The 110,366-nt window shown below is 42.0% G+C and overlaps 2 protein-coding genes across 2 annotated transcripts; one reads left to right on the top strand and one right to left on the bottom strand.

Moving 5' to 3' along the window:
- The first annotated feature begins 39,340 nt into the window (after positions 1-39,340).
- On the top strand, positions 39,341-102,863 carry LOC121547212 (mitochondrial Rho GTPase 2-like). The gene is made up of 19 exons (XM_041858366.2): positions 39,341-39,551; positions 49,522-49,580; positions 50,116-50,197; positions 59,805-59,848; positions 60,228-60,281; positions 65,545-65,597; positions 67,161-67,269; positions 67,848-67,949; positions 68,087-68,185; positions 82,486-82,594; positions 82,776-82,896; positions 84,509-84,593; positions 92,534-92,679; positions 98,421-98,521; positions 100,986-101,116; positions 101,335-101,415; positions 101,495-101,617; positions 101,800-102,002; positions 102,197-102,863. The coding sequence occupies exons 1-19, from the start codon at positions 39,515-39,517 to the stop codon at positions 102,312-102,314; spliced, it is 1,857 nt and encodes a 618-aa protein (XP_041714300.1). The 5' UTR covers positions 39,341-39,514; the 3' UTR covers positions 102,315-102,863.
- A 2,981-nt stretch (positions 102,864-105,844) lies between these two features.
- On the bottom strand, positions 105,845-107,206 carry LOC121547213 (histone H1.0-B-like). Its single transcript, XM_041858367.2, has one exon. The coding sequence runs from the start codon at positions 106,972-106,974 to the stop codon at positions 106,378-106,380; it is 597 nt and encodes a 198-aa protein (XP_041714301.1). The 5' UTR covers positions 106,975-107,206; the 3' UTR covers positions 105,845-106,377.
- Between the last annotated feature and the right edge of the window lie 3,160 nt (positions 107,207-110,366).

Here is a 110,366-nt window from a genome sequence, read left to right as displayed (position 1 = left end):
CCTGTTTAGCCCAATTTTTTAATGTATATATATAAAAGAAATGTAGCTATGTTATTTTGGCATTAATATAGTTGAAGTTGGAAGTTTACATTCACCTTAGCCAAATACATTTAAAATCAGTTTTTCACAATTCCTGACATTTAATCCTCATAAAAATTCCCTATTTCAGGTCAGTTAGGATCACTACTTTATTTTACGATTGAGGTCAGGGCTTTGTGATGGCCACTCCAATACCTTGACTTTGTTGTCCTTAAGCCATTTTGCCACAACTTTGGAAGTATGGTTGGGGTCATTGTCCATTTGGAAGACCCATTTGCGACCAAGCTTTAACTTCCTGACTGATGTCTTGAGATGTTGCTTCAATATATCCACATAATTTTCCTTCCTCATGATGCCATCTATTTTGTGAAGTGCACCAGTCCCTCCTGCAGCAAAGCACCCCCACAGCATGATGCTGCCACCCCTGTGATTCACGGTTGGGATGGTGTTCTTCGGCTTGCAAGCCACACCCTTTTTCCTCCAAACATAACGATGGTCATTATGGCCAAACAGTTCTATTTTTGTTTCATCAGACCAGAGGACATTTCTCCAAAAAGTACGATCTTTGTCCCCATGTGCAGTTGCAAACCGTAGTCTGTCTTTTTTATGGCGGTTTTGGAGCAGTGGCTTCTTCCTTGCTGAGCGGCCTTTCAGGTTATGTCGATATAGGACTTGTTTTACTGTGGATATAGATACTTTTGTACCTGTTTCCACCAGCATCTTCACAAGGTCCTTTGCTGTTGTTCTGGGATTGATTTGCACTTTTCGCACCAATGTACGTTCATCTCTAGGAGACAGAATGCGTCTCCTTCCTGAGCGGTATGACGGCTGCGTGGTCCCATGGTGTTTATACTTGCGTACTATTGTTTGTATAAATGAACGTGGTACCTTCAGGTATTTGGAAATTGCTCCCAAGGATGAACCAGAGTTGTGGAGGTCTACAATTTTTTTTCAAGAAAAGAGGCAGTGAGTTTGAAGGTAGGCCTTGAAATACATCCACAGGTACACCTCCAATTGACTCAAATTATGTCAATTAGCCTATCAGAAGCTTTTAAAGCCATGACATAATTTTCTGGAATTTTCCAAGCTGTTTAAAGTCACAGTCAACTTAGTGTATGTAAACTTCTGATCCACTGGAATTGTGATTCACTGAATTATAAGTGAAACAATTGTTGGAAAAATTACTTGTGTCATGCACAATGTAGATGTCCTAACCGACTTGCCAACGCTACAGTTTGTTAACAAGAAATTTGTGGAGTGGTTGAAAACCTAAGTGTACATGTCACATATCTTGAGTAAGGCAGCTCCAAAATGCAGGTGTTTCAGCCTAGCTCAATGCTTTCTGTGGTGGTATAAAATAGAGAGCGTAGGTTTTGGTAATGTTCTCTAGTTGCGCCGTGGTTGTCTCAGTGTTCTGTCACTCATTGGGACACTACGTCACTGCAAAATCTACAGGGAGAGCTAGAAAGTTTCTGCCATAGATTTACATTAGAAGTGCCCATCCAAGAAGGCTCAAGGTCATTGGCCACAGATAAAATTACGTAAAATCACGTTATATCTACCATAGCTTTGATTGGCCTGATCATGTCAACATCATACTTCCAAGATTTTAGCTAGCAACCTAGACAAGCAGTCATCATCATGAATCAAGTCGACAATCTACTGGCAAATCCTTTTCAATCCTTGTTAAATTAACAGAAATTATAGATAAAACGTATCAGTGCTCATCGGCCATTGGACATAAACATTACACAACAAGTTGGAAATCGCAATTTCAACAATGAGTGTGTGAAGAACATTTTACTTTGTGCATCTTGCCTTTAGTGTCATAAACAATCCTTGGTTCCTGCCTGTGCCTGGTAGAGATATGAGGGGCCGTCATGACCTCCTCCTTTAGACTATTTGGCAGAAGGTCCAGAATATGTTATTTAAGTTAAGATAGGAGACGGTGCCAGACACATGCCGGAAACAACCCTATGAACTATGCCTATGTAACGTGTCTGTAACCAGTATATAAGGGAACTAAACGGGACTGCCCCGTTAGAGCTCCTGACAGACATTCTCTATGGTGCATCAAGTTTGTTGGAACCTCTCCAGTTAACTGTTAATAAACAATGATTCATTTAAGATTGACTTTGAGTGTCCCTGTGTAATAATTCCCACAACAAGTGGTTTGGAAGGAATCAGTGGCTAACTGCAAGCATTGCAAAGCAATCACTAGCCTGCTATTCAGTGGAGAGGGTGTTTGGTCCAAGTCTGGGTTTAAGGGTCTCTTTTCCAAGTTTAAAAGGATAAACTTTCACATGCAACACCATGAGCCAGAAAAGGTTGAATACATTGGCCATGATATCAATCCAGCATGACTTCTGCTGCGTTCAAAACAACTGGAAACTCGGAACTGGAATATCTCAGACTTCAGTGAGTTCAAGACAACTGGGAACTCGGAAAAAAACAAGCTCCAACTGGGAAAATACGTTTTGAATGGTCATCCAACTCAGAATTCCAAGTCGGGAACTCGGGCCTCTTTCTAGACCTCCGACCTGAAGATCACTGACGTCCTGATTCGACCTTGTTGTTTTCCGAGTTCCCAGTTGTCTTGAAAGCACCATAAATCCAGAGAATGCCAGACTTTGATGACAAAGTTTGATGACTAAATTTGCCCACAAGAACGACCGCTGCGCCACCTTCCTGTTTAAGTGAGCACAGCACAACAAGGTGAGTCCAAAAATGTATTGTATGCTGCTGCATAAATTATGTAATATGCCAGGGAGATATGTATACTGTAGCTAAGAAAGTAATACTAAGTGTATGTTGTGTAGTAAGCTGTTAGTAGCCAATGTGTGTCACCCTAATAATTTGGTCTCTAATAATATTTCCCTGTGGCCTACGTCAATTGGTGGCCAAGGACTTGCCAAGGGTTTGCCTTAGGATGCAAAGGTGCATCATGAGTCAGGGAGTTGGTCTGATGGTCTTAGTGACAACAGACCTAGATATCGGGGGAGGTTTTAGTGGGTGGAATATTAGGACAATTGGAGGTTTACAAAGTTGCAGCTACAGTATGCTTAACAGTGCAAATATTATGGTACATCTACAGTGGGGAGAACAAGTATTTGATACACTGCCGATTTTGCAGGTTTTCCTACTTACAAAGCATGTAGAGGTCTGTAATTTTTTATCATCGGTACACTTCAACTGTGAGAGACGGAATCTAAAACAAAAATCCAGAAAATCACATTGTATGATTTTTAAGTAATTAATTTGCATTTTATTGCATGACATAAGTATTTGATACATCAGAAAAGCAGAATTTAATATTTGGTACAGAAACCTTTGTTTGCAATTACAGAGATCATACGTTTCCTGTAGGTCTTGACCAGGTTTGCACACACTGCAGCAGGGATTTTAGCCCACTCCTCCATACAGACCTTCTCCAGATCCTTCAGGTTTTGGGTCTGTCGCTGGGCAATACAGACTTTCAGCTCCCTCCAAAGATTTTCTATTGGTTCAGGTCTGGAGACTGGCTAGGCCACTCCAGGACCTTGAGATGCTTCTTACGGAGCCACTCCTTAGTTGCCCTGGCTGTGTGGTTCGGGTCGTTGTCATGCTGGAAGACCCAGCCACGACCCATCTTCAATGCTCTTACAGAGGGAAGGAGGTTGTTGGCCAAGATCTCGCGATACATGGCCCCATCCATCCTCCCCTCAATACGGTGCAGTCGTCCTGTCCCCTTTGCAGAAAAGCATCCCCGAAGAATGATGTTTCCACCTCCATGCTTCACGGTTGTAATTAATTTGCATTTTATTGCATGACATAAGTATTTGATCACCTACCAACCAGTAAGAATTCCGACTCTCACAGACTTGTTCGTTTTTCTTTAAGAAGCCCTCCTGTTCTCCACTCATTACCTGTATTAACTGCACCTGTTTGAACTCGTTACCTGTATAAAAGACACCTGTCCACACACTCAATCAAACAGACTCCAACCTCTCCACAATGGCCAAGACCAGAGAGCTGTGTAAGGACATCAGGGATACAATTGTAGACCTGCACAAGGCTGGGATGGGCTACAGGACAATAGGCAAGCAGCTTGGTGAGAAGGCAACAACTGTTGGCGCAATTATTAGAAAATGGAAGAAGTTCAAGATGACGGTCAATCACCCTCGGTCTGGGGCTCCATGCAAGATCTCACCTCGTGGGGCATCAATGATCGTGAGGAAGGTGAGGGATCAGCCCAGAACTACACGGCAGGACCTGGTCAATGACCTGAAGAGAGCTGGGACCACAGTCTCAAAGAAAACCATTAGTAACACACTACGTCGTCATGGATTAAAATCCTGCAGCGCACGCAAGGTCCCCCTGCTCAAGCCAGCGCATGTCCAGGCCCGTCTGAAGTTTGCCAATGACCATCTGGATGATCCAGAGGAGGAATGGGAGAAGGTCATGTGGTCTGATGAGACAAAAATAGAGCTTTTTGGTCTAAACTCCACTCGCCGTGTTTGGAGGAAGAAGAAGGATGAGTACAACCCCAAGAACACCATCCCAACCGTGAAGCATGGAGGTGGAAACATCATTCTTTGGGGATGCTTTTCTGCAAAGGGGACAGGACGACTGCACCGTATTGAGGGGGAGGATGGATGGGGCCATGTATCGCGAGATCTTGGCCAACAACCTCCTTCCCTCTGTAAGAGCATTGAAGATGGGTCGTGGCTGGGTCTTCCAGCATGACAACGACCCGAACCACACAGCCAGGGCAACTAAGGAGTGGCTCCGTAAGAAGCATCTCAAGGTCCTGGAGTGGCCTAGCCAGTCTCCAGACCTGAACCAATAGAAAATCTTTGGAGGGAGCTGAAAGTGTTAGGCCTACTGCTGCTAGGTAGCTCTCTCTCTGCTCTCCCCCTCCCCTCTGTCTGTCCTTGATTGCAGGAGTGAAGTCTGGTGTGCGGGAGTCAGGGTTCCAGCTGCAGCTCATTCACCATAATCACCTCAGCCTTTAAGACCCGGTCAAACTTTCCACTCATCGTCAGATCATAGTCAAGACAACCATGTTAGTCTCGCTGCCGACTCAACCTGTCTGTTTTCGCTCTTGTGTTTTTTTGGACTGTTTATTTACTTTTTCTCCTGTGCCACAGATATTTGGAACCTGACTCCTGCCTCCGCTTCACTCCTGCCACCACCATCCTGCTCTCCACTATCGGGCCTCTCCTTTGGACTCACCACGGACACTAGGACATTACGGTACCACACCTGCCCTGACCTGGATCTGTACCCTCCCTGTAACCTGGACTTGCTCTTCCCCATTTATTGGAAACCTGGACTATTGAACATTATAATAAACCTGTTAAAACTTCTCTGGCTTGGTGTACTTGTCTGCATTTGGGTTCTATCCAGTTAAATCATAACAGTATGATCTGACCAACATGAACCCAGCAGACAGTAGCTCGGATACCACCCCAGAGTGCACTCAAATTTGGACTGCCATAGCCAATCAGGGCATTCTACTTGGCCAACATGATACCCTGTTTAAGACGATTGCTGAGGACAGTCAGGTGCTGCTTAATCAGGTTCAATTACTCACCAATCAAGTGTCTGCCCTTACTACCCCTTCAGCCCAGATCAGAGAGCCTTTTGTTCCTGCTCCAGAGCGCTATGACGGGAACATGGGAACCTGTGGCGATTTTTTGACTCAATGCTCGTTAGTGTTTGAACAACAGCCCCTCACCTACGCCTCAGAAAGAGCCCGTATTGCCTACCTTATCAACTCTACTAGCGGTTCCGCTCGTGCCTGGGGATCCGCGGTCTGGGAGAGTCAGTCGGACATTTGCAACGCTTACGTGGCCTTCACCACGGAGATGAGGAAGGTTTTTGACCACCCCGTACGAGGCAAGGAGGCTGCGAAACGGTTGTTTTCTCTTCGGCAGGGGGCTCGTAGTGTGGCGGAGATGGCAGTGGAGTTTCGGACTTTAGCAGCAGTGAGTGGTTGGAATGACGAGGCATTACAAGGAGTGTTCATCAATGCTTTGTCTGAGACTTTAAAAGATGAATTGGTGTCATATGATGAATCGCCTACGCTGGATAATCTTATTTCACTCACTATCAGGTTGGATAATCGGATTCGGGAGCGCCGCCGGGAGAGGAGTGTCTGTCATCAACAAACTCCTCCCTGCATCTTCCCTACGGAGAAAGCCGTGTCTTCCCGAGTCGATACGAGGAGCACTGAACCCGAAGCCATGGAGGTGGGTCGTGCACGGTTGTCCTCAGAGGAGCGTGCACGTCGTATTCAGGCTCGGGTCTGCCTGTATTGTGGAGAAGCTGGTCATTTCGTTCCTTCCTGTCCAGTTCGTCCGGGAAAAGGCCCGGCTCATCATTAATGGGAGAAGTTTTGGTGAGCCGAGCAGCGGATTCTTCCTCTTCTCCCCGCATTCTGCTCCAGGCATCCCTCCAGTGGCAGTTCCAGAATTTCTCGGTTAGTGCGCTGATTGACTCTGGTGCCGACGAAAGCTTTTTGGATAGAGAGTGGGCTCAACAGATGGATTTGGAGACTGTTCCTATGGACTGTCCGCTGCAGGCTAAGGGTCTAAATGGACAATTGTTGACCCGTATTACCCATCAGACTGTTCCTGTGTGTCTTAGAGTGTCGGGAAATCATCAGGAGAACATTCAATTCCATATTATCGACTGCCCACAGACCCCCCTGGTCCTTGGTATCCCCTGGCTCATAAGACACAATCCACACATTGATTGGGTGACAGGTAGCATTGTTTCATGGAGCACTTATTGTCATGTGAATTGTTTGTGTTCTGCTCAGACTCCTGCCAGTACTGTGCCTCAACCTCCACTGGAGTCCATGGATCTTTCTGCTGTTCCTGACGTGTATCATGACCTGGCATCCGTTTTCTGCAAACACAGAGCTACTTCTCTTCCTCCTCACCGGCCTTATGACTGCGCCATTGACCTCCAGCCAGGAGCCCCGCTCCCCAGCAGTCGCCTGTACAATCTCTCCCGGCCGGAGACGGAGGCTATGGAGAACTACATTCGGGACTCCTTGGCGGCAGGTATTATGCGTCCTTCCTCGTCACCTGTAGGAGCGGGATTCTTTTTGTTGCTAAGAAGGATAAGACCCTCAGACCCTGTATTGATTACCGTGGACTTAACAACATCACCATTAAGAACAAGTATTCTCTGCCTTTGATTAATTCTGCTTTTCCCCTCCTTCATGGTGCTACCATCTTTACGAAACTTGATCTACGAAATGCGTATCACCTGGTGCGCATTCGTAAGGGTGATGAATGGAAAACTGCCTTCAACACACCCTTGGGACATTTTGAGTATCTTGTTATGCCTTTTGGGTTGTCCAATGCCCCTGCTGTTTTTCAGGCACTAGTCAATGATGTCCTTCGGGACATGTTGAATCGGTTTGTTTTTGTCTATCTGGATGATATCTTGATTTTCTCAGAGTCCTCCCAGGAACATGAACTGCATGTGCGCCAGGTGTTGCAAAGGTTGTTGGAGAACAAACTGTTTGTGAAGATGGAGAAATGTGAATTTCATGTGTCTGAGACCTCTTTTTGGGTTACATCATAGCTCAGGGGGAGTTGCGGATGGACCCAGCTAAGATCTCTGCTGTCACGGACTGGCCAGCCCCCTCTACCCGCAAACAACTTCAACGATTCCTGGGGTTTGCGAACTTCTATAGGAGGTTCATCAAGGACTACAGCCGCATTGCGGCGCCACTCACCGCTCTCACCTCCATCGCACGACCGTTCGCTTGGAATGAAGGGGCCGAATCAGCGTTCGAAGAACTGAAACATCGCTTCGCCTCGTCTCCCATTCTGATGCAGCCGGACCCCGACCGCCAGTTTGTCGTGGAGGTGGATGCATCCGACACTGTGGTAGGTGCGGTGTTGTTTCAACGTTCTCCTGAAGATAACAAACTGCATCCCTGTGCTTTTCTCTCAAGGAAACTTTCTCAGGCAGAGAGGAATTATGATGTTGGCAATCGTGAACTGCTCGCCGTTAAGCTGGCTCTCGAGGAGTGGCGACATTGGTTGGAGGGGGCGGAACAACCCTTCATCGTTTGGACGGATCATAAGAATCTGGCTTACCTCCAGTCAGCGAAGCAGCTCAACCCCCCGTCAAAGCCAGGTGGGCACTATTTTTTGGGAGATTCAATTTTTCTCTGTCTTACCGTCCTGGGTCACGCAACGTCAAGCCTGACGCCCTGTCTCGTGTTCATTCGGCTGTTGATACTGGTAGTAACCCTGAACCCATTTTGCCTCCTACCTGCAGTATTGCGGTCATCACATGTGACATCGAGGGGATTGTTAGACAGGCTCAACATCATCAAGCTGACCCTGGGAGGGGTCCTCCTAACCGGATGTTTGTCCCTGAGTCTGCTCGCTCCCAGGTACTTCAGTGGGCTCACTCGTCTCCCCTTACCTGTCACCCTGGAGTTTCGCGGACCCTTGACTTTGTGCGACGGAAGTTCTGGTGGGCCACGATGGAGGCGGACACTCGAGCCTTCATTGCTGCTTGTACGGTATGTGCACGAAGTAAAAACTCCACCCAGGCCAGCGCTGGTCATCTACGACCTCTACCTATACCCAGCCGGCCCTGGTCGCATATCGCTATGGATTTTGTCACTGGACTTCCCCCTCGTCTGGAAAGACTGTCATTCTTACGGTGATTGATCGTTTTTCTAAGTTCGCTCATTTTTGGCCCTACCTAAACTGCCCACTGCCAGAGAGACGGCTGATATTTTGGTTGAACATGTGTTCCGCTCTCATGGTCTACCCACGGATATTGTCTCTGACAGGGGTCCCCAGTTTGTCTCCCAGGTGTGGAAAGCTTTCTGTAAAGCTTTGGGCATTACATCCAGCCTGTCTTCTGGATATCACCCCCAGACCAACGGGCAAGCCGAGAGAGCGAACCAGGAGATGGAGACCGCTCTTCGCTGTGTCACTGGGTCTAACCCTGGGTCATGGAGCTCCATGCTCCCCTGGGTGGAATATGCTCATAACACCTTGACTAACGCTTCCTCTGGTTTGTCTCCTTTTCTGTGTGCTCTGGGTTATCAACCTCCCCTGTTCCCTTCCCAAGAGAGGGAACTGGCGGTACCCTCGGTGCAGTCCCACATGCGCCGCTGCTTCAAGGTCTGGAGGAAGGCCAGGGTAGCTCTGTCCCGAGCTTCGGCGTACATGCAGAGGCAAGCCAACCGTCACCGGTCCCAGGCTCCCGGTTACTCTCCTGGTCAAGAGGTATGGCTGAAGTCACGGGACCTTCCATTGAAGGTGGAGTCTAAGAAGATGGCGCCTCGTTTTATAGGACCGTTCAAGATACTGTCTATTGTTAATCCCTGCGCGGTTAAGCTACAGCTTCCTGCCTCCCTACGGGTTCATTCCACCTTTCATGTTTCCCAGATTAAGCCTGTGTCGGTTAGCCCTCTGTGCCCGCCCTCTCGTCCCCCTCCTCCGCCCAGGATCGTGGGTGGGGGTCCGGTCTACACTGTCCGGCGACTTCTGGATGTTCGCCGCCGGGGTCGTGGTTTCCAGTACCTGGTGGATTGGGAGGGTTATGGTCCTGAGGAACGTTCCTGGGTGCCCAGGAGCTTCATTGTGGATCCTGCTCTGGTTCGTGAGTTTCATAGGTTACATCCTGATAAACCCTGTCGGCCGCCAGGTGGCGTCCGTAGAGGGGGGTACTGTTAGGCCTACTGCTGCTAGGTAGCTCTCTCTCTGCTCTCCCCCTCCCCTCTGTCTGTCCTTGATTGCAGGAGTGAAGTCTGGTGTGCGGGAGTCAGGGTTCCAGCTGCAGCTCATTCACCATAATCACCTCAGCCTTTAAGACCCGGTCAAACTTTCCACTCATCGTCAGATCATAGTCAAGACAACCATGTTAGTCTCGCTGCCGACTCAACCTGTCTGTTTTCGCTCTTGTGTTTTTTTGGACTGTTTATTTACTTTTTCTCCTGTGCCACAGATATTTGGAACCTGACTCCTGCCTCCGCTTCACTCCTGCCACCACCATCCTGCTCTCCACTATCGGGCCTCTCCTTTGGACTCACCACGGACACTAGGACATTACGGTACCACACCTGCCCTGACCTGGATCTGTACCCTCCCTGTAACCTGGACTTGCTCTTCCCCATTTATTGGAAACCTGGACTATTGAACATTATAATAAACCTGTTAAAACTTCTCTGGCTTGGTGTACTTGTCTGCATTTGGGTTCTATCCAGTTAAATCATAACAGAAAGTCTGTATTGCCCAGCGACAGACCCAAAACCTGAAGGATCTGGAGAAGGTCTGTATGGAGGAGTGGGCTAAAATCCCTGCTGCAGTGTGTGCAAACCTGGTCAAGACCTACAGGAAACGTATGATCTCTGTAATTGCAAACAAAGGTTTCTGTACCAAATATTAAATTCTGCTTTTCTGATGTATCAAATACTTATGTCATGCAATAAAATGCAAATTAATTACTTAAAAATCATACAATGTGATTTTCTGGATTTTTGTTTTAGATTCCGTCTCTCACAGTTGAAGTGTACCTATGATAAAAATGACAGACCTCTACATGCTTTGTAAGTAGGAAAACCTGCAAAATCGGCAGTGTATCAAATACTTGTTCTCCCCACTGTATATGGACACATAATCATCATGTTGCTTTTTAATGGTAAGTTTACAAACATTGGTTGTGGTAAGTATAATTGAAACGTGGGTATCATTATGGTAAGTGGGGAAATAAGTATAGCCAGTTACAATTGTAATGGCTTAGCAGATCATAAAAATAGAAGATCCATTTTTACCTGGCTAAAAGAGAAATAATATAATATCTATTGTTTACAGGAAACTCATTACAAATATAGATGAGGTTGGGTGGGTGGAAAAAGGACTGGGAGGGAGAAATATATTTTTGTCATGGGCAAAGAAACTCAAAAGGGGTGATTATACTAATTAATAAAAATGTTGATCCGATTGTGCAAACTGTGCAAACAGATCCTCGGCAAAGATGGATTCTTTTAAATATGCTATAGGACCAAAAACAGATCTGGCTAATTCGTCTATATGGGCCAAATAATGATGATCCACACTTCTTCAAAAATATATATAATAATCTATCGAGCTCACAAGCAATAAATGAATCTATTATTATGATGGGAGATTATAATACGGTTTTAAGTACCTCAATTGATCGTAAAGGAAATCACACTACAAACTACCACCCTCAAGCACTTAAGGAGATCACAAATATCATGGATACATTAGAACTAGTGGATATATGGAGGCTGAAAAACCCTGACCTAGTGAGATATACATGGAGGAGGCTTGATCAATTTAGCCATCTTGATTACTTCCTGGTCTCATTCTTGCTGCTATCAAAAGTTTAAAAAAGTATTAATAGGAGACCGAATGCGATCGGACCACCAACTATTTGACCTCCATATAACTCCACGTGGATGGGGATATTGGACATTTAATCAAAGCCTATTGGATGACAATTTGTTCTTAACTAAGACAAAATAATTCATAATTGACTTTTTCTACACAACATACAGTATCAGTCAAGAGTTTGGACACACCTACTCATTCAAGGGTTTTTCTTTATTACATTGTAGAATAATAGTGAAGACATAAAAACTATGAAGTAACACTTATGGATTTTTTCTGACACATATGGAATCATGTAGTAACAAGAAAGTGTTAAACAAATCAAAAATATATGTTATATTTGAGATTCTTCAAATAGCCACCCTTTGCCTTGATGACAGCTTTGCACACTCTTGGCATTCTCTCAACCAGCTTCACCTGGAATGCTTTTCCAACAGTCTTGAAGGAGTTCCCACATATGCTGAGCACTTGTTGGCTGCTTTTCCTTCACTCTGCCGTCCGACTCATCCCAAACCATCTCAATTGGGTTGAGGTTGGGGGATTGTGGAGGCCAGGTCATTTGATGCAGCACTCCATCACTCTCCTTCTTGGTAAAATAGCCCTTACACAGCCTGGAGGTGTGTTGGGTCATTGCCCTGTTGAAAAACAAATGATAGTCCCACTAAGCCCAAACCAGATGGGATGGCGTATCGCTGCAGAATGCTGTGGTAGCCATGCTGGTTAAGTATGCCTTGAATTCTAAATAAATCACAGACAGTCTCCAGCAAAACACCCCCACACCATAACACCTCCTCCTCCATGCTTTACGGTGGGAAATACACATGCTGAGATCATCAGTTCACCCACACCGCATCTCACAAAGACACGGCGGTTGGAACCAAAAATCTCAAATTTGGACTCCAGACCAAGGGACAAACGTCCACCGGTCTAATGTCCATTGCTCGTGTTTCTTGGCACAAGAAAGTCTCTTCTTATTATTGGTGTCCTTTAGTAGTTTCTTTGCAGCAATTCCACCATGAAGGCCTCATTCACACAGTCTTCTCTGAACAGTTGATGTTGAAATGTGTCTGTTACTTGAACTCTGTGAAGCATTTCTTTGGGCTGCAATTTCTAAGGCTGGTAACTCTAATGAACTTATCCTCTGCAGCAGAGGAACTTGACATTGTCCATATTGACTGACCTTCATGTCTTAAAGTAATGATGGACTGTCGTTTCTCTTTGTTTACTTGAGCTGTTCTTGCCATAATATGGACTTGGTCTTTTACCAAATAGGGCTATCTTCTGTATACCCCCCCAAATGAACGTTTAAGAAGGCACACCTGTTAATTAAAATGCATTCCAGGTGACTACCTCATGAAGCTGGTTGAGAGAATGCCAAGAGTGTGCAAAGCTGTCATCAAGGCAAAGGGTGGCTCTTTGAAGAATCTCAAATATAAAATATATTTTGATTTGTTTAACACTTTTTTGGTTACTATATGATTCCATATGTGTTATTTCATAGTTTTGATGTCTTCACTATTATTCTACAATATAGAAAATAGTAAAAAAGAAAGAAAAACCCTTAGTAGGTGTGTCCAAACTTTTGACTGGTACTGTCTATATATAAATTACTTTAATTTCGGTGAATCTCTTACACAATGGGTTAAAGTTATGTACAGCAACCCCAGATGTAAAATAGTAAATAATGGTTACTTCTCAGAAAGTATTGAGCTTTTAAGAGGAGTAAAACAAGGCTGTCTGTTGTCTCCATATCTATTTATTATGGCCATTGAAATGCTAGCTATTAAAATGTAATCCAACAAGAACATTAAGGGGTTAGAAATCCAGTTTTTTCTTAAGTCCGCAATCTGGATCCCTGCACAATCTCATTGAAGATCTTGATCACTTTTCTAGCCTCTCTGGACTAAAACCTAATTATGACAAGTGTACCATATTACGTATTGGATCGTTAAAAGACACAGTGTTTACACTACCTTGTAGTTTACCAATAAAATGGCCGGATGGTGAAGTAGACATACTTGGCATTCACATCTCAAAAACTATAAATGAACTTACCACAATCAATGTCAATAGAAAGTTTGCAAAAATAGATAAGATTCTGCAACCATGGAGAGGTAAATACTTGTAAATTTATGGAAAAATCACATTGATTAAATCTTTGGTCCTATCACAGTTTACTTACTTACTAATGGTGCTGCCTACTCCAGACGACTCGTTTTTTAAATCATATGAGCAAAAAATATATATTTCTATTTGGAATGCTAACCCAGACAAAATTAAACGTGCCTATTTATATAATGAATATGAGTTTGGGGAGCTAGTATTATTAAATATTAAAGCTTTAAAACTCTCACTAAAAGCTTCACTCATACATAAATTATACTTAAACCCAAATTGGTTCTCCAGTAGATTATTAAGAAAGGCACATCCTTTGTTAAAAAATGGCCTTTTTGCCTTTATACAGATTACAACTTCTAATTTCCGACTAATTGAAAATGAAATTTTGTTTAAAGTATTGCCATTTCTTAAACAAGCCATACAAAGCTGGTTACAATTTCAGTTTTATCCTCCAGAAAACATAGAACAAATATTACAACAAATGTTATGGTTAAACTCAAATACACTGATTCATTAAAAAAATGTTATTTGTGGAAAAAATGTTTAGAAATCGTATTATATTTTTTAAATAATATTATGAATAGAAACGGTGGAGTTATTTCACATATGCAGCTATCAAAAATATATGGGAACGTCTGTTCAATCCAAACTTACAACCAACTGATTGCAGTATTACCACAAAAATGGAGGAGGCAAGTGGAAAAAGGAGAAGGTAGGGAACTTGTTTGACTGCCATATATTAAAGATACAAATTGGCTGAAAGGAATTGGCATTAATAGAAAAATATACCAGTTTCATTTGAGGACAAAAATGTTGACAGCTGCACCATACAGGTTGCAAAATAAATGGGAAGAGATTTTCGATGTAGCGATTCCATGGCACATGATTTATGAACTGGTACAAAAAACAACACTTGATTCAACACAATTCTTGCCACCATACAACAATCTAGGCTCTGTAGATTTTGCTGTGAAGAGACAGAATCACTAGATCATTTATTCTGTTATTGTCCATATGCACCTTGTTTCTGGTCACAGGTTCAGGAATGGTTAAAAAAATCACAACATTCACTTAAAATTAACCTTACAAATAGCAGTGTTGGGTGATTTGGAAAGCCATAGTCAGTCAATAAATAATATAATAATACTCGTAGGAAAGATTTTCATCTTTAGCTCACAATCTGTGGATACTATACGATTAGAAAAGTTCAACATTTATGTAAAACATCACAGTACAATTGAAAAATATATGGCACATGGAAACCAAACAAGGGTGGTCTATGGTGATAGGTGGGATGGGCTGAGAGTGGCTGAGGGGTGGGATTAAAGAGTTTACGTCTGGTAATGTATTATTGTTATGTGATTGCTTTATATAAAAGTACCATGTATGTAAAATGTGTATGCAAAATGTGTATGTAAAATGTATATGTAAGATGTCTATGGAAAATGTATGTATATGTAGCAGGAAAGCTGTAAAAAACAAAAAAGATATGTCTTCCGAAGATGGATGGTTAATAAAAAATTAAATAATAATAATAATTTGGTCTCTTTCCCCCTCATAACTTAGCCTATTGTTCTGACTTAGTGGTGCACATGTAGCTACTGTTCTGACTTAGTGGTGCACATGTAGCTACTGTTCTGACTTAGTGGTGCACATGTAGCTACTGTTCTGACTTAGTGGTGCACATGTAGCTACTGTTCTGACTTAGTGGTGCACATGTAGCTACTGTTCTGACTTAGTGGTGCACATGTAGCTACTGTTCTGACTTAGTGGTGCACATGTAGCCTATAGCCTGTTTCAGAGAAATGTCATCATCGAATATTGTAAGAGCTTTCATTGTCTGCTAATTTATCCTACCGTTCTGACTTGGTGTACAGGGAGAATACTGTAAGAACGGCCCATGTTCTGAATTCTGTCGCTGTACATTTCAAAAGTGCTGAACAAATAGTTATATTGACTACGTCCGTCTTAGCTCGCTCATTAATGTCTTAATCGAAATTACGGATTGCCTCTTATCCGCTCATTGTTCCCTTATGCCACAGTTTGTACATCTCAATTGTCAGTAGAAACCACATTTGTTTAAGCAAGTCAGCGATATCAGCAATGTTTTTTAAAAAGGCAGTAATTGAGGCTGAATGAACTGTTTTTCTGCCAGACAAGGCTCCGCTGATAGCCAGGCATAGTGGTGTTAAGGATTTACTCCATGGTGCTGAAAAGAAAGCTCTGCTGTTAGGACAGCTTTGTGTAGGCCCTAACAGTTTGTGGGCACCGTCTGTCACCATTATAGTGCAATTAATGTATTGTTTAGTGTTGTGTTGTGTAGTGTAGTGGTTTTGCTGGCATGCACCTAAAAAAAAAAATGGGAGTTTGCCCCACCAGGGTTTACATGCTAAAATCGCCACTGATAGTGACCAGGTGAATCCAGGTTAAAGCTACAGTATTATCCCTTATTGATGTCACTTGTTAAATCCACTTTAATCAGAGTAGATGAAGGGGAGGAGATAGGTTCAAGAAGGATTTTAAAGCCTTGAGACAATTGAGACACGGATTGTGTGCGTGTGCCATTCAGAGGGTGAATGGGCAAGACAAAAGATTGAAGTGCCTTTGAACTGGGTATGGTAGTAGGTTTGTGTCAAGAACTACAATGCTGCTGGGTTTTTCACGCTCAACAGTTTCCCGTGTGTATCAAGATTGGTCCACCACCCAAAGGACATCCAGCCAATTTGACACAACTGTGGGAAGCATTGGAGTCAACATGGGCCAGCATTCCTGTGGAACGCCTTCAACACCTTGTAGAGCCCATGCCCTGACGAATTGAGGCTGTTCTGAGAGCAAAAGGGTGCAATAAACTTTACTGAACTATTCACAGAAAATATATACAAAAGTATACATATAGGAGTAAATCAGCCTGAATATCAGGACGCACAACTGCAACACGTTTCGACTACTAATCCATACGCACATTGCATCTGCAACTGTTCTTTAGAGATTGCAATCCCTCTGTCCCCACGAAAAGTGTGTTTAGGGCTCCATCTACGTTCATTCCACCTGGGCCTATTGACCCAGCTGTGGATACGTACTACAGACTGGTGCATAAAGACATAGCTAGAGGCCTCTATCCCCTATGTCAGGAATAATTTTACCCGCTCCAAGAAGCAAGCCCTTAAATCTCCAGAATGCCACCTTTATAGTCATCCAACCAGCAGACAAGGGAGGCGCTGTTACTGTACAAGACTGCACTGTCTGTAAAACTGAGGTACTCTGGCAACTGAATAATCAGATTTTCTATAAGACTCACTACAAACCCCACAAAACAGCTTTTGTCTGTAATCGAACAGACTGACATCGAGTGCATGCAAAAAGTAAAAAATGCCTTTTGTGAACTAACACTTGCACTTTACTTTTCTCCCCTGCCTGCTAGCACTGACTTTGCTGATCGCTACAGAAGCCTGGAATGGATGAGAGAGTCAAGCCTATGGGTTCGTAGCTTCAACCCCGCAGCACACACACACACCAATTAAATAATGGACTGCTGAATGTATATATTTTTCTCTTGCTTTGTTTGCTCTTTCCAGTATTATGTCTATCTCTGATAAGCTACCTAGGAAAGGACTGAAAATAGCCCATATTAATATATGTAGCCTTAGAAATAAGGTTAATGAAATCAATAACTTGCTAACATCAGATAACATTCATATATTAGCCATTTCTGAGACTCACTTAGATAATTCATTTGATGATACAGCAGTAGCAATACAAAAATATAACATCTATAGAAGAGACAGAAATGCTTATGGGGGAGGTGTTGCTGTATATATTCAGAGCCATATCCCTGTAATGCTTAAAGAAGATCCTTGCCACATCTAAAGCATTTTCTTTTGGGGTGTTGCTATAGGCCACCATGTGCGAACAGTCAGTATTTAAATAATATGTGTGAAATGCTTGATAGTGTATGTGATGTAAACAGAGCGGTCTACTTTCTTGGGGACCTGAATATTGACTGGTTTTCATCAAGCTGTCCGCTCAAGAAGAAGTTTCTTACTGTAACCAGTGCCTGTAATCTGGTTCAGGTTTTTAAATCAACCTACCAGGGTGTTTACAAACCTACAGGAACAAGATCATCCACATGTATCGATCACATTTTTACTAATACTGTAGAACTTTGTTCTAAAGCTGTACCCATTGGATGCAGTGATCTCAATATAGTGGCTATATCCAGGAAAGCCAAAGTTCCAACAGCTGGGCCTATAATAGTGTATAAGAGATCATACAAAAGATTTTGTGGATAATGTAAAAATATTTGTTGGTCTGATGTGATTAATAAAGAGCATCCAGATGCTGCACTTGATGAATTTATGAAATTGCTTCTTCCAATTATTGATAAACATGCACCTGTTAGGAAACTGACTGTTAGAACTGTTAAGGCTCCATGGATTGATGAGGAATTGAAAAACTGTACGGTTGAAAGAGATGGGGTAAAAGGAGTAGCTAATAAATCTGGCTGCACATCTGACTGGTTGACTTAATGCAAATTGAGAAATTATGTGACTAAACTCAACAAAAAGAAGAAGAAACTGTATTATGAAGCCAAGATCAATGATATAAAGAATGATGGAAAAAAAACTTTGGAGTACTTTAAATGAAATTATGGGTAGAAAGACAAATTCAACTCCATCTTTCATCGAATCAGATGGCTTATTCATCACAAAACCATTTGATGTTGCCAATTATTTTAATGATTACTTAATTGGCAAAGTGGGCAAACTTAGGCAGGAAATGCCAACAATGAACAGTGAGCCATCGTATTCATGCATTAAAAAAAAACAAATAATGAAAGAAAATCATTGCAAGTTTGAATTTTGTAAAGTTAGTGTGGGAGAGGTAGAACAATTATTGTTATCGATCAATAATGACAAACCTCCTGGCATTGACAACTTAGATGGAAAGCTACTGAGGATGGTAGCTGACTCTATAGCCACTCCTATCTGTGATATATTTAATCTGAGCCTAGAGGAAAGTCTTTGTCCTCAGGCCTGGTGGGAAGCCAAAGTTATTCCGCTACCCAAGAATGGTAAAGCGGCCTTTACTAGTTCTAACAGTAGACCTATAAGCTTGCTGCCAGCTCTTAGCAAACTGTTTGAAAAAATTGTGTTTGACCAAATGCAATGCTATTTCTCTGTAAACAAATTAACAACAGACTTTCAGCATGCTTATAGGGAAGGGCACTCAACATGTACTGCACTGACACAAATTACTGATGATTGGTTGAAAGGAATTGATAATAAGAAGATTGTGGGAGCTGTACTGTTAGATTTCAGTGCAGACTTTGATATTATTGACCATAACCTGTTGTTGAAAAAACGTATGTGTTATGGCTTTTCAACTTCTCTGCCATATCGTGGATTCAGAACTATCTATCTAATAGAACTCAGAGGGTTTTCTTTAATGAAAGCTTCTCAATGTCAAACATGTAAAGTGTGGTGTACCACAGGGCAACTCTCTAGGCCCTCTACTCTTTCTATTTTTACCAATGACCTGCCACTGGCTTTAAACAAAGCATGTGTCCATGTATGCTGATGATTCAACTATATACGTATCAGCAACCACAGCTAATGAAGTCACCGAAACCCTTAACAAAGAGTTGCAGTCTGTTTTGGAATGGGTGGCCACTAATAAACTGGTCCTGAACATCTCTAAAACTAAGAGCATTGTAATTGGTACAAATCATTCCCTAAGTTCTAGACCTCAGCTGAATCTGGTAATGAATGGTGTGGCTGTTGAACAAGTTGAGGATTACTTGGCGTTACCTTAGATTGTAAACTATCATGGTCAAAACATATAGATTCAATGGTTGTAAAGATGGGGAGAGGTCTGTCCGTAATAAAGAGATGCTCTGCTTTTTTGACACCACACTCCAAAAAGCAAGTTCTGCAGGCTCTAGTTTTGTCTAATCTTGATTATTGTCCAGTCGTGTGGTCCACTGCTGCAAGGAAATACCTAGTTAAGCTGCAGCTGGCCCGAAACAGAGCAGCACGTCTTGCTCTTCATTGTAATCAGAGGGCTGATATACAGTGAGGGAAAAAAGTATTTGATCCCCTGCTGATTTTGTACGTTTGCCCACTGACAAAGACATGATCAGTCTATCATTTTAATGGTAGGTTTATTTGAACAGTGAGAGACAGAATAACAAAACAAAAATCCAGAAAAACGTATGTCAAAAATGTTATGAATTGATTTGCATTTTAATGAGGGAAATAAGTATTTGACCCCTCTGCAAAACATGACTTAGTACTTGGTGGCAAAACCCTTGTTGGCAATCACAGAGGTCAGACGTTTCTTGTAGTTGGCCACCAGGTTTTGTTCCACTCCTCTTTGCAGATCTTCTCCAAGTCATTAAGGTTTCGAGGCTGACGTTTGGCAACTCGAACCTTCAGCTCCCTCCACAGATGCTCTATGGGATTAAGGTCTGGAGACTGGCTAGGCAACTCCAGGACCTTAATGTGCTTCTTCTTGAGCCACTCCTTTGTTGCCTTGGCCGTGTGTTTTGGGTCATTGTCATGCTGGAATACCCATCCACGACCCATTTTCAATGCCCTGGCTGAGGGAAGGAGGTTCTCACCCAAGATTTGACGGTACATGGCCCCGTCCATCGTCCCTTTGATGCAGTGAAGTTGTCCTGTCCTCTTAGCAGAAAAACAGCCCCAAAGCATAATGTTTCCACCTCCATGTTTGACGGTGGGGATGGTGTTCTTGGGGTCATAGGCAGCATTCCTCCTCCTCCAAACACGGCGAGTTGAGTTGATGCCAAAGAGCTCAATTTTGGTCTCATCTGACCACAACACTTTCACCCAGTTCTCCTCTGAATCATTCAGATGTTCATTGGCAAACTTCAGACGGGCCTGTATATGTGCTTTCTTGAGCAGGGGGACCTTGCGGGCGCTGCAGGATTTCAGTCCTTCACGATGTGGTGTGTTACCAATTGTTTTCTTGGTGACTATGGTCCCAGCTGCCTTGAGATCATTGACAAGATCCTCCCGTGTAGTTCTGGGCTGATTCCTCACTGTTCTCATGATCATTGCAACTCCACGAGGTGAGATCTTGCATGGAGCCCCAGGCCAAGGGAGATTGACAGTTCTTTTGTGTTTCTTCCATTTGCGAATAATCGCACCAACTGTTGTCACCTTCTCACCAAGCTGCTTGGCGATGGTCTTGTATCCCATTCCAGCCTTGTGTAGGTCTACAATCTTGTCCCTGACATCCTTGGAGAGTTCTTTGGTCTTGGCCATGGTGGAGAGTTTGGAATCTGATTGATTGATTGCTTCTGTGGACAGGTGTCTTTTATACAGGTAACAAGCTGAGATTAGGAGCACTCCCTTTAAGAGTGTGCTCCTAATCTCAGCTCGTTACCTGTATAAAAGACACCTGGGAGCCAGAAATCTTTCTGATTGAGAGGGGGTCAAATACTTATTTCCCTCATTAAATGCAAATCAATTTATAACATTTTTGACATGCGTTTTTCTGGAATTTTTTGTTGTTATTCTGTCTCTCACTGTTCAAATAAACCTACCATTAAAATTATAGACTGATCATTTCTTTGTCAGTGGGCAAACATACAAAATCAGCAGGAGATCAAATACTTTTTTCCCTCAATGTAAATACTATGCATGCCAGTCTCTCTTGGCTAAGAGTTGAGGAGAGACTGACTGCATCACTTCTTCTTTTTATAAGAAACATTAATGTGTTGAAAATCCCAAATTGTTTGCATAGTCAACTTACACACAGCTCTGACACACACACTTACCCCACCAGACATGCCACCAGGGGTCTTTTCACAGTCCCCAAATCCAGAACCAATTCAAGAAAGCGTACAGTATTATATAGAGCCATTATTGCATGGAACTCCGTTCCATCTCATATTGCTCAAATAAACAGCAAATCTGGTTTCAAAAAACAGATAAAGCAACACCTCACAGCACAACGCCTCTCCCCTATTTGACCTAGATAGTTTGTGTGTATGTATTGATATGTAGGCTACGTGTGCCTTTTAAAAATAATGTATGTAGTTCTGTCCTTGAGCTGTTCTTGTCTATTAATGTTCTGTATTATGTCATGTTTCATGTTTTGTGTGGACCCCAGGAAGAGTAGCTGCTGCTTTTGCAACAGCTAATGGGGATCCTAATAAAATACCAAATACCAAAATACATTATTGTGGAAAAATGTACTTACTATGGTTGTCCCACCTACCTATTTTAAGATGTTATACACTAACTGTAAGTTGCTCTGGATAAGAGTGTCTGTTAAATGACTACAGTCGTGGTCAAAAGTTTTGAGAATGACACAAATATTAATTTTCACAAAGTCTGCTGCCTCAGTTTTTATGATGGCAATTTGCATATACTCCAGAATGTTATGAAGAGTGATCAGATGGATTGCAGAGAAGAACTTCAAGGAGAGAGGTTCAATTGTTGAGAAGAAGGCTTCAGGGCGCCCAAGAAAGTCCAGCAAGCGCCAGGACCGTCTCCTAAAGTTGATTCAGCTGCGGGATTGGGGCACCACCAGTGCAGAGCTTGCTCAGGAATGGCAGCAGGCAGGTGTGAGTGCATCTGCACGCACAGTGAGGCGAAGACTTTTGGAGGATGGCCTGGTGTCAAGAAGGGCAGCGAGGAAGCCACTTCTCTCCAGGAAAAACATCAGGGACAGACTGATATTCTGCAAAAGGTACAGGGATTGGACTGCTGAGGACTGGGGTAAAGTCATTTTCTCTGATGAATCCCCTTTCCGATTGTTTGGGGCATCCAGAAAAAAGCTTGTCCGGAGAAGACAAGGTGAGTGCTACAATCAGTCCTGTGTCATGCCAACAGTAAAGCACCCTGAGACCATTCATGTGTGGGGTTGCTTCTCAGCCAAGGGAGTGGGCTCACTCACAATTTTGCCTAAGAACACAGCCATGAATAAAGAATGGTACCTACACATCCTCCGAGAGCAACTTCTCCCAACCATCCAAGAACAGTTTGGTGACGAACAATGCCTTTTCCAGCATGATGGAGCACCTTGCCATAAGGCAAAAGTGATAACTAAGTGGCTTGAGGAACAAAACATCGAAATGTTGGGTCCATGGCCAGGAAACTCCCCAGACCTTAATCCCATTGAGAACTTGTGGTTGATCCTCAAGAGGCGGGTGCACAAACAAAAACCCACAAATTCTGACAAACTCCAAGCATTGATTATGCAAGAATGGGCTTCCATCAGTCAGGATGTGGCCCAGAAGTTAATTGACAGCATGTCAGGGCGGATTGCAGAGGTCTTGAAAAAGAAGGGTCAACACTGCAAATATTGACTCTTTGCATAAACTTAATGTAATTGTCAATAAAAGCCTTTGACACTTATGGAATGCTTGTAATTATACTTCAGTATACCATAGTAACATCTGACAAAAATATCTAAAAACACTGAAGCAGCAAACTTTGTGAAGACCAATACTTGTGTCATTCTCAAAACTTTTGACCACGACTGTAGAATGTAAAAATGTAAATGTAAATGGTGATATCACCAAAAGAGAACACAGATAATCTGTAATCTGCAGTCCCTAAAATACTGTTTAATTATCTAAATCACCAAAGGGACAGGACAAATCTTCTTTGTGATATCAAACCAGGTTTGAAAATCTCTGCTCAGCTTCAAATGCCCTGATTGATAAATATGCTTTTATGTATTGTGACACTTTGTTTACCAAAGACCCTACAATTATACATTAGTTAAACTTCTTCCTGCTAATAAAAATGACTCCACACAACATTAATGTCCATATAATCCATGCGCACTTCAGTCATTCTTTTGCCCAGTAGGTGGCTTTTGCCTCCTCCTTTACAAAAAAAATGCTGTCAGAATGCAGTATAACTGCAGTACACAGTATGCTGCAAATACTGTGTCCAAAATAACACTGTTTTTTTTATTGCATTTTTTATTGCAGTAATTTTGCAGTGTAACTGCAGTTCAACTGCAGTACACTGCAGTTATTCTGCAATTATTGCGTCCGAAATACCACAGTCGACTGCAGTTACTGCACTTTTACTGCAGTTTCAAAACTGCAATCATTTTTTTGTAAGGTCTGGTAGCTTGAAGTGTTTGAAATAGCCTAATCGGTCTTCATCACCCTGCGCAGAAGAGTAAGGTAGTAATCATGTTCATTATTGTTATTATTATTATTATTATTATTATTATTATTACTGCTACTACTGCATGAGGCTATAAAACTGCCACAGCAAGTTGATCCCTGCAATGCAAGGATTTATTTTGTAACCTGTCTGCCAAATCCATCCACTCTCAAGCACTCCTTCCTTCTGCTAGCCCTGGCCCGCTAGCACACGCAATCAACAGCCGTGCCTCCTGCTCGCATGTGCCGTAGCAGCCACTGAACTGCTCCCGGACTCACCTATTTCTGTTCACTGGACCTTATGATCACTCAGCTATACAGCTGATGCCTGCTGGACCGTTCCTTTATACGTTACCCCATCCTGTTTATTTGTTTAGCCTCAGACCAAACTTTCGTCTCCATTACCAGCTGTTGTCTTAGCTCTCTCGAATAACACCTGTGACTGCTTTATGCCTCTCTCCCATGTCAATATGCCTTGCCTATTGCTGTTTCGGTTAGTTCTTATTGTACTATTTCACTGTAGAGCCCCCAGTCCCGCTCAACCTGCCTCAGATAGCTCCTTTGTCCCACCCCCCATACACGCGGAGACCGGCTCAATCAGTGCCTCCAGTGATGCTATCTCTTTCATCGTTACCCAACGCTTAGGTTTACCTCCACTGTACTCATATACTTCCATATCCTTGTCTGTACATAATGCCCTGAATCTATTCTACAATGCCCGGAAATCTGCACCTTTTATTCTCTGTACCCAACGCACTAGAAGACCAGTTCTTAAAGCCTTTAGCCGTATCCTTATTCTATTCCTCCTCTGTTCCTCTGGTGATGTAGAGGTTAACCCAGGCCCTGTAGCCCCCAGTATCACTCCTACTCCCCAGGCGCTATCATTTGTTGACTTCTGTAACCGTAAAACCCTTGGTTTCTTGCATGTTAACATCAGAAGCCTCCTCCCTAAATTTGAGTTATTCACTGCGTTAGCACACTCCGCCAACCCTGATGTTCTAGCAGTGTATGAATCCTGACTTAGGAAGGCCACCAAAAATTCTGACATTTCCCCAACTACAACATTTTCCGTCTAGATAGAACTGCCAAAGGGGTGGAGTTGCAATCTACTGTAGAGATAGCCTGCAGAGCTCTATCATACTATCCAGGTCTGTGCCCAAACAGTTTGAGCTTCTACTTCTAAAAATCCACCTTTCCAGAAATAAGTCTCTCACTGTTGCCGCTTGCTACAGACCCCCCTCAGCCCCCAGCTGTGCCCTGGACACCATATGTGAATTGATTGCCCCCCAACTATCCTCAGAGTTCGTACTGCTTGGTGACCTAAACTGGGACATACTTAACACCCCGGCCGTCCTACAATCTAAACTAGATGCCCTCAATCTCACACAAATTATCAAGGAACCTACCAGGTACAACCCTAAATCCGTAAACATGGGCACCCTCATAGATATCATCCTGACTAATTTACCCTCTAAATACACCTTCGCTGTCTTCAACCAGGATCTCAGCAATCACTGCCTCATTGTCTGCGTCCGTAATGGGTCCGCGGTCAAACGACCACTCCTCATAAATGTCAAACTCTCCCTAAAACACTTTAGCGAGCATGCCTTTCTAATTGACCTGGTCCGGGTATCCTGGATGGATATTGACCTCATTCCGTCAGTAGAGGATGCCTGGTTGTTCTTTAAAAGTGCTTTCCTCTCCATCTTAAATAAGCATGCCCCATTCAAAAAAATCAGAACTAAGAACAGATATAGCCCCTGGTTCACCCCAGACTTGACTGCCCTTGACAAGCACAAAAACATTCTGTGGCGTACTGCATTAGCATCGAACAGCCCCCGCGATATGCAACTTTTCAGGGAAGTCAGGAACCAATATACACAATCAGTTAGGAAAGCAAAGGCTAGCTTTTTCAAAACAGAAATTTGCATCCTGTAGCACTAACTCCAAAACTTTTTGGGACACTGTAAAGTCCATGGAGAATAAGAGCACCTCCTCCCAGCTGCCCACTGCACTGAGGCTAGGAAACACTGTCACCACCGATAAATCTACGATAATCGAGAATTTCAACAAGCATTTTGCTACGGCTGGCCATGCTTTCCACCTGGCTACCCCTACCACGGCCACCAGCTCTGCACCCTCCGCTGCAACTTGCCCATGCCCCCCCCGCTTCTCCTTCACTCAAATTCAGACAGCTGATGTTCTGAAAGAGCTGCAAAATCTGCACCCCTACAAATCAGCTGGGCTAGACAATCTGGACCCTTTCTTTCTAAAAATTAGCTGCCGAAATTGTCGCAACCCCTATTACTGTCGCAACCCCTATTACTAGCCGGTTCAACCTCTCTTTCGTATCGTCTGAGATCCCCAGAGATTGGAAAGCTGCCGCGATCATCCCCCTCTTCAAAGGGGGTGACACTCTAGATACAAACTGTTACATACCTATATCCATCCTGCCCTGCCTTTCGAAAGTATTTGAAAGCCAAGTTAACAAACAGATCACCGACCATTTCGAATCCCACCGTACCTTCTCCGCTATGCAATCTGGTTTCCGAGCTGGTCATGGGTGCACCTCAGCCACGCTCAAGGTCCTAAACGATATTATAACCGCGATAAAAGACAGTACTGTGCAGCCGTCTTCATCGACCTGGCCAAGGCTTTTGACTCTGTCAATCACCGCATTCTTATTGGCAGACTAAATAGCCTTGGTTTCTCAGATGACTGCCTCGCCTGGTTCACCAACTACTTCTCAGATAGAGTTCAATGTGTCAAGTCGGAGGGCCTGTTGTCTGGACCTCTGGCAGTCTCTATGGGGGTGCCAAAGGGTTCAATTCTCGGGCCGACTCTATTCTATGTGTATATCAATGATGTCGCTCTTGCTGCTGGTGACTCTCAGATCCACCTCTACGCAGACAACACCCTTTTGTATACATCTGGCCCTTCATTGGACACTGTGTTAACAAACCTCCAAATGAGCTTCAATGCCATACAACACTCCTTCCGTAGCCTCCAACTGCTCTTAAACGCTAGTAAAACTAAATGCATGCTCTTCAATCTAACGCTGCTTGCACCCGCCCGACTAGAATCACTACTCTCGGCGGGTCTGACATAGAATATGTGTACAACTACAAATACCTAGGTGTCTGGTTAGACTTTAAACTCTCCTTCCAGACTCACATTAAGCATCTCCAATCCAAAGTTAAATCTAGAATTGGCTTCCTATTTCGCAACAAAGCCTCCTTCACTCAGGCTGCCAAACATGCCCTCGTAAAACTGACTATCCTACCGATCCTTGACTTCGGCGATGTCATTTACAAAATAGCCTCCAACACTCTACTCAGCAAATTGGATGTAGTCTATCACAGTGTCATCCATTTTGTCACCAAAGCCCCATATACTACCCACCATTGTGACCTGTACGCTCTCGTTGGCTGGCCCTCACTACATATTCGTCATCTATAAATCACTGCTAGGCAAATCCCCACCTTATCTTAGCTCATTGGTCACCATAGCAACACCCACCCGTAGTATGCGCTTGGCCAGGTCGCAGCTGTAAATGAGAACTTGTTCTCAACTGGCTTACCTGGTTAAAATAAAGATGAAATAAAATAAATATGATCAAATGAATAGGTTGTCATCGGTGCTATTGAAAATCAGATAGCTTCCTTATGTATCCTTATGTAAACCATTAGCCAACACTTATTATGTATTATCTCTTCATTTTATTTAGGTGATTAAAGTATTTTTTCCTATTATTGTGAACTGTAGGCTATAACAAGTTAAACCTTTCATTGAAGGCCTATCATAATCCTTTTATAGGCGATTCTGGTAGGCTAATAAAAGCATGTTGTTCGCAGCATAAACTAGCCCGTATCCCAATGGGGCAAAAGGGGTCTTAGCCCCCTCAGTTGAAACTTGTGCCCCCTCAGTTTTAGTCTTATGGACAGAGAGTGCCATGGTGTGTGTAGGGGGGCTATGGAAAGCCACTGGGTTGGTTAGGTATGACTCCTTTGGGTTTCCATAAAAAGTGAGAAAAACGCTTCTCATCTGTGGTAGGCCACTAAGTTAATAACGTGATACGCCTTCGCCTGTAATATTAGATTTTGATTTATAAGAGCGGTGTCAAGTTTATCGTTGAAGCTGTTAGCTTTTTAGATAGCTGTAAAAAGCATTAGTGTTATTAGCCTTAGCCTATTTAGCTAGCTCGAACCAGCTATCTGCCACTGCCGCAGATGGATATCAGAAATTGGCTTCGACAAAGTACCCAAACAAAGCCAAAGGAGAAGGAGAGCGATGAGCAGCAGCAACAACATCAAACCACCGAGGCCACCGCAATGATGTTGCCGAGCTCCAGCTAGCTCCACATGCAGAGCCTACCCACCCTTCCACAAGCTCCACAAGCGCCGCCAGGATAAAGACTCCACAGCCCCCTCCACCTCCGACTGTTCCTGACGATCTTGGAACAGAGGAGCCAGCCCAGATTAGCCTAGCCTAGCCGCAGGTTTCCTGTAAAAAAAATAATGTTAATTTAATAGCAACTGGTTCATAGGAAGAGAGTGGCTGGAATACTCGGTTACTGCAGATGCGGCATTTTGTACCCCATTGTCGAAAGTTCTGTGTTGCGTCCAATGCTAACGCAAACAAGGCCTTCACCCAAGCTGGGTATTCTAACTGGAAACATGCTATTGATAGTACCAACTGATTTGCTAGGCACGCATCAAGCAAAGAGCATTTTAAACGCACTGCGGAAAGAAAAACAAGTTTGAAGTGCTATGGGAACATTGGTGTCAACACTTGTTAATGATGGGCAGCTGGAAATATATTCTAAAATGTGTTTATCGGCGATTGTGGACATCATTGAGTTCCTTGTTTCAAACCAGTAACCACTGAGGGGGACATTGGAAGCGATAGAATCAAGAGGGGAGGGGGCAGTGGACTTTTTCTGTCTATGATGGAATATACTCTCCAAAAAGACAAGGAACTTGCCAAGGTGTTTAGCACCATTCCCCACAATGCCAGTTACACGTCACACAAAATTCATGAGTGGCACGTCCACAGCTACATGCAATAACTAATTTTCCACTTTGATAAATGTGTTCAGTCAGCACAGAAGAAGCATGCTACACCTGAGGAAAGCTCAACTAATCCAACTGGCATTTGAGGGAGATCTTACCAGAAGATTTCGGGGAGAATGGAATGATTACTCAGGAAGTTCCACAGAGCATCAAGGAGGCTGCAACTCTTCTGAAAAGGTAAGACACAATTTTGCTGGTTGTTTTTTTTATCAAAATCTTGGTGGTATAGCCAGTGACGTAATTTCAGCAAAAATCTAGGGTATGGAATGGCAAAATGACTTTTTTCTTTGCCAGCATAGGTTTTCAACGACCTTGCTTTAGTGTGTAGGGCGCTGTCCATGGTGCTGATAGAGCGCAGCGGAGATTTTGTGCCAACCTTTCACTTCTTGGTCAAAAGCACTCAATGCTGTCGGCATTCAAACTTTTATGTTTATTGTGATATAGTGTGATATAAGCAGAATTCAATATAATTCCAATGCAATAACCCAAATGACGCCCCTGGGTATAGCTACATATTTACATTTACATTTTAGTCATTTAGCAGACGCTCTTATCCAGAGCGACTTACAGTTAGTGAGTACATACATTTTCATACTGTTCCCCCATGGGATACGAACCCACAACCCTGGCTTTGCAAGCACCATGCTCTATCAACTGAGCTACACGGGACATATGCTTCGTCATAGAAATAGATACATTCTATTATGGTTTTCTTGGTAGCCTATTGGTTTTCGTGGTTGTACATTGAACTGTAAGTATTGGAAATGTGTTTATGGTAGGCTGGCATTGCTTAATTGAATTTGTGGGTCGAATTTGATCCTCTGTAGCTCAATTGGTAGAGCTCAATTGGTAGAGCATGGCGCTTGTAATGCCAGGGTAGTGGGTTCGATCCCCGGGACCACCCATACCTAAAAATGTATGCACGCATGACTGTAAGTCGCTTGGGATAAAAGCGTCTGCTAAATGGCATATTATTTATATTATTATCCACAGAAGTGTAATGTGCCATATCACAACGTGATGCTGTACTCATGAGCGGCATGGTTTTCCATGGCTGAAGCGGGCCTATAGTCCTATTTGTTTAGCAAGACAGCTGTGCTTGGCTGCATCTCACTGTAGTAGGCTGTAGACTATGTTTTTGTTATTTGGATCTCCATTCGCCTTTTGTTTACTGCGTTTGTTTACTGTTAATGTAACTAGCCTAAATATAGATTTGGTCAGACCGTTATCGATCTGATCATTTGTTTACTAGGCCTATTTTGTACCAATGTTTTGTACTGTTCCCATTCGTTCGCATTCGCAGTTTTGTCAGTATTCTAAGCCAAACTGCTATTCAGTATTTTTGCTTGCATGTATGAATAACTAGGCTACTACTTTCAGCATTTACTTTGTATTATTTTGGTAAGACCGCTGTGTTTGTACGGCTGCATTCACATAGCCTGTTTGTGATAGGTGAATTACCCTATTTATCTTGTAGCCTATATTCATTAGTACCAACATGGCCTTGCTTTAGTGTGTAGGGCGCCATCCATTGAGCTGATACAGTGCAGCAGAGATAGGCTACAGATTTCACACCAACCTGTCACTTCAAAAGCACTCAATCAATGGTCTCAGAGTCTCGGCATTTGAACTTTGTTTATTGTGGTATAGCATGATGTAAGCAGAATTCAATATAATTCCAATGCAAGAACCCCCCAAAGTTTGCCCCCTTAGTCACTTTATCCCGGCGCTGGGTGTGAACCTATTATCTCTGAAGTTCATTCATTTATTGGTGATGGATACTTTAATTGTATGTTTAGGCAACTGATAAAGCGCTCACATAGGCTACTTCTCTGCCAGAACACGTGAGATAATTAGTCCTACCGGTAAGTGTGGTCTAAGTGATTCTCATATGATATCACGTTACCTCCCTACATTGATTATATTGATGGAAAACCGTTGTTTACATTTTACATTTACATTTTAGTCATTTAGCAGACGCTCTTATCCAGAGCGACTTACAGTTTTAGTGAGTGCATACATTTATCATACTTTACCTATTGTGTCGCACTCATTTCATTCAAAATTTCATTCTAGCTCACAATCAAGGATGGCTGTGTATTCCTTCCAGCAGTGGCTAAGTTTAGGCCTATGACTATCTAGCCTTGTGACACTGTCCTACTGGACTCTGTGCTGGTCCCTAGAGTAATATGTTATGTTGGAATCTCATTATCTTCCTGCAGATGGCAGTATTGAGTCATGACCTAAAGGGCTACTTGTTTTCTTTGTCCAGTCAAATCTAAATCTAGGCTTTTCAAATATTTTATATTACATTCTCGTTTCTCTTGTTTATATTATGGTTATATTCCCACTAATATTGCTTCATGTAATTAAGCTTTTACATGTGTATCTTTCTGTCTTTATAATAATAATAATAATATTTTATTTGTAGAGCTTCATTCTATAGCTAGAGGACTCCTGATATCTCTAGAAGTGATAAGTATATATTTTGTCTTTATCTGTTGTCTAATACTGTCATTTTGCTAGCTAGGGCCATCTACTTTAAGTGCTGTCTGTCTTCCCAGTAGCCTACTTGGTGTGTGAACTGCTGACTGCTCATAACTTGCAGCTGATTGTTGACACATCAACCAGGATCAAGGGGCAGGGCAATTTGTAACTTGTTTTGGTAATCAGTGGCTGTATTGGATGGGGAGTGGTTTCTCCTCTCCTAGGCAATCAGCAATTAGTACAGGGATGCGTGCTCTTCACCTCTGCTAGGCAATTAGTGTTAGTACTTCAGTCTCCCCTGGTTTCTCAGCGGGCTATAAGCGGCATTCGTGTCAGTTGCGGTCTCGTTGGAAAAACTAAGACCGTTGCTGAAACAAAGACTGTTCTGCCGAATTGTTCTACGGGGTTATTCCAGGAAGTAAAGTGACGAAGGCTACACAACACTCTCTCACTTGAGTATCTTACCTAGTAATTTTCTGATTATCTCATTTTGCTCTTTTGCAGCTTTGGCAACTATGTGTGTGTTTTCTATACCTGTTTGCTCCTCTCCCTGTAGGTTTTACAGATGCTCCCCACTCCAACCCTTCTAATTTAGTGTATCATGCGCGCACATCCCATGTGGAATTCCTGGTCTCTGGCAGCATTTGAAACTGCTGATCTGCGGTCAAGAACGCAGAGTTCACTTCGGCCTATTCTGCCCTTCAGCCCCTTGACTTTTTGGCCTTGACGGAGACATGGATCACCCCAGAGAACACTGTTACTCAAGCTGCTCTCTCTTCTTCTGACTACGTTTTCTCTTATAGTCTTGGCGCCGACAAAGATTGCGGCCTCGCGACTAGCTCTTAGGAAACTTCGCTGTATTTTGTTTTTCTATGTATTCTTTTTTACATTATTAGCTCAGGATGTGTTTTGTATCATTACATACAGCCGGGAAAAACTATTGGAGATCAGAGCGGCGGTAACTCACCAGCATTACGACCAGGAATATGATTTTCCCAAAGCAGATTCTTTGTTTGCTCTCCTCAGGGCAATTTAACTGATTCCAGTGGCTGACCCAAAACATTGCCAGCGGAGGAGAGGCACTCGGAGCGGCCTTCTGGTTCGACTTAAGAGGCGCGCACACCACCCACAGCTTCCAAGTATACTACTCGCTAATGTTCAGTCTTTGGAAAACAAGGTTGACGAGCTCAGGGCAAGGATTTCTTTCCAGAGAGACATCAGGGCCTGTAACATACTTTGTTTCACGGAGACATGGCTCTCTGGGGATATTCTGTCGAAATCCGTCCAGCCAGATGGGTTCTCAGTTCATCGCGCAGACCGAAATAAATATCTCTCCGGGAAGCAGAAGGGCGGAGGTGTGAGTTTCATGATTAACGACTCATGGTGTAATTGTAGTAACATACAGGAACTCAAATCCTTTTGTTCACCCGACCTAGAATACCTCACAATCAAATGTCGACCGTATTATCTCCCAAGAAAATTATGTTCGGTTATAGTCACGGCCGTGTATATCCCCCCTCAAGCCGATCCCACGACAGCCCTCAAAGAACTTCACTGGACTTTATGCAAACTGGAAACCAAATATCCTTAGGCTGCATTTATTATAGCAGAGGATTTTAACAAAGCAAATTTGAGGACTAGGCTGCTGAAGTTCTATTAACATATCGACTGTAGTACTAAGGCTGCTAAAATCCTTGACCATTGCTATTCTAACTTCCGGGAGGGATATAAGGCCCTCCCCCGCCCTCCTTTCGGAAAATCTGAACACGACTCCATTTTGCTCCTCCCTTCCTATAGGCAGAAACTCAAACGGGAAGTACCCGTGCTAAGGACTATTCAACGCTGGTCTGACCAATCGGAATCCAACGCTTCAAAATTGTTTTGATCACGTGGACTGGGATATGTTCCGGGTAGCTTGTGAAAATCATTTAGACGAATACACTGAAAAGGTGACTGAGTTTATCAGGAAGTGTACAGGTGATGTTGTGCCCACTTTGACTATAAAAACCTACCCTAACCAGAAACTGTGGATAGAAGGCAGCATTCGTGCAAAACTGGAAGCCCGAACCACCGCATTTAACCATGGCAAGGTGACTGGGAATATGTCAGAATACAAACAGTGTAGCTACTCACTCCACAAGGCAATTAAACTGGCAAACCATCAGTATAGAGGCAAAGTGGAGTCGCAATTCAACGGCTCAGACACGAGACGTATGTGGCAGGGTCTACAGACAATCACGGACTACAAAAGTAAAACCAACCACGTCGCCAACACCGACGTCTCGCTTCCAGACAAGCTAAACACCACCTTCGCCCGCTTTGAGGATGACACAGTGCCACCGACGCGACCCACTACCAAGGACTGTGACCTCTCCTTCTCCATGGCCGACGTGAGTAAGATATTTAAGCATGTTAACCCTCGCAAGGCTGCCGGCCCAGACGGCATCCCTAGCCACGTCCTCAGAGCATTCGCAGACCAGCTGGCTGGTGTGTTTATGGACATATTCAATCTCTCCCTTTCCCAGTCTGCTGTCCCCACATGCTTCAAGATGGCCACCATTGTTCCTGTACCCAAGAAAGCAAAAGTAACGCCCCGTAGCACTCACCTCTGTCATCATGAAGTGCTTTGAGAGACTAGTCAAGGATCATATCACCTCTACCTTACCTGTCACCCTAGACCAACTTCAATTTGCTTACCGCCCCAATAGATCCACAGACAATGCAATCGCCATCACACTGCACACTGCCCTATCCCATCTGGACAAGAGGAATACCTATGTAAGAATGCTGTTCATTGACTATAGCTCAGCATTCAACACCATAGTACCCTCCAAGCTCATCATTAAGTTCGAGGCCCTGGGTCTGAACCCCGCCCTGTGCAACTGGGTCCTGGACTTCCTGACAGGCCGCCCCCAGGTGGTGAAGGTAGGAAACATCTCCACTTCGCTGATCCTCAACACTGGGTCCCCACAAGGGTGCATATTCAGGCCCCTCCTGTACTCCCCGTTCACCCATGACTGCGTGGCCAAGCACGCCTCCAACTCAATTATCAAGTTTGCAGACGACACAACAGTAGTAGGATTGATTATCAACAATGACGAGACAGCCTACAGGGAGGAGGTGAGGGATCTGGGAGTGTGGTGCCAGGAAAATAACCTCTCACTCAACGTAAACAAAACAAAGGAGATGATCGTGGACTTCAGGAAACAGCAGAGGGTGCACCCCCCTATCCACATCGACGGGACCGCAGTGGAGAAGGTGGAAAGCTTCAAGTTCCTTGGCGTACACATCACTGAAAAACTGAAATGGTCCACCCACGCAGACAGTGTGGTGAAGAAGGCGCAACAGTCTCTTCAACCTCAGGAGGCTGAAGAAATTTGGCTTGGCACCTAAAACCCTCACAAGCTTTAACAGATGCACAATTGAGAGCATCCTGTCAGGCTGTATCCCCGCCTGGTATGGCAACTGCACCACCCGCAACCGCAGGGCTCTCCAGAGGGTGGTGCGGTCTGTCGAACGCAATACCGGGGGCAAACTACCCGTCCTCCAGGACACCTACAGCACCCGATGTCACAGGAAGGCCAAAAAGATCATCAAGGACATCAACCACCCAAGTCACTGCCTGTTCACCCCGCTATCATCCAGAAGGCGAGGTCAGTACAGGTGCATCAAAGCTGGGACCGAGAAAATGGAAAAACAGCTTCTATTTCAAGGCCATCAGACTGTTAAATAGCCATCACTAGCACATTAGAGACTGCTGCTGCCTATTGAAAATCACTGGCCACTTTAAGAAATGGAACACTAGTCACTTTAATAATGTTTACATATCTTGCTCTGCTAATCTCATATGTATATACTGTATTCTATAATATTCTACTGTATCTTAGTCCATGCCGCTCTGTCATTGCTTGTCCATATATGTATATATTCTTCAATTCCATTCCTTACTTAGATTTGTGAGTATTGGGTATATGTTGTGAAATTGTTAGATATTACTTGTTAGATACAGTGGCTTGCAAAATAATTCACCCCCCTTGGCATTTTTCCTATTTTGTTGCCTTACAACCTGGAATTTAAATAGATTTTTGGGGGGTTTGTATCGTTTGATTTACACAACATGCCTACCACTTTGAAGATGCAAAATAATTTTTTGGGGTGAAACAAACATGAAATAAGACAAAAAACAGAACAGTTGAGCGTGCATAACTATTCACCCCCCCAAAGTAAATTATTTGTAGAGCCACCTTTTGCAGCAATTACAGCTGCAAGTCTCTTGGGGTATGTCTCTATAAGCTTGGCACATCTAGCCACTGGGATTTTTGCCCATTCTTCAAGGCAAAACTGCTCCAGCTCCTTCAAGTTGGATGGGTTCCACTGGTGTACAGCAATCTTTAAGTCATACCACAGATTCTCAATTGGATTTAGGGCTGGGCTTTGACTAGGCCATTCCAAGACATTTAAATGTTTCCCCTTAAACCACTCAAGTGTTGCTTTAGCAGTATACTTCGGGTCATTGTCCTGCTGGAAGGTGAACCTCCGTCCCAGTCTCAAATCTCTGGAAGACTGAAACAGGTTTCCCTCAAGAATTTCCCTGTATTTAGCGCCATCCATCTTTCCTTCAATTCTGACCAGTTTCCCAGTCCCTGCCGACGGAAAACATCCCCACAGCATGATGCTGCCACCACCATGCTTCACTGTGCGGATAGTGTTCTCAGGGTGATGAGAGGTGTTGGGATTGCGCCAGACATAGCGTTATCCTTGATGGCCAAAAAGCTCAATTTTAGTCTCATCTGACCAGAGTACCTTCTTCCATATGATTGGGGAGTCTCCCACATGCCTTTTGGTGAAAAACAAACGTGTTTGCTTATTCTTTTCTTTAAGCAATGGCTTTTTTCTGGCCAGCTCTGTGGAGTGTACGGCTTAAAGTGGTCCTATGGACAGATACTCCAATCTCGGCTGTGGAGCTTTGCAGCTCCTTCAGGGTTATCTTTGGTCTCTTTGTTGCCTCTCTGATTAATGCCCTACTTGCCTGGTCCGTGAGTTTTGGTGGGCGGCCCTCTCTTGGCAGGTTTGTTGTGGTGCCATATTCTTTCAATTTTGTAATAATGGATATAATGGTGCTCCATGGGATGTTCAAAGTTTCAGACTTTTTTTTGTCCCTGACGTTTGGAGAGCTCCTTGGTCTTCATGGTGCCGCTTGCTTGGTGCTGCCCCTATATATAGTTTAAGTCGGAAGTTTACATACACCTTAGCCAAATACATTTAAACTCAATTCCTGACATTTAATCCTAGTAAGAATTCCCTATCTTAGGTCAGTTAGGATCACCACTTTATTTTAAGAATGTGAAATGTCAGAATAATAGTAGAGTGATTTATTTCAGCTTTTATTTATTTCATCACATTCCCAGTGGGTCAGAAGTTTACATACGCTCAATTAGTATTTGGTAGCATTACCTTTTAAATTGTTTTACTTGGGTCAAACGTTTCGGGTAGCCTTCCACAAGCTTCCCACAATAAGTTGGGTGAATTTTGGCCCATTCCTCCTGACAGAGCTGGTGTAACTGAGTCAGGTTTGTAGGCCTCCTTGCTCACACACGCTTTTTCAGTTCTGCCCACACATTTTCTATAGGATTGAGGTCAGGGCTTTGTGATGGCCACTCGAATACCTTGACTTTGTTGTCCTTAAGCCATTTTGCCACAACTTTGGAAGCATGCTTGGGGTCATTGTCCATTTGGAAGACCCATTTGCGACAAAGCTTTAACTTCCTGACTGATGTCTTGAGATGTTGCTTCAATATATCCACATAATTTTCCTTCCTCATGATGCCATCTATTTTGTGAAGTGCACAAGTCCCTCCTGCAGCAAAGCACCCCCACATCATGATGCTGCCACCCCCGCGCTTCACGGTTAGGATGGTGTTCTTCGGCTTGCAAGGTACCCCCTTTTTCCTCCAATAATAACGATGGTCATTATGGCCAAACAGTTCTATTTTTGTTTTATCAGACCAGAGGATATTTGTCCAAAAAGTACGATCTTTGTCCCCATGTGCAGTTGCAAACGGTAGTCTGCCATTTTTATGGCGGTTTTGGAGCAGTGGCTTCTTCCTTGCTGAGCGGCCTTTCAGGTTATGTCGATATAGGACTCGTTTTACTGTGGATATAGATACTTTTGTACCTGTTTCCTCCAGCATCTTCACAAGGTCCTTTGCTGTTGTGCTGGGATTGATTTGCACTTTTCGCACCAAAGTACGTTAATCTCTAGGAGACAGAACGTGTCTCCTTCCTGAGCGGTATGACGGCTGTGTGGTCCCATGGTGTTTATACTTGCGTACTATTGTTTGTACAGATGAACGTGGTAACTTTAGGCGTTTGGAAATTGCTCCCAAGGATGAACCAGACTTGTGGAGGTCTTTTTTCTGAGGTCTTGGCTGATTTCTTTTGATTTTCCCATGATGTCAAGCGAAGAGGCACAGAGTTTGAAGGTAGGCCTTGAAATACATCAACAGGGACATTTCCAATTGACTCAAATAATGTCAATTAGCCTATCAGAAGCTTCTAAAGCCATGACATCATTTTCTGGAATTTTCCAAGCTGTTTAAAAGGCACAGTCAACTTAGTGTATGTAAACTTCTGACCCACTGGAATTTTGATACAGTGAATCATAAGTGAAATAATTTGTCTGTAAACAATTGTTTGAAAAATTACTTGTAATGCCCAAAGTAGATGTCTGAACCGACTTGCCAAAACTATAGTTTGTTAACAAGAAATGTGTGGAGTGGTTGAAAAACAAGTTTTAATGACTCCAACCTCGCCTTCTGGATGATAGCAGGGTGAACAGGTAGTGGCTCGGGTGGTTGATGTCCTTGATGATCTTTTTGGCCTTCCTGTGACATCGGGTGCTGTAAGTGTCCTGAGGGCGGGTAGTTTGCCCCTGGTAATGCGTTGGGCAGACCGTACCATCCTCTGGAGAGCCCTGCGTTTGCGGGTGGTGCAGTTGCCGTACCAGGCGGTGATACAGCCCAACAGGATGCTCTCAACTGTGCATCTGTAAAAGTTTGTGAGGGTTTTAGGTGCCAAGCCAAATTTCTTCAGCCTCCTGAGGTTGAAGAGGCTCTGTTGCGCCTTCTTCACCACACTGTCTGCGTGGGTGGACCATTTCAGTTTGTCAGTGATGTGTACGCCAAAGAACTTGAAGCTTTCCACCTTCTCCACTGCGGTCCCGTCGATGTGGATAGGGGGGGTGCACTCTCTGCTGTTTCCTGAAGTCCACGATCATCTCCTTCGTTTTGTTGACGTTGAGTGAGAGGTTATTTTCCTGGCACCACACTCCAAGAGCCCTCACCTCCTCCCTGTACTAGTAAGAGTGCAAAGAGAGTCTGTGACAGAAACACACTGTAGCCTATGTCACTCAGTCTGTTTCATGCTTGGTGGTAGTTTTGTCATGTTTTTATGTTGTTTTAAAAGGCTTTGTGTTCAATGTGAGTTGAGTATCCATGTTTAGACGGTCTGTGTTTGATTCCTACCATTCCTCATTGACAGGAAAGTGACCAACTGTCATTGGAGCTGCCCCATTTTACTGGGGCAGCTCAGGTAATGTAATTATGGGTATGAACATGGGAACAAATTGATGCTTAAAACAAAGTGCTATGCGGGTAGCCTACAGATGAATGATCTGTTTTGTCACATCAATTTATCTAGTGTCATACTTCTGGAGTGGATGATATTGTGCCAGTGTACTGATAAATTGCCAAATGCGTCAGTTAATTAAATGTCTGCATAGGTAACAGTTTATGGTTCTTATTGATATGCATGACTATATTGCCTTTCTCCAAACTGAACGCCATTAGACCAATATTAGGCTATCCCTAGACATTTGAAATACCTTCACGCCTAGAAGAGCCTCCAGGGTTCCGTCATAATGGTACATTTTTGAATGAAAAATAATGATTACAGAGGCAATTTTACCACTGGAAAAACGGACATGCTGGGGTAATAATTACATAACCGACGTTCTATAGTAATACTAGTCCAGTGCGAATACTACTTGGTACAGTTCCCCCACTCTTATGTTCCTCAAGGACGATATGGGGCGCTCATTTGTGGCTCTCTCAAACCGGAAACCACTGTATTCCTCCTTAGGTCCTGCTTGCTGGAATGGGTCCGAGATATAGCTAGCTACGTAAACTGTGGCTAAAGATTATACATTATTTAGGACGCATAACACCCAGCTACGTACACTCATTGCAAAAGGGGAGCGAAACATGAGGCGAGATGTCAGGATACTGTTATTGGGGGAACGTAAGTCAATCCTCTTTGAATATTGACATGCCAATTTAGCGCGCTAGTTAACGTTAGCTAGCTACAGACTTACCTAATTGACAACTTCTGCAGTTCTCTAAAGCTGGATCCAGTTCTTTTTTCCTGAAATACTAATGTTATAGCTTCGGCAGCCATCCCATCTTTAGTTGAACTAGATGGCATAAGGATAACATTAGCTAGGTAGCTAAGCTTGCCATTTCTCCCTTGGAATAGCACCAAATCATACCAATAACTGTAAGCTAGACCTGTTGTTTTGCACATAGCTAGCTACCTAGCTAAGTTAGTAACTACACATAAGTCATTGGACGAAGGCGTCTTCTGTAGTAATTTTTTGTTAAACTCAATATTAACTCGCATCGCTTGCGGTACATGTTTGAAAGCATAAGGACATTATCTTTAATATCACCGAGAAAAAAAAGTTGCATCAGGGCTGCCAACTTTTGAAGAATGCTTGGAGTGACATTTGCTATTTGAATTTCAATGCCCCCTGGCACAACCACTAGACGGGGGACTGGGGGAAATGTTACTGTTTTAAAGCTAATTTCCTGCAATTACTTATGACTTATTCAAAACTGTCCATGAATGGCAGCAATAATGTATAGCCTCATAATTCATTTTCAAAGACAAGTAGGCATATCATATTTCAAATATGTGATTACACTGGCAAAATTGGGAAGAAGTGGAATAATAAAATAAGTGTGGGGAATAACAGTAGTGTTCTTGCTGACAATCACAGTAATTACCCTATATTTTAGTCCGTTTTAAGAATGAGAATTGTTCCACTGATCAGACTAAATAAAGTAAATGGATAGAATCTCCTGAAGACAAGATAACAATCTACCCCTACACCCTAACCAAATTATTTTTCTATTCATTGTCCTCCCTGTAGAATCAAATGTACACTTTTTTTGTTTGACAAAATTATTTTCATAGTTAAACAGGTCACCCTATCAAACTAAAACATACTGTCGGTCTGTCTGCTGCCTTTTCGTTGTCACAGCCTAAATGCCAATCACCAAACGAGGGTACTAATGCAAGTGTGGATTAAATCTACTTTAGTACATGCTGTCAAAAGGCTGCATTCTGCAATAATAGGGACAGGAGTAACAGCAACCTAATTTTGTTGACAACATTGTACATAAAACAGCACTACCGTGCTGCTCTTTTTACAGTTTTATAAAATCTGCGGAGAATGTTCTATATCTCCATTCAGCTCCACTCTACTTTTGAGGGGCGTTTCTTTAAAACATGCATCCAATCCCCTTGATAATGTACATAACTAGACCAATCAATGTGCCGCGGTTCCCAGTGCTGTGGCAAGACAGGACAATGATAGAGGTTCAGCTCGTGATGTTACATTTCAGAACGATTTGGAGCACAGTTGAACAGTTAACACGCTGACTATACAATGGACTAATTAGAAAAATAAAAGCAGTACTTTTCAATGCGTGATATGAGGTGTGCTGTGAGAAGAGGGTTAAATGCGTGTGTTTTATGGTCAATGCGTGAGAGTTGGCAGTTCTGTTAAATGGATACACACCTTGATAGGGTTAGTGTTCCCACACAGCCATATTTCCACGTTACAGCGGAAGACGAGGCGACCACCGCTCTGCTAATTAGCTATCTAGCCTGCTCGGAACACCTGTATGGAACATGCTGACTACACCGTGCGCGCGCATGTTGATTTTGTCCACCCACACCAGACGCGATCAAAACGAACTCTGAACCAACTATATTAATTTGGGGACAGGTCGAAAAGCATTAAACATTTTTGGCAATTTAGCTAGCTAGCTTGCTGTTGCTAGCTAATTTGTCCTGGGATATAAACATTGGGTTGTTATTTTACCTGAAATGCACATGGTCCCTCTACTCGACAATTAATCCACAGATAAAAGGGTAAACCGAGTTCGTTTCTAGTAATCTCTCCTCCTTCAGGCTTCTTCTTTGGACTTTATATGGCGGTTGACATCCAACTTTAAGGTGCATTACCACCACCAACTGGACTGGAGTGTGGACCTCAGTTCAGCTTTCAATCACCCACGTGGGTATATGCTCCTAAAAACCAATGAGGAGATGGGAGAGGCGGGACTTGCAGCGCGTCAAGCGTCACAAATAAGAGCCAAGTTTTATTTTAGCACCTGGCTACGCAGACGAGCAGTGTGGATGCAATGATTGAATAATGTGTACATTTATTTTGCAACGCACACATCGCGGGTGTTGTGGTCAGCATGTAACGTAGCTAGTTAGCTGTGGAATCGCCTAAACAAACTGCACTATCAATTTAAGAGTCTACAATCTCACCATGTTCAACCTGCAGATCGATGTGCCTCACAGAGTGGAGTGTAACATTTAAAACGGCAGATATACAAAAATTAACAAGCATTTCGCTACATCCGCAATAACAACTGCTAAATATGTGTATGTGACCAATACAAATTTGATTTGATATACTTTTGAGGAGATGGGAAACGTTGCCAATAATACGTCAATGGGCCACGTGGTGCATTCTGGGCAATTCTGGAACAAGGAGTGCTATCCTTCAAGGAGTGAATGGGAATCTATTGGCCGCTAGCTCAAAACCCCAACATTAGCCCGAATTTCATCTACAAGAAGTACAACAATACAAATATTTTCCGAGATGTGAGATAATTCACTTGCTATCTGTAGTATTGTATAGCTTTGTGATCGTGACATTACGTACTTTTGAGGAAAATAGGCATGTTTGTCGACATATACATTGACTTTGAGAAGGCGATTGCGTGCAGATTAGTTTAGCACCCGCGTGACGCAGCATGACAACGTGAACGCGATTGGTCGACAGTCTGCTGTGTGAGGTGTTATGTTTATTTCATTCATTGGATTCCTATCTCCTTTCTATAATATCTCTGGCAACTGCACCATGCAATGCAACCTGGACTAAAGAGGCAGAAAAATTGGAAAAATGTGCTAAACCCGCCGTTAAATTACAAATCGGCCAGTATTGAAATCTGACATGTATGATAGACGTTTTGATGTCGGACGACAATAGAATGTTCATGATGTCTCTGCAACAACTGTCTACAGACATGTCCATATGCCACGTTCAAAACAACTGGGAACTCGGAAATCTCAGACTTCAGTGCGTTTCAAAACAACTGGGAACTCTGGGGGAAAAAACGAGCTCCGACTGGGAGAAATCTCTTTGAACGGTCATCCAACTCGTAATTCCAACGCAGGAACTCTGGCCTCTTTCTAGAGCTCTGACTTTCCGACCTGAATATCACTGACGTCATGATTTGACATCCTATTTTTCAGAGTTCCCTGTTGTTTTGACAACTGTAAACCAGCCTTAACTCGGGAAGTGTAGCGGAAGTTTAGTTTTGTCGGAAGGAGGCACCCATAGCTGTATGGATCTGTACAAAACTGCTACAGTAAGTGTATGCATTTTATTTGAAGGATTCTTTCTCGCTGATGAAAGATAATGGCCATATGTTTCAAAAGCCATATCGCAAGCAATGATTGTTGACATTTCTAAACAATTGTAGTTCACATGAGCCAGTCGTGGGCGAAGCTAATGGCTGAAGACTGTATGCAGAAGTCAGAATGCCGCCTTGAGTTTCTGAGTGCTAGTAGCTACCTGTCAAAAGTTTTTCTCATCATGTATTGGCTACCTAGCTAGCTAGATTAGTTTGCGTTACCTTGCCACCATCAAGTATGCTATAAGAGGACTTTTTTTTTTTTTTTTGCCAGCAAAATTGCTTGGTGATTGTTTGGAAAATACTGATATTCAAGCTAGCTAACTGTTACGTTACTATACTGAACAAAAATATATCAATGATAGGGTGGTCATGTTGTTATTACATTTTCAGGGTTGATGTAGAAAACAGATACTCAAATAAAAGTAAAAAAGTATTACATTAAAATGCCATATTATGCAAATTAGGCAGTACGCACACACACAGCCTAACACACACACAATTCTCTGCATCCCCAAACACTCACACAGCACCAACACACACACACCACATCACACATCGCCTAACACAGACACACACTTCTGAACTGTAACACAGAAGGCTACCAGTCTAATGACATAGCTTACTTCTGGTAGGCCTACACCTGAGTTGGGTTACATTATAATGTTATTTTTGGTGTTGATGAGTTACTCTGATGGGAGGATAAACTGCAGAAAATAATTAGCATAGGCACAGGAGAGACTGAGGGCGCGTTCGAGCGGATCACTTTTGTCAAGTCGGTGAATATCATTGGTAACCGCCTTTCAAAGTGTGTTGCATTATGGGGTGAAAAATGATCAGACTTGTACCCTTGTACCTAATGTGTCGACTGCATGAACTTTTCAGAAATCATGTGATTAAAGGTCAAAGTTGCTCTTCAACTTCATCCTGCAGCCATCGCCTACATTGTGGGAGGCTCTATTGTCAGCCAATCATTAGGATGTTTTTGTTTGACCCACGCCAATGTCATCAAAGACACGACTGAAACAGGAACCAACTTCATGTGGATATCCTATATACAAATGAATGTGATATTTCAGTCTCTCTCAGTATTTGATTGTACAATGAACACACCTATGATTTAAGTTTGTGTGATATCCTGTGGCGATTTTAGCATGTAAATCTTGGTGGGGCCCCAAAAATTTTTTTTTTGGGGGGGTGCATGCCAGCAAAGCCATTGCACAACACTAAACAATACATTTAATTGCACTATAACAGTGACAAACGGTGCCCACAAACTGTTAGGGCCTACATAAAGCTCTCCCAACAACAGAGCTTTCTTTTCTGCACTATGGAGTGAATCCTTACCTGGCTCTCAGCGGAGCCTTGTCTGGCAGTGAAACAGCTCATTCAGCCTCATTTACTGCCTTTAAAAAAACATTGCTGATATGGCTGACTTGCTTAAACAAATATGGTTTCTGCTGACAATTGAGATGTACAAACTATGGCATAAGGGGACGACGAGCGTATAAGAGGCAATCCGAGTTAGGATGGACGTAGTCAATATAACTATTTGTTCAGCACTTTTGAATTGTACAGCGACAGAATTTAGAACATGGGCCATTCTTACAGAATTCTCCCTGTACACCAAGTCAGAACCTTTTATCTATAATTTATATTTATATGACAAGGATTGAAAAGGATTTGCCAGTAGATTGTCGAGTTGATTCATGATGATGACTGCTTGTCTAGATTGCTAGCTAAGATTTTGAAAGTATGATGTTGACAAGATCAGTCCAATCAAAGCTACGGTAGATATTACGTGATTTGTGGTTAATGACTTCGAGCCTTCTTGGATGGGCACTTCTAATGGAAGTCTATGGCAGCACCCAAGGGGCTTGAATTTTCTAGATCAACCCGTTGATTCTGCGGTGACGTAGTGTCCCCATGAGTGACAGAACACCAATCACGACACAACTAGAGAACATTACCAACCCCTACGCTCCGTGTTTTCTGCTGGCTGCCCCACCACCACAGAAAGCACTGAGCTAGGCTGAAACACCTGCATTTTGGAGCTGCCTTACTCAAGAAAGCAAAAAAATGTTTGTATGCGGCTTTATTATAATTTTTGTTACATTGTTTGCAAACTGATATGACACGTATTAATGCCAAAATAACATGCAAACAGGCTAAAAAGAACTGTATTTTATTTGTTTTAGCTAAACGATAATGACACGCCACCACTGCTTCAATCACAAGATTCACCGCTGGCGCAATACAGCCAATGCAGCGCTGCCTCTCGCCCGGTCGTTGTCTCAGCGAACACTGTCAGGCACTCCCACACAGCAAGCAAGCTAGCACTCGTCATGGAAATGGGGGTGGCGAAACGTGAATTTGGACCACTCCCTGACAACACATACATCAACACGTAGCTACGAAGGTTACAAATTAGAGCTATGTTTTTTTCGTGTCCCTGTAAACATCTGAATGACAGAAGGGAAAGAAAAACGTTTTACCTTATACTTCAGTCAAAAGACGTCCGATGACCCTGAAACACCCTCAGGACTTTCCTATACTTCTTGGCGATACAATATCACATCGATCTTACTCTGACAGGTTGAGGAATACCCATCACAAAGAGCAAATATAAACACACCGATTTCGCAGGTTTCACAAAAAAGGCTGTCCCACAGATTTGAACGTTCTTAGCACGGCACTTGCTTTACATTTGGGCTCATATGGTGTTAATATCATAATGTACAGTATTGGGATTTTAAGACATGGTTAACAACTGCCACATTGTTTTGAAATGATTTATGCATTTTGGCGACCACATTATTGACATTTTAGAGAAAACATAGTGTCCATTTTTTGTCGCGACACCTAACACCCTATCATTACAGCAATAGTCCCAAAAAGTTATAAACAAATGTATTTCTAATATTTTTTAACATTGCTCACCTAATGAAAATGCCTGAGTTAAACAACACTGAAATAAATATATGTCAAAATTAAATATTTAGTCATTTCTCATTACCGCAACACAACCTTTGCTGAATCTTGTAATATTTCCTAAATATTGGTGCGTTATGGTAATGATAACCAGGTTTCGGAGATGAGAATGCATGTTTCGGCAATGAGTGTTGCATAATTTGCCATTGAAGAACTGTACTGAGCTCTGTTAAAGATTAATTAATCCAATACATCATCAAACTGTGTCATTTGTTAATCCCAAATGACTTGCATAATACTACAATCACTGATCTTAATGCAATTGACTAAAATACCCCTTAATTTAGCATATGTATACAGTGAGGGAAAAAAGTATTTGATCCCCTGCTGATTTTGTACATTTGCCCACTGACAAAGAAATGATCAGTCTATCATTTTAATGGTAGGTTTATTTGAACAGTGAGAGACAGAATAACGACAAATAAATCCAGAAAAACGCATCTAAAAAATTTTATAAATTGATTTGCATTTTAATGAGGGAAATAAGTATTTGACCCCCTCTCAATCAGAAAGATTTCTGGCTCCCAGGTGTCTTTTATACAGGTAACGAGCTGAGATTAGGAGCACACTCTTAAAGGGAGTGCTCCTAATCTCGGCTTGTTACCTGTATAAAATACACCTGTCCACAGAAGCAATCAATCAATCAGATTCCAAACTCTCCACCATGGCCAAGACCAAAGAGCTCTCCAAGGATGTCAGGGACAAGATTGTAGACCTACACAAGGCTGGAATGGGCTACAAGACCATCATGGCACCGTCATAGGATGCCACCTTTCCAACAAGTCAGTTTGTAAAAATTTCTGCCCTGCTAGAGCTGCCCTGGACAACTTATGTGCTGTTATTGTGAAGTGGAAATGCCGCAAAGTGGTAGGCCACAAAAGCTCACAGAACGGGATCGCTGAGTGCTGAAGCGCGGTTGCAACACTCACTACCAAGTTCCAAACTGCCTCAGGAAGCAACGTCAGCACAATAACTGTTCGTCGGGAGCTTCATGAAATGGGTTTCCATGGCCGCACACAAGCCTAAGATCACCATGCGCAATGCCAAGCATTGGCTGGGGTGGTGTAAAGCTCGCCACCAATTGGACTCTGGAGCAGTGGAAATGCGTTCTCTGGAGTGATGAATCATGCGTCATCATTTGGCAGTCCAACGGACAAATCTGGGTTTGGCGGATGCCAGGAGAACGCTACCTGCCCGAATGCATAGTGCCAACTGTAAAGTTTAGTGGAGGAGGAATAATGGTCTGGGGGCTGTTTTTCATGGTTCGTTCTGGGCCCCTTAGTTCCAATGAAGGGAAATCTTAACATTACAACATACAATGACATTCTAGACGATTCTGTGCTTCCAACTTTGTGGCAACAGTTTGGGGAAGGCCCTTTCCTGTTTCAGCATGACAATGCCCCCGTGCACAAAGCGAGGTCCATACAGAAATGGTTTGTCGAGATCGGTGTGGAAGAACTTGACTGGCCTGCACAGAGCCCTGACCTCAACCCCATCGAACACCTTTGGGATTAATTGGAACGCCGACCGCGAGCCATACCTAATCGCCCAACATCAGTGCCCGACCTCACTAATGCTCTTGTGGCTGAATGGAAGCAAATCCCAACAGCAATGTACCAACATTTAGTGGAAAGTCTTCCCAGAAGAGTGGAGGCTGTTATAGCAGCAAAGGGGGGACCAACTCAATATTAATGCCCATGATTTTGGAATTAGATGTTTGACGAGCAGGTGACCACATACTTTTGGTAATGTAGTGTATGTATATAATTTAATGTAAACTTCAACTAGTATACAATTGTGGTCCTCTGTAGCTCAGCTGGTAGAGCACGGCGCTTGTAACGCCAAGGTAGTGGGTTCGATCCCCGGGACCACCAATACACAAAAATGTATGCACGCATGACTGTAAGTCGCTTTGGATAAAAGCGTCTGCTAAATGGCATATTATTATTATATTATATTATTTTATGATTTATTGACAAACTACACACACATATTTTGTTTAATTCTAATAAGTTACGTTTTTCTAAAGTAAAAGAGTATAAAATGACCCGAGAATTTTATCCGGACACATTTTGGCAATCATAATTTGGGGTGAAAATGTAAAACCATTCAGGCGAAATTATCAAATGTATTTAAAAATAAGAAACTGTGCATCTTAGTCTTCAGAATAGTCGTTGATTTTTTTCAGATGCATCATGGTTTTCTAAATCATTTAGTTACTGCCATGGTTAAAACTGGTTTCATGAGAATCACCCAGTTGTATTGTAACTTTGTAGCTAATTGTAGCTACTTTGCTTGCCCCTCTCTTTGAATAGGCCTAAGGTATTCCCACAGACCTATTCATGAACTCAGTGGTTGAAGAATTACTCAATTGTCATACTTGAATAAAAGTAAAGATACCTTAACAGAAAATGACTCGTGTAAAAGTCACCCAGTAAAATACTACTTGAGTAAACGTCTAAAAGTATCTTGTTTTAAATGTACTTAAGTACAGTGGTGCAAAAAGGAACTCGGTTGTCATACTTGAGTAAAAGTAAAAAAGTACAAGTAAATGCTATACATTCAAATTCCTTATATTAAGCAAACCAGAGTGCAAAATGTTTTTTTTATTTTCTTTTTCTGACTGACTGGCACACTCCAACCCTCAGACATAATTTACAAGCGCAGTTTGCTTGCTTACACGCGCAGTTTAGTGAGTCCGCCAGATCAGAGGCAGTAGGGATGACAATGCGTTATTATTGATAGGTGCATGAATTGGACCATAATTTTGTCCATAATTTTGTCTGAAATGTACCAAGTACTTTTTGGTGTCAGGGGAAAATGTATGGGAGTAAAAAGTACATAAATTCTTTAGGAATGTAGTGGAGTAAAAGTAAAAGTTGTCAAAAATAGAAATAGTAAAGTACAGATACCCCCAAAACGACTTAAGTAGTACTTTAAAGTATTTTTACTTAAGTACTTTACACCACTGTGAACACTGATCCTATTGTATTGTGTCCAGGATGTGGAAGCTCAACATAATAATGTCAGAGAGAACCCTTATCAGGCTGTACTCTGTGGTTAATCAAATATATAAAATTATAATAAGCTAATTTGCATTGAAGATAAACCTCAAGTCACACTTCTTCATTAAACCTAGACAAATTTAGACTTGGGCCTTACATTTTAGCAGACGCTCTTATCCAGAGCGACTTACAGTTTAGTGAGTGCATAATTATAATTTTTTATACTGGCCCCCCGTGGGAAACGAACCCACAACCCTGGCGTTGCAAGCGCCATGCTCTACCAACTGAGCTACACGGGACTAGTTATAGTTTAGATACAGTATTAGCCCCCCATGTAATCCAGCTCTGTTTACTTATAAGATGGAGAAAGTGATCTGTTTACCTGAGGGTATGACCTCAAACTCAAGGTGTAGTGTGTTTTTGCAGTCCAGAAATACTATTCTTTTAGACTCCATTTTCAATAATTTCTCTTCCCTCTTTTCACCCCGCTGTCAACAGCCAAGGTGGGGAAAACATCACTCATCATGTCATTGGTTGGGGAGGAGTTTCCTGAGCACGTAAGTGTAGCTATGACAATCCCACTGGTTTATTTCTCAGGTTGTCTACAGTGCTGACAAGTCTATCAAATTATACCCACTGACTGCAAACACTACATTGATGATTAAACAGTCAGCTTATTTATAAATCATATGTATCCACTGGCTACTACTACATCGTACAAAAGCAGTATTCTCATTGACTTGGTACATTCAGTGTTTACACACACTTTGTCTGCTCTCCAAACCACAGCACACACAGAGGGTGGCTCATAAACTGAAAGTGGGATTGTTTATGAAAATAAACCTCCACTGGTACAATATTCCCATCCTGCTTACTTTGCATTTATAAGCACTCTTGTCATATTGTACTCATAATATGTCACGTCCCTTACCTCATCCCCCCAAAAATGGAGGACATTTCCTAGTCAGTCTCAGATGGTGCAGTGTCTTCATACTCTGACTATGAAGCTAATTTAAGCCTGTCAGTTCCAGGCTAATTAAATGTTAATGGAATCCCTCTGTCAGACCGTTGAATCTGTGTCGTCCCCTTCAGGTGCCCCTCCGAGCAGAGGAGATCACCATCCCTGCCGATGTCACCCCAGAGAAGGTGCCCACGCACATAGTGGACTACTCAGGTGAGGCACTGCTCACTCAGTGGCCTAATACAATGAACCCACCACTCACTCTCTTGCTGTAGTCTGTCTGTATGTGCCTGTGCATCTAACTCTCTTTATAAAGACCAAATAAAACCCAAAATAAGCTCCCTAGCTGTCTTTGTCTGCAGGCTAACATAATGGATGATGAAGTGTAATTGCTTGCTTATCAGTCCAATTCAGTGCTGCTGCTGATGTGGTGCTGTAACTGTTATCACCTGGTTATTTGGTGTCAGCCACTCTTCCTGGGGTCCACATGAAACATTACATAGTACAGAACATTATTGGTCAAGGACTGAAATACATACATTTAAAACGCCACACATAGCCTACATATCAGTACATACACACTATCTAGGTCTAATACATAAAACAGTGCAAATTACAATACAATATATATAAAATGGCTGTCTCGTCACAGTCCCCTTTGTGCAGTAAGGTGTTATTTTTATACGTTTTTTAAACTGGTTTTATTGCTAGCTTGAGTTACCTGGGGTGGCAGAGAGTTCCATGTAGTACTGTGCATTTCCCAGCCTCTGTTCTGGACCTGGGGACTGTGAAGAGCCCTCTGGTGGCATGTGTTGTGTTGTACCGATGAGTGTCCAAACTGTGTGCCAACTGCTTGAACAGACAGTTCGGTACCTTCAACACTCAATACCTCGAACAAAGACCAATCGTGATGCAGTAAATCTCTCCTCAACTTTGAGCCAGAAGAGACTGATATTTTCCCTCTGTGTACATCTAAGTGCGGTACGTGCTGCTTTGTTCTGGACCAACTGCAATTTACCTGACCACACAGCTAGGCAGTAGTCCAGGTACGACAAAACTAGGGCCTGTAGGACCTGTCTGGTCGACTGAGATGTCAAGAAGGTAGAGCAACACCCTATCATAGACAGACCTCTTCCCATTTGAGCAACCATTGAGTCGATATGTTTTGACCAAGACAGCTTGCTATCTAGGGTTACACCCAGCAGTTTAGTCTTCTCAACTTGCTCAATAGCCACATTATTCAATAATAGATCTAAACGAGGGTTAGCATTGAGTGATGCTTTTTGTTTTTGAGATACTGTATTTAGCACCAGCCTATTGCTACAGTGGTTCCTCATTTAAAAGTTGCATCATACTGCAGCAGTATGGTACAGCATGTTACAGTGCATGACGTCATAGTATTTTACTGTCAGCCATTGTTGCTGTTAATGCTTGTTGAAACCACCAGAGGGCATCTTTGAGGGCGTCTTTATTTTTACATTTTTTTTATTACATTTTTAGTCATTTAGCAGATGCGCTTATCCAGAGCGACTTACAGTTAGTGAGTGCATACATTATTTTTATTTTTCATACTGGCCCCCCGTGGGAAATGAACCCACAACCCTGGCGTTGCTACCAACTGAGCTACATCCCTGCCATTCCCTCCCCTACCCTGGACGACGCTGGGCCAATTATGCGCTGCCCCATGGGTCTCCCGGTCGCGGCCGGCTACGACAGAGCCTGGATTCGAACCAGGATCTCTAGTGGCACCAGACCACTGCGCCACTCGGGAGACTATGAATCTTGTTGGCACTTGCTGACTTTCCCAAATAATCCTACAGAGGTCCATGCAGGCCAGACGTTCTGATTGCTATACCCTATCTGAAAGAGCATAACAAGTTAATACATTTGTTGACATGAAGCAACCATAGCCTCAGCTACTATAGCACAGAGAAATGTCTTAAAATATGCTATTCTATTCTTTTGAAATAAATTGTGTTAGTATCATGTTTTTTTTATGACCTTCCTAAACAAAATATGAATTGATTTCTTTGTGATTGTGTATATTAAATTGATTTATTAGACTGACAGCTATTGGTAGGCTGTTAAATGCATGCCGCGCAGCAGACCTTCATGGCGCTTTGAGGATGAAATGCTCAGTAAGTTTTTGCCTTTTATGATATTTATCTTAATGTAGGCCTACTGCTAGAGTGTAAAATACACATATTTCGGTACATTCAGGACAGGTGGGTTCAAGGTTTTTATTGAAATTAAGTTATTGAAATAACATGGAGCTGTAGGCTTAAGAGTCCTGTTTACTGTAGCTGTTTTAGTGTAACTTACTTATTGGCATAAAGGCCTACTTCAATATACAGTAAATCAATCATTCATTCGTGCATGTCATCACACAGCATACAAGTCATCTATTTCTTTAAATACGGTCAATTTTAGTTATAAAACAAAATAACAAAGGGAGCCTTGAATAATTAAACAATGAATAAACCGCAATATGTCGGCTAAAGCAATTAAATTCACAAATGTATTTGACTTTTTTTTTAATATTTTCTGTACTAGACTTTAAAACCTTTTTTTGTTAGAACAGACTATATAGGATTGATTATAATTTGTTTGTAAATTATTCTTGTATTTGTTGTGCTGTTTATACTCTTAGAAATGTAGCTTAATTCCAAGAAAAACTCAAATGCATTTTACAGTAGCCTATGTAGGCCTCAGGAATTCCGCTAGGAAAATATGGCGCTGTACAATGTGACCGGTCGGGAGCAGGCCTAGGCTACTAAGCGACTGCGAGTGAAGAGCAAAATAATCCTAACATTTCCACAGCCTAATTGTAGGCTAACCAATATCCAAACGGAGATTCAGTGAAAAGAAAAATCTGATTAATTTATCAAGACCAGTCCCCATGCTTGACTCAAAGCAGCGCAAAACGGTGCTGAAATAGTTGACCACACGCGGGTAGGCTATTGCTTCAAATCCTATTATAACAATTGGATGACTTTGGGTGTTTCAGTAAGCAACTATTTGTTACCTTCAATTACATTAGTCTACTTTATTCCTATATTTCTGTCATTTAGTGGTATATATTCCCATAGTAATTCGTTATGGATCCATCCAGGTGGGCTATGCAAAGAGATGGGTAAAGTGACATGCCTCGCAAACATCCGTTAATACATTTAAAGTCCCTAAACTCTGCAAAAGTATATTGTCCTGCTGATAGCCCATCAAGGGTGGATGGCTTCTTTTGTATTCCAATTTCTTGGAAAGGCTGCCTAATAAGGCTGAACGATTTTGGAAAATAATCTAATTGCGATTTTTTGCCCCCAATATTGCGATTGCGATTTAATATGCGATTTAATTTATTTATCCTTTTTCCCCTACAAAACATAATGAATGATTTAAATATGACCAACACAATAGTATATACATTTAGTGTGAAATGTTCTTTCCCATAGGCTGGGTCTATTTGTTAGAATTAAATTCAAACATGTATGACTTGGAAATAAATGACATTTTTATTGAACTGCTCATTACAGAAACATCTGTGGCTTTGCCACTGTGCATTTAAATAATTTAAACAAAGGCATGAACTTTGTAAACACTGTGTGCAAAAGGTACAGTCTTAAGAAAAAATAATTTTAAATTGTATGTATCTTACTGCTCCCAAGTCAGTAACATTTCACACAACTGAAACAAGGAATTTGCTTTGAAAATATTTTGTAAAATCAAAGTAAATAAAGTTATAAATAAAAAATGAGAAATGCACTTTTAATTTAGACAAACTATTTTTTTATTTTGAATATTATAATATAAAATAGATGAGCCTCACTTATCTCAAGTACACAACAATAACACACCACACAGACTAAAGTTCACTACGAGTATGGCACTGCCAGCCATACTTATCCAACAGTTCTGTTCTCAGTGGCTCACAGGTTTTTTGCTAAGAAAACCAGAATATTGACTTTTTCTGGCTTCAAGGATGAGCGAGTGCAAGTCACAATATTCCCTCCTGTGCTAAAAAGACGCTCTGAGGGAGCGCTTTGTAGCAGGTACACAAAGATACTTGCGTGCCATGGTGCACAACTGTGGGTAGCTGATCTTGTGCACCCTCCACCAAGCCAATGGATCATCTTCTCCATCAATGGTAGGAGTCATCAGGTAATTGTTTATCTCTGCCTCTGCGACATCTTCAAGATTTACAGGCAAAGAAGGAGAGGCTGAACTGGTCTTGAAAAACTGCCAAGAGACCTCTTCGTCTTTTCCCCCAAGGACTGTGCACTTTGAGGCATCTGAACAGTTTCAGTACGAGACCTCTTCTCCTATTAGATGAAAACAACAGCCATTAGTTTTCCAGTTAGATTTTACAGAAAATTTTTGTTTTTGTGAAATACATAATTATTTACCCAATGATATGTACGTTGTGCCAAGTCTACTATCTCTGTCTTCAGACGAGTCTTGATAGCAGGGGATGTTGTCTGTACTGATGTACTGTATTTTGAACCTAGGGTCCAGGGAAACAGGCAACATCCAAAAGCTCCTGGATGTTTGGGTCTCCATATTTGTTATTGAGGTATGCTAGGACTTTGGTTTTTATTGATTTAGTCAGGTCAGTGTCCTCAGCATCTTCAGCCAGGACTGATGTGGCAAAAAGGTGGAGAACTGGCTTGAGGTAGGAGATGCTTACATACTCCTCTCCAGAAAGAGCATCAGTAAACTCCAGTAGAGGATGCAGTGCCTTGTGAATCGACTCCAACACGTCAATATCCTGCCAGGTTGGGATAAGGGAGCGTGCATATCGATCTCCAGACAATACCTGAGAAATGGCTTTGGCCTGTTCAAGCACTCTGGCAATCATCATTTCTTTAGAACCCCATCTTGTTGGGCACTCCGTTATGAGGTTGTGCTCAGGGAGTTTGAGCTCTCTCTGTGCCTCCGTCAGGGCTGCTTTCTTCTTCCAACTGTGGAAAAGTGCCCCACCAGCTTCCTGCACAGTGCTGTTGCCCTTGACACTCTGTCATCTTTGAGTGCATTTTCTAAAAGAAATAAAAAGTAGTGTATTACACACAATTTGAGTTTTGATACAAGGCTCTCACTATTACACACTCAAATTAGCTGTAATTCTGAAATACACACATCCACAACACATCCTCTCTCTCTCTCTCAATTCAAAGGGTCTTTATTTGCATGTCAATTCTCTCTCTCTTTCTCTCTCTCTCTCTCATAAACACTAAAAAACATGTAAAAAACAAAAACAAGAAAAGAAAAAATGCAGGTGGGCATTCCACCACAGACAGACATATGATATAAGCAAGTAAAATGAATTTACATATTAGAAAAGGAGTGGAAGTATGAATTTATTTAATCCCATCCGATTTATATAATATCATTTATATATATTTGTATATTCAGCTTTACTAATCGACGCATCTCTCTCTCTCGCACTCGCGCACACACACACACACACACACACACACAAACACACACACACACACACACACACACACACACACACACACACACACACACACACACGATAACCACCAATGGCAAGATGTAATCTGTGGCCAAAACATTGGAGCCTCGTCCATTCATTAAGCCGCGCAGCAAGCACCATATTCGACGCGTTGTCCGTCGTGATGCAGACGTGATTCTCCTCGTGGAGATCCCAGCTGACAAGCCCTTCTCTCAGGCCGGCTGCAATATTTTCCCCTGTGTGATCGTCTGGGAAGTAGGTAGTTTGTAGGCAGCGAGCTCGGAGGTTGAAATCTTCATCAATAAAATGGACTTTAAGACTCTGGTACTTTTCAGCTGTGCGGCTTGACCACATATCAGTAGTGCTAGCAAAAAAACTCCACCGTTTTAAGTTCCGCGGCGACTTTCTCTTTGCACTTTTTGTACAGCTCCGGTATGGCAGTCTGACTGAAGTATGTGCGGGAGGGTATACTGTAACGTTTATCAAGCGTATGTATTAATGCCATGAACCCAGGCTTGGTCACCGTGCTGAGAGGCATCATATCTTTGGCTATGAACTCGGTTATTGTCCGAGTGATTTCTCCATGCCGTTTTGAATTACGTTCATACGGAGTGACACTTCGAACATTTCTGTCAGTGATCCCTGTCTTGAGGTATTTGGCTTGTCTCGCGCACTGATGCTCGGCATTTTGGTCATACAACTGTCATGCATTGATTTGTGGTATTTTTTTAAGTGCTGAAACAGGTTTGTAGTGTTACCCCGTGAAGTAGCAATCGGAGCACGGCATGCTCTGCACAACACCTGATGCTGCTCAGCATCTTCTTTTTTAAAACCAAAATAGTTCCACACCACCGACGTGCTGTTCCTCTTCGATATTAAAGTATCAGCTGTGTCAGTTTCTGACTGTTCCGCCGAGCAAGAGGCCATTGCGCTGGACAGCACGAAAAGTCGCGTCACGTGACCACCTCAATCGCGCACGCTATGACGATTAGAAAATCGCGCTTCAGTCAAATCGCGATATTATCGCTAATGCAATTAATCGCTCAGCCCTACTGCCTAACCATTTATACCTGGCCAACAGCGTTGTTGCGTACTTACAGTGCATTCGGAAAGTATTCAGACCCCTTGACTTTTTCCACATTTTGTTACGTTAAAGTCTTATTCTAAAATTGAATAAATAAAAACATGTCTTCATCAATCTACACACAATACCCCATAATGACAAAGCGAAAACCATTTTTTTGAAAAAACTGAAATACCTTATTTCATTGCTATGAGTCTCGAAATTGAGCTCAGGTGCATCCTGTTTCCATTGATCATCCTTGAGATGTTTCTACAACTTGATTGGAGTCCACCTGTGGTAAATTGAATTGATTGGACATGATTTGGAAAGGCACACACCCATCTATATAATGTCCCACAGTTGACAGTGCATGTCAGAACAAAAACCAAGCCATGAGGTTGAAGGAATTGTCCGTAGAGCTCCGAGACAGGATTGTGTCAAGGCACAGATCTGGGGAAGGGTACCAAAACATTTCTGCAGCATTGAAGGTCCCCAAGAACACAGTGGCCTCCATCTTTCTTAAATCGGGGGAGAAGGGCCTTGGTCAGAGAGGTGACCAAGAACCCGATGGACACTCTGACAGAGCTCCAGAGTTCGTCTGTGGAGATGGTTGTTCTTCTGGTAGGTTCTCCCATCTCTGCAGCACTCCACCAATCAGGCCTTTATGGTAGAGTGGCCAGACGGAAGCCACTCTACCACAATTGAAATGCATTCCAGGTTACTACCTTAATGAAGCTGGTTGAGAGAATGCCAAGAGTGTGCAAAGCTGTCAAGGCAAAGGGTGGCTATTTGAAGAATCTAAAATAAAAAATATATTTTGATTTATTATTTTGGTTACTACAATATGTATTATTTCATAGTTTTGATGGCTTCACTATTATTCTACAATGTAGAAAATAGAACAAATAAAGAAAAACCCTGGAATGAGTAGGTGTGTCCAAACTTTTGACTGGTACTGTATGTATTTTAGGCATATCATTTGAATTAGGCCTCATGTAAAATAATTGTCAAAAGCGCAAGAGATACTGCTGCATGACAAACAGGTGCTGTTAGATTACAATATAATTTATGTGCCAGTTTGGAACAGTGTAAACAATATTAAATAAATTCTAAGTAATATCAGAAAGTCTGTTCTAATGACTTTTTTTTAAAAGCCTCTAATACAGCATAGCAAAGTTTAAAAACAGACGGATTTGTGAAATTGCTTTATCCGACATTTTGCGGTTGCATGAAGCTTGGTGATCACAGAATCAGTAGGATATTAAACAAACACTCAATAGGAAACAGAAGCAGGAACAGAAGTATAGGGCTGAGTGACTTACTCATTCCTGGCTTTTGTTCAAAATAAATTATATTATAATGCAGTCTCTCTCCTCTCGCTACAGCTAATTTTGTTTGAATGATAATGTGGATTATAATAAATGAATATATTTGTAGGGGTTGATGCATTTTTTGTTTGGGCAAATCTGGTCTGTGATATTGAGTTAGAAATGTACAACTTTAGAGTACTTAAGCCTTGAATACATTGCAAGTTTGCCCTTTTTTGGCCATTAGGCTACACTTCAATAGGACTCAACTCTGACTGACCGCAGCATCTATCGGTAGTCTAAAGCTGTGGCACAAATTGGGGGATTTTTCACACCTAGCCAAACTATTAGACTAACATTTTGTAAATGAATGGAGGTGTGAATGTTTCAGTCAGTCTCGCACTAGAGTCCTGCATCAGGCAAACAACAAAAAAATCAGCTGGCGGGTGGTCCCGGAGATGAGGGAGAACTTGGGTAAATACAATGGCCAATTCTTACACTATTGTTCTAAATTCAATCACCCTCTTGTTCTTCATCCTCATCATTCAGTTAATTAAAATTCAATTTTGAAGTCGTGCACAATTATCAGTTTCTATTTGGTTTATATCACCCATTCATTGGCAGCATTCATTAAAGTAGAGACACATTAGCGCATTGGGACCCAAAAGCATAATCAGCGCTCTAACTCCCCCTTGCGGTGGTCTGAAGCAGTGACGCAGGGTAACGTACTAAACCACAAATTACCTCTAAATCCCGCGGCATAATCTCAAAACTTTTAATTACCCATTCTAAAACTAACTGGAGCTCTATGTTAAGGGTGTCAGTTATTTATTTTACTGTTGCAGCCAACGTGTATACTGTTGAGTCGTCAGCGTACACAGCCACACAGGCTTTATTCAAGGTCAGTGGAAGGTCATTTGTAAAAACAAAAAAAAACAATAATGTCCCTAGCCGGCTGCCCTGCGGTACACCACACTCAACTGAATTTGCATGAGAGCGGCTTCCATTAACGAAAACCCTCTGTGTTCTATTAGATAGGTAACTCTCAATCCATAATAAGGCAGAGGATGCAAATCCATAACACCTATTTTTTTCAGCAATAGGTTATGATCAATGCCATCAAAAGCGACACTGAAGTCTAACAAAACAGCTCCCACAATCTTCTCACTATCAATTTCTTTCAGCCAATCATCTGTTATTTGTGTCAGTGCCGAGCATGTTGAGTGCCCTTCCCTATAAGCATGCTGAAAGTCTGTTACTAATTTGTTTTCTGTAAAATAACTTTATTTGATCAAACTTTTTTTTTTTTAAACGTTTGCTGAGCACTTGTAACAGGCTGATTGGTTGGCTGTTTGAACCATTAAAAGGTGCTCTGCTATTCTTGGGTAGCGGAATGATCTTTGCCTCCCTCCATGTCTGAAGGCACACACTGTCTTCTTGGCTTAAATTTAAGATGTGGAAAACAGGAGTCACAATGTATTCCACTACAAACCTCAGCAATTCACCATCCAGGTTGTCAGTACCGGGTCGTTTGATCACCTCTTCCACACCCACTTTGTGGAACTCAAAACTACAGTGCTGGTCTTTCATTTTTTGGTCCATTATGCATGAATATGAAGGCTCAGCATTTGTTGTTTGCATGTCATGCTTAAATTTGCTAATCTTATCAACAAAAAAGTTATTAAAGTGGTTGGCAATATCAAAGGGTTTTGTTTTGAACAAGCCATCTGCCTCAATGAAGGATGGAGCCGAGTTTGCTTTTTTACCTAGAATTTCATTTTAAAGTACTCTAGAGCTTTTTACTATCATTCTTTATATAATGTATCTTTGTTCCATAGTATAGTTTCTTCTTCTTTTTGTTTAGTTACGTGATTTCTCAATTTACTGTATGTTTGCCAGTCTGCTGTGTTGTCAGACTTATTTGCTAATTCCTTTGCCTCATCAGTTGATTAAATTGAGTGCATTGTTCTGGCCCTACAGAAATGGAACAGACTGATGAGGTCCTCAGAGAAGAGATTATCAAGGTAAAGCTAGTTCTCGGTGTTGTCCCACCTCTTCCTTAGCTGAACGCTCAGGGGTGAAGTTTCCCCTAGTTACAGATCTAGGATCAGCTTCCCCTCCCCCAACCTTAACCATTAGTGGGGGAAATGCTAAACTGATCCTAGATCAGCAACTGACCCCAGATCAGCAACTTCACCCTACACCTAGCTGAACAAGAGAACCATCTGTGGATGACCACCAGTTGATCTTGCCTCATTACTTAATGTGTTGTAGTGAGCCTTGCACAGCTGTACCTTACAAATTCATAATCGGTTGACTTGATTTGGAGAGTGTGTGATTGTGTGCTTTATTTGATGACAAAGTACTTGCATTCCAACCATGATTTCTTAAAACCTCATGCAGGCCAATGTGGTGTGTGTGGTGTATGACGTCACCCAGGATGAAACGATAGAAAAGGTACCCTCTCTCACACATGTACATTGGAGTCATTTCAGTCATTTCAGCAAGCCATGACACCCACCATCTCAGATTGTTCTGAAATCGTTTCTGTCAGTTAGAAACAGATAAGATTATCATTCTTGAAACATAATTTTGTTTGAAATTTTGTTTGAAATTAAGCTAATTGATTGCACCCAAATTGTCCTTTTTGATTTTTAGGATTCACATAATATTCAATAAATATAGTACCCAGTATCCGATTTGAACCAAACGTCTTCCTACCATTGAGTAAGACATGAGGAATCCAATAAAATAAAAGCCACCCACGGACCCCCCACATTCCAATCCCACCCAAACAACCAGTATACACTACCGGTCAAAAGTTTTAGAACACCTACTCATTCATGGGTTTGTCTTTATTTTTACTATTTTCTACATTGTAGAATAATAGTGAAGATATCAAAACTATGAAATAACACATATGGAATCAAGTAGTAACCAAAAAAGTGTTAAACAAATATAAATATATTTGAGATTTGAGATTCTTCAAATAGCCACCCTTTGCCTTGATGACAGCTTTGCACACTCTTGGTATTCTCTCAACCAGCTTCATGAGGTAGTCACCTGGAATGCATTTCAATTAACAGGTGTGCCTTCTTAAAAGTTAATTTGTGGAATTTATTTCCTTCTTAATGCGTTTGAGCCAATCAGTTGTGTTGTGACAAGGTAGGGGGGGTATACAGAAGATAGCCCTATTTGGTAAAAGACCAAGTCCATATTATGGCAAGAACAGCTCAGACCATCATTACTTTAAGACATGAAGGTCAGTCAATACGGAAAATGTCAAGAACTTTGAAAGTTTCTTCAAGTGCAGTCGCAAAAACCATCAAGTGCTATGATGAAACTGGCTCTCATGAGGACCGCCACAGGAATGGAAGACCCAGAGTTACCTCCGCTGCAGAGGATAAGTTCATTAGAGATACCAGAAATTGCAGGCCAAATAAATGCTTCACAGAGTTCAAGTAACATATCTCCTGTTCAGAGGAGACTGTGTAATCAGCCTTTTTCACTAAAGGACACCAATAATAAGAAGACACTTGCTTGGGCCAAGAAACACAAGCAATGGACATTAGACCGGTGGAAATGTGTCCTTTGGTCTGGAGTCCAAATTTGAGATTTTTGGTTCCAACTGCCGTGTCTTTGTGAGACGTGGTGTAGGTGAACGGATGATCTCCGCATGTGTATTTCCCACCGTAAAGCATGGAGGAGGAGGTGTTATGGTGTGGGGGTGCTTTGCTGGTGACACTGTCTGTGATTTATTTAGAATTCAAGGCACACTTAACCAGCATGGCTACCACAGCATTCTGCAGCGATACGCCATCCCATCTGGTTTGGGCTTAGTGGGACTATCATTTGTTTTTCAACAGGACAATGACCCAACATACCTCCAGGCTGTGTAAGGGCTATTTTACCAAGAAGGAGAGTGATGGAGTGCTGCATCAGATGACCTGGCCTCCACAATCCCCCGACCTTATCCAAATTGAGATGGTTTGGGATGATTCGGACCGCAGAATGAAGGAAAAGCAGCCAACATAGTGCTCAGCATATGTTGGAACTCCTTCAAGACTGTTGGAAAAGCATTCCAGGTGAGGCTGGTTGAGAGAATGCCAAGAGTGTGCAAAGCTGTCATCAAGGCAAAGGATGGCTATTTGAAGAATCTCAAATATAAAATATGTTTTGATTTGTTTAACACTTTTTTCGTTACTACATGATTCCATATGTGTTAATTCATAGTTTTGATGTCTTCACTATTATTACTCAATGTAGAAAATAGTGAAAATAAAGAAAAACCCTTGAATGAGTAGGTGTTCTAAAACTTTTGACCACTAGTGTACAGTATAATTTCTCTCTGACAAGTAGTATGGAGCTGCGGCTTGGAGTATTGCTTATTCATCCTTTGTAATGTATTCCCTGTGAATCTGGTGATGTTTTTTTCCCCCCTGTTCAGAGAAATTTGCCATTTGAAGTCTCTTACATTATTTAACAAATTAGTGTGAAAGTACCAGGTTTTGCTTACTAGATCAGTGGTTCTCAACCTTTTTTGAACCGTGGCACACCTTGATGGGATAAAAAATTTATGGCAAAACTTTTCCTAATAATTTATTTAGTGGTAATGACCTCCATCTCATCTGCATACTGCACATCATCGATTTTCTGTGACAAAACATTTTCATAGATTTAAATAGGGTTTATTTAAACTATTTTCATAGTTCCTTACTGCTAAATTTAATCAAACTTGTACCGAAGAGTATTAGCCAAGTGAAGAGAAAAAAGAAATATACAGCGATGGGTGGTGGTACTTGGATAATTTTTCTTTGCATGGATAGTACTTTTAAAAAGTGCCAATATTTAGAGAATAAAGTGGCAATATTTACAGACAAACAATAATAATAAATTAAAGTCAATTTTTTGGGAATAATGTCGACATTTTTAGAACAAAGTCAGTTATGTTTCAAGATGAAAGTATGTGAATTGGTTATTAATTGCATGTCTCCCTGGCTCCCTGTTGCTGTGTGGGCGCGCCACCATTGAAATGCCTGAGTTTAATATGGTTATTATGTGCTAAAATAGCAAGGATTTCCTTGTTACTAAAGCCATTCTAAAGTATAGTTTCACCGGTCGTCTAACTCGGGCATTTCAAAGGTGGCGTGCACAGCAACAGGCCGCCAGGGAGACATGCAATTAACCAAATCCCATTATTTCATCTTGAAATAGAACTGTGACTTTAGTCTCAAAATGTCAACTTTATTCTCAATGCTGCCACTTCATTCCTGAAATATTGCCACTTTATTCTCAAAATATTGCCACTTTATTCTCAAAATATTGCCACTTTAAAGTACCATTGTGCAAATAAATAATTGAAGTGCCACCACCCGTCACTTCTTTTTTGTTGCACTTGGCCCTAATACTCTTCAGTAAACTCACCTGTGCTAATAGTTCTCACAGACAAAGTAAAACTATACAAAGTACTTTGCTCGGGATGCGCGCCCCTCAAATGATACAAATGTAACAACCGCCCCAGTGCACCGAAGTTGAAACAACTATACAGATGTAACCATGTGTGCCATTAAATGTATTATCTGATAGATTTTCTTTCTAGCGGCACTGGTGCTCCCAAGTTAAAATCCCACATTTATTCCACCTGTACTTTTATATGTGTAAAACATTTTTTTCAGGAAAAGTTTTCCTCAAGCCACATTTTCTTTGCAACTTTGAATAGAAAACCAATAGCTTTTACTCATGATGAAAATCAATTATGTGCTCATCCTCACAAGTCAAGCCAGTCCTCCATGAAAGCAGTTCAGTTTGTCCTTCTCTTAGCAACCTAAGTCTTAAACTCTCCTTGAATTGTCCAACAAATGGCTGCTTTCTGAGAGGGCTATCCCTATGGTGCAATTCTCATATGAAGAATCTTCCTACAAGCCCCAAACTTTGATGGAGAAATGGGCTAGTGATCAAAATGTTGCAACAACCCTAATAAAATAATAAACCATTGCATGGCAGTCGTATGTTTTTCAATAAAATGATATACGAAAACATCTCTATGTAGTGTGATTAGTGACATTTACCATTAAACCCAACACTATTATCTTTGCAAAACACTATACAGTGTGTGTTTGGGACTTTTACCATTGAAGACCATTAGAGACCATACCATTGAAGCCATTAGAACTGCTGTAGCCTAATAGTTTGCTTGTTCACCAGTAATGGTCTAACTAATCCAGACCTTTTTTGAAGGGAATAAACCACACACAGAGGGACCGTTTCCTGGACACAGATTAAGCCTAAGAGAAGGACAAAAAGATTTGACATGGGCCCTCAGATCCTCAAAACGTTCTACAGCTGCACCATCGAGAGCATCTTGACTGGCTGCATCACCGCTTGGTATGGCAACTGCTTGGCATCCGACCGCAAGGCGCTACAGAGGGTAATGTGTACGGCCCAGTACATCACTGGGGTCGAGCTCCCCACCATCCAGGACCTCTATACCAGACGGTGTCAGAGGAAGGCCCATAACATTGTCAAAGACTCCAGCCACCCAAGCCACAGACTGTTCTCCCTGCTACCGCACGGCAAGCGGTACCAATGCACCAAGTCTGGAACCAACAGGACCCTGAACAGCTTCTACCCCCAAGCAATAAGACTTCTAAACAAGCTAATCAAATGGCTACCTGGACTACCTGCGTTGACCCTTTATTTTCTTTGTTATTTTCTACTCCCTATATATAGCCATGTTATTTTTACTCTTTATTTTTATTTGTTATTCACTGTCACTATTTTATTTTTCTTTAACTCTGCATTGTTCGAAAAGGAACCGTAAGTAAGTATTTCACTGTTAGTCTACACCTGTTGTCTACGAAGCAAGTAACAAATAACATTTGATTTTAATTGCTTTCATGGAGGACTGGTTTGAATTGTGAGGATGACCACATTATTTATTTTAATCATGAGCAAAAGCTATTGGTTTTCTACCCAAGCTTGCAAAGAAAGTTGTGATCCATTTAATAAACACAGGACATCAGCAAAATTGATAAAAGGGTCTGGCAGTAGTAGGAACAGCGGCATCTAGTGGGCAAAACCTGGTAATTTCACACTAATTTATGGTAAATAATGCAAGCAACTTCAATGGCTAATTTCTATGAACAGGAGAAAAACAAAACATCACCAGATTCACAGGGAATACATTACATAGGATGAAAAAGCAATATTCCAAGCCGCAGCACCATTCTACTGGTCAGACATAGATAACTGATACTGTATACAGGTTGTTGGGGTGCGTGGGTGGCTTTTTATCATTTAATTGGATTCTCCATGCCTTACTCATTGTTAGGAAGAATTATGGTCCAAATCCGATGTTAAGTACAATTTCTATTGATAATTATATAAATCCAATACATTTAAATGGCCAATTTGGGTGCAATCATTTAGCTTAATTTCTCAGAGATAAAATGATATATGTTTCAGGAATGCTAATCTTATCTGTTTCTAACTACAGAAACAATTTCAGCACAATCTGAGATGGTGGGTGTCAATTCTCTGTCTTGACCCAATGTCTTCCATAGAGCTTCAAATACCTTCTTAGAGCAACCCCATATGGAAGCATTTGGCATGGTATAACAAGCATTTGTATAATGTAGCCTACAGTATGGGACCAACAATATGATAAATGAGAGCTTTTGTTAGTGTTTTATTATAATTTTGTATGTTACTCACCTTCCAGATCCGAACAAAATGGATCCCCTTGGTAAACGGTGAAGCAGAGAAGGGGAACAAGTATGAAAATACTGTTGTTTCAATTACATGTGCTTGTGCTTAGAAGTTGGTGTGTCTGATTTGATTTATTAGGATCCCCATTAGCCGACGCCAATGGCGACACCTAGTTTTACTGGGGTCTGACATATAATGAAAAATACATTACAGACAAAATACTTTACAATTTACATACATTTAAAAATAGTGTAGTGTATGTGTGCATCTATCAGTTACACATACATATCAGTACATACACACAACAAGTAGGTCACATGGGGGGAGAGGTGTTGTGCTGTGAGGTGTTGCTTTATTAGTTTTTTTAAACCAGGTTTGCTGTTCAGTTGCGCTATATAAGATGGAAGGGAGTTTCATGCACTCATGGCTCTATATAATACTGTACGTTTCCTTGAATTTGTTCTGGACCTGGGGACTGTGAAAAGACCCCTGGTGGCATGTCTGGTGGGGTAAGTGTGTGTGTCAGTGCTGTGTGTAAATTGACTATGCACACAATTTGGAATTTCCAACACATGAATGTTTCGTATAAAAACAAGAAGTGACACAGTCAGTCTTTCCTCAAATCTCAGCCAAGAGAAGCTGGCATGCATAGTATTAATAGTAGCCCTCTGATTTCAATGAAGAGCAAGACGTGCCGCTCTGTTCTGGGCCAGCTGCAGCTTAACTAGGTCTTTCTTTGCAGCACTTGACCATATGAATGGACAATAATCAAGATAAGATAAAACTAGAGCCTGCAGGACTTGCAGTGTGGTGTCAAAAAAGCAGAGCATCTCTTTATTACGGACAGACCTCTCCTCTTCTTTACAACCATTGAATCTATATGTTTTGACCATGACTGTTTACAATCTAAGGTAAAAACCAAGTAATTTAGTCTCCTCCACTTGTTCAACAGCCACACCATTCATTACCAGATTCAGCTGAGGTCTAGAACTTACAGAATTATTTGTACCAAATACAATGCTTTTAGTTATAGAGATGTTCAGGACCAGTTTACTACTGGCCACCCATTCCAAAACAGACTGCTACTCTTTGTTAAGGGTTTCAGTGACTTCATTAGCTGTGGTTGCTGATGCGTATATGGTTGAATCAGCATACATGGACACACGTGCTTTGTTTAATGCCAGCGGCAGGTCATTGGTAAAAAATAGAAAAAAGAGTAGAGGGCCTAGAGCGTTGCCCTGTGGTACACCACACTTTACATGTTTGACATTGAGAAGCTTTCCTTAAAGAAAACCCTCTGAGTTCTATTAGATAGATAGTTCTGAATCCACGATATGGCAGAGGATGAAAGGCCATAAAACTTTTCTCAACAACAGTTTATGGTCAATAATATCAAAGGCTGCACTGAAATCTAACAGTACTGCTCCCACAATCTTCTTATTATCAATTTCTTTCAACCAATCATCAGTCATTTGTGTCAGTGCAGTACATGTTGAGTGCCCTTCTCTATAAGCATGCTTAAAGTCGTCCTTGCCTAAAAGTGTTGTTCTTTAACTAGCATCTTAGGTCTATGTGTCATAAAACATTAGATACCTTTGATGTTAACGTTCATTCCTTATGATGTCACAGAGTTCCCATAATCCTAGTGGGTAATAAATCGGACCTGCGCTCTGGGAGCTCCATGGAGACCATACTACCTATTATGAACCAGTTCTCTGAGATTGAGACCTGTGTAGAGGTGAGGCTCACCTCTCAAACACACTCTTCTCTCTTCAGCTGCCTGCCTCACTCTTCTTAACAGCTTCTACCCCCAAGCCATGAGACTCCTGAACAGCTAATCATGGCTACCCGGACTATTTGCATTGTCCCCCCCCCCACCCCACCCCACCCCCTCTTTTACGCTGCTGCTACTCTGTTTATTATCTATGCATAGTCACTTTAACTCTACCCACATGTCCATATTACCTCAATTACCTTGACTAACCTGTGCCCCCACACATTGACTCTGTACCGGTACCCCCTGTATATAGCTGTTATTTTATTTTACTGCTGCTCTTTAATTGTTTTTATTTGTAACTTGTCTATTTTTTACTTAACACTTATTTTTCTTAAAACTGCATAGTTGGTTAAGGGCTTGTAAGTAAGCATTTCATTGTAATGTATTCGGCGCATGTGGCAAATAACATTTGATTTAATTTGATTTCACACCAAAAATTACTCACACCAATCTGATACAAGCAATAATTAGTGAAACTGTTTTTATTTGAACACACCTATGATTAGGCAAACCTGATGTTTTGACTTTCCCCTCCCAAGTGTTCTGCCAAGAACCTAAAGAACATCTCTGAACTGTTCTACTACGCTCAAAAGGCTGTGCTCCACCCCACCGCCCCGCTCTACGACCCGGAAGACAAACAGGTCAGACATTTTGGGGATGGGAGGATATTTTGGGGATAGCTTTAGCTTATACCTGTGGAATGACCTGGTTTTATTGTGGAATATTGCTTGGTTGGATGTTAACTGTATCTGTGTCTGTGTTCTGATGTTACTTCCAGTTAAAGCCAATGTGTGTCCGAGCGCTCAGCCGCATCTTTAGCATCTCAGACCAGGACCATGACCGCATCCTCAGTGACGCTGAACTCAACTGCTTCCAGGTGAGAGTCAAATAACGCTCATGCATCCATCCTTCTCTCTATCCACCCATTCATCAATTCATATACAGTGCCTTCAGAAAGTATTCATACCCCTTGACTTATTCCACATTTTGTTGTTACAGACAGAATTCAAAATGGATCCATTTTTTTTTTCTCACCCATCTACACACAATACCCCATAATAACAAAGTGAAAACATGTATAAATCTTTGCAAATGTATTAAATGAAATACAGAAATCTCATTTACATAAGTATTCACACCCCTGAGTCAATACATGTTAGAATCACCTTTGGCAGCAATTACAGCTGTGTCTCTTTCTGGGTAAGTTTCTAAAAGATTTGCACACCTGGGTTGCAGAATATTTGCCCATTATTATTTTCAAAATGCTTCAAGCTCTGTCAAATTGGTTGTTGATCATTGCTAGACAACCATTTCCATAGATTTTCAAGCAGATATAAGTCAAAACTGTAACTCGGCCATTCAGGAACATTCACTGTCTTCTTGGTAAGCAACTCCAGTGTAGATTTGGCCTTGTGTTTTAGGTTATTGTCTTGCTGAAAGGTAAATTCATCATCCATTGTCTGGTGGAAAGCAGACTGAACCAGATTTTCCTCTAGGATTTTGCCTGTGCTTAGCTTCATTCCGTTTCTTTTTTAATCCTGAAAAGCTCTCAGTCCTTACTGTTTACAAGCATACCCATAAGGGACTGTATGTTATATATGAGGGATACCTGTAGAAAATCTGACCTCTCTGAAATGAAAATAATGTCAGTAAAATATATATTTTTACCCCACCTGCCTTGAACGCTTGAAAAAAACAAACAAGTGACCCTCCCCTATACCCAAAATAATAATTTAAACATAAAGTGGATAGAAGAGAACATGCCTACCGTTTACCCTCACTCCTAGGACAAACCAGAGTCTTAGATATGCAGTTTTAGAAACTGTTCTTTTGTTTTGTAAGCATTACATGGCAAGGTAGCCAGAAGGTTGTGGATTCATAGACCACCGCGGATAAGAGGAAGGGGTGAAACGATCTCCATTATAATAAAAGCACTGCATCTATCATCTTATTTGCTGTCAGATTAAAAAAATATCCTTTTACAAACACAATTCTATGTTATTTTACGTGACTCCAGACGAGCAGGATCTTTTTTAATACAACAATAGATCATGACAATGAATGAGCCCATGCTGCAGCACCGGAGACGTTTTGATTTCTATACAGGATAGTCTAAGTTTGGAACAGTGCTAAAGTTGTCTATCAACTGTAAAAATGTATCGCAACAGAACCAGTTACAACTGAAGGATCTGATCATCAATGAATTCGAGAAAAAGGCTTATGTTTTTTAACACAGCAGCCGCATATCATCAGGTACAGTTGAAGTCGGAAGTTTACATACACTTAAATTGGAGTCTTTAAAACCCGTTTTGAACCACTCCACAAATTTCTTGTTAACAAACTGTAGTTTTGGAAAGTCGGTTAGGACATCTACTTTGTGCATGACACAAGTAATTTTCAACAATTGTTTACAGACAGATTATTTCACTTATAATTCACTGTGTCACAATTCCAGTGGGTCAGAAGTTTACATACACTAAGTTGACTGCTTGGAAAATTTAAACAGCTTGGAAAATTCCAGAAAAATGATGTCATGGCTTTAGAAGCTTCTGATAGGCTAATTGACATAATTTGAGTCAATTGGAGGTGTACCTGTGGATGTATTTCAAGGCCTACCTTCAAACTCAGTGCCTCTTTGCTTGACATCATGGGAAAATCAAAAGAAATCAGCCAAGACCTCAGAAAAAAATTGTAGACCTCCACAAGTCTGGTTCATCCTTGGGAGCAATTTCCAAACCCCCTGAAGGTACCACGTTCATCTGTACAAACAATAGTACACAAGTATAAACACCATGGGACCACGCAGCCGTCATACCACTCAGGAAGGAGACGCGTTCTGTCTCCTAGAGATGAACGTACTTTGGTGCGAAAAGTGCAAATCAATCCCAGCACAACAGCAAAGGACCTTGTGAAGATGCTTGAGGAAACAGGTACAAAAGTATCTATATCCACAGTAAAACGAGTCCTATATCGACATAACCTGAATGGCCGCTCAGCAAGGAAGAAGCCACTGCTCCAAAACCGCCATAAAAAAGCCAGACAACGGTTTGCAACTGCACATGGGGACAAAGATCTTACTTTTTGGAGAAATGTCCTCTGGTCTGATGAAACAAAAATAGAACTGTTTGGCCATAATGACCATCGTTATGTTTGGAGGAAAAAGGGGGTAACTTGCAAGCCGAAGAACAATATTCCAACCGTGAGGCATGGGGGTGGCAGCATCATGCTGTGGGGGTGCTTTGCTGCAGGAGGGACTGGTGCACTTCACAAAATAGATGGCATCATGAGGAAGGAAGATTATGTGGATATATTGAAGCAACATCTCAAGACATCAGTCAGGAAGTTAAAGCTTGTTCGCAGATGGGTCTTCCAAATGGACAATGACCCCAAGCATACTTCCAAAGTTGTGGCAAAATGGCTTAAGGACAATAAAGTCAAGGTATTGGAGTGGCCATCACAAAGTCCTGACCTCAATCCTATAGAAAGTTTGTGGGCTGAACTGAAAAAGTGTGTGCGAGCAAGGAGACCTACAAACCTGACTCAGTTACACCAGCTTTGTCAGGAGGAATGGGCCAAAATTCACCCTACTTATTGTGGGAAGCTTGTGGAAGGCTACCCAAAATGTTTGACCCAATTTAAACAATTTAAAGGCAATGCTACCAAATACTAATTGAGTGTATGTAAACTTTCTGACCCACTGGGAATGTGATTAAAGAAATAAAAGCTGAAATAAATCATTCTCTCTACTATTATTCTGACATTTCACATTCTTAAAATAAAGTGGTGATCCTAACTGACCTAAGACAGGGAATTTTTACTAGGATTAAATGTCAGGAATTGTGAAAAACTGAGTTTAAATGTATTTGGCTAAGGTGTATGTAAACTTCTGACTTCAACTGTAGGCCTATATTCACTTGTAACTTTTTTTCATTTGGGAATCTATCATTTTCTAATTTATACTATTTTATTTTATGATATTGTTACAAAATAGATGTGTGTCGACTGATTAGAGCATGGGAATATAAGATAGTCTGCTAGACTAAATTCAAAAGGCACTCTAGAATGACTGTATAGCCTAATAAGGCATTTTTCATTTCGTTATTATTTTATACTATGTAATTATCTTTTTTTATTTCATTTATACAGCCTAAATGCGAAATGTATAGGCATGTTGTTGAAGTGCTGTTGTTGATGTGTTGTTGAAATGCTGAGTGCTCCATTCCAGCTTGTAGCGTGTCACAAATGCTAAACAAAAATATAAACGCAACATGCAACAATTTCAACGATTTTACTGAGTTACAGTTCATATAAGGAAATCAGTCAATTTTGAAACAAATTCATTAATCTATGGATTTCACATGACTGGGTAGGGGTGCAGCCATGGGTGGGCCTTGGAGGGCATAGGCCCACCCACTTGGCAGCCAGGCCCAGCCAATCAGAATGAGTTTTTCCCCACAAAAGGGCTGTATTACCGACAGAAATACTCCTCAGCAAGTCTTTCCCCTGTATTTTAAAGCTTGTTCTAGCATAAAGCATTGCGGACTAAAGCATTGTTATTCACCTAATTTTCTACAGAAATATGGACGGGGTCTGTTTAGGCTTTTTTTGCGGAGGACTTCCAGTTAATCACTTCCGGCCAATAGTTTGCAGCTAGCTAACTAATTCGCTATCTATTTCAGTAGAAAAGAATAGCATACTCTGAGTTGTCCTTATGTTAGGTCCTGATTTAGCTATGCCAAATGGCTGTGGGCTACACCAGTTCATTTAGCAGACAAGATTTGCTTATAACTCCGTGGCATTATTTTATAGTATGAAGAATACAATTGAACAAAGCTGAATAAAATAAATATTTTCTCCAAACGATTTGAGGGAGTACGCACATGCAGCTATTCTGTGTTGAGCGGTTAACAAAGAAATAGGTACTCCTGTATGCTTAATTTAGAGTTATTAATGTAACTTTAGTTGTTCTACAAACATTGGGCTATATGTTTTGATTTTTAATACATTGTAAGGCTGCATGATGAGACTAATGATTATTTGAAAAAAGTCACTTGAAAGGCATGAGCTCTGCTTTGTTTTCTGCGCAGGCTGTACACACTCCAATAGTCTCTCATTCACAATTTGACAAGCACTTGATAATGCCTCGAATTTCACAGCGGCATCCCCTTTGTGGTCGTAATGCACCCTAAAAAAAATCCATGCCTTTTGCGGCCCGGATTGCTGCGTAATTCGAAGTGCCTCTCACTCACATGCTCCGTCACGTGATCGGGTCTTTCTCACAGGCTACAAGTGAAGACCGAGACATCAGGGACGCAACTGCGCGCGTCCTTATCCAATTCCGAGGTGCATATTGAAGATATTGGAAGAACTGTACACATTTACTTTTCGTCAGCCAACAAGATGAGTAGGCCTAACGAACAGCAAAAGCACTAGCCAATGTCAATCTACTGTATTATTTAATACATATAGGCCTATGGGCGAGGCTACATGAGGTGTGCGAGTATGATTGGAAAAAGTCACAAAAGGCATTGTTTCTTATGCTGGGCATCATTCACAAGTGATAATATATAATTCACAAGTGATAGGCTCATATTGTCACCCATCAGACTATTCTTGATTTAATCTTTTCTTTACATACACTAAATAATATATGTGTGACATTTGTTTTGATTTAGAATGGACCATTATCATGCACCTGTATCGAAACAGGGGCAGCGGGAGAAAATACATGTCATCTATGCACTTAAATAGCGAATGGAGGACGCTTTTCACCGTGGTTTATTTTCATGCCAGCCAGGTAGGCTATACTCCTGTTGTAAATATAAGCAATGTGCTTAATATTAGGAATGTTGAGAAATAAATATAGTAGACCTAGCCTATAGAAAGCTGATGGGATCCTCCTCTTTTTATTAGCTGCCATCACTCTGTTTTCTCCCGCAATTGCATAGCCTATAGAAATGTTGCGCAACATGAGCTCATGGGCTCTCATGAAGTGTTTGATTAGATTTTCGAATGCATTTGCATTGGTATCAGAGTGATTAGAGGAACAATAGAGTGCTGAGTACCAGGCAGTTAGCAAGTTTGGTAGGCTACTAATGACCAGCAGCAGCATCAGAGCTTGGAGAAGTCTAATTACTGTGACTAAACGGTCATGTGGAATTTGACAGCCTTCATGAGTCGTGACCGCCGGTGTGGCGGTAATACGGTTAACGCAACAGCCCTAACCATGTAGCATTTCTGCAGAAATTCCGCAGAAATGCTACACAGCTAACTTCAAAATGCATATCACTGATGAAATACTGATCACCTAGCTGAAGCTGAATCTACTCCAGGGTGACCTTGCTGAATGCTTTGCTGTGTCCCAGGGAGTAGTGAGCAGAATCCTTTCCTACTGGATTGACACAATTGAGGAGCACATGAGGATCTACATTCCATGGCTGCCGACGGAGACAATCCAGAACACATTGCCTCGATGCTTCAAACAGAATTTCCCCAACACCACTTGCATCATCGACTGCTCTGAAACCACTCTTCAGAATGCACATAATCTTGATTCCAGAGGGGAGTCATACAGCCACTATTATTCCAGCAATACTCTAAAGTATTTGGTTGCCATTGCTCCATGTGGACACGTTATGTTCATCTCTCCTGCATATGGAGGCAGATGCAGTGACAAGTTCATCACCCAAAACTCTGGTTTCCTGGAATACCTTAAACCTGGCGATGAAGTTATGGCAGACAGGGGCTTCACCATCCGAGATCTGCTGTGTGTATATTTTATATTTGAGATTCTTCAAATAGCCACCCTTTGCCTTGATGACAGCTTTGCACACTCTTGGCATTCTCTCAACCAGCTTCACCTGGAAAGCTTTTCCAACAATCTTGAAGGAGTTCCCACATATGCTGAGCACTTGTTGGCTGCTTTTCCTTCACTCTGCGGTCCGACTCATCCCAAACCATCTCAATTGGGTTGAGGTCGGGGGATTGTGGAGGCCAGGTCATCTGATGCAGCACTCCATCACTCTCCTTCTTGGTAAAATAGCCCTTACACAGCCTGGAGGTGTGTTGGGTCAATGTCCTGTTGAAAAACAAATGATAGTCCCACTAAACCCAAACCAGATGGGATGGCGTATCACTGCAGAATGCTGTGGTAGCCATGCTGGTTAAGTGTGCCTTGAATTCTAAATAAATTACAGACAGTGTCACCAGCAAAGCACCCCCACACCATAACACCTCCTCCTCCATGCTTTACAGTGGGAAATACACATGCGGAGATCATCCGTTCGCCCACACCGCGTCTCACAAAGCCAAGGCGGTTGGAACCAAAAATCTCCAATTTGAAAATGTTCACCGGTCTAATGTCCATTGCTCGTGTTTCTTGGCCCAAGCAGGTCTCTTGATCTTATTGGTGTCCTTTAGTAGTGGTTTCTTTGCAGCAATTCGACCGTGAAGGCCTGATTCACACATTCCCCTCTGAACAGTTGATGTTTTGATGTGTCTGTTACTTGAACTCTGTGAAATTTCTGAGGCTGGTAACTCTAATGCACTTATCATCTGCAGCAGAGGTAACTCTGGGTCTTCCATTCCAAGGAAAGGCATTTCACAAATTAACTTTTAAGAAGTCACACCTGTTAATTGAAATGCATTCCAGGTGACTACCTCATGAAGCTGGTTTGAGAGAATGCCAAGTGTGCAAAGCTGTCATCAAGGCAAAGGGTGGCTACTTTGAAGAATCTCAAATATCATATATTTTGATTTGTTTAACACTTTTTTGGTTACTACATGATTCCATATGTGTTATTTCATAGTTTTGATGTCTTCACTATTATTCTACAATGTAGAAAATAGTAAAAAATTAAGAAAAACCCTGGAATGAGTAGCTGTGTCCAAGCTTTTGACTGGTAATGTATGTATTATTTTTGTTGCTAAAATTTATATTTAAAAAAACAGTTTTTGCTTTGTCATTATGGGGTATTGTGTGTAGATTGATGGGGGGGGGAACAATTTAATCCATTTTAGAATACGGCTGTAACGTAACAACGTGGAAAAAGTCAAGGGGTCTGAATACTTTCCGAATGCACTGTATACAGAAAAAATAGGAAAAATGCCAAGGGGGGTGAATACTTTCGCAAGCCACTGTAGATGGTTTCCTGTTTAATCTGAATCATTTTCAATGTTCCTACATTTGAAATGTACTGTAACTTTGTCTGTTCCTGATAATTAAAGGCATCAACTAGGTGCTGCTATCATGCCTTCTTAAACCTATTTACAATACATTTTCTTCAACATCAAAATGTCTAACAGACCAAGAGGGAAGACAACTGTTTATCAAGTACTGTTTTCTTAATTTGTGCCCTTGAAAACCAAACCCAGAATCAAACTGAAAACACCTTTGAAAAGCTTAGACATGCCTCCTCGTCCTTCATTTCAAAATGTTAAATATCAAAGAAAATGTCAAAGTGGAATTTCATATTGTTTTTATTAACACCATAATTTGCTAAGTGTAAGATGAGTTACGGTATGCTTAGATAAGTCCATGAAGTGCCATATGAAAAGAAAGAGTCATATAAGGTACAATAAAAATAGTCAAATCATAAGGAGTTATCCTTAGGCATTAGATAAACATGTATGAAGAGAGCTGTACAAGGCAAGACATAAAAAAAAAACACCAAGAATTATGCAAATACAACCTGGTAAATGTGCATATGAAGAGAACTATGCAAGACAAAAAAAACATAATAAGGTAGAGCTGGCAGAGAGAGCTTTACAAGGCGCAAAATATAAGAACTATTTAAAAACACAGAAGTATTAGGCCCCGAGCCTAGATGCCACATAGATGAACATATTTGGAGCACAGAGTTACGCCTCGATCACGCAGACAGGGTCATTGCATTTTGGTACTGTGTGGTGCATACGTTGGTATGCGTCAAACTGTATGCGTAGACAGCTTGACAGAAATGGTAGCAGAAGGTGAATGTTGAACTTTTGTTGCACACATATCCAGATGATGCTGCGTAACATTTTGCGCAATGACGCTATCGGTGTGATCAAGGCCTGACTGACTGGAACTCATCTACTGTCCTTGGCAGCATGTGTGGGAAATAGAATGCCTTCAGTTTAGGGATAACATCAGCACAGAACTTCACCTCAAAAGGCACATCAATAACAACCTGCTCGGATGTAGCCCAGACAAGCAGTTTGCGTCTCTCCAGTCCTGTGCAGAACATGCCTATTTGCACTTTACATTTACATTTTACACATTTAGCAGACACTCTTATCCAGAGCGACTTACAGGAGCAATTAGGGTTAAGTGCCTTGCTCAAGGGCACATTGACAGATTTTTCACCTAGTCGGCTCGGGATTAGAACCAGCGACCTTTCGGTTACTGGCACAACGCTCTTAACCACTAAGCTACCTGCCGCCCCAGGTGGCATGTAATACCCACAGGCTCCATTGGGTTGCAGCTGAGGAACCCCATCCACCAGCTTCACATCTGTGAGTTTGCCGGAGAACAGTTCAGTCAGAAACTCACACTTCTTACTCAGAACAGGACGTTTGATTTCTAGAAGTTCTTGAGAGTTTAACACTCCATCTGGGCTTGCAGAAAGCCACAGCTCCTTGACACTCACTACTGTGCCTCTACTCTCCAGACTAAACCCATAGCTCTTTATCCATGTGTAGGCCACCTGCTCGTTCTCCTTGCCATATGTGGTTGCTGAGCTGCCATGGAACCTGGGGAAGAGATGCTCCCGTACAAAGTTGTCGGGATTTGTTGAGGTGCGCACAGGAACCTTCTTTACTGAGCGAGCAGTGAGCTGAAATTTACGTGCATCATACCATGCATGGGAGGCACTCTGTGCTTTAGTGACCTCCTCCAAGCTGGCATATTTACACTCCTCCAGGTTAACATAAACGTCCTAAAATTACAAGCATTTCTGACACTGCATGTTGATGAGCTGTGTGGCTGCTGCTGGAACTTGATGACTGTTTGGTTTAGCTTTGATGCACATGTGCAGAAGGCTCCCCACTGGAACATTGGCCCCTTCCAAACTTCTTAAGTGTATTGTGGGAGTGGTACGCAGGAGTTGGAGGTAGAGATGGAGAAGCGGCTGGGGTGCTGTCAGAGAACTCATCACTTGGTTTGTGACGTTTGAAACAGATCTCGCTCAACCTTTTTGGCACTAAATTCCACTGTACAGGACATCCCTGTCAATCCTCCATACACAGCATTCTGCACCTTCAATAAAAACTGTTAAAATAGTCAATTACAGTACAGAACACTAGTTTACATGGTGTTCCCAGTTGACTAGTTTACACAGTTCCCTTTTAACTAGTACGTTTAGGTTGTTGGTAATTTCCTATTTGATTGTAAAACTCACCTTGATTCTGTACCTACCTCATTGCCATTCGAGGTTAGACTGATATACTTATGCAATGAGCCATTGAAACCAAGAACCTTGTGTGCATTTTGTAATAGTTAACCTTATCAGTTCTGGTCAGTGATAAGGTATTGTCACAATTAGCTAGCTAGCTAAGTAACTAGCTATCATCAAATGTGTCAGTCATAGAAAGGGCAAGTTATGATAAACAAAAAGCCAGCGAGTTTTTTTTTGTGATCCAATTGACATTTTAGTCATTTAGCAGACGCTCTTATCCAGAGCGACTTACAATTAGTGAGTGCATACATTTTTCATACTGGCCCCCCGTGGGAAGTATGAAAGATACCTTCCATAGTATTGCAGCTGCATGACTGCAAGACTTCCCCTGCCCTGCAACACAAGAACATCCAGGCTCTGTCGTAGCCGGCCGTGACCGGGAGACCCATGGGGCGGCGCACAATTGGCCCAGCGTCGTCCAGGGTAGGGGAGGGAATGGCCGGCAGGGATGTAGCTCAGTTGGTAGAGCATGGCGTTTGCAACGCCAGGGTTGAGGGTTCGATTCCCACGGGGGGCCAGTATGAAAAATAAAAAATAAAATGTATGCACTCACTAACTGTAAGTCGCTATGGATAAGAGCGTCTGCTAAATGACTCAAATGTAAGGACACCCTGCCGTCTCCACCGTGCCGACATATGATACAAGAATCCAGGCAGAATGATGGTGTGTTTTGCTCTGACTGGGCTGGACATCTGCTTTGATGAACACCAGGTTGTTATCCTCAAGACAGTGAATAAGCACCCGTCCAACTTTGCCGCTGTGGAGGTATTGAAATGCTTCTGTGCTTTGTTGCTCCTCATCTGACCCAGCCACACAGAGACAAGACAACATAATTGAAGATGTCTTCGTAGGTGATATGTGGCAATTTTTTTTATGTCGTCCAAGGCTGAAAAACGGCAATAGAACGTTGGCTAAGCTGGAACACTAGCGCGAGGCCATAGCAAATGAATTGAATCGAACGTTCGCAGAGCCTATTTTGACTGGAATTATGCTTAGAATTCCATTTCGCCTAAATGGCACAAAAAAATGTATCCCTTTTCATATCACCACTACAATCTGTTTTTAGGACGAAACTGAAAAAAAACTACTTGTGTAGAAAGTAAACATCCGCACCTCGAACTGTGTTTATGTCTGCGTAATGAGAAGTAGGGAAAAAATGAAAACTTCTGACTATTTCTGGTCTAGTGATCGATGACAACCAAGCTCGCTGCCCAGACTTACATAATTACAAAGAGGAGATTCTCCTGATTAAAATGGTGTCCGACTTGAAAAAATCAAAATATACACATTGAGAGATATTTGGCCAAATAGACCAGCATGCTTCTCCATAGGAAAACAATGGGCGGAGCTCAGGGTTGCAAGGGCAGAAAGTATTTTGGGGCTAGCATTTGATGACAACCGAGCTCGCTGACCAGACTTACATCATTACAAAGAGGAGATTCTCATGATTAAAATGGTGCCCAACTTGAAAAAATCTAAATATACACATTGTGAGATATTTAGCAAAATAGACAGACATACCTATATTTCCCCTATAGAAAACAATGGGACGACCTCAGAGTTCCATGAGTAATGTTTTGTTGTTGACGTTTTAACTACCAGCGTGGGCAGGTCTCATTGCCAACAATAGCGAAGCAGACATTGTGACGTAGAACAGTGGTCTGGGAATAGAACGTTCTGAAGGTGAGTTGGTGCCACAGTGCTCAATAGAACTAATAGGAGCTGGCAGGGTGAAAAATGCCCTAAAATAATACTTTTTTCGTGATTACTTCAAAACTACGACAAGCAGCTGGGACATATGGTAATATTATGAAACTGGGCTCCACGGCGGATGCAATGAACTCGTTTTTATCAGGAAAAAAGCGTTGTTAAAAATGTCATGTGTCCAGATCAGAGTGAGCCGCCAGCAAGCCAGAGCGGAGACTCGTTGCTAAGCAACTCACAGGCAGGCTGCAGTGGAGCAGTGGGAGAGAGAGTAGCAGCACGAAACGGCTAACAACAACACGCCTTAATCACACCGACAGTGCTTATGCAAAATGTTACGCAGCGTCATCTGGATATGCGTGCAACAAAAGTTCAACATTCACCTTCTGCTACCATTTCTGTCAAGCCGTGACGCATACAGTTTGATGCATACATTCGATAAATCCAAGGTATGCACCACACCAGAACGCACTGCAACTGCCTCTGCAACGCAATGCTGCAAGGCTTACGCAGCAATATACTTCTGGTGCACCAAAATGCAATGATCCTGTCTGTGTGATCGAGGCGTAAGCTAGAAACCAACAACGTTTCACAGCATTTCGCTCCTGGTCTACTGGTTTTCATATCAACTTTCTTTTGTTGTCCAGAAGCCAAAGGCACAGTCCTAGTCATATTAACAACCCATCCTAGTTGTTGCATATTTAAGTATTCCCTCTTTCTAAAGGAGATGTTCATCTCTGTCACATGAAACGGCTCGCATATCAGGTGTGTCTTCTAGAGCTTTTTTCCCCACAAATTGCAATTTGGCAAATGTTTGAAAATTACATTCTCTGCTTCATTACAGTAGTAGCATGTTCAACAATATGAGAGGCTTGCTATTGTCGCATGTTCTTTAAGCTCTTAATGAAAAAATGTCAGTTCCTTCCATGCATAGTATTTTCTGTTGGTCACTTAATTTTACTGTTTTGAACAAATGTAACCATTTGTTAACCAGTTAATGGGGGCTGGTTAGTCGGCAACAAAATGTACCTACATTTGCATCCCTAATCGGGTCCATTAATTTTTTTCTACATCTTAAGCTAACTAGAGGTAGGCCTATGCTTTTGCCCATTTTCTTTAGCAAAAGCCACAATACCCTCACATACCCCAAAAGCCACAATACCCTCAATTAGAAACTTGGATTTAATTTAACACACCAAGCCCTTTACTGACACAGATATTTAAGCAGTGCATGGTGACTGAAATAATTGGCTGGCAAAATCTATGGATAGTAGACTATGATTTTTGTCTGTCAAACAGGTAGGCCTACCTCTTATTTCTTGAATAGGAAGAAATAGGCTCCAACACAAAATCATATTATTGTAAGTAGCTTCAAGTCAAATTAAAATGAAGAATGTTTAAATGAATTAGGCCTTCTCGAATTAGCCTACTTTCAGCACCCATGCGCTGTCCATCTCCGCGGCTGCGCTTCATAGTAATGTAAGTTATGTAAATTACTCGAATATGGCTTATTGTGAGGTCAATAACTCTGATAAAAAGCTACATTATGGGCAAAGAAATGTGTTTTTTAAATTAAAATAAATGATAGCAGTAGCAAGCTTACCTCCGGTCCTCCTTCTCATCTTGGCGCTCTACCTCTCAAACTGAACGGTACATCAGTATAGCCTATGGATCATTTGACTGAGACCACTCTAGGCGCACTTGATATTGCGAGGCCAGCAGAAAATCAGGGATGGGGGCAGCATCGGCCACACATCGAGATATAATAAGCAACTCATTCTCAAACCCTGAGCAATATGACATTTAAATCGATTATAAATTAAATGACCCTACCCTGGACTACATTTTTTTTAAATACTAAACTCTCCCTTACTAAAATTGAAAAAGCATGACCCTCCCCCTTTTTTCCTCTGGGTAATTGTGTAATTTTCAACCACTCCCAAACATGATACAGCCAACACTATGCTTGAAAATATGCAGAGTGGTACTGAGTAATTTGTTGTATTGGATTTACCCGAAACATAACACTTTGTATTCAGGACAAAAAGTTAATTGCTTTGTCACATTTTTTGCAGTATTACTTTAATTCCTTGTTGCAAATAGGATGCATGTTTTGGAATATTTGTATTCTGTGCATGCTTCCTTCTTTTTGCGTTCAATTAGGTTAGTATTGTGGAGTAACTACAATGTTGTTGATCCATCCTCAGTGTTCTCCTATCACAGCCATTAAACTCTTATCTGTTTTAAAGTCACCATTGGCCTCATGGTGAAATCCCTGAACGGTTTCCTTCCTCTCTGGCAACTGAGTTAGGAAGGACGCCTGTATCTTTGTAGTGACTGGGTGTATTGATACACCATCCAATGTGTAATTATTAACTTCACCATGCTCAAAGGTATCTTCAATGTCTGCTTTATTTTATTTTTACCCATCTACCAATAGGTGCCCTTCTTTGCGAGGCATTGGAAAACCTCCCTGGTCTTTGTGGTTGAATCTGTGTTTGAAATTCACTGTTCGACTGAGGGACATACAGATAATCGTATGTGTGGGGTACAGAGATGAGGTAGTCATTAAAAAAACATGTTAAACACTATTATTGCACACAGAGTGAGTCCATGCAACTTATTATGTGACTTGTTAAGCACATTTTTACTCCTGAACGTATTTAGGTTTGCCATAACAAAGGAGTTGAATACTTATTGACTCAAGATACATTTTTAATACTTTTTGTAAAATATTGAAAAACATAATTCCACTTTGACATTATGGGGTATTGTGTGTAGGCCAGTGACCAAAAATCTCAATTTATACATTTAAAATTCAGGCTGTAACACAACATAAATGTGGAAAAAGTCAAGGGGTGTAAATACTTTCTAAAAGGCACTGTATATGTGCACACACACACGTGCGCGTGCCACACTAACGTGCCACATGAACATGCGTAGAGAACAAAAATGTGCAGGTCAGGTGTGAAACTGCCCCAGACCATTGGAACAGCCGGGTATAGTTTTAACTGAATGTGTTTGTGCGGTTCCTCAGAAATTGTGCTTCGGGAATCCTCTGGCCCCCCAAGCTCTGGAGGACGTGAAGACGGTTGTGTGGAAGAACACGAGCGACGGGGTTCAGGATAACGGCCTTACGCTGAACGGTGAGGGATGAACCTACAGTGAGATGGCTCAGCCTTTCATGATATAGGACTTGGGGAATGTTGGGTTTAGCCTCTGGTAAAATTGTGGAATTCAATGTTGCTAGTGTCAATAGTTTAAGTATTCAGCCTATGCAATAACAGCTTTAACAGACATGATTCTAATTGTATCCTCTTCCACCAGGCTTCCTGTTCCTCAACACATTATTCATCCAGAGGGGTCGGCACGAGACCACATGGACCATCCTGAGGAAGTTTGGTTACGACGACTCGCTGGAGCTGATGGATGACTACCTATACCCACAGTATGTGTTCTGGCTCCACTACTGTATGTTTCTGACCCACTCACAGACATATAGGAGAGAAAGTTGGTTACCTCCCCCAACGATGTAATGTGATATCGGAGATGATACTGCACAAGTATTGTCACAGGTTTTTGGTGAGTCAGTGTTGTCCAGAAAACATCATGTCGTTACATATTTACATAAGTATTCAGACCTTTTGCTATGAGACTCGAAATTGAGCTCAGGTGCATCCTGTTTCCATTGATCATCCTTGAGATGTTTCTATAACTTGATTGGAGTCCACCTGTGGTAAATTCAATTGATTGGACATGATTTGGAAAGGCACACACCTATCTATATAAGGTCCCACAGTTGACAGTGCATGTCAGAGCAAAAACCAAGCCATGAGGTCGAAGGAATTGTCCGTAGAGCTCCGAGACAGGATTGTGTCGAGGCACAGATCTGGGGAAGGGTACCAAAACATTTCTGCAGCATTGAAGGTCCCCAAGAACACAGTGGCCTCCATCATTCTTAAATGGAAGAAGTTTGGAACCACCAAGATTCTTCCTACAGTTGCCCACCGGCCAAACTGAGCAATCGGGGGGAGAAGGGCCTTGGTCTGGGAGGTGACCAAGAACCCGATGGTCACTCTGACACAGCTCTAGAGTTCTTCTGTGGAGATGGGAGAACCTTCCAGAAGGACAACCATCTCTGTAGCACTCCACCAATCAGGCCTTTATGGTAGAGTTGCCAGACGGAAGCCACTTCTCAGTAAAAGGCACATGACAGCCCGCATGGAGTTTGCCAAAAGGCACCTAAAGACTCTCAGACCATGAGAAACAAGATTCTCTGGTCTGATGAAACCAAGATTGAACTCTTTGGCCTGAATGCCAAGCGTCACATCTGGAGGAAACCTTGGCACCATCCCTACGGTGAAGCATGGTAGTGGCAGCATCATGCTGTGGGGATGTCTTTCAGCGGCAGGGACTGGGAGACTAGTCAGGATCGAGGGAACGATGAATAGAGCAAAGTACAGAGAGATCCTTGATGAAAACCTGCTCCAGAGCGCTCAGGACCTCAGACTGGGGCGAAGGTTCACCTTCCAACAGAACAACGACCCTAAGCACACAGCCAAGCCAACACAGGAGTGGCTTCGGGACAAGTCTCTGAATGTCCTTGAGTGGCCCAGCCAGAGTCCGGACTTGAACCCGATCGAACATCTCTGGAGAGACCTGAAAATAGCTGTTCAGCGACGCTCCCCATCCAACCTGACAGAGCTTGAGAGGATCTGCAGAGAAGAATGGGAGAAACTCCCCAAATACACCTGTTCCAAGCTTGTAGCGTCATACCCAAGAAGAATCGATGCTGTAATCGCTGCCAAAGGTGCTTCAAAAAAGTACTAAGTAAAGGGTCTGAATACTTATGTAAATGTAATATTTAAGTTTAGTATTTTTAATAAATTAGCAAACATTTCTAAACCTATTTTTGCTTTGTCATTATGGGGTATTGTGTGTAGATTGATACAATAAAAAAAGTAAATACTTTTTTTTTTTTGAATAAAGCTGTAAAAAAGTCAAGGGGTCTGAATACTTTCTGAAGGAACTGTATATGGCTGTGTTCTATGTGTTGACAGGCTACGGGTGCCCGTGGGCTGCACTACCGAGCTCAATCATCTGGGTCACCAGTTTCTCCAGAGGCTGTTTGACAAGTATGACGAGGTGAGTGACCACCTCAGTGGCCATCAGGAAGTCCATTTATATCCATCTGTCTGTTTGTCAACAAAGCATTAAGCTGGTTATATTTAAGTGTAAAGAGAATACATCTCCCCAGTTTATTTTAATCCATTACAGTCTAAATATTTAGGACAAACTTATTTTTTGCCACCCATTCTGAAACTGACTGCAGCTCTTTAAGTGTTGCAGTAATTTCACTCGCTGTAGTAGCTGACGTGTAATGTGTTGTCATCCGCATACATAGACACTCTGGCTTTACTCAAAGCCAGTGGCATGTCATTAGTAAAGATTGAAAAAAGTAAGCTGCCCTGGGGAATTCCTGATTCTACCTGGATTATGTTGGAGAGGCTTCCATTAAAGAACACCCTCTGTGTTCTGTTAGACAGGTAACTCTTCATACACAATATAGCAGGGGGTGTAAAGCCATAACACATATGTTTTTCCAGCAGCAGACTATGATCGATAATGTCAAAAGCCGCACTGAAGTCTAACAAAACAGCTCCCACAATCTTTTTATCATCCATTTCTCTCAGCCAATCATCAGTCATTAGTGTAAGTGCCGTGCTTGTTGAATATCCTTCCCTATAAGTGTGCTGAAAGTCTGTTGTCAATTTGTTTACTATAAAATTACATTGTATCTGGTCAATCAAATTCTTTCCAAAAGTTTACTAAGGCTTGGTAACAGGCTGATTGATCAGCTATTTGAGCCAGTAAAGGGGGCTTTACTATTCTTGGGTAGCGGAAAGACTTTTGCTTCCCTCCAGGCCTGAGGGCACACACTTTCTTGTAGGCTTAGATTGAATATATGGCAAATAGGAGTGGCAATATTGTCCGCTATTATCCTCAGTAATTTTCCATCCAAGTTGTCAGACCCAGGTGGCTTGTCATTGTTGATAGACAACAATAATTTATTCACCTCTTCCACACTCACTTTTCGGAATTCAAAATTACAATGCTTGTCTTTCATAATTTGGTCAGTTATACTTGGATGTGTAGCGTTGGCGTTTGTTGCTGGCATGTCATGCCTAAATTTGCTAATCTTGTCGATGAAAAAATCATTAAAGTAGTTGGCAATATCAGTGGGTTTTGTGATGAATGAGCCATCTGATTCAATGTATGATGGAGCGGAGTTTGCGTTTTTGCCCAAAATGTCATGTAAGATGCTCCAAAGCTTCTTACTGTCATTCTTTAAATCATTTATCTTTGTTTCATAGTGTAGTTTCTTCTTTTTATTCAGTTCAGTCACATGATTTCTCAATTTGCAGTACGTTTGCCAATCGGTTGTGCAGCCAGACTTATTAGCCATTCATTTTGCTTAATCCCTCTCAACCATAAACATTTTAAATTCCACATCAATCCACAGGGATTTACAGTTTTTACAGTCATTTTCTTAATGGGTGTATGCTTATTAGTAACTGGAGTAAGCAATTTCATAAATGTGTCAAGTGCAGCGTCTGGTTGCTCCTCATTACACACCACAGACCAGCAAATATTATTTACATCGTCAACATAGGAATCACTAAAAAATTGCTTGTATGACCTCTTATACACTATATTAGTCCTAGATATGGCTACTATATTGTGATCACTACATACGATGGATTTGGATACTGCTTTAAAGCAGATTTCTGCAGCATTTGTAAAGATGTGATCAATAGATGTTGATGATTTCATTCCTTTGCTGTTTGTAAATACCCTGGTAGGTTGACTGATAACCTGAACCACTGGTTACAGTTTGAAACTTTTTCTTGAGTGGGCAGCTTGATGAAAGCCAGTCAATATTAAGGTCACCCAGAAAATATACCTCTGTTGATGTCACATACCTTATCAAGCACTTCAGACGTATTATCCAGATACTGACTGTTAGCACTTGGGGGTCTATAGCAGCTTCCCACAAGAATGGGCTTTAGGGAAGGCAGGTGAACCTGTAGACATATTACTTCAACAGTATTTAACATGAGATCCTCTCTAATCTTTACAGGAATGTGGCTCTGAATATAGACCGCAACACAGCCCCCATTGGCTTTTCTGTAGATGTTATAACCATGTATTGCTACCACTGTATCATCAAAGGTATTATCAAATCAAATCAAATGTTATTTGCCACATGCACCTAAAACACCTTACAGTGAAATGCTTACTTACAAGCCCTTAACCAACAACGCAGTTTTAAGAAAAATAAGTGTTATGGCTTTTTCTTATCTATTTCACATATCTCAGACTGGCCAATAAAAAGAAAAGATTAAGATGGACAGTCTGAGATATGGCTTTTTCTTTGCAACTATGCCTAGAAGGTCAGCATCCCGGAGTCGCCTCTACACTGTTGACGTTGAGACTGGTGTTTTGCGGGTACTATTTAATGAAGCTGCCAGTTGAGGACCTGTGAGGCGCCTGTTTCTCAAACTAGACACTAATGTATTTGTGCACCGGGGCCTCCCACTCCTCTTTTTATTCTGGTTAGAGCCAGTTTGCGCTGTTCTGTGAAGGGAGTAGTACACAGCGTTGTACGAGATCTTCAGTTTCTTGGCAATTTCTCGCATAGAATAGCCTTTTTTTCTCAGAACAAGAATAGACTGACAGTTTCAGAAGAAAGTGATATGTTTCTGGACATTTTGATCCTGTAATCGAACCCACAATTGCTGATGCTCCAGATACTCAACTAGTCTCAAGAAGGCCAGTTTTATTGCTTCTTTAATCAGCACAAAAGTTTTCAGCTGTGCTAACATAATTGCAAAAGGGTTTTCTAATGATCAATTAGCCTTTTAAAATGATAAACTTGGATTAGCAAATACAACGTGCCATTGGAACACAGGACTGATGGTTGCTGATAATGGGCCTCTGTACGCCTATGTAGATATTCCATTAAAAATCAGCCGTTTCCAGCTACAATAGCCATTTACAACATTAACAATGTCTACACTGTATTTCTGATCAATTTGATGTTATTTTAAATGGACAAAAAAATTGTTTTTCTTTCGAAAACAAAGACATTTCTAAGTGACCCCAAACTTTTGAACGGTAGTGTACATGTGGGTAGAGTTAAAGTGACTATGCATAGATATTAAACAGAGTAGCAGCAGCGTAAAAGAGGGGATGGGGTGGGGTGGGGGGGGGGACAATGCAAATAGTCTGGGTAGCCATGATTAGCTGTTCAGGAGTCTTATGGCTTGGGGGTAGAAGCTGTTAAGAAGCCTTTTGGACCTAGACATAGCACTCCGGTACCGCTTGCCGTGCGGTAGTGGAGAGAACAGTCTATGACTAGGGTGGCTGGAGTTTTTGACAATTTTTAGGGCCTTCCTCTGACACCGACTGGTATAGATGTCCTGGATGGCAGGAAGCTTGGCCCCAGTGATGTAGTGCCTTGCGGTCGGAGGCCGAGCAGTTGCCATACCAGGCAGTGATGCAACCAGTCAGGATGTTGTCGATGGTACTGCTGTATAACTTTTTGAGGATCTGAGGACCCATGCCAAATCTTTTCAGTCTCCTGAGGGGGAATAGGCTTTGTCGTGCCCTCTTCACGACTGTCTTGGCTTGGTGTTTGGACCATGATAGTTTGTTGGTGATGTGGACACCAAGGAACTTGAAGCTCTCAACCTGTTCCACTACAGCCCCGTCGATGAGAATGGGGGCATGCTCAGTCCTCTTTTTTTTCCCCCTGTAGTCCACAATCATCTCCTTTGTCTTGATCACATTGAGGGAAAGGTTGTTATCCTGGCACCACACGACCAGGTCTCTGACCTCCTCCCTATAGGCTGTCTCATTGTTGTCGGTGATCAGGCCTACCACTGTTGTGTCGTCGGCAAACTTAATGATGGTGTTGGAGTCGTGCCTGGCCATGCAGTCATGGGTGAACAGGAAGTACAGGAGGGGACTGAGCACACACCACTGAGGGGCCCCCGTGTTGAGGATCAACGTGGCACATGTGTTGTTACCTACCCTTACCACCTGGGGGCAGCCCGTCAGGAAGTCCAGGATCCAGTTGCAGAGGGAGGTGTTTAGTCCCAGGGTCCTTAGCTTAGTGATGAGCTTTGAGGGCACTATGGTGTTGAACGCTGAGCTGTTGTCAATGAATAGCATTCTGATGTAGGTGTTCCTCTTGTCCAGGTGGGAAAGGGCAGTGTGGAGTGCAATAGAGATTGCATCATCTGTGGATCTGTTGGGGCGGTATGCAAATTGAAGTAGGTCTAGGGTTTCTGGAATAATGGTGTTGATGTGAGCCATGACCAGCCTTTCAAAGCACTTCATGGCTACAGACGTGAGTGCTATGGGTCGGTAGTCATTTAGGCAGGTTATCTTAGTGTTCTTTGGCACGGGGACTATGGTGGTCTGCTTGAAACATCTTGGTATTACAGACACAGTCAGGGACATGTTGAAAATGTCAGTGAAGACACTTGCCAGTTGGTCAGCGCATGCTCGGAGTACGCGTCCTGGTAATCCGTCTGGCCGAGCGGCCTTGTGAATGTTGACCTGCTTAAAAGTCTTACTCACGTCGGCTACGGAGAGCGTGATCACATAGTCATCCTGAACAGCTGATGCTCTCATGCATGCTTCAGTGTTGCTTGCCTTGAAGCGAGCATAGAAGTGATTTAGCTCGTCTGGTAGGCTCGTATCACTGGGCAGCTCGTGGCTGTGCTTCCCTTTGTTGTCTGTAATAGTTTGCAATCCCTGCCACATCCGACGAGCGTCGGAGCCGGTGTAGTATGATTCAATCTTAGTCCTGTATTGACTCTTTGCCTGTTTGATGGTTCGTCTGAGGGCATAGCAGGATTTCTTATAAGTGTCCGGGTTAGAGTCCCGCTCCTTGAAAGCGGCAGCTCTACCCTTTAGCTCAGTGCGGATGTTGCCTATAATCCATGGCTTCTGGTTGGGGTATGTACGTACGGTCACTGTGGGGACGACGTCATCGATGCACTTATTGATGAAGCCAGTGACTGATGTGGTGTGCTCCTCAATGCCATCGGAAAAATCCCAGAACATATTCCAGTCTGTGCTAGCAAAACAGTCCTGTAGCTTAGCATCTGCGTCGTCTGACCACTTCCTTATTAACCGAGTCACTGGTGCTTCCTGCTTTAGTTTTTGCTTATAATCAGGAATCAGGAGGATAGAATTATGGTCAGATTTGCCAAATGGAGGGTGAGGGAGAGCATTGTACGTGTCTCTGTGTGTGGAGTAAAGGTGGTCTAGAGTTTCTTTTTCCTCTGGTTTCACATTTAACATGCTGGTAGAAATGAGGTAGAACGGATGTAAGTTTCCCTGCATTAAAGTCCCCGGCCACTAGGAGCACTGCCTCTGGATGAGCGTTTTCCTGTCTCGAGGTTTGCTCTACCTCAGGCGAGCAAACCTCGAGACTTCCTTAATATTAGATTTTGTGCACCAGCTGTTGTTTACAAATATACACAGACCGCCACCCCTTGTCTTACTGGAGTCAGCCGTTCTATCCTGCCGATGTAGCGTATATCCCACCAGCTATGTTATCCATGTCGTCGTTCAGCCATGACTCTGTGAAACATAAGATTTGTAATTTATAAGATATTACAGTTTTGAATGTCCTGTTGGTAGGATATCCGTGATCGTAGGTCGTCCATTTTGTTTTCCAATGATTGTACATTGGCTAATAGGACTGATGGAAGAGGCAGATTACTCGCTCGCCGTCGGATCCTTACAAGGCACCCCGACCTACGTCCACGATATCGCCGTCTCTTTCTCATGCGAATGACGGGGATTTGGGCCTTGTCGGGTGTCTGTTGAAAATCCTTCACGTCCAACTCGTTGAATAAAAATCTTTGTCCAATACGAGGTGAGTAATCACTGTCCTGATATCCAGAAGCTCCTTTTGGTCGTAAGAGACGGTGGCAGAAACAGTATGTACAGAATAAATTACAAATAACGCGAAAAAACATACATAATAGCACAATTGGTTAGGGGGCCGTAAATGGCAGCCATCTCCTCCGGCGCCATTCTTTATCTAAGTAAGCTTCAGAGATAGTCAGAATATGAATGTCATCATTTACTAGCAAGTTATTGATTTCATGAACCTAGTTTCTTAAGCTACATATGTTAATGTGGGCTATTTTTTTTTCTGGGATGCTTGATTGTTTTTATTGCTTTACTGGGAAGCTTATCAGAAGTATTTATGTTTGAGCTGATAGTGCAGGATGAGCTGCACACAGTGGACTTCCTACTAGGGCACACCGCCTCAGTGCTAACAATATAACTCTGCTTCATAGGCACAAGATTACTGTATACAATAGCTGTAGGATCGATAGAGGCATTCAGGGTAGGTAGGGGGACATAAATTAGGTTACTTACATTGTGACTGCGAACTCTCCTTGAATAATGTACATTTGCTGCAGCATTACAACAACTCAGCGACACAATGGTAGGGATTATCTGAGCTGGGCTTGGGTCATTGATAAGTAATTGTCTCAACGCAGCCTTGAAATGCGTGGACAGAGTCCAGGAGCCAAGATGATTTGGATGAATGCCATCATTTCTGTAGAGCATCTTCTGTTTCCAGAAGGTGTCAAAGTTATCTATAAAAGTTATTCCAGCAGAGCTACAGTAATCTTTTAGCCAGGTGTGTAATGCCAGTAGCATGCTGAATCTTTCACACCGGCGGCCCAACGATGGTACCGGACCTGAAATAATTGGCTGCTTTTTCAAATCTTTCAGAGCTAGAATCAGTTCTTTAAAATCCATTTTCAGCAGTTCCAAGCTAGCCCTCCTAATGTCGTTTGACCCCACATGGACTACGACAGCGTCGGCTCTCTGAAGCTTTCGTAGAATGGTCAGAAGCAGCCTTGTAATGTAGGCGGGCCTGGATTCCCCAGTAGCTCGTGTAAGTTCGCTACTTGTTTTCTAAGAGTAGCCACTGTGCCCCTGTAGTCCGTTGCTACATTGAAAGTCCGGGCGGTCCACATTCTCCCGGAATAAAGCTGTGTAATTCTCTCTTGGACAAGTTGAGAATTCCCTGTCAAGAAGAGAGACACGGAAGCCCAGCTAGCCTGAAGCCTCAAATTAAATAAACAAAGCTCCTGCACCGTTGAAAACGTTTGTTAGCGCCCTCCATTTGAGGTTTCAGGCTAGCTAGGCTAGCAAAGCTATCTGGGCTTCTGTGTCTCTCTTCTTGACAGGGAATTCTCAACTTGTCCATGTGAGAATTACACAACCTATCAAAAACGTCAGGCAAAGGTAAGCCTACACCAAACACACAATTAATTAGAATTTTCTTTAAATTAACGATGTGAAAAATGTATGGCGGTGTAGAGTATTGTAACTCAGGCTAGTAAAACATGTTTCATCAACAACACACTCACATATACTTCCATTCATTTTTTCAACTGGTCCCGGGGGACCTTCAGACGAGTCTTGTGAGGCCTGTGGGCGTCCTAGAGCAAAACAACCGACATATAGGCGTTTGTGAGAGTCTCACCTTTTTAGCCCACAGTGTAACCAGTGTAGGTAAACTGTTTGGACACTACAGATCGGCTGTACCGACTTCAGACGAGTCCCAAGACGCTTGTGGGTCGTAGAGCAAAACGGGGAACACCATTGTTGTTTGTGAGAGTCTCATCTTTCCATAGAGTCTGTAGGCCAAACCGTTCGGACGTTTTGGACGATTTTGTGAGAAGAACAATTTTCAGGATGTCTCATGGTCTGACAAACACCGCTCTAGCTCTGTCACCTTTCACTGCAGATGCGGAAGTGCGACATGAGCAGATGCCGTGGATTGAGACGCGTACAATGCAAAAACAAATCTCTCTAGCTTAAACTGCCGGATGTGTATCATGCTAATTAGATTTCCACTAGGGTGCGGGCAAACTTTAGGGGGTTAATTAAGCATTAAAACCAACCCCCCACTCTAACAGCATGGTTTATGACTTAATGGTGTATTTTACCTCTATAATTATTTATCTTTACATCAGGATAAGGACTCTGCCCTCTCTCCTACGGAGATCAAGACTCTCTTTAGTGTGTTTCCCTACATGCCCTGGGGCGCAGACGTCTACACGGCGGTCTCAACCACAGACGAGGGCTACATCTCTAATCATGGCTACATGTGTAAATGGACGTGAGTAATGACCCTTTTCCCTTTGAAGCTATCATGGTATGTACAGTGAGGGGAAAAAGTATTTGATCCCCTGCTGATTTTGTACGTTTGCCCACTGACAAAGAAATGATCAATCTATAATTTTAATGGTAGGTTTATTTGAACAGTGAGAGACAGAATAACAAAAAAAAATCCAGAAAAACGCATTGATTTGCATTTTAATGAGGGAAATAAGTATTTGACCCCTCTGCAAAACATGACTTAGTACTTGGTGGCAAAACCCTTGTTGGCAATCAGAGGTCAGACGTTTCTTGTAGTTGGCCACCAGGATTGCACACATCTCAGGAGGGATTTTGTCCCACTCCTCTTTGCAGATCTTCTCCAAGTCATTAAGGTTTCGAGGCTGACGTTTGGCACCTCGAACCTTCAGCTCCCTCCACAGATTTTCTATGGGATTAAGGTCTGGAGACTGGCTAGGCCACTCCAGGACCTTAATGTGCTTCTTCTTGAGCGACTCCTTTGTTACCTTGGCCGTGTGTTTTGGGTCATTGTCATGCTTGAATACCCATCCACGACCCATTGTCAATGCCCTGGCTGAGGGAAGGAGGTTCTCACCCAAGATTTGATGGTACATGGCCCCGTCCATCGTCCCTTTGAGGCGGTGAAGTTGTCCTGTCCCCTTAGCAGAAAAACACCCCCAAACCATAATGTTTCCACCTCCATGTTTGACGGTGGGGATGGTGTTCTTGGGGTCATAGGCAGCATTCCTCCTCCTCCAAACACGGCGAGTTGAGTTGATGCCAAAGAGCTCCATTTTGGTCTCATCTGACCACAACACTTTCACCTAGTTCTCCTCTGAATCATTCAGATGTTCATTGGCAAACTTCAGACGGGCATGTATATGTGCTTTCTTGAGCAGGGGGACCTTGCGGGCGCTGCAGGATTTCAGTCCTTCACGGCGTAGTGTGTTACCAATTGTTTTCTTGGTGACTATGGTCCCAGCTGCCTTGAGATCATTGACAAGATCCTCCCGTGTAGTTCTGGGCTGATTCCTCACCGTTATCATGATCATTGCAACTCCACGAGGTGAGATGTTGCATGGAGCCCCAGGTCGAGTGAGATTGACAGTTATTTTGTGTTTCTTCCATTTGCGAATAATCGCACCAACTGTTGTCACCTTCTCACCAAGCTGCTTGGCGATGGTCTTGTAGCCCATTCCAGCCTTGTGTAGGTCTACAATCTTGTCCCTGACATCCTTGGAGAGCTCTTTGGTCTTGGCCATGGTGGAGAGTTTGGAATCTGATTGATTTATTGCTTCTTTGGACAGGTGTCTTTTATACAGGTAACAAGCTGAGATTAGGAGCACTCCCTTTAAGAGTGTGCTCCTAATCTCAGCTCATTACCTGTATAAAAGACACCTGGGAGCCAGAAATCTTTCTGATTGAGAGGGGGTCAAATACTTATTTCCCTCATTAAAATGCAAATCAATTTAAAACATTTTTGACAAGCGTTTTTCTGGATTTTTTTATTGTAATTCTGTCTCTCACTGTTCAAATAAACCTACCATTAAAATTATAGACTGATCATTTCTTTGTCAGTGGGCAAACGTACAAAATCAGCAGGGGATCAAATACTTTTTTCCCTCACTGTATCTCGGTGCACATGTCTGTCAATCAGTGTCAGATATGGGGGTATTTCTGTCTAGAATTTCAGTATAATCAAGTCAGTGAGAGTAAATTAATGTGTAAGGGTATCTAGGTTAGATCAGTGATTGTTCCAGTCATAGAGATCCTATTAAATTGCTTGAAGGGCTATGTCATAAACCCTCAAAGTTCCAGAATGGGGTGAAAATGGCAGCCATATTAGTCAATGGCAGCCATATTGGTCAGGGAGAAATCCAAACAATTCTAATTGGAATGAATGGCAGAAGGGGCATAATCCTGATTTTACTTATGCAGAAAAATAAAAGTAAGGCATGTGATATAATATAAGGCATGCAATATAATGCCTATTTTTCACAACAAAATGACTGGTCATGCTTATCGGTCTATAGGTTAATTTGCATAATTTAGTGGAGTTAAATTGCCGCGTGTGTACAGTATATTCGTATTTATCACACGCGTACAGCATACAGATACAGAGCCCGAATGGAAAATGTGTCAGACAGCGTAAGAGCTGCTGCTACAGCATCTTGTGGTGCTTTCAAGACAACTGGGAACTCAGAAAAATAAGAGGTCAAATCATGACATCTGTGATCTTCAGGTCGGAAAGTCTGAGCTCTAGAAAGAGGCCCAACTTTCCGAGTTGGAATTCCGAGTTGGATGACCGTACAAAATATTTTTCCCAGTCGGAGCTTGTTTTTTTCCTAGTTGTCTTGAATGCACTGAAGTTTGAGATTTCCGAGTTCCCAGTTGTTTTGAACAAGGCATTAAAACGGCAACGGAAGGCATACTTCATCAGCGCATCACACACCACTTTGCAATGAGCTTGAGGCAGTATGCATAATTCCACTGAAATAGCTAGCAAGTTTACTAGATAGCTACAGTAGTTGCCTTGGTAACCAAACAAACAGACTTGCTAGTTTAGCTAACCAAACCATCCGTCCTAGCTTCCTATTAAGAAAATCGAATTCAACAATGCCAAAAGTCGATTTTGAAAACTTTTGCTTTCAAAAGCTGCTCAGAACATGTAAGAATGAACTATAGCCATTGAATTCTACCATGCTAATATACTGTGCATTATAGGGAAATAATGCATGCTCTAGAATGCCGTTCAAGCCAATCAGAAACGAGTATTCAACAATGCCATGGTATTCAGACCCCTTGACTTTTTCCACATTTTTGGTAGGTTACATCTACACACAATATCCCATAATGACAAAGCAAAAACAGGATTGTAGAAATTTCTGCTAATTTATTAAAAATAAAAACTGAATTTTCACATTTACATAAGTATTCAGACCCTTTACTCAGTACTTTGTTGAAGCACCTTTGGCAGCGATTACAGCCTCAAGTCTTCTTGGGTATGACGCTACAAGCTTGGCACACCTGTATTTGGGGAGTTTCTCCTATTCTTCTCCGCAGATCCTCTCAAGCGCTGTCAGGTTGGATGGGGAGCCTCGCTGCACGGCTATTTTCAGGTCTCTCCAGAGATTTTCGATCGGGTTCAAGTACAGGCTCTGGCTGGGCCACTCAAGGACAAGCCACTCCTTCGTTGTCTTGGCTGTGTGCTTAGGGTCATTGTCCTATTGGAAGGTGAACCTTCGCCCCAATCTGAGGTCCTGAGCGCTCTGGAGCAGGTTTTCATCAAGGATCTCTCTTTACTTTGCTCCGTTCATCTTTCCCTCAATCCAGAATAGTCTCCCAGTCCCTGCCGCTGATAAACATCCCCACAGCATGATGCTGCCACCAACATACTTCACCCTAGGAATGATATTGGCCAGGTGATGCCTGGTTTTCTCTAGACATGACGCTTGGCATTCAGGCCAAAGAGTTTAATCTTGGTTTCATCAGACCAGAGAATCTTGTTTCTCATGGTCTGAGAGTCCTTTAGGCTTCCATCTGGGCACTCTACCATAAAGGCCTGATTGGTGGAGTGCTGCAGAGATGGTTGTCCTTCTGGAAGGTTCTCCCATCTCAACAGAGGAACTCTGGAGCCCTGTCAGTGTGACCATCGGATTCTTGGTCACCTCCCTGACCAAGGCCTTTCTCCCCTGATTGCTCAGTTTGGCAGGGCAGGCAGCTCTAGGAAGAGTCTTGGTGGTTCCCAAACTTATTCCATTTAAGAATGATGGAGGCCACTGTGTTCTTGGGGACCTTCCATGCTGTAGACTTTTCTGAGACCCTTCCCCAGATCTGTGCCTCCAAACAATCCTGTCTGAGTTCTATGGACAATTCCTTCGACCTCATGGCTTGGTTTTTGTTCTGACATGCACTGTCAACTGTGGGACCTTATATAGACAGGTGTGTGCCATTCCAAAGCATGTCCAATCAATTGAATTTACCACAGGTGGACTCCAATCAAGTTGTAGAAACATCTCAAGGATGATCAATGGAAACAGGATGCACCTGAGCTCAATTTCGAGTCTCATAGCAAAGGGTCTGAATACTTATGTAAATAAGGCATTTTTGTTTTGATTTTTTAATACATTTGCAAAAATGTCTAAAAACCTGTTTTTGCTTTGTCATTATGGGGTATTGTATGTAGATTGATAAGGGAAATGTTTTATTTAATCCATTTTAGAATAAAGCTGTAATGTAACAAAATGTGGAAAAAGTGAAGGGGTCTGAATACTTACCGAAGGCACTGTAGTTATAGTTGATAAGGAGTGTAAAGAATTTGAAGTTAGGATAGCCTGAACGTGAAAGTTGGTTTGGTGTCTCTAGCTCGAACGGTTCAAGAGTTATGATTGGTGAGTTATATTATGCAAATGTTTGTAGTTGATAGAAGTTTGAAAGAATTTGAAGTTAGGATAGCCTGAACGTTTTAAAGTTAGTCTTGAAGCTTAATTAACCAAGGAGCAGGACCATTTTGATTAGCTACTACTGTATTCCTATGGTTCTCATTCAAACCCATGTTCATTTATGCAAATGTTAAATGGTTATAGTTCCAAAAGTATACATAGTATCAAATATCCTTTGACAACCCATATAAGTTGGACCAGTCTGAACATCTCATTGTTGGTTTGGTGTTGATGGCTTAAACAGTGTAGGAGGAGATAGGTCTAGAAGTTTAGATTTGTTTTTACAATGAAAGTCTATGGGACTTTTTTTGCCATTGAAATGCATTGGGAGCTCATTTAAATATTGTTATAGTTCAAAAAGTATAAATGCTATTAAACATATTTGTTTCAAGCAATCAAAGTTGGGGCAGTCTTGACATTTGGAAGTTGGTTTCGTGTTAATCCTTTAGACCCCAATAGAATTCTAGAATGCTGCTGTAGACTACAAGGCCTCCTTGTAGCTCAGTTGGTAGAGCATGGCGCTTGCAACGCCAGGGATGTGGGTTCGATTCCCACGGGGGGCCAGTATGAAAATGTATGCACTCACTAACTGTAAGTCGCTCTGGATAAGAGCGTCTGCTAAATGACTAAAATGTAAATGTAATTACTGAGAATATTCAAGATTAAACTCATTTTCTCACACATTTCAAACAAACACATAGCTCAAAAACAAAGGACAAATGACAATTACAAGTTAACTTAGTTTTAAAGAGCACTACCTCTTCTTTAATGACACCACATTCATGTCAATAGGAATAACACTCATTTTGTCTTCCATTGTGTAAAGACACTCACTATCAGAAAACGATTAACACTCAACGCAACAAAAAACCCTAAAGTATTTCAAGTTTTCTTGGATAACTGTGTATGATATGATACAATATCAGTACTTTTGCATTTACAACTTGTCTAAGTCCTATCATCAACTGATTTCAGCCAGTGTATGGCTGTGGATTGACTGCATTGTTTGATTGAATGTTGGCATATTGGCAGTTAATTAGAAACATTTATGGGATCATTCCTCTTAAACTGTCTGGCTTGCTAGCCAACAAACATACAATGCAGATTCTTCAAATTCATTATTTGACACAATATCTTATCACAGCACTGGCAAACCATGGTTGACCAACTCCCTGACCAAAATGGCTGACCTTTATCCCATCATAAAAAGGTTCATGTCCGTTTTAGTATTTGAATTCCTAATTCTGTGGTTCCTATTCTGTTCTCTATCTTCACTAATGTGTCTTCCCTTTGTATACAGGCTTTCAGCATACCTTGACATCCATCGCTGCCTGGAGTACTTGGGATACCTGGGCTACCCCATCCTTACTCAGCAGGACTCCCAAACCACTGCAGTCACAGGTGTGTGTCTGCACACATGTCAACACATAAACCTATAAACCTGTAAACTAGAACCTATAATCCTAGTGCCGTAGTAAACCTCACTCACTGTAGTTAGAGGATTAGAAATATAATCTGGTTCAGTATAGGTCCTACAGACAGAATTATATATAGTTTGTATGCCTTCTGTGGATGTACAGTCATGGTCAAAAGTTTTGAGAATGACACAACTATTAATTTTCACAAAGTCTGCTGCCTCAGTTTTGATGATGGCAATTTGCATATACTCCAGAATGTTATGAAGAGTGATCAGATGAATTGCAATTAATTGCAAAGTCCCTCTTTGCCATGAAAATGAACTTAATCCCCAAAAAACATTTACACTGCATTTCTGCCCTGCCACAAAAGGACCAGCTGACATCATGTCAGTGATTCTCTCGTTAACACAGGTGAGAGTGTTGACGAGGACAAGGCTGGAGATCACTATGTCATGCTGATTGAGTTAGAATAACAGACTGGAAGCTTTAAAAGGAGGGTGGTGCTTGAAATCATTGTTCTTCCATGGTTACCTGCAAGGAAACACGTGCCGTCATCATTGCTTTGCACAAAAAGGGCTTCACAGGCAAGGATATTGCTGCTAGTAAGATTGCACCTAAATCAACCATTTATCGGATCATCAATAACTTCAAGGAGAGAGGTTCAATTGTTGTGAAGAAGGCATCAGGGCGCCCAAGAAAGTCCAGCAAGCGCCAGGACCGTCTCCTAAAGGTGATTCAGCTGCGGAATCGGGGCACCACCAGTGCAGAACTTGCTCAGGAATGGCAGCAGGCAGGTGTGAGTGCATCTGCACGCACCGTGAGGCGAAGACTTTTGAAGGATGGCCTGGTGTCAAGAAGGGCAGAGAGGAAGCCACTTCTCTCCAGGAAAAACATCAGGGACAGACTGATATTCTGCAAAAGGTACAGGGATTGGACTACTGGGGTAAAGTCATTTTATCTGATGAATCCCCTTTCCAATTGTTTGTGGCATCCGGAAAAATGCTTGTCTGGAGAAGACAAGGTGAGCGCTACCATCAGTCCTGTGTCATGCCAACAGTAAAGCATCCTGAGACCATTCATGTGTGGGGTTGCTTCTCAGCCAAGGGAGTGGGCTCACTCACAATTTTGCCTAAAGAACACAGCCATGAATAAAGAATGGTACCAACACATCCTCCGAGAGCAACTTCTCCCAACCATCCAAGAATAGTTTGGTGACGAACAATGCCTTTTCCAGCATGATGGAGCACCTTGCCATAAGGCAAAAGTGATAACTAAGTGGCTTGGGGAACAAAACATTGACATTTTGGGTCCATGGCCAGGAAACTCCCCAGACCTTAATCCCATTGAGAACTTGTAGTCAATCCTCAAGAGGCGGGTGGACAAACAAAAACCCACAAATTCGGACAAGCTCCAAGCATTGATTATGCAAGAATGGGCTGCCATCAGTCAGGATGTGGCCCAGAAGTTCATTGACAGCATGCTAGGGCAGATTGCAGAGGTCTTGAAAAAGAAGGGTCAACACTGCAAATATTGACTCTTTGCATAAACTTAATGTAATTGTCAAGAAAAGCCTTTGACACTTATGGAATGCTTGTAATTATACTTCAGTATACCATAGTAACATCTGACAAAAATATCTAAAAACACTGAAGCGGCAAACTTTGTGAAGAGCAATACTTGTGTCATTCTCAACTTTCGACCACGACTGTACAATGACTCTGAAAGTTTAACTTTGAATATGCAGTTTGACTGGTGTGGAGACTGAATGTGTGGTTTAGTTAGTATATGGGCTGCTAGCACAGAATTTACACATTTGAGGATATCAATAATAATGCCATAGTCGCATCCTTCAATTGGTCAATTAACCTCAACCGACCTCCCAGTGAAATCTAATGGGATTGTTTGAAGCTAAAACCTGCATCCACAAGGGTGCTTAAGGAACGCTGGTTGTGTGTGTGTGTGTGTGTGTGTGTGTGTGTGTGTGTGTGTGTGTGTAAAATTGAGGGCGTGGCTGCATGCTGTAGCAGGATTAGGGTAGGGTGACGTAATGTAAGAGTCTCATTGGTGCTAATGCTCTCACACACACTCAGCCTGTGCGGTGGAGGTGAGCAGGTTTAGCTGACCCTGCTATAAATGTGGGAGTGGGCCAAATGCTCAAATGATTCCAAAACTCCCAAGGTTACTCTTAACTCCACCACCTTAGATCAGATTTTGCATTCCCCTACATTATCCAAGGGGAAATATGATTGTTTTAAATGCTTTGATAGTACTCCATCTTATTAATCAACGGTTCCCTGTCCCTGCTATGTGTCTGTCTGTTTGTTGGTGTGTGTGTGTGTGGTGTGTGTGTGTGTGTGTGTGTGTGTGTGTGTGTGTGTGTGTGTGTGTGTGTGTGTGTGTGTGTGTGTGTGTGTGTTGGTGCTGTCCGTATGTGTGTGGCTCTGCAGTGACGCGGGAGAAGGCCGTGGACCTGGAGAAGGGCCAGACTCAGCGGTCAGTGTTCCTATGTAAAGTGATTGGACCGCGGGGGACTGGGAAGTCTGCGTTCCTCCAGGTCTTCCTTGGCCGAAACACAGTGGTACGGTCGTCACACTATTGTTTGCCTAAATATTATTTCGACTAAATAGCGATACAGAATTCCTTGAGGAACTGTTTAGTACTTTACTCTTCATTGTAAGACCATTCTGCATTATTAATATGATGTGTTCGAGCTGAGAAATAATGTTGAAAACCTACCTTAACTACAAGCATTACTACAGCTAATGATGAGGGTAACGGTCTGTGTGTTTATTTCAGCGAGAGGAGCATTCCACCGGTGCCTTTTCCTTCTACACCATAAACACTGTCCAAGTTAGCAACCAGGAGAAGTTCCTCATCGTGAGTACATCAACTCTGACCCCTGACCTTTGGTAGAGTAAAGTAGCCTCACCTCCCATCTGTCGTCTTTCCCTGGCAGCTCTACGAGGTGGACGTGGAAACTGAGTTCCTAAAGGCGTCGGATGCGGCGTGCGACGTAGCATGTCTCATGTATGACACAAACGACCCCCACTCCTTCGACTACTGTGCCAGTATATACAAGGTGAGCAGCATCTCATGTCTGCTTCAGAGCTTCTCTGGTTTTCACAAAGGAACAGAATGTATTTCAATGAAATGATCAGGAATCTGTTCTTCAATGTTCTTTACTCTTCTTCTGTCCTTCCCTCTTTCTCTTCACCACACCCCATTTCTCTTCATCCACATATATCTATGTCTTATCTGTAGCAACACTACATGGACAGCAGTATTCCCTGTGTAGTGGTGGCCTCCAAGGCAGACCTCCCCGAGGTGAGACAGCTCCACGGGATGACCCCGGCAGAGTTCTGCTACAAACACCGGCTGCCTCCGCCACTCCCCTTTTCCGGCCTGTCCCTGGACTCCACCAGCAAGAACATCTACACCAAGCTGGCCTGGGCCGCCATGTTCCCGTACGCATTAGTACACTGACTGTCACATTTGGCTAACAGTTATCTCTGTTTATCACCATTTCATCTATAGTTTGGCGTTTCAGTGTTGAGAAACTAGAAATTCATGTCACTTTTTAGTTTATACTCTGTAGTGGTCTGTACCTTTATGCTGTTTAATTTGTCAGTTCATTGATTACTTTGTCTCCCCCCCACAGACACCTGAACGACTCCGACATAAGCAACACCTCCTTCTGGCTGAGTGTGACGCTAGGAGCAGCAGTGGTCACAGTCCTAGGCTTCGCCTTCTACAGAGCTTTCGCCCGACATAAATAACTGGGGTCCTGACCGGAGCCCCACCCCCCTCTTTTTCCCTCAACCCCAACTCCAGACCAGCCTTCAAAACCAACACTCCACACGCACTCCAGACCAACCGTCTAGAGTCAAACTAGCCATCTAGACAAACTAGCCGTTTAGATCTGACAGACAAAACTCATCCATTTTACTTCATCGTTATTTACACACCAACCTCTCCTATTCTGCTATTCCAGGCTACTCCAGGTAGTCAGGTCTTCTTCGCTGACTAATTATCTTAGTCAAAATGGAGGCTTGTGACCATTTTCTTTCACCCTCTCCTGACCTCCTACCTTGCTCGCTCTGCCTTATGGTGTCAAATTCCAGGCTAAGGAGGTACCCTCCCTGTGCTCAATGCAACGATTCCCCCAAGAGCTGCTACAAATATATGGGTGCTTTATCAAATGAGGATATGCAGATACAAGGAAGGCACAACATTTCAAATATCAAACATATCAAACTTCAGAAAGGCTGGTGCTGTTTAGAAACCAAAGGGCAACATGGCGAATTCAAACAGTCCATATCACGAACCGGGGGAGTGAAGACAGGGTCCGAATGCATCTGTCAAGCAGCCCCAAACCTTAGAACACCAGCTATGGAGGAACCTGCTGCAAGGATGTAACCGAGCAACAGACACTCTGGGAAGGCACATCTAGCTCAATGCTGGGCAGTTGCTGGAAGTCCCAAAAGGAGCCCCGCGAAACTAAAGACTTGTCTTCCCACTGAACACGACACTGAGATAGACTTTCAGACCTGATTTGCCAAATACAAAAGCCTCCATGTTACGGACAGTAACGGTAAAATACATGCTATCACTCCTTTAGGTTCTGCTATACTAGGGTTGTGGGTGAAATGAACTAAACAAACTAGATCCATTTATTAATGTACTGTTTATTTTTTATTTTAAGAGGTTTGTCCTCCGATAGCACCAGTGGTGGCTTGCCAGATAAGAATTGTGGAGGAAGCAATGTCTTGTTGTGCATAAAGAGAAGTTATTATATTGTATTGACTTATGAAAAAGACACACTGAAGTCTGTAATGCATCCTCCTTACTCAAAGAAATCAGTAGTGTTAAAACATCCGAATCATTTTGCTGTCATTCTTATTTCATGATATTGTGTGTGTGTGTGTGTGTGTGTGTGTGTGTGTGTGTGTGTGTGTGTGTGTGTGTGTGTGTGTGTGTGTGTGTGTGCATGCATGTGTGCATACATGGATCTGTGTGTCAAGATTTTGATTGTATGACTTAATTTGGCCTTTTTTTTTTTTTTAAGAAATGGACAATCAGTCATCTTTATTGGTTGGTTATTTTAGTTGGGGACCTACTATTACCACAGAATAAGTAGCCTAACGTTCTGTGACTGTTACACTTTGGATCCTATTGATTTGAAAGTGACATAAAACAACTAAAGTGAATTGCTGAATAAAGAAAAATGAGGATTGTTGACCGTTTTGCCAAACATGTATCCGTGACTGTTATAGTGGGGATATTTGTGTGTGTTGGTGTATGTGTACACTGGTGCTTTGTGTTCAATGTGTGATCAATGTCCAAAGGCAAATGGATAATGTCCAAAAATATCAAATAGATTGTGTGCTAAACTACACACAATTGTACAGGTTTGACATAAATGTATTGATAATATGTTTGATGATCTGGCCTAACATAATGGTGTGTCTGGTTATGCTTTCTTGTAAGGAAACTGAATGTATCACAGAACTCATGTGCAATAAGTTCTGAGATGCCCTCTACTTATTTATATTTTTTTAAGTGTGCTCTTTTGCACGTGAGCATTCAGCATCACCTGAATTTAATTAGGGCATTTTGCAGGTAGACATACTATACCGGCATGTCACGATATTGTGACCAAAAAAACGTTAACAAAATGTAAACACAAAACCTTTTTAAAACATATTTTATATTTCGAATGGACTTCTGTCTTGTTTGCCATTTTGGACTGCTGAATGCAAAATAGCTGTTGCCAGGTGACAAGTTGAACTCATAGGCTAGGCCTACTCTTACCTGTCACCAACCAAGACTGCTTACCTTTTTTACAAGCAGTAAGTAGAAGAAGTGAATAACTGAAATATTGATGTTCAAAGTGAAAAATGAATAGAAAATAAATGTAATGGCGAATTTCCACCGGAGACTTACCTGTGTTTTACCAAAAAGGTTCAGACTTTATGTTTACACCTCCACAGCTCGGCTCCAGTGTCTCACTAGGCCCATGGCCTCAATGGACCTGCTCTGACTTGGGGCCAAGGCCACAGGTACTTTTCAGATGTTATTTACATAAAAATGGCCATATGTGAACATGGGATGTGATAACACCTTCTCAAAAAGCAACTGTCTTGATGATGCAGAGGATGTTGATTCTGGAATTCTGCACGCCCCAGGTCTTTAGTGTCGCATTCCTGATGGAAACCCAGTTCCCGAAAAATTACACTAGAGCTTACATTAACATAATCTCTGTCGACTCAACTAACTAGTGTGGGGCAAGTCTCAGTTGGAAATGCCCATTAGACTACTTTGAAGAAAATAACGTTTGTATATTATTGTCCTTTTAAGGTTTCTAACTGCTACCCCTGTAAACAGCTTCAACAACATGGTGGGAAAGAAAATACGGAGAGCAACCAGGAGATGGGAGTATCGAGGTTGAGTTAACTTCAGGTAGGAAAAACGGTTTTCTTTAGGGGGAGGCTTTCTCCTTTCCAACTCCCATCTGCACTGTACAGTAGGACAGAAAAAAACTATAGCTGAAAACGGATGCTCTGCTCAACAAAGAATGTTGCTTCACCCTTTGCTCCGAGCTATGTCCAGTCATCAATACAGAGACAAATGACTGAGCTACTCAGTTCCTGACCTTTTAGATAGGGTCCTTGGGCTTGGTTCAGGATTTAGAAAATGTGCATTCGAAGATTGAGAACCTTGAGAACATAAAGAATTAGAAACTAGTTTATTAACAACACTTCTTAATATCTGTCATATTTGTTGGTAATTGATCGGCATTTGTCTAAAACTTGAATAGCCTTATCAGTTTGTGTAGGTAGAACGTTGGTTGATGTCTTAAACGTGATGCCCTATATGTTGTCAATTCAAGAAGAAAAAAAGCCTTGAAGTGGGCATATTCTAGGATTCTAGTTTTTTTTATGCGACCATCTTATTTCATCATATAGGCTAGGGTATTATTAGGCCTAATGTAGGCAATAGTTTCAGTCAGGCCACATAAACGATTACCAATTTGGATATATGGGCACTTTACTATCCAACAGTCGAACCGTTAAACTGGTTGCAGATGTCAAGGAAGCTCTCTTTTTGACTAATTAAATATGCGTGGAATTGAGTTACTCGTTATTTCATTACTCAATAGCCCTTCAATTACTTTATCTGTGCATTTCATTCAAATGAGGGTTGAGAACTGCATTTGTAGACGTGTATGCATGCATAAAACGCGACTAATACGTTGACATATTTAGAAGATGAGAAAATATTATTGTATTAACAGTTTCAAAAGTGATGCAATACATAGTCTGCAGTTTATTACAAATAGACTTAATTAATGGAACATGGCATGGTTGGTTTACAAAAAAAGTAGCATAGAGTCCGCATTTGGAGCCATACCATCCCTTGAAAATCTTGCTGACGTCCGTGCCTACACAGTTCTATACATTGTGTAGCTCAACAATGCTCACTATTGAAACAATTGTATTTTCAGAATGACCTCGTGCACAGAGAACAATAACTATTATTCACTTGTTCCAATAGCCTAATCAATAAAAATTCCAGATTAGTGTCACATTCATTTTCTAACAGGTCCATATGTTACAGGTTTCCAAGGATCGGAGAGAAATAATAAATAGTAGCCTAACAATTAATGCTGTTACATAAAAATGCTTTAATTCCAGACCCACTTTTTACAGCATCATATAGTGCAATGGAGTGGAAAACAATTGGTAAAAACTGATCAATTCGCATGAGACCATACAAAAATAATATTACATATACAGACATTTCCTCAAAGTATTTACAAGTCTCTCTGAAATGTCAATTTTACTTTTTCTTTGCGGCTTTCTTGGCTGCTGCCTTGGGTTTGGGTTTTGCAGCTTTGGCCTTCTTGGGTTTAGCTGCCTTGGCTGGCTTCGCCACCTTGGTTTTCTTTGCCACTTTCTTGGGCTTTGGTGCCGCTTTCTTCGGGGACTTTTTCACTTTCTTCACTGTCACTTTTGCTTTCTTGGCTTTTGCTGGTGATTTGGCCACCTTCTTGGGCTTTGCTACCTTCTTGGGCTTAGCGACTTTCACAGGCGACTTCTTTGCTTTCACAACGGCTTTAGCTTTAGGTGCGTTTTTGGTGTCCTCTGCTTTAGCCAGTTTGAAGGAGCCTGACGCGCCAATGCCTTTGGTGTGGCGCAGGACCCCGCCACTCACCATCCTCTTCAGAGACAGCTTAATCTGGGAATCGGCATTGTCTCCCACTTTGTAGTGGCTCTTGATGTACTTCTGGACAGATTGTCTGGACGCACCTCCACGGCTTTTGTCTGCCTGGACGGCCGCCATAATCATATCCGAGTATTTCGGGTGTGAAGCAGGTTTCTTGGGTGCCTTCGCCTTTTTGGCCTTTGGGGCTGGAGCTGCCACCGTCTCTGCCATTGTTGACTCTTAAAATTGGTTGAATATGCAGGTTCAGTTCAAGTATTCCCGGCAAAAGTCTGTCACAGAGCGTCACAAGTTTCTAAATTAATATTTCCAAGCGTATAATATTCCAGGAAAGGTCCGGGTTTGCGAGAACACAAAGCTTATAATAAAAAAGTTGAGAGTACTGTATGTTTGCCACACACGATGGAGCGTCACTGCTGATTCTCTTTTAATGTATCTTATTCTACAAGCGCGCCTCTGACGTTATGAAGCCTAAGCACGGACGTGATTGAGAACACCAACTGCCAGCAGCTGATCCAGCAGGCTCCATGGAACTCGCGCAGTCCTGTTTGTGTTTCTTCATCCTCGAACTCTTGCTAAATTTAAAAAGTCTGGCATTGCATATGTCTACAAAACCGCATGGCTTGAAAGTAGACCATTTGGGCTTCATGGTCATATAAATGTTTTTGTATAATTCGCTGACCGATAAACTTTTATTTCCTGAAAACCTACCCGAAGCACTGCGCGTTGTGATCAATTTTGCAGAATTCCTATTAAATTGACCCAAACAGACGGAACCGAAGATAAAAAGGACAAATGCATAAGGAAAACGAATCAATACTTTAACGAATGCACATGGGTTGACCAATGCAAAAACTAGTTTTTGCTTTTAATACACCGAAATAATTTTCGAACTAACACAGCCCGGCCATTGACTTTGAGTGACGTGGTTGAGATTATTTAGTGTTAAACCTCCTATAAATTAAATGACAGACTATCAGATGTATGGGTAAAGCATCTGTTGTTAATATAGATTTATGTAGGGTTTAGTGGAATGTTTTGATGTTTTAAGGCGGAATTATAAATAAACAAACGGACACTATGCTCCTCGCGACTGTGCTCCTTTGTCAGGAAAGTTGCCAACACCTCCAAAGATCTGGTTCTCTGATAATAATTCACGAAATCTGTCCAGATTTTCATAAAAGAAACATGATTGTCTTATATTTGACGGGGTATTCGCTCAAGTGTGAGTGCGACAACTATCTATATTTAACCACCCTATCATTTAACATAGGGCGCATTGATGACATTCTTTTGTTCATTGGCTGGTAGACTATAGGAGAGTCGACTGAACGACATTACTAATTTACGCGTGGATCATCACATATTTTCCATGGTTATACATGTATAATGCGCAGTGATATAGGCTACATTTGTTACAACAGGAAACATTCCGATTGGTTGTTTTTATTTTAGATGTTCATCTGATATATTTCCCTGTAGCCTAAACGCCATCTTGGATCCCTTAGTCAATCTCCTACTACTTTTTTGTTCATTTTCTGCTATTAGGCCTTTATTACTGTTTACAATAAAGTAATTTTGACCTGCCATTTTCTTAATTCTGAATTTTAAAAAATGCACAACTTTTTACATCATAACTACTTTGCAGTTGGTCCATAACGTCGCATAACACTGTCAAAAAGGTTTAGGCTAGCAGGTCATGTTTCCACTTTTAACAATTAATCAAGTCGTAGGATATCTAGTTATGCCAATAGCTTACTAGTCATAGCGTGTAGGCTATGTTCTATGTAATTTGAAAATGTATTCAAAATCTTATGGAATAGCCTGAACAGAGGGGCCTAGGCTATATGGTTTTGCTGTATGCTCTCTCTCCTTCTTCCCCCCTCTGACCCGCTCTTTCTTTCCTTCTCCCTCTCTCTGATGAGTAGCCTATGTGTGCGAGAGTATGAGTGACTAAGTGGGTGAATGAGTGAGTGAGAGCTCATGAGGGAGCGCGCTAAATGAACGAATGAATGCGCGCGCACTGTCGTTTGGCAATTGATTAACATTCCTATTCACTGTGTTGTTGACGAGTGCCAACAATTTGAGAGCAAAAGTGGTCGACCTCTTTCGAATGTTCATGGCCTCCTTAATCGATATTTGTTTATATTTATTTTCATTATGGTCACAGAACACTTAAAAGTGTCGGGAGAAGGGCAGTTATTCAGTCGGTAGTTATGCCTATGGTTTGGTGCTGAAAACAGCACCCAAACGCACTTCTCGCACTAAAAGACCACTCCCTCCCTTCACCGACAGAGGGACGTCTTTAACAATGGACGGCTAGTTGTTGGGTCAACAGAATCCATCGCATTTTGTTTTTGGATGATTTTAACACTATAATGACCGTACTGAATCAGCAGTCAGTGCGCCAACCGTAGGATTTTAGAATCAATTAATTGCCCCATGGTTACTGTAAATATGCCCTCACTTGAATCTGTGCCGCTTCACTACAGGACGTCCATTTGTAACACCTCGCAATCATTGCATAATAGTGCCATATTTGGGTGTTTGCTCCCGTTTCTGTGTGACTTGTGATTGTTAGATAGTTAATTTACAAATATTAATTAATGAAAGTTATGGTTTTTAGAATTATCGAATTATTAACAATAAGTACATTATTGGCTATTATTTATTATTATTATCAATGCTTATTATTGCAGGTGTATTCTTTACTTCCAGACAACAACCACTTTTGCAGACAGTGCAGCCTACTGATAACAAAACACAATTGACTCATGGCATTATTCAGCATTTCATATATGACAACTCCCTGTCATGCCCATATCCTGTATATACACTGAACAGAAATATAATTGCAACATGCAACAATTTCAAATATTTTACTGAGTTGCAGTTCATTTAAATAAATCAGTCAATTGAAATAAATGAATTAGGCCCTAATGTATGGATTTAACATGACTGGGAATACAGATATGCATCTGTCAGTCACAGATACCTTAAAAAAAGGTAGGGGTGTGGATCAGAAAACCAGTCAGTATCTGGTGTGACCACCATTTGCTTCATGCAGCGTGACACATCTCCTTCACATAGAGTTGACCAGGCTCTTGATTGTGGCCTGTGAAGAGCACACTTCTCCAGCGTGCCAGTGGCCATCGAAGGTGAGCATTTGCCCACTGAAGTTGGTTACGACGCCGAACTGCAGTCAGGTCAAGACGTTGGTGAGGATGACGAGCACGCAGATGAGCTTCCCAGAGACGGTGTAAACTAATTTGTGCACATATGGAACATTTCTGGGATCTTTTATTTCAGCTCATGAAACAGGGGACCAACACTTTACATGTTGTGTTTATGTTTTTGTTCAGTGTAATAGCGACAATTCAGTGCCTGCATGTTCTTAAAATAAAGTTCACACTACTTTAAGAAGGAGGTAAGTGAGGTCCAAGGTTGCACATATAAGCCTTCTTCAATATATTCGTAGAGGAGAACTACAACATGGTGTCCGAAATATTTTGTCTTAGTTACAACGTCTAAATTCATCCCTTTGCCAACTAGTAATTTTAGCTTTTTAAAACCTCTCTGGTCCTGGCATGCAGCATTATGGGAAA

This window comes from Coregonus clupeaformis, chromosome 31, assembly GCF_020615455.1.
Source record: "Coregonus clupeaformis isolate EN_2021a chromosome 31, ASM2061545v1, whole genome shotgun sequence".
Classification (NCBI taxonomy): Eukaryota; Metazoa; Chordata; class Actinopteri; order Salmoniformes; family Salmonidae; genus Coregonus; species Coregonus clupeaformis.
This window is presented reverse-complemented; position numbering and strand designations above follow the sequence as displayed.

Excerpts from the sequence above, each read along its gene's own strand:
- LOC121547212 (XM_041858366.2), top strand. The coding sequence starts at position 39,515 with ATGAGGCGAGATGTCAGGATACTGTTATTGGGGGAAC. Across the intron at positions 50,198-59,804 it reads GCACATAGTGGACTACTCAG|AAATGGAACAGACTGATGAG; the intron begins GTGAGGCACTGC and ends CTGGCCCTACAG. Across the intron at positions 101,618-101,799 it reads ACTGTGCCAGTATATACAAG|CAACACTACATGGACAGCAG; the intron begins GTGAGCAGCATC and ends TCTTATCTGTAG.
- LOC121547213 (XM_041858367.2), bottom strand. The coding sequence starts at position 106,974 with ATGGCAGAGACGGTGGCAGCTCCAGCCCCAAAGGCCAAAAAGGCGAAG.